Source organism: Oncorhynchus mykiss, chromosome 31, assembly GCF_013265735.2.
Source record: "Oncorhynchus mykiss isolate Arlee chromosome 31, USDA_OmykA_1.1, whole genome shotgun sequence".
NCBI classification, from domain to species: domain Eukaryota; kingdom Metazoa; phylum Chordata; class Actinopteri; order Salmoniformes; family Salmonidae; genus Oncorhynchus; species Oncorhynchus mykiss.
The window spans coordinates 25321133-25465311 of record NC_050571.1 but is presented as its reverse complement, the minus strand read 5'-3'; the positions used below and the strand labels follow the sequence as shown (position 1 = coordinate 25465311).

The window sequence follows — 144179 nt, the reverse complement described above, 5'->3', positions numbered from 1 at the left end:
ATGAAGAGGCAATGCTGAGTTGTCGTCAGAATAACATCACAATGTCATAGACCACATCTCACATCACGATTTCTGTGGTCTGATGTGATTAGTGCCTGGCAGAGAGTGATTATAGATAATAAACTGGAATGGAGAGAAAATGTAAGTACCTGCTATACTTATGCTTGGTAAATACCAATTTCTTTGTTCTATGTTTGTGCTTTTCTAGAACCCAATTTCTGTGTTCATGCAAGTGACTGATTGAATGAATCCTCACTTATCAGTATCTGCAATTTGGCAGTATGCCCAGATCTTGTTTTGAGAACGAAATATATCTCGGTTTCAAGGTCTCAGCTTAGAGAGATATAGCTGTATAACTATCCCAGCATAGCTCCTGACAGACATTCACTATGGTGCATTAAGTTTGTTGGAACCTCTCCAGCATGCTGACAATATTAGCTAGCTTTTGTGACACAGGGTCTATGGTGGTCTGATTGAATCATGATTTAAGATTGACTTTGAGTGCTCCTGCATAAGAATTTCCACGAGATAACCTTTTCAAGAAAGCACAAAGCCCTTTGCGCTTTCATTGTATTAATTAATTTACTTCTAATGCATATTTATATGATATTGGCTTTCAAAAATAAAATAAATAAATGAATTAGCAATGGCATTAATATATTTTCAAAGTATACAGAAACAAATAGCATTTGAATAATTTTTCTCGTGAAAAATATACAGCATGAACCTGTAACACTTTCTTAAAATGAATGTCTCCCTCACAAATAAAATCAAATTGTATTCGTCACATGCTTCGTAAACAACAGGTGTAGACTAACGGTGAAATGCTTACGGACCCTTCCCAACAATGCAGAGAGAAACAAAATATGTAAACAATAGAAAGTAAAGTAGCGAGTACCACTTCCTCCCAAATCGGCCCATACCTGGCGCGACCTCGGGACCTTTTCCTCACCAACACACTTGACTGTCCTCCCTCAAGCGTATTAGCCGATCGTGCCACCACAAAAGCTAGCTAATGAGCCTACGCAAGCAGGAAACTTAATGCTGAGGAGTATGTTCCACATATCCCCATGCGTTGCACTGGCACCACACTACCACATCTCTTACCTATAGGTGGTCTCATCGTTGTCGGTGATCAGGCCACCGTACCACAAACTTAATGATGGTGTTGGAGTTGTGGGCTCCCACGCACGGCCCTTGTGTTGAGGGTCAGCGTAGAGTATGTGTTGTTGCCTATCCTCACCACCTGGGAAGGCCCGTCAGGAAGTCCAGGATCCAGTTGCAGAGGGAGGTGTTCAGTGCATGGGTCCTTAGTTTAGTGATGAGCTTGGAGGGCACTATGGTGTTGAATGCTGAGCTGTAGTCAATGAGTAACATTCTCACGTAGGTGTTCCTTTTGTCCAAGTGGGAAAGGGCAGTGTGGAGTGCAATAGAGATTGTGTCATCTGTGGATCTGTTGTGGTGGTATGCGACTTGGAGTGCGTCCAGGGTGTCTGGGATAATGGTGTTGATGTGAACCATGACCAGTGCTACAGGGTGATAATCATTTAGACAGGTTACCTTAGCGTTCTTGGTTCACGGATTATGGTGGTCTGATTGATAGTTTTCTATGATAATCCTTTTTTAATAGAAATATGCTTGCAGTTCCTATGGCTTCCACTAGATGTAGAAATTGGTTGATGTTTTTCTTTTGAGTAATGAAGAAGTAGCTCTTTCCTTTCTGAGTGTCGAGCCAAGTGGACTGTAATGTTTGGTGCGCTATCCGCTATTGAACACAGTATGTTCCGTCTTAAATTTGATAGATTATTTACGTTTTAAAATACCTAAAGTTGGAATAGGAAAGTTGTTTGAAATGTTTGGACCAAGTTTACAGTGGCGGGAATGGGGGTGAAGGGATCCCTAAGAGGATAATTATCCTATTTCAAAGGTCTCACTCACATTGCTACGGAACAGCTGGTGCTCAGTGTTGCTTGCCTAAAAGCAGAGTATGTGAACGGAGTTGAGCAGTCGAAAATCTTGCTCATCGCTCTGCTAAAAACTGCTGCTCGCAAAAAAATTCAATAAATGCTGCTCCAAATTCTCTCCAATCATTGAACATTTATTCAACATCCAACTATTGTTGTGACTACCTGGACCTGCCATTTGGTTTTGAAGTATTGAAACCAAACCATATGCTTTGAAGAAAAAGTATTTTAATAAACAACATGAAAAGGTGCCTGTGAGAAGCACTCATCATTTCTAATAATCAACATGTCGTATTAACCTTTTCACGCTTGAATTCCAAATATCACTACTGAGCCGGACAGACTTCTCTTCGACGAGAGCCTAAGCACTTCCCCAGTGTTTCTCCAAATCAAGAATGCAGACAATGGTGCATCTCCAGTCAGAACAGAACTTCAGAACTTGCATGAACTTTTCCCCCCTTTGCACATTTTCTGTCTGGTGCCCACATTGCCTTCATTGTTTTTTCCTTACTAATACTACTTTTGGACATGTTTTTCGTTCCTATAGTTTCTGTACATCATGTTGTCGTTTCTACTGTAGCACATGAGATGTAGCTATGTATGGAGCTCTCTCTCTCTCTCTCCTCAGCCACAGATATGGTGACCACCTGTCATGCTACTCATAACTCATCCCAGTGTTCCGTGGTTCTGAATGGAACTCTGAATCTCCAGCTGATGACCAACGCAAGTGGATGTGAATTGTTGTTTAAAAAGAACCTCACCGATGGTACCGCACTGATATTCTCACTGAAAGGAAACAAGGTGACCTTTAGGGGAACGAGTGAAAAAAGATCAAAGTTCTTTATCAACAATGGGACCTTAAGGTTAACCAATGTGGAGAGGACTGATTCTGGGCAATACCTTGCGGAGATCTACGATTCCAATGGGTTACTTTTGGGAACCAGACGAGTACAACTGGACATTGAAGGCAAGTAACACATATAACACATTTTATCCTCCCCTATCTACTAAAATGACCAAATACAAAACAAATGAAATAAGGTGCAGCAGATCAAAGTAGCCATATTACTGCCAGATAAACCATCAACATTATGTAGAGATCATACGTACTACTTCCTTAGACCTAGTAACCATTTCCTTAAACGGCTGGAAATACTGTCGGATTGAAACAATTGGTGGAATATAGGTGAAAACAACATGTTGAGTCACAGCACATGTGGCAACACTGAAAAATACACGTTAATGTAGGTTACACCCCCTTGGATTTCTGCACATTTTATTACTTAGTGAGATTAAAATGGATTTGATTGAAATGTTTTGTCAACGATCTAAACAAAAAAAACGTAATGTCAAAGTGAAAGAATTAAAAACATTTCTTTAAAATAGGTGAATGCAATATGCTGAGAGACAGCACATGTGGCAACACTGAAAAATCCACATTCATGTTGGCTTACAAGTGCCTATAGAATGTCTAAACCCCCTTGGATTTCTGCACATTTTATTGTTTACAAAGTGGAATTAAAATGGATTGCATAGTATTTTTTTTTTACCAATGATCTAAACAAAATACTCTAATGTCAAAGTGGACAAAAAATTCAAACATTTTCTTTAATGAATCCACCCCCAGAAATAAAAAGCATGAAACTCCTGTCAATTTGGTGAAAGCCTCTGTTCTATCAGTGGGTAAAATAACAAATGTCCCCATGATTTAACTTCTAAGTGGTCCATCTGTGAAAGTCAGGAAATTGTGTAGCACGTCATAGCTACAGTTGAAGTCAGACGTTTACATAGACTTAGGTTGGAGTCATTAAAACTTGTTTTTCAACCACTCCACAAATTTCTTGTTAACAAACTATAGTTTTGGCAAGTCGGTTAGGACATCTACTTTGTGCATGACACAAGTAATCGATTATTTCACTTATAATTCACAGTATCACAATTCTAGTGGGTCAGAAGATTACATACAGTAAGTTGACTGTGCCTTTAAACAGCTTGGAAAATTCCAGAAAATTATGTCATGGCTTTAGAAGCTTCTGATAGACTAATTGACATAATTTGAGTCAATTGGAGGTGTACCTGTGGATGTATTTCAAGGCCTACCTTCAAACTCAGTGCCTCTTTGCTTGACATCATGGGAAAATCAAAATAAATCCGCCAAGACTGGTTCATCCTTGAGAGCAATTTCCAAATACCTGAAGGTACCACGTTCATCTGTACAAACAATAGTACGCAAGTATAAACCCCATGGGACCACACAGCCATCATACCACTCAGGAAGGAGACGGGTTCTGTCTCCTAGAGTGAGCTGGGTGCGCAATTATGCAGTTACTTTCCCGAAATGGATGACACAAACAACTGGATTCGTTATCCCTTTCATGCCCTTCCTCCAGTCCGCTTACCGATATCTGAACAAGAGAGCCTCATTGAAATTGCAAAAAGCAGTTATTTGAAAATGGAATTTAATCAGAAACCCCAGACTTCTGGATAGGGCTGCGATCAGAGTATTCTGCCTGTAACGGCTCTCGTTTCTAGAATGAAGAGTGGACCAAGGCACAGCGTGGTAGGCGTACATCGTAACTTTATTGATGACACCAAACAAAAATAACAAAGTAAAAAAAAAAAGTGCTCTAGAGGAGATCTGCATGGAGGAATGGGCCAAAATACCAACAACAGTGTGTGAAAACCTTGTGAAGACTTACAGAAAACGTTTGACTTCTGTCATGGCCAACAAAGGGTATATAACAAAGTATTGAGATAAACTTTTGTTATTGACCAAATACTTATTTTCCACCATAATTTACAAATAAATTCATTAAAAATCCTATAATGTGATTTTCTCTCATTTTGTCTATCATAGTTGAAGTGTACCTATGATGTAAATTACAGGCCTCTCTCATATTCTTAAGTGGGAGAACTTGTACAATTGGTGGCTGACTAAATACTTTTTTTGCCCCACTGTAGTGTTTGTGTGGCAGGCTTACAATGATGGCAAAAAATAACATTTAAGAGTACGCTGACCCTGGTGCTAGAGGGGGTACGCAGCTGGAGGTTGAATGTTTGAAGCGGTACAGGACTATAAAAAGTTTGGGAACCACTGTTATAAACAATAAATACCTGACCACACAGTTGTACAAAGTGCTGAACAAATGAGACAAGTCATGTGTTGGCTAGGTCATTCATTGTTATACAATATTCAGGACTCGCTAAAATATATACACCAACAAAAATAACAACATAAAGTTGTCATACACAGGAGACTGCAACCCATCCTTGAGAACAAGTGGACCTGTGTAGAGTATAAACACAGCTCTGTCGCTTTCCATCTTAACCTTGTCCACATACTGACAGATTCCATAGGGATGTACCTCCTTAAAACTACAAGCTTTTCTAAAATAGAGGAAGCTACATGAGAATGCTATTCATTGACTACAGCTCAGCATTCAACACAATAGTGCCCTCAAAGCTCATCACTAAGCTGAGGACCCTGGGACTGAACACCTCCCTCTGCAACTGGATCCTAGACTTCCTGAATGGCTGCCCCCAGGTGGAAAGGGTAGGTAACAACACATCTGCCATGCTGATCCTCAACACAGGGGCCCCTCAGGGGTGCGTTCTCAGTCCCCTCCTGTACTCCCTGTTCACCCATGACTGCCTTGCCAAGCACGACTACAACACCATCATTGTGTTTGCCGATGACACAACAGTGGTAGGCCTGATCAGTGACAACAATGAGACAGCCTTTAGGGAGGAGGTCAGAGACCTGACAGTGTGGTGCCAGGATTACAACCTCTCCAAGTCTAGGTCAAAAAGGCTTCTTAACAGCTTCCCCACCCCACATTTTTACACTGCTGCTACTCTCTGTTTATTATCCATGCACCGTCACTTTATCTCTACCTACATGTACATATTACCTCAATTACCTTGACTAACCGGTGCCCCCGCACATTGACTCTGTACCGGAACCCCCTGTATATAGCCTCGCACCTGTTATTTTATTGTTGCTACTTAATTATTTGTTATATTTCAACAACAAAAAATATTTCTTAAAACTGCATTGTTGGTTAAGGGCTTATAAGTAAACATTTCACTGTAAGGTCTACACTGGTTGTATTGGTGCATTTGACAAATAACCTGTGATTTGATTTAATTTGACAGGAAGAAATACGGACCACTACTGCCCATCCACAGATCCAACCGGCGTTTCTTGTCCCCAAAACAAACTAAATGCATTTAGTCATGAGGGAAGCATGTCACCACATCAATATTAGTATGCGAAAGAGGAGACTGGCCTAACATTAACCTCAGGAAATGTCACACGGTTGCCTTTGTAGACACCCCTTTGGTAGCACTTGTCACAGCCACTATATCCAGTGTGGGAATTCATACTTTTAAAAAATGCTCTAGCTAGGGCATCACATATTGCAGAAGTTACATTTAAGAAAAAATGTATTCCCATGAAAAGAAAACCCTCTACTTACGCTTTTTTATTCAGTGACCAGCTTGCTTTTAAGTACTCATTCAAAGAAGTTGGTTATAAGGACCCACAAAACAAAGCAATAATCACAGGCCTTTTGGCGTGTCCTTGGATAAGTCAGAGTTTTGGCCGAAACTGAATGGCAGATCTCTTAAAAAGAGAAAGGCCATCAAATTTATGCTGCAACTTAACAGCATATCTTTCCGGAACACAAGACCATAGTCTTTGCAATAGTTTGTTGAGCACATTGACTATTCCAAATTAGTGAAATGAGACACCATTTCTCAATTTTGTACAAAGTTTTTGTGCCCAGTAAAGATCGTCCATCTTTGGGAAGAAAACGGTGGTAAATTCGAAAAATGATCAACATGGCAGACAAAGCAATCAACTGGATCCTAAACTCTACAGCCCAATCTGCCAGGTGCCCATCAAGCCTTCACTCTCATCACCAGTAGAACTGTCTCCCTAACTTCTCTCAACGTCTGACAAATTGTCAACACCTGACCCTTCCCAATCCACCACAACTACATCAGACATGTCCATATACAGTGCCTTGCGAAAGTATTCGGCCCCCTTAAGTTAATACTTTGTAGCGCCACCTTTTGCTGCGATTACAGCTGTAAGTCGCTTGGGGTATGTCTCTATCAGTTTTGCACATCGAGAGACTGACATTTTTTCCCATTCCTCCTTGCAAAACAGCTCGAGCTCAGTGAGGTTGGATGGAGAGCATTTGTGAACAGCAGTTTTCAGTTCTTTCCACAGATTCTCGATTGGATTCAGGTCTGGAGCAGGCCCAAACCATGATGCTGCCACCACCATGTTTGACAGTGGGGATGGTGTGTTCAGCTGTGTTGCTTTTACGCCATAACGTTTTGCATTGTTGCCAAAAAGTTCAATTTTGGTTTCATCTGACCAGAGCACCTTCTTCCACATGTTTGGTGTGTCTCCCAGGTGGCTTGTGGCAAACTTTAAACAACACTTTTTATGGATATCTTTAAGAAATGGCTTTCTTCTTGCCACTCTTCCATAAAGGCCAGATTTGTGCAATATACGACTGATTGTTGTCCTATGGACAGAGTCTCCCACCTCAGCTGTAGATCTCTGCAGTTCATCCAGAGTGATCATGGGCCTCTTGGCTGCATCTCTGATCAGTCTTCTCCTTGTATGAGCTGAAAGTTTACAGGGACGGCCAGGTCTTGGTAGATTTGCAGTGGTCTGACACTCCTTCCATTTCAATATTATCGCTTGCACAGTACTCTTTGGGATGTTTAAAGCTTAGGAAATCTTTTTGTATCCAAATCCGGCTTTAAACTTCTTCACAACAGTATCTCGGACCTGCCTGGTGTGTTCCTTGTTCTTCATGATGCTCTCTGCGCTTTTAACGGACCGCTGAGACTATCACAGTGCAGGTGCATTTATACGGAGACTTGATTACACACAGGTGGATTGTATTTATCATCATTAGTCATTTAGGTCAACATTGGATCATTCAGAGATCCTCACTGAACTTCTGGAGAGAGTTTGCTGCACTGAAAGTAAAGGGGCTGAATAATTTTGCACGCCCAATTTTTCAGTTTTTGATTTGTTAAAAAAGTTTGAAATATCCAATAAATGTCGTTCCACTTCATGATTGTGTCCCACTTGTTGTTGATTCTTCACAAAAAAATACAGTTTTATATCTTTATGTTTGAAGCCTGAAATGTGGCAAAAGGTCGCGAAGTTCAAAGGGGCCGAGTACTTTCGCAAGGCACTGTATTCCACTCTAGGGTCTTGACCTGGGCCATCAACTTCTGGAACACCTTCCAGAACCTCTCTCTGAACTGACGGAATGAACGATTCACCCTCTTTGCTGCTTGTTTCCTCAAATTACTGCAGGCATTATAATCCAATTTACTCCCCTCCATCTTCTTTTTTCAAATGACCTTCAGTTTGCACTTCTACAAAATAAAAATATATATATGTTGAGAGCTTTGTTCAAATAGATACATGTCAAGGCCAGTCAGTGTAGCTTTGTTTGGCAAGTATTTCACCTATATTTAACCAGGGAGACTAGTTGAGAACAAGTTCTCATTTGCAACAACGACCCGGCCAAGATAAAGCAAAGCAGTGTGACACAGACAACACAGAGTTACACATGGAGTAAACAATAAACAAGCCAATAACACAATAAACAAGTCAATGACACAGTAGAAAAAATAAAGTCTATATATAGTGTGTGCAAAAGGCATGAGGAGGTAGCCAATAAATAGGCCATAGGAGCGAATGATTACAATTTAGCAGATTAACACTGGAGTGATAAATGATCAGATGAACATGTGCAGGTAGAGATACTGGTGTGCAAAAGAGCAGAAAAGTAAATCAAATAAAAACAGTATGGGTATGAGGTAGGTAGATTGGGTGGGCTATTTATAGATGGACTATGTACAGCTGCAGCGATCGGTTAGCTGCTCAGAGTTGATGTTTAAAGTTGGCAAGGGTAATAACAGTCTCCAACTTTAGCGATTTTTGCAATTCGTTCCAGTCACTGGCAGCAGAGAACTGGAAGGAAAGGCGGCCAAATGAGGTGTTGGCTTTGGGGATGATCAGTGAGATATACCTGCTGGAACGTGTTCTACGGGTGGGTGTTGTTATCGTGACCAGTGAATGAAGATAAGGCGGAGCTTTACCTAGCATAGACTTATAGATGACCTGCATATGTAGTGAGCGCCAGCCAACGAAAGCATACAGGTCACAGTGGTGGGTGGTATAAGGTAATTTGGAAACAAAACCGATGGCACTGTGAAAGACTCTATCCAGTTTGCTGAGTAGAGTATTGGAAGTTATTTTGTAGATGACATCGCCGAAGTCGAGGATCGGTAGGATAGTCAGTTTTACTAGGGCAAGTTTGGTGGCGTGAGTGAAGGAGGCTTTGTTGCGAAATAGAAAGCCAATTCTAGATTTGATTTTGGATTGGAGATGTCTAATATGAGTCTGGAAGGAGAGTTTATAGTCTAGCCAGACACCTAGGTATTTATAGTTGTCCACATATTCTAGGTCGGAACCCTCCAGGGTGGTAATTTCAGTCGGGCGGGCGGGTGCGGGCAACGGTTGAAAAGCATGCATTTGGTTTTACTAGTGTCTAAGAGCAGTTGGAAGCCACGGAAGGAGTGATGTATGTCTGCGTAGAGGTGGATCAGGGAATCACCCGCAGCAAGAGCGACATCATTGATATATACAGAGAAAAGAGTCGTCCTGAGAATTGAACCCTGTGGTACCCCCATAGAGACTGCCAGAGGTCCGGACAACATGCCAGAGGACCGGACAACATATCCTCCGATTTGACACACTGAACTCTGTCTGCAAAGTAGTTGGTGAACCAGGCGAGGCAGTCATTTGAGAAACCAAGGCTATTGAATCTGCCAATAAGAATACGGTGATTGACAGAGTCAAAAGCCTTGGCTGCACAGTACTGTCTTTTATCGATGGCGGTTATGATATCGTTTAGTACTACCTGACAACTTTACGGTTTTTACTTTTTAATAACCGTTTACATTTTTGTTTTTTCCCTCACTCAACATTTTTTCATTCAACTTTTTCACTCCGGACGCTTTATCTGGACATGGTTCGTCAGGACCTCCAACAGCCTAAGCTAAGTAGTAACATTTACATGATGCCTTCTAATTGCAGTCGCTGTACTCATAATATACAGGAGAACGATCGCCTTACGGCGAGGATAGCTGTGCTACAAGCCCAGCTTCAGACGCAATAGTTAGGCAAGGGTAATTTCAGTGTAGGAAAGGATGAAACAGCGTCTGTGCCACCAATAAGTACAGATAGTAACGTTAGTATAAATCCCCTCGCACGTGCCCCACAGCCGGACAACTTTCTCATGGTTTCTGGAGGGAAATGCTGTACTAATGCTCAACCGGTGTCGCTCATCCTGCCGACAGAAACTTTCAACCGGATTTCCCCATTAAGCAACGAGTCAGAGGCCGAGCCTTCTCTTGTCTCTACTCCTCCCGTTACGGGGTCTGAGACGCCGAAGCTTCCCACCATTAGCTCTGACAAATTGAAAACACTAGTCATTAGCGACTCCATTACCCACAGTATTAGACTTAAAACGAATCATCCAGCGATCATACACTATTTACCAGGGGGCAGGGCTACCGACGTTAAGGCTAATCTGAAGATGGTGCTGGCTAAAGCTAAAACTGGCGAGTGTAGAGAGTATAGAGATATTGTTATCCACGTCGGCACCAATGACGTTAGGATGAAACAGTCAGAGGTCACCAAGCGCAACATAGCTTCAGCGTGTAAATCAGCTAGAAAGATGTGTCAGTATCGAGTAATTGTCTCTGGCCCCCTCCCAGTTAGGGGGAGTGATGAGCTCTACAGCAGAGTCTCACAACTCAATCGCTGGTTGAAAACTGTTTTCTGCCCCTCCCAAAAGATAGAATTTGTTGAAAATTGGCCCTCTTTCTGGGACTCACCCACAAACAGGACCAAGCCTGACCTGCTGAGGGGTGACGGACTCCATCCTAGCTGGAGGGGTGCTCTCATCTTATCTACTAACATAGACAGGGCTCTAACACCTCTAGCTCCACAATGAAATAGGGTGCAGGGCAGGCAGCAGGCTTTTAGCCAGCCTGCCAGCTTGGTAGAGTCTGCCACTAGCACAGTCCGTGTAGTCAGCTCAGCTATCACCATTGAGACCGTGTCTGTGCCTCGACCTGGGTTGAGCAAAACTAAACATGGCAGTGTTTGCCTTAGCAATCTCACTAGGATAAAGACCTCCCCCATTCCTGTCATTATTGAAAGAGATCGTGATACCTCACATCTCAAAATAGGGCTACTTAATGTTAGATCCATCCACAGGGTAGCCTAGTGGTTAGAGCGTTGGACTAGTAACCGGAAGGTTGCGAGTTCAAACCCCCGAGCTGGCAAGGTACAAATCTGTCGTTCTGCCCCTGAACAGGCAGTTAACCCACTGTTCCCAGGCCGTCATTGAAAATAAGAATTTGTTCTTAACTGACTTGCCTGGCTAAATAAAGGTAAAATAAAAATAAATAAAAAAAACTTCAAAGGCAATTATAGTCAATTAACTAATCACTGATCACTGATCATCACTGAAACATGGCTTAAGCCTGATGAATTTACTGTGTTAAATGAGGCCTCACCTCCTGGTGACCGTGTATCCCGCAAAGGTGGAGGTGTTGCTAACATTTACGATAGCAAATTTCAATTTCCCCCCAAAAATGACGTTTTCGTCTTTTGAGCTTCTAGTCATGAAATCTATGCAGCCTACTCAATCACTTTTTATAGCTACTGTTTACAGGCCTCCTGGGCCATATACAGCGTTCCTCATTGAGTTCCCTGAATTCCTATCGGACCTTGTAGTCATAGCAGATAATATTCAAATGTTTGGTGACTTTAATATTCACATGGAAAAGTCCACAGACCCACTCCAAAGGGCTTTTGGAGCCATCATCGACTCAGTGGGTTTTGTTCAACATGTCTCTGGACCTACTCTCTGTCACAGTCATACTCTGGACCTAGTTTTATCCCATGGAATAAATGTTGTGGATCTTAATGTTTTTCCACATAATGCAGGACTAAAGGACCACCATTTTGTTACGTTTGCAATTACAACAAATAATCTGCTCAGACCCCAACCAAGGAACATCAAAAGTTGTGCTATAAATTCACAGACAACACAAAGATTCCTTGATGTCCTTCCAGACTCCTCAGTCAACCACCTAAAATCAGTCAACCACCTAACTGAGGAACTCAATTTAACCTTGCGCAATACCCTACATGCAGGTGCACCCCTAAAAACTAAAAACATTTGTCATAAGAAACTAGGTCTATACAGAAAATACCCGAGCTCTGAAGCAAGCTTCCAGAAAATTGGAACGGAAATGGCGCCACACCAAACTGGAAGTCTTCCGACTAGCTTGGAAAGACAGTACCGTGCAGTATCGAAGAGCCCTTACTACTGCTCGATCATCCTATTTTTCCAACTTAATTGAGGAAAATAAGAACAATCCGAAATTCCTTTTTGATACTGTCGCAAAGCTAACTAAAAAGCAGCATTCCCCAAGAGAGGTTGCCTTTCACTTCAGCAGTAATACATTCATGAACTTCTTTGAGGAAAAGATCATGATTATTAGAAAGCAAATTATGGACTCTAAATCTGCGTATTCCTTCAAAGCTCAGTTGTCCTGAGCCTGCACAACTCTGCCAGGACCTATGATCAAGAGAGACACTCAAGTGTTTTAGTACCATATCTCTTGACACAATGATGAAAGTAATCATGGCCTCTAAACCCTCAAGCTGCATACTGGACCCTATTCCAACTAAACTACTGAAAGAGCTGCTTCCTGTGCTTGGCCCTCCTATGTTGAACATAAAAAATGGCTCTCTATCCACCAGATGTGTACCAAACTCACTAAAAGTGGCAGTAATAAAGCCTCTCTTGAAAAAGCCAAACCTTGACCCAGATTTTTTTTTTTAACTATCGGCCTATATCGAATCTTCCATTCCTCTAAACATTTTTAGAAAAGGCTGTTGCGCAGCAACTCACTGCCTCCCTGAAGACAAACAATGTATACGAAATGCTTCCGTCTGGTTTTAGACTCTATCATAGCACTGAGACTGCACTTGTGAAGGTGGTAAATGACCGTTTAATAGCATCAGACCAAGGCTCTGCATCTGTCCTTGTGCTCCTAGACCTTAGTGCTGCTTTTGATACCATCAATCACCACATTATTTTGGAGAGATTGGAAACCCTCCGAGAAATCAACTGTACATTTCGGTGTTCCTCAAGGTTCCGTTTTAGGACTACTATAGTTTTCACTATATATTTTTACCTCTTGGGGATGTCATTTGAAAACATAATGTTAACTTTCACTGCTATGCGGATGATTCACTTCAGCAGTGATAAATTCATGAACTTCTTTATGAAAGATCATGATTAGAAAGCAAATTAAGGATTCCTCTTTAAATCTGCGTATTCCTCCAAAGCTCAGTTGTCCTGCATAATTCTGTCAGGACCTAGGATCAAGGGAGACACTCAAGTTTTTTAATAACTTCTTTCTTCTACTTGAGACGCAGATGTCTCAAGTAGACACCTGGAAATGCAAATGCACTACGCTAAATGCTAAATGTACTCGTTAAAACTCAAACGTGCATCAAAATTCACAAGCAGGGTATTGAATTAAAGCTACACTCGTTGTGAACCTAGCCAACAAGTCAGATTTTTAAAATGCTTTTCGGCGAAAGCATGAGAAGCTATTATCTGATAGCATGCAACACCCCAAAATGCCTGAATGCGATGTAAACAAAGATATAGCTTAGCCGGCGCTACACAAAACGCAGAAATAAAATATAAAACATTCATTACCTTTGACGAGCTTCTTTCTTGGCACTCCTATATGCCCCATAAACATCACTATTGGGTCTTTTTTTCGTTTAAATCGGTCCATATATACCCAAAATAGCTTTCTATGGAAGCTGTGTCATTCAGAAAAAAACATTGTTTTTAAACGCTGCGTCATTTTTTAAAATTAAAAAAGTCGACGATAAACTTTCACAAAACACTTCGAAATACTCTTGTAATCCAACTTTAGGTATTAGTAAACGTTTATAATCTATCAAAATGATTACAGGGCGATGTATATTCAATAGCTCCTCGTCTGCAAATCAATGGCTGCCAATGTGCACATTGAAAACATCCTGGTGGAGACCGGAAGAAACGGAATCCAGTAGGTTGGATTTTCCAACAAAAAACTCCATTGAAAATGACGACAATGGCGACATCGTGTGGAATCTGTATGAATTGCATGCAGGTCGATATTAAATTTTGTGCCCTTTTAACAACTCATGGAAGTGACTTATGGAAATGATTTTTAGCTTTCAGAGAGCAGTTTTTCTTGCGTTTTTCAATGAAACACACGATCTGTTATAGTCACAGCCGTGATTTAACCAGTTTTAGAAACTTCAGAGTGTTTTCTATCCACACATACTAATCATATGCATATACTATATTCCTGGCATGAGTAGCAGGACGCTGAAAAGTTGCGCGATTTTTAACAGAATGTTCGAAAAAGGAGGGGGTAGAAGTAAGAGGTTTTAATACTATATCTCTTGACACATTGATGAAAATAATCATGGCCTCTAAACCTTCAAGCTGCATACTGGCCCCAAAATTTACCTCCCTGGAAGCCTGTGTTTCAGACATAAGGAAGTGGATGGCGGCAAATGTTCTACTCTTAAACTCGGAGAAAACAGAGATGCTAGTTCTAGGTCCCAAGAAACAAAGAGATCTTCTGTTGAATCTGACAATTAATCTTGATGGTTGTACAGTCTCAAATAAAATTGTGAAGGACCTCGGCGTTACTCTGGACCCTGATCTCTCTTTTGATGAACATATCAAGACTATTTCAAGGACAGCTTTTTTTCCATCTACGTAACATTGCAAAAGTCAGAAACATTCTGTCCAAAAATGATGCAGAAAAATTAATCCATGCTTTTGTCACTTCTAGGTTAGACTACTGCAATGCTCTCCTTTCCGGCTACCCGGATAAAGCACTAAATAAACTTCATTTAGTGCTAAATATGGCTGCTAAAATCCTGACTAGAACCAATTTTTTTATCATATTACTCCAGTGCTAGCCTCCCTACACTGGCTTCCTGTCTAGGCAAGGGCTGATTTCAAGGTTTTACTGCTAACCTACAAAGCATTACATGGGCTTGCTCCTACCTATCTCTCTGATTTGGTCTTGCCGTACATACCTACACGTACGCTACGGTCACAAGACGCAGGCCTCCTAATTGTCCCTAGAATTTCTAAGCAAACAGCTGGAGGCAGGGCTTTCTCCTATAGAGCTCAATGTTTATGGAATGGTCTGCCTACCTATGTGAGAGACTCAAACCCGGTCTCAACCTTTAAGTCTTTACTGAAGATTCATCTCTTCAGTGGGTCATATGATTGAGTGTAGTCTGGCCCAGGAGTGTGAAGGTGAACGGAAAGGCTCTGGAGCAACAAACCGCCCTTGCTGTCTCTGCCTGTTCGGTTCCCCTCTTTCCACTGGGATTCTCTGCCTCTAACCCTATTACAGGAGTCACTGGCTTACTGGTGCTCTTTCATGCCGTCCCTAGGAGGGGTGTGTCACTTGAGTGGGTTGAGTCACTGATGTGATCTTCCTGTCTGGGTTGGCGCCCCCCCTTTGATTGTGCCGTGGCGGAGATCTTTGTGGGCTATACTCGGCCTTGTTTCAGGATGGTAAGTTGGTGGTTGAAGATATCCCTCTAGTGGTGTGGGGGCTGTGCTTTGGAAAAGTGGGTGGGGTTATATCCTTCCTGTTTGGCCCTGTCCGGGGGTATCATCGGATGGGGCCACAGTGTCTCCTGACCCCTCCTGTCTCAGCCTCCAGTATTTATGCTGCATTAGTTTATATGTCGGGGGCTAGGGTCAGTTTGTTATATCTGGAGTACTTCTCCTGTCTTATCCGGTGTCCTGTGTGAATTTAAGTATGCTCTCTAATTTTCTCTTTCTTTCTCTCTCTCTGAGGACCTGAGCCCTAGGACCATGCCTCAGGACTACCTGGCATGATTACTCCTTGCTGTCCCCAGTCCACCTGGCTGTGCTGCTGCTCCAGTTACAACTGTTCTGCCTGTGATTATTATTATTTGACCATGCTGGTCATTTATGAACATTTGAATATCTTGGTCATGTTCTGTTATAATCTCCACCCGGCACAGCCAGAAGAGGACTGGCCACCCCTCATAGCCTGGCTCCTTTCTAAGTTTCTTCCTAGGTTTTGGCCTATCTAGGGAGTTTTTCCTAGCCACCGTGCTTCTACACCTACATTGCTTGCTGTTTGGGGTTTTAGGCTGGGTTTCTATACAGCACTTTGAGATATCAGCTGATATAAATACATTTGATTTGACATTTGATTAGTACCTTGAGCGTGGCTGAGGTGCACCCGTGACCGGCTCGGATACCGGATTGCACAGCAGAGAAGGTTCGGTGGGATTTGAAATAGTCGGTGATCTGTTTATTAACTTGACTTTAGATAGGCAGGGCAGGATGGATATAGGTCTGTAACAGTTTGGGTCTAGGGTGTCACCCCCTTTGAAGAGGGGGATGGCCGCGGCAGCTTTCCAATCTTTAGGGATCTCGGACGATACGAAAGAGAGGTTGAACAGGCTGGTAATAGGGGTTGCAACAATGGCGGTGGATAGTTTTATAAAGAGAGGGTCCAGATTGTCTAGCCCAGCTGATTTGTACGGGTCCAGGTCTTGCAGCTCTTTCAGAACATCTGCTGTTTGGATTTGGGAGAAGGAGAAGCTGGGGAGGCTTGGGCGAGTATCTGCGGGAGGGGGGGGGGGGGGGGGGCTGTTGGCTGGGGTTGGAGTAACCAGGGGGAAGGCATGGCCAGCCGTTGGGAAATGCTTATTGAAATTTTCGATTATCATGGATTTATGGTGGTGACCGTGTTACCTAGCCTCAGTGCAGTGGGCAGCTGGGAGGAGGTGCTCTTGTTCTCCATGGACTTTACAGTGTCCCAAAACTTGGAGTTAGAGCTAAAGGATATGCATTTCTGCTTGAAAAAGCTAGCCTTTGCTTTCCTAACTGTGTATATTGATTCCTCATTTCCCTGAAAAGCTGCATATCACGGAGGCTGTTTGATGCTAATGCAATACGCCACAGGATGTTTTTGTGCTGGTAAAGGGCAGTCAGGTCTGGAGTGAACCAATGGCTATATCTGTTCCTAGTTCAAATTTTTTTGAATGGGGCATGCTCATTTAAGATGGTGAGGAAAGCACTTTTTAAGAACAACCAGGCATGACGGAATGAGGTCAATATCCTTCCAGGATACCCGGGCCAGGTCGATTAGAAAGGCCTGCTCGCTGAAGTGTTTTAGGGAGCGTTTGACAGTGATGAGGGGTGGTCGCTTGACCACAGACCCAGTACAGATGCAGGCAATGAGGCAGTGATCGCTGAGATCCTGGTTGAAGACAGCAGAGGTGTGTTTGGAGGGCAGGTTGGTTAGGATGATATCTATGAGGGTGCCTGTGTTTACGGATTTGTGGTTGTACCTGGTAGGTTCATTGATCATTTGTGTGAGATTGAGGGCATCTAGCTTAGATTGTAGGATGGCCGGGGTGATAAGCATGTCCCAGTTTAGGTCACCTAACAGTACAAGCTCTGACGATAGATGGGGGGCAATCAATTCAAATATGGTGTCCAGGGCACAACTGGGGGCAGAAGGTGGTCTATAGCAAGCGGCAATGGTGAGAGACTTGTTTCTGGATAGCCTGAAGAGTTCTGTCATACTATCTCTGCTCCGTCCCCTTTGGCAGTTCTATCTTGTCGGAAAATGTTATATGGATGGAAATGTAAGGGTTTTTGGTGGCCTCCTAAGCCAGAATTCAGACACGGCTAGGACATCTGGGTTGGCAGAGTGTGCTAAAACAGTGAATAAAACAAACTTAGGCTTCTAATGTTAACATGCATGAAACTAAGGCTTTTACTGTTACAGAAGTCAACAAATGTGAGCACCTGGGGAAGAACCGTCAGACCTAGAGTTCTGAAACTTTAGAAACCTGTTCTAGAGCTCAGGTTGGTAGTGTGTGGGGAGCTATGTGGCTCTAGAAGGTTCTCGGACCGAGAAACAGCCTCATACATTTGCAATGACTTCAATTCATTTTGACGATTCATTACGAAAATGACGATGTTTAGAAAAGTCCCAGAGTCGCAGGACTAGATGCATTGAAACCGGCTCGGCCCATAGAGACGGACCCCAACGTTGCTGTCCGATAGCTCATTCAAGGACTCCGTAGCAAGGCATGGAAAAAAGTGGATTTTCAGCACCAATTAAGGTCTTGCTCGGGCACCGAATGACCTATTGAGCCGAAACTTGGGATTCGGGGTCGCCTCAGCTAGGCCTACACATAATGTCAGAACTGGACCTGCAGCTAGAACGTAACTACGTATTTTACATTTTTTATTATGGTTTGAACAGAAGGCTCTGTGAATTTTGGGCCTGCTCTGAAATATGTGATAGTTGGCTTCTAAACGTGTTGGAAAAAGTGGGTGGGGTGTCAGTTTGTATCAGTTTGGTGTCAGAATGACATCTAATTGACTGATGGACGGTGACTTGCTGGCTGACTTTTGTCCATTTGCAATATGTTTAAACAGTGAGGTACCATCACCAAAATGACATTCTGAAATCAACACCAATGAGCGATGGAGAGGAACCAGAAACACTGCCTGGCCAGTAAATTTCGCATTCCTGCAGTATTTTTGAGCATGACAAATTCGTGATGGTAAATGCCCATTGAAACATATTGCAAATGCACAGCGCATTTGCAATATGATTCAACAGTGAAAAGCATCACCAAATGGACATGATGAAATCAACACAACGAGTGATGGAGAGGAACCACTATCACTGCCATCCCGAGTTCATCAGGCCAGTCAATTTAGCATTTCTGCAGTATTTTTGAGCATGTCAAATTCTTGATGGTACATGGCAAATGGACATAAATCCTGATTTGGCACTTTCAAATCTTTCATATTGTATTTGGTCATTTCTTATGGCATTTGGCCAAAAAAAGTGACTTTTGACTTCCTATGAAATCATATTGCAAATGGACAAAACATATGTATTATGCAGAGCTAAGAGTCTGAGTTCAGTCCAACTACACATACCTCACACAGCACCTGTGACAGTAGGTCTTGCTATATGCATTTTTCTGCTGATAAAATGAGGACTCAGTACCCTATAGACCTATGGATGATTTATGTAGGATAGTTGTTGATATATAAAGATAACCTATGAATTATGTCTGATATTGGATACTTTTCTTTTAGTGTTGGAGAATCTCTTGAGAATGACCAAATTAAATATGAATGAATGTGAAGAACATCACACGTCCACTGTTTTCCTCAAATGACCTTTCTGTGGTAGATCCAAGAGGTCAGACCAATGGGCCTTCATCTCATCATACTGAACTTTGTGGACCAGACACATCAATGTGATTACTGAGGGACATTGCCCTCAGTTAGGAGAAGTTAGGAGAAACTAAGTTTTTATGCCACCATAAAGTAACCTCTTCTCTCACTTCCCTTTCAAGTCATTCCAGTAGATCAACAGTGAAGCCACTCTAACCTATCAACAGCATGGTCTGTATGGTGATACAGAACATGTGTAAACTAGTAAAAAAGGCTTGGTTTTGCTTAGTAGCTAATCTTACCGGTCAGTTGGCCTACTTGAAATCAATGTTATTGTTGGCCACACAAACTCTCTGTGGTAAAAACATTTTCTCCTTCAGTCCGAGCTGTCAAAGAAATAAACATATCACATTTCTGAATGGTACACGTACATCCACTGTATATCAGCTGTGTAATCCACTTCATATCAACTGTATAATCCACTCTATATCAACTGTATAATCCACTCTATATCAACTGTATTATCCACTGTACATTTGTATATCACCTAATTGTATATCATGTATGCATAGCCGTGGGAAATACTTTGGGGGTGGGGGTGCAGCACCCTCAGCACCCTTACTTCCCTACGGATATGAATGTATGCACATTTTTTGTAAACTCCTCTGTCTGTATTGTGTCTCAAAATGGTTTCTATCACTAGCAGCACCATATCACCAAGTAAAACTCTCAGTATGGTGTCTATCACTAGCAGCACCATATCACCAAGTAAAACTCTCAGTATGGTGTCTATCACTAGCAGCACCATATCACCAAGTAAAACTCTCAGTATGGTGTCTCCTACTAGCAGCACTATAGCACCAAGTAAAACTCTCCCTATGCTGTCTCTCACTAGCAGCACCATATCACCAAATAAAACTCTCAGTATGGTGTCTATCACTAGCAGCACCATATCACCAATTAAAACTTTCAGTGTGTTGTCTCTCACTAGCAGCACCATATCACCAAGTACAACTCTCAGTATGGTGTCTATCACTAGCAGCACCATATCACCAAGTAAAACTCTCAGTATGGTGTCTCCTACTAGCAGCACTATAGCACCAAGTAAAACTCTCAGTATGTTGTCTCTCACTAGCAGCACCATATCACCAAGTACAACTCTCAGTATGGTGTCTCCTACTAGCAGCACTATAGCACCAAGTAAAACTCTCAGTATGTTGTCTCTCACTAGCAGCACCATATCACCAAGTAAAACTCTCAGTATGGTGTCTCCTACTAGCAGCACTATATCACCAAGTAAAACTCTCAGTATGTTGTCTCTCACTAGCAGCACCATATCACCAAGTACAACTCTCAGTATGTTGTCTATCACTAGCAGCACCATATCACCAAGTACAACTCTCAGTATGTTGTCTATCACTAGCAGCACCATATCACCAAGTAAAACTGAGTATGTTGTCTCTCACTTGCAGCACCATATCACCAAGTACAACTGAATACGTTGTCTATCACTAGCAGCACCATATCACCAAGTACAACTGATTACGTTGTCTATCACTAGCAGCACCATATCACCAAGTACAACTGATTATGTTGTCTATCACTAGCAACACCATATCACCAAGTAAAACTCTCAGAGTGGTGTCTATTACTAGGAGCACCATATCACCAAGTAAAACTCTCAGTATGTTGTCTATTACTAGCAGCACCTTATCACCAAGTAAAACTGGGTATGTTGTCTATCACTAGCAGCACCATATCACCAAGTAAAACTGATTATGTTGTCTATCGCTAGCAGCACCATATCACCAAGTAAAACGGATTATGTTGTCTATCGCTAGCAGCACCATATCACCAAGTAAAACTGATTATGTTGTCTATCGCTAGCAGCACCATATCACCAAGTACAATTGATTATGTTGTCTATCGCTAGCAGCACCATATCACCAAGTAAAACTGATTATGTTGTCTATCGCTAGCAGCACCATATCACCAAGTACAACTGATTACGTTGTCTATCACTAGCAGCACCATATCACTAAGTACAACTGATTATGTTGTCTATCACTAGCAGCACCATATCACCAAGTAAAACTCTCAGTGTGGTGTCTATTACCAGGAGCACCATATCACCAAGTAAAACTCTCAGTATGTTGTCTATTACTAGCAGCACCTTATCACCAAGTAAAACTGGGTATGTTGTCTATCACTAGCAGCACCATATCACCAAGTAAAACTGATTATGTTGTCTATCGCTAGCAGCACCATATCACCAAGTAAAACGGATTATGTTGTCTATCGCTAGCAGCACCATATCACCAAGTAAAACGGATTATGTTGTCTATCGCTAGCAGCACCATATCACCAAGTAAAACGGATTATGTTGTCTATCTCTAGCAGCACCATATCACCAAGTAAAACTGATTATGTTGTCTATCGCTAGCAGCACCATATCACCAAGTACAACTGATTATGTTGTCTATCGCTAGCAGCACCATATCACCAAGTACAACTCTGAGCATGTGTAAATATACTTGGTGAATGAAGGTGATTCTGATTCTGATAATAATGGTTTGTAACTGACACAGGCCACCTACAATGCTGAGCTCAAATAAACACAGCAAAATAAAGGACGCACAATAGTACTATAAAAACATATAACATCTGATCAAGTTGTTTCTATAGACTGAGTGCAAAAGATGTTTTCCCCTTTCAGTTGTGTAAGTGCCTCTATTTTTCAGAGCAGTATGACATTGCATGCCAATCAATCAATCACATTTATTTATAAAGCACTTTTTACAACAGCAGATGTCACAAAGTGCTATACAGAAACCCAGCCTAAAACCCCAAACAGCAAGCAATGCAGAGGCAGAAGCCAGACACCATGGGATGTAGAAGTGAGATGTGATCCGTGTTAAGAACCTCCCCTCCTGACAGAGGCAACACCATCACTTGGTTTCCTGAATCAACCACCTCACTACTTGTTTGACAACTAGGTTAATCAAAAGGCAATACATTTCTGGCTTTAAGGATCAGTTACTGTTACTATTTTATTTGTTTATATAACTGGACTTAGAAGGTTGTTGTGTGAAGAGACATGGAGGCTGTGTTTGGACTAGTGTTGGTGATGTTAACAGGAGTGTCTCATGGTAAGATGCTTCTCATCCTCTTATTCTGCATCAGCTACATGGTTTCTATTGTCTACATTGTTTTGTAAAGATGTGAATGGTTATTGAGTCAAATGCACATACAGCATCATGCATTAGATGAGTGCCACTATCACCACAAATTATTTACAGAGAGACGTCAATTTTTGGGGCATTATGTCTTTCATTGAGATCCCAATGACAAGATTGTGATTATCATTAGTTCTCTCTGTCTCTGTCTGTCTTTCTGTCTCTCTCTCTCTCTCTCCTCAGCCACAGACATGGTGACCACCTGTAATGCTACTCATAACTCATCCCGGTGTTCCGTGGTTCTGAATGGAACTCTGAATCTCCAGCTGATGACCAACGCGAGTGGATGTGAATTGTTGTTTAAAAAGAACCTCATCGATGGTCCCACACTGATATTCTCACTGAAAAGAAACCAGGTGACCTTTAGGGGAACGAGTGAAAAAAGATCAAAGTTCTTTATCAACAATGGGACCTTAAGGTTAACCAATGTGGAGAGGACTGATTCTGGGCAATACCTTGCGGAGATCTACGATTCCAATGGGTTACTTTTGGGAACCAGACGAGTACAACTGGACATTGAAGGCAAGTAACACATATAACACATTTTATCCTCCCCTATCTACTAAAATGACCAAATACAAAACAAATGAAATAAGGTGCAGCAGATCAAAGTAGCCATAATACTGCCAGATAAACCATCAACATTATGTAGAGATCATACGTACTACTTCCTTAGACCTAGTAACCATTTCCTTAAACGGCTGGAAATTGCAACAAATTGTGTAACATAGGTGAATACAACATGTTGAGAGACAGCACATGTGGCAACACTGAAAAAATCCACATTCACGTTGGATTACAAGTGCCTATAGAATGTCTAAACCCCCTTGGATTTCTGCACATTTTATTGTTTACAAAGTGGAATTAAAATGGATTGCATAGTATTTTTTTTTTACCAATGATCTAAACAAAATACTCTAATGTCAAAGTGGACAAAAAATTCAAACATTTTCTTTAATGAATCCACCTCCAGAAATAAAAAGCATGAAACTCCTGTCAATTTGGTGAAAGCCTCTGTTCTATCAGTGGGTAAAATAACAAATGTCCCCATGATTTAACTTCTAAGTGGTCCGTCTGTGAAAGTCAGGTAATTGTTTAGAAACACGTCATAGCTACATCATTCTCGTCACTGGAGATTGGGGATAACAAACTATCACATTTCGTAACGCTTTTAAAACAATTACCAGAAAACCAGTTCGCAAAGTCATGACAAAGTATATATTTTGTTTAGATGTGCCCAATCTAAACAGTGTCCCAAATGATTCAACTTGGTTTCTCCTTCAAGTATCATGTCGCAGTGCATCCTGTGTGTCTGGAAAACAAGAGATATTACAGAAAGGAGGTGATAGGAATCACATTGTGCAATGAATGGAGAAACGTCCCACTCAACTGTCAACCCATCGCATTCACGTTGTCAAGCTGCGTCATGCGGTTGCTAAACTAATCGCCACTCAATCCCTTCTCAAAGTTAGGGTATGAGTTGAGAAAACTGCCTATTTTCCTCGAAAGTATGTAATGTCCAAAACTATACGATATTACAGAGAACAAGTTAATTATCTCAAATGACTCCCATTCACTCCTTGAAGGAGAGCTCTCAGAATCACCCAGAATGCACAGCACGGTCCATACACAATGAGCGTTAATACGAGTCTAATGGAGTTTCCCATCTCCTCAAAAGTGTGACAGAAACATGCTCTGATCTCACTCTGGGATAAGAAGCAAGTTGAATTCAGTGAGATAGAGTCCTAAATTGATAGTGCAGTTTGTTTAGCCGATTTTACAGCTACAGTAGCTAGCTACTTCACATGCTGATATAGAGTAAGATGGTGCAGACAGACATGGCAGCTCTGCTTCTAAGCAACTTTGCAGTATTTCGTTTTTTTTGGTGTGTTATTTCTTTCACTATTTGCCCAGAATTAGTTTTTGTGTTATTACATACTACCGGAAATAACTTTTGGATATCAGAGCGGCGGTAACTCAACAGCATTACAACCAGGAATACGACTTTCCCGAATTGGATCCTTTGTTTGTTCTCCCCAGGGCAATTTAACTTATCCCCGAGGCTTCTCCAAGACGCCGCCGGTGGAGAAGAGGTATTCAGAGTGGACTTATAATCCGATTCAGGAGGCGTGCACACCATCCACCACTTCTGAGTATATCACTTGCTAATGTTCTGTCTCTGGACGAGCTCAGGGTGAGAATCTCTTTCCAGAGAGACATCAGGGACTGTAACATAATATATTTCACGGAATCATGGCTCTCTCGGGATATACTGTCCCCATCCATAGAGCCAGCTGGGTTCTCAGTTCATCACGCAGACAGGAATAAAGAACTCCCCATGCTAGAAGAAAGGCAGTGGTGTATGTTTCATGATTATCTACTTGTGGTGTGATTGCGATAACATACAGAAACTCAAGTTCTTTTGTTCACCCAACCTAGAATAGCTCACAATCAAATGCCGAACGTATTACCTCCCATGAGAATATTCTTCGGTTAAGGTCACAGCCATTTATACCCTCAAGCCGATACCACGATGGCCTAATTGACTATGGTGTCTCATTTTTTGTTGATTATAGTTTGTTCTGCTGCTGCTGCTGACATCTGCCTCATACAAACAAGCAGTCCAATGGCCACCTTCGCTGCCCCTAACAGAGAGAGATACACATTACCGGTCCAACTCAAACATAGCCTTCCAGTATGCACACTCTCTTCCCAGTGTCCGTAGTCAGAGTCCACTGCATGCAGAAGTCAGACAAGTGAAAAAGTGGGGCTGGAGTGTGGGTGAGGGGCTGAAGTGCAGGGGAGGGGACCTTTTCCAAGATTCAAGTTTATGAAATGAGCCAGTTTGATGTGCACTTTGTTACATTTAAAAGTAAAACATTTGAAAGAGACTGAAAGTATTTATTTCAATGACTATTACATTTGACAAAATGCCACTATGCTGCTAGGGCACTTTTTTTAATAAGAGGGCACAGCCCTATTTGTACACGTGCCTGGATATACATCTACACTGAGAGTACAAACACTAGGAACACCTATTTCCATGACAAAGACTGACCAGGTGAATCCAGGTGAAGCTATGGTCCCTTATTGATGTCACTTGTTAAATCACCTTCAATCAGTGTAGATGAAGGGGAGGAGACAGGTTAAAGAAGGATTGTCTTGAAACAATTGAGACATGGATTGTGTATGTGTGCCATTCAGAGGGTGAACGGACAAGACAAAACATGTCTTTGAACGGGGTATGGTATTAGGTGCCAGGCGCACCAATTTGTGTCAAGAACTGCAATCCTGCTAGGTTTTTCAGGCTCAACAGTTTAGTGTTTATCAAGAATGGTCCACCACTCAAAGGACATCCAGCCAACTTTTCACAACTGTGGGAAGCATTGGAGTCAACATGGGCCAGCATTCCTGTGGAACGCTTTCGACACCGTATAGAGTCCATGCCCCGACAAATTGAGGCTGTTCTGAGGGCAGAAGGGGGGTTGCAACATTCAATATTGGGAAGGTGTTCTTAATGTTTTGTACAGTCAGTGTATGTTGTGTTGTGTTTATTACTATTCATTAATATGCTCATCACTTCTCCACCATGTTAACGCTCCTCTATGTAGGACCAGGTTTACCCATGGTGCTCATCTTGGGGTCAGGTTCAGCTGTTGGTCTACTCCTAGCAGTGATGCTGGTAGCCTGCTGTATTCAGAGGAGAAGGAGAAGTCCAGCACCACAGGTTAGAACACAGCAAGCACCCCACCTATTATGTTACCATAGTTACTATCAATGAGGCCACAGTACAGCTGATTTACCTCATCTCACATTTCAGATGCAGAACTAAGGACCTCAGCCTTCAGAATGAGGAAAGCGGCGACCAAACCTGTGATACTTGCTAACAGAGGGGAGATAGAGGTTTAGGACTCATTAGTAGGCTTCCAGAGAGTAGTCATTGATAAGTAACTAGAATGGAGACAAAATACTTATTCCTTTTTCAAAACAGCCCAAACAATTTCCTTCATTTTTGATGTGTGTGCATTAATTAACTTCTAATAAATATTTTTATGGTAGTAGCTTATTTTTTATTCATCGTTTTTCTGTTTTGTTGGCAGCTGTGAATCAGCACTGGTATTAAATTACATTAATACTTTTTCTGAGGATATTGAAACAAGACTTTTTCTGATGACAGTTATTATAGCCTAAAAATCACTCTTGTTTTGCAGTTTTCTCTTTTCAGAGAAGCTAAATAATGTTAAATGTTAATTTTACTCAAATAGAACAACCTGTACTGGCACATGTGGACAGTCTTGATGCAAAATTCTGAACAGAAATTCAATGGTTCATTGGATCAGTCTAACATTTGCACATACACTGCTGCCATCTAGCGGCCAAAACCTAATTTGCGCCTGGGCTGGAATAATACATGATGGCCTTTCTCTTGCATTTCGAAGATGATGGTACAAAAAAATACAGATTTTACCAGATCTTTCACCAGATCTAATGTGTTATATTCTCCTACATTAATTTAACATTTCCACAAACTTCAAAATGTTTCCTTTCAAATGGTATCAATAATATGCATGTCCTTGCGCCAGGTTCTGAGCCACAAGCAGTTAGATTTGGGTATGTCATTTAGGTGACATTTTTAAATAAAGGGGCGGATCCTTAAAAATTCAATGTCCAGTTCTCATTTTTGCTTTATTTCTCTCTTCATACATTTAGAGGATTGTAATAGTTATAAATGTATGTTATTGTCATGTTCAAGCCTCAAAATCAGATAATTAGATTATAAACAATTGTACCATTGCATTGTTTAATACTCGTTTTTGATTGGCTTGAATTGCATTCTAGAGCGTGCATTATTTCCCTATATCGCACGATATAATTGCTTGGTGTAATTCAATGACTTTGAAGCTCATTCTTACATGTTATATTTGTTAGCTGCTTTTGAAAGCAAACATAACATTGAAAACATTTAATGGTATTGTTGAATTCGACTTTCATAATAGTAAGCAAGAGTGATGATTTGGTTAGCTGAGCTAGCAATTATTATTATTTTTTATTACCAAGACAACTACTGTACTGTAACTATTTAGCTAGCTATACTTGCTAGCTACTTCAGTGGCTGTTGGCACATTTCTATTGGCAAAGGAATACATTCTAGAGGCAAATATGTTAATTTATAGCCATGGTATGAAAGGAATAATCAATTCAGGGCTCTGTGCGTTCTCCGGAAAATAATGCAACTCCACGATGCATTAGCAGACCGTCCACATCGTGCACTCTATTCCAAAGAATGCAATTCAGGCATGTTAACCTCCTCCGGTGATGCTAGAGAGAGTGGATGTCAGTGTTATGGAGCTCTGGGAGGTACTGTCTATCTCCAGCTGACTGATACCAGGGGATATACATTCTTATTATAAAAAGACCCCGATGATAAAGCTACAGACATAGTCAACATTTTAAATAATTTAGTGAGAATGCATGACTCCATTAAAGCTAGATCAGAGTTCTTCATGAACAACAGGAGATTTAGGATGAATAACACAGAAAGGACGGATTCTGATGAATACCTCTTAGAAACATTTCATTCTAATGGAAGTTCATTGGCCAACAGAAGACTGCACCTGTTCATTGAAGGTAAAGGGCTATCTCAACAACAACAAAAAGACATATGACTATTAGCTTCCAAAGAAATATACAGTAATTTGATACATAATGTAGATATTTGTTTTGTCTGTTTGCTGAAGTTGCCTTATTCCCCACAGCTCCAGTGTTCTTCCCATGGAGAGATGAGTGTGTCCTGCTCCTCTGCGGGGGACGGTAGTGTAACAGTACAGCTGAACTCTGGATGGACAGATACTGAGAGACACTGAGACCTCTCCTGGTGAAGAGACAAACACCATCACTCTGAAGAAAGGCCTGTCAGGAGATCTCACCTGTACCGTCAGAAACTACATCAACAGGTGTCCAGGTAAGCTACTGTACGGTCAGATTTTCATTTTTCATTCTTATATCTGTGCCATTGTTTGTTTTGCTTTAGCAGACACATCATGCAAATTAATACATGATCATATTAATAATGATGATGATGACGATTGAGGGCATCATAATCATCATTGTCATCATGACCTCTAGGGTCATTCCACGAAATGAGTTCCTTTGCGTCCCTTTGATATTTTTTTTATATAGACAACATGGAGAACTAAATATATCCGATTTTTGACCAATTTGATTAATTAGCTGAGCACTTAATTTAAGTTTTATTCTGTCTCTCGTCTGTCCCCCATGACCAGGGTTCAGTGTGGTTGTTAATTTCCAACCTGCTGAAGGCTTCATTCTGCTGGCAGTCTGTCTGGGATCATACTGTTTCTACAGGAGAAAACCTGTCCTCAAGAACAATGTCAGTAACCATGCATTGTATCTTTAATTAAGAGAAGGAGTCCTCTAGAACCGGGTCAGTAATGCATCATTGTACATTTAATTAATAGAGAGATTCCTCTAGGACAGGGCCAATAATGCTTCATTGTACATTTAATTAAGATGAGGCTGTATATTTGTTTGAGGAAGCTTGTCATTTTATTATGTTTAACTATCCTCATTTCTCTCTATCTTTCTCTCATCCCTCTCTCTCTCTTATTCACTCTCTCTTCATCATTCTATCACTCCATATACAGTGTTCCTCATTGAGTTCCCTGAATTCTCTGGACCTAGTTTTGTCCCATGGAATAAATGTTGTGGATTAATGTTTTTCCTCATAATCCAGGACTATCGGACCACCATTTTATTACGTTTGCAATTGCAACAAATAATCTGTTCAGACCCCAACCAAGGAACATCAAAAGTCGTGCTATAAATTCACAGACAACACAAAGATTCCTTGATGTCCTTCCAGACTCCCTCTGTTCACCCAAGGATGTCAGAGAACAAAAATCAGTTAACCACCTAACTGAGGAACTCAATTTAACCTTGCGCAATACCCTAGGCAGTCTCTATGGGGGTGCCACAGGGTTCAATTCTTGGACCGACTCTCTTCTCTGTATACATCAATGAGGTCGCTCTTGCTGCTGGTGAGTCTCTGATCCACCTCTACGCAGACGACACCATTCTGTATACTTCCGGCCCTTCTTTGGACACTGTGTTAACAACCCTCCAGGCAAGCTTCAATGCCATACAACTCTCCTTCCGTGGCCTCCAACTGCTCTTAAATACAAGTAAAACTAAATGCATGCTCTTCAACCGATCACTACCTGCACCTACCCGCCTGTCCAACATCACTACTCTGGACGGCTCTGACTTAGAATACGTGGACAACTACAAATACTTAGGTGTCTGGTTAGACTGTAAACTCTCCTTCCAGACCCATATCAAACATCTCCAATCCAAAGTTAAATCTAGAATTGGCTTCCTATTTCGCAACAAAGCATCCTTCACTCATGCTGCCAAACATACCCTTGTAAAACTGACCATCCTACCAATCCTCGACTTTGGCGATGTAATTTACAAAATAGCCTCCAATACCCTACTCAACAAACTGGATGCAGTCTATCACAGTGCAATCCGTTTTGTCACCAAAGCCCCATACACTACCCACCATTGCGACCTGTACGCTCTCGTTGGCTGGCCCTCGCTTCATACTCGTCGCCAAACCCACTGGCTCCATGTCATCTACAAGACCCTGCTAGGTAAAGTCCCCCCTTATCTCAGCTCGCTGGTCACCATAGCATCTCCCACCTGTAGCACACGCTCCAGCAGGTATATCTCTCTAGTCACCCCCAAAACCAATTCTTTCTTTGGCCGCCTCTCTTTCCAGTTCTCTGCTGCCAATGACTGGAACGAACTACAAAAATCTCTGAAACTGGAAACACTTATCTCCCTCACTAGCTTTAAGCACCAACTGTCAGAGCAGCTCACAGATTACTGCACCTGTACATAGCCCACATATAATTTAGCCCTATCAACTACCTCTTTCCCAACTGTATTTAATTTATTTATTTATTTTGCTCCTTTGCACCCCATTATTTTTATTTCTACTTTGCACATTCTTCCATTGCAAAACTACCATTCCAGTGTTTTACTTGCTATATTGTATTTACCTTGCCACCAAGGCCTTTTTTTGCCTTTACCTCCCTTCTCACCTCATTTGCTCACATTGTATATAGACTTGTTTATACTTTATTATTGACTGTATGTTTGTTTTACTCCATGTGTAACTCTGTGTTGTTGTATCTGTCGAACTGCTTTGCTTTATCTTGGCCAGGTCGCAATTGTAAATGAGAACTTGTTCTCAACTTGCCTACCTGGTTAAATAAAGGTAAAATAAAAAAAAATAAAATAAAAAGATGCATTTGCACCCCTAAAAACTAAAAACATTTATCATAAGAAACTAGCTCCCTGGTATACAGAAAATACCCGAGCTCTGAAGCAATCTTCCAGAAAATTTGAAAGGAAATGGCGCCACACCAAACTGGAAGTCTTCCGACTTGCTTGGAAAGACAGTACCGTGCAGTATCGAAGAGCCCTTACTGCTGCTCGATCATCCTATTTTTCCAACTTAATTGAGGAAAATAAGAACAATCCGAAATTCCTTTTTGATACTGTCGCAAAGCTAACTAAAAAGCAGCATTCCCCAAGTGAGGATGGCTTTCACTTCAGCATTAATAAATTCATGAACTTCTTTGAGGAAAAGATCATGATTATTAGAAAGCAAATTACGGACTCCTCTTTAAATCTGCGTGTTCCTTCAAGGCTCAGTTGTCCTGAGTCTGCACAACTCTGCCAGGACCTAGGATCAAGAGAGACACTCAAGTGTTTTAGTACTATATCTCTTGACACAATTATGAAAATAATCATGGCCTCTAAACCTTCAAGCTGCATACTGGACCCTATTCCAACTAAACTATCTCTCTATCCACCGGATGTGTACCAAACTCACTAAAAGTGGCAGTAATAAAGCCTCTCTTGAAAAAGCCAAACCTTGACCCAGAAAATATAAAAAACTATCGGCCTATATCGAATCTTCCATTCCTCTCAACATTTTTAGAAAAGGCTGTTGCGCAGCAACTCACTGCCTCCCTGAAGACAAACAATGTATACGAAATGCTTCCGTCTGGTTTTAGACTCTATCATAGCACTGAGACTGCACTTGTGAAGGTGGTAAATTATCTTTTAACGGCATCAGACCGAGGCTCTGCATCTGTCCTTGTGCTCCTAGACCTTAGTGCTGCTTTTGATACCATCGATCACCACATTCTTTTGGAGAGGTTGGAAACCCAAATTGTTCTACACGGACAAGTTCTGGCCTGGTTTAGATCTTATCTGTCGGAAAGATATCAGTTTGTCTCTGTGAATGGTTTGTCCTCTGACAAATCAACTGTAAATTTCGATGTTCCTCAAGGTTCCGTTTTAGGACCACTATTGTTTTCACTATATATTTTACCTCTTGGGGATGTCATTCGAAAACATAATGTTAACTTTCACTGCTATGTGGATGACACACAGCTGTACATTTCAATGAAACACGGTGAAGCCCCAAAATTGCCCTCGCTAGAAGCCTGTGTTTCAGACATAAGGAAGTGGATGGCTGCAAACTTTCTACTTTTAAACTCAGACAAAACAGAGATGCTTGTTCTAGGTCCCAAGAAACAAAGAGATCTTCTGTTGAATCTGACAATTAATCTTAATGGTTGTACAATCGTCTCAAATAAAACTGAGAAGGACCTCGGCGTTACTCTGGACCCTGATCTCTCTTTTGACGAACATATCAAGACTGTTTCAAGGACAGCTTTTTTCTATTTACGTAACATAAAAAGAATCAGAAACTTTCTGTCCAAAAATGATGCAGAAAAAATAATCCATGTTTTTGTTACTTCTAGGTTAGACTACTGCAATGCTCTACTTTCCGGCTACCCGGATAAAGCACTAAATAAACTTCAGTTAGTGCTAAATATGGCTGCTTGAATCCTGACTAGAACCCCAAAATTTGATCATATTACTCGGGTGCTAGCCTCCCTATTCTGGCTTCCTGTCAAGGCAAGGGCTGATTTCAAGGTTTTACTGCTAACCTACAAAGCGTTACATGGGCTTGCTCCTACCTATCTCTCTGATTTGGTCCTGCCGTACATATCTACACGTCACAAGACGCAGGCCTCCTAATTGTCCCTAGAATTTCTAAGCAAACTGCTGGAGAAAGGGCTTTCTCCTATAGAGCTCCATTTTTATGGAATGGTCTGCCTACCCATGTGAGAGACGCAAACTCGGTCTCAACCTTTAAGTCTTTACTGAAGACTCATCTCTTCAGTGGGTCATATGATTGAGTGTAGTCTGGCCCAGGAGTGTGAAGGTGAACGGAAAAGCTCTGGAGCAACAAACCACCCTTGTTGTCTTTGCCTGGCCGGTTCCCCTCTTTCCACTGGGGTTCTCTGCCTCTAACCCCATTACAGGGGCTGAGTCACTGTCTTGCTGGTGCTCTTTCATGCCGTCCCTGGGAGGGGTGCATCACTTGAGTGGGTTGAGTCACTGATGTGATCTTCCTGTCTGGGTTGGCGCCCCCCTTGGGTTGTGCCGGGGCGGAGATCTTTGTGGGCTATACTCAGCCTTGTCTCAGGATGGTAAGTTGGTGGTTGAAGATATCCCTCTAGTGGTGTGGGGGCTGTGCTTTGGCAAAGTGGGTGGGGTTATATGCTTCCTGTTTGGCCCTGTCCAGGGGTATCATCAGATGGGGCCACAGTGTCTCCTGACCCCTCCTGTCTCCGCCTCCAGTATTTATGCTGCAGTAGTTTATGTGTCGAGGGGCTAGGGTCAGTTTGTTATATCTGGAGTACTTATCCTGTCCTATCTAGTGTCCTGTGTGAATTTTTTAATGTTTTTTTGTTGTTGAATTTTTACCCCGTTTTCTCCCCAATTTCGTGGTATCCAATTGTTTAGTAGCTTCTATCTTGTCTCATCGCTACAACTCCCGTACGGGCTCGGGAGAGACGAAGGTTGAAAGTCATGTGTCCTCCGATACACAACCCAACCAAGCCGCACTGCTTCTTAACACAGCACGCATCCAACCCGGAAGCCAGCCGCACCAATGTGTCGAAGGAAACACTGTGCACCTGGCAACCTTGGTTAGCGCACACTACGCCCGGCCCGCCACAGGAGTTGCTGGTGCGCGACGAGACAAGGATATCCCTACCGTCCAACCCCTGCTGATGTACAAAGGGCTATATAAATCAATTTGATTTGATATGACTCTACCACTCCTGTAACGGCTGTTGGTGGAAGAAGGTGAGGACCAAGGTGCAGCGTGGTACGTGTTCATCACGTGTTCACCCTCGCCGCCGACTCTGGACTGGGGACCCTCGCAGACAGCCCCGCACTGGAGGGCGCCTCTGGACTAAAGGGCGCCTCTGGACTGAAGGGCGCCTCTGGACTGAAGGGCTGCACTGCAAGCTCTGGACAGGAAGGAGACTCTGGCAACTCCGGGCTGGAGGGAGACTCTGTTAGCTCCGGGCTGGAGGGAGACTATGGAAGCTCCGGGCTGGAGGGAGACTCTAGCAGCCTCAGGCTGGAGGGAGACTCTGGCAGCTCCGGGCTGGAGGGAGACTCTGGCAGCTCCGGGCTGGAGGGAGGCACAGGACTCACCGGGCTGGGGAGACACACAGGAGACCTGGCTGTGGGAGCAGGCACAGGACTCACCAGGCTGGGGAGACATCCAGGAGGCCTCTTCCTTGGCCGAGGCACAGGATACACTGGGCCTTGGAGGCGCACTGGCGGTCTCGAGCGCCGAGCTGGCCCCACCCGTTCTAGCTGGATGCCAGCTTCCACCCGGCAAATGCTGGCACTGAGCACACCGGCCTGTGAATACTCGGCTGAGACACAGTGCGTATCACCTCAGGGCCTGACCAATCCCATGCTCGCCACGGAAAGCACGGGGAGTGGGCTCAGGTCTCCAACCTGACTCTGCCGCACACCCCTGTATGCCCCCCCCCCCCAAAAAAAGGATTTGGGGCTGCCGCTCGGGCTTCCTTGCCAGCCGTGTTGCCAGCCGTGTTCCCTCAAATGGGGCGGCAGGGTAGCCTAGTGGTTAGAGCGTTGGACTAGTAACCGGAAGGTTGCAAGTTCAAATCCCTGAGCTGACAAGGTACAAATCTGTCGTTCTGCCCCTGAACAGGCAGTTAACCCACTTTTCCTAGGCCGTCATTGAAAATAAGAATTTGTTGTTAACTGACTTGCCTAGTTAAATAAAGATAATAAAGGTAAAAATCGCTGCCTCCAGCTGTTCCCATGGGAGGTGATCCCTTCCAGCCATGATCCCTTGCCGTCCTCCCATGTCCATTCCTCTGTTTTACCACGCTGCTTGGTCCATTGGTGGTGGGTAGTTCTGTAACGGCTGTTGGTGGAAGAAGGTAAGGACCAAGGTGCTGCGTGGTACGTGTTCATCTTTTTATTTTGAACTGAACACTGAATAATAAAACAAAAAAAGAAAATGACCGAAACACAGACCTGGCCACATGTGGAAGTCCTGGGCTGGAGTGGTCTGATGGACGTACTGCAAAATTCTCTAAAACAACAGCTTTATGTCGAGAAGGCGTGACAAGAAGGACATTGTGGCTCTTGCCTGTAGCATGCCAAACTATATCAGCAATGTTACTCATCAAAATAAAAACAGCCTCTCACTGTCAACTGCGTTTATTTTCAGCAAACTTGACGTTTGACATGGACATGGAATAATGTTTCCTTGAAAGTAACAGTCAGTATCTGGTGTGGCCACCAGCTGCATTAAGTACTGCAGTGCCTCTCCTCCGAATGGACTGCAAGTTCCTGGACATTTCTGGGGCGAATGGCCCTAGCCATCACCCTCTGATCCAACAGGTCCCAGACGTGCTCAATGGGATTGAGATCCGGGCTCTTCGCTGGCCATGGCAGAACACTAACATTCCTGTCTTGCAGGGCAGTTGGCAGTTGTTGTTGCCATCCTGTACCTGTCCCGCAGGTTTGATGTTTGGATGTGCCGATCCTGTGCAGGTGTTGTTAAACATGGTCTGCCACTGCGAGGACGATCAGCTGTCCTTGTAGCACTGTCTTAGGCATCTCACAGTACGGACATAGCAATTTATTGCCCTGGCCACATCTGCAGTCCTCATGCCTCCTTGCAGCATGCCTAAGGCACATCCACGCAGATGAAAATGGGCATCTTTCTTTTGGTGTTTTTCAGAGTCAGTGGAAAGGCCTCTTTAGTGTCCTAAGTTTTCATTACTGTGAGCTGTTAGTGTCTTAACGACCGTTCCACAGGTGCATGTTCATTAATTGTTTATGGTTCATTGAACAAGCATGGGAAGCATGGGCAATGTGAGATATTTTGTTTATTTATAAAACAGATGAATGTGTTATCACTGTGCTTCATCAATACTGAACAAAAATATAAACCAACAATTTCTAAGATTTTACTGAGTTACAGTTCATATAAGGAAATAGTCAGTTTAAATAAATAAACTAGGCCCTAATCTATGGATTTTACATGACTGGGCAGGGGCGCAGCTATAAGTGGGCCTGGGAAGGTATAGGTCCACCCACTGGGGAGCCAGGTTAGATCCAAATGACCTGGATTGCAGTTGAGATTACATTAAAAGTATTCCACAACACGGATTTCCACGATTTAGCCTTTACGACTGGAACCCCATGTTTGTGTCTCGGATTCCTGTTAAGTAGCAGTTAGCTGCTAGTCGTCATGGAAACCCAGCAAGCAGTAGGCTGGAAACAACATTTTTAACAACGTTTTTTTTCTGATAAAAACAAGTCAATTGAATCCGACATGGAACCCGGTTTCATAACACAGATAGAACAATGAGACAGATATTTCACTGGATGTATAAATATGAAGCAAAGGCTTGGCAGCCCACTGGCAGTGGGAGAAGATGGAATGAGATGGATTTTGACCTACATTCTGCAACTGATCTCATCGATGAAACATTTGATCTCAATACAGTTTTTTGTTCCCAAAAGTAGAATCCGAGTGGACTAAGTTTTGTAGACAAGTTTTGTAGACAAAAAAAATGTAATCACGTTGTTTAGGAGGAGTGCAACGTCGAATTGACTTATTGCACACGCGCATTTCACAGAGTAGGCATTCCCTAATGGAAATATGCAAATGTATGCTAGAACGGGCCAATAGGACCTCACTAGCTCATGCTTGACTCTGTCCACCTCCTTGCTTGTTCTGCCTACCATGACTAATCTGTTCCCATTGGAAACGAAAACATATTTTCGGGAATTTTTCACCCTGCTAGCTCCTATTAGTTCTATTGACCACCGGGGCACCAACCCGCCTTCGGAACGTTCTATACACAGCCCATTGTTCTATGTCACAATCCCTGCTTTGCTATTGTTAGCAATGAGACCTGACGCATTAACCTTGACGGCATTACCTCACATAACTTTTTATTATTATTATTATTATTATTATTATTATTATTATTACATTTGCAGGTACTTGTTAAGCAGTCTCACTGTTCGCCTGGCTACTCGTTGTGGTGACCTATAGTGCTAGAGATGGCTGGCGCAAAGCCATCAAACGTTAAACATTTTCTGTTCATGGTTAACCATATTTTCTTCCTTCAGAAAAAGGTGTCCAGCCTAAAGGAAAAGCACTTCACTGTCTTCGTTTTCAAGATGTGGACGATTTAAACAGCCAGAAGGCATTTTTTAATTAAGAAATAACCATTTTCTTTGTACGATATGTTGATTCTAAATGGCTGCTGGGTAATTTTATATGCGTAGAAATCTGTTCTCAGTCATCGAATTGAGTGAATGTTGCAAATTGCAAGGCACACTTAACCTGCATGGCTGCCACAGCATTCTGCAGCGATACAACATCCCATCTGGTTTGCACAGGACAATGACCCAACACACCTCCAGGCTGTGTAATGGCTATTTGACCAAGAAGGAGAGTGACGGAGTGCTGCATCAGATGACCTGGCCTCCACAATCACCCTACCTCATTTCTGAGGTTGGTAACTCTAATGAACCTATTATTTGCAGCAGAGGTAACTATGGGTCTTCCTTTCCTGTGGCGGTCTTCATGAGAGTCAGTTTCATCATAGCGCTTAATGGTTTTTGCGACTGCACTTGAAGAAACGTTCAAAGTTCTTGAAATTTCCCAGATTGACTGACATTCATGTTTTTAAGTAATGATGGACTGTACTTTCTCTTTGCCTATTTTAGCTGTTCTTGCCATTATATGGACTTGGTCTTTTACCAAATAGGGTTATCTTCTGTATACCACCCCTACCTTTTCACAACACAACTGATTGGCTCAAACACGTTCAGAAGGAAAGAAATTCCACAAATGAACTTTTAACAAGGCACACCTGTTAATTGAAATGCATTCCATGTGACTACCTCATGAAGCTGGTTGAGAGAATGCCAAGAGTGTGCAAAGCTGTCATCAAGGAAAAGGGTGGCTACTTTGAAGAATTTCAAATGTACAATATTCACCTCCTCAACATGACCCTCTCTTGCACGAGAAGGCAGAGTGCTCGCTGCTGCTGCTTGTGGCGGGGCTTGTTGACTTGGCTACTTGTGCGAAAGAGCGCCACGATGCTGTTTGATGAATTTTACAATGAATGTCCAAGAAAAATAGTTTTTTCTCGACCAGAGGTTACTGAATTAATGTTTAGTATTATTGACAATGATTATTGAAATAGTAATCAAGTATAATTTTAATTATTGAGCATAAAAACAGGTACTAATAAAATAAACATGATTCATCATTATATTGATTCACCGTAATCTGTTAAAGGCTTTTTCAGTCCTTGACTGAAGCACTTGCATTAGCAGTGTGGAAAGAGACAGAAAAAAGTGCATGTGGGAGTTTTCCTGTGGTGAGGAGTTGTATCCAAGGAGAACTAATGTTCAGTAATTTTATTTGTGGTCTTATGCTGCCATCTATTGGAATTATTTAGCAACTGCAGTAGTACTGAAGTGTACTGTATATCCTTACAAAAGTAGTCATTACTCAGAATTGCAGCATTTTCTAGTTAATTTTATTACTTACAACCATAAACTATGAAAATAAAGTCACACTCCATGTATAAACTCCCAGCAATTGAATGGGTATTTATCAATGTTTCAGCATCACTCTGCCTTCCAGGGTGTTTATAGTTTATTCAACGTTAGTCAGCACCTACACACAAACAATTATTTCTGGAAGTGCGCCAGCTCATGTTTTTTTAAATTACTTGCAACCATAAAATAACAATTTATAGCATAACAATAAAACTGACAGAAACAAAAACACGATACATTTAGTTAATTCTTAAAAAATACAAATGTCTTTAGATGGGTGACATTATCTGCCAAAGTGACACCCCCTTAAAATTTAAACACAGACACTGGAAATGTCCTCTTTTAAATAAATCTGGTAGCTGTCAAAAGAGCCTTTGCTTTGCTGAGCAGTTTTCAGGAGTGGCCTGCCTGCCTTGCCTGCCTGCCTTGCCTTGCCTGCCTGCCTTGCCTGCCTGCCTTGCCTGCCTGCCTTGCCTTCCTGCCTTGCCTTCCTGCCTTGCCTGCCTTGCCTGCCATGTCACCAGAGCGCTGTGAATAGTGAAAAGTGAATAAGTTATTGCCAAATTTTCACATAGAGGCCAAGTTCAAACCACACAATTTTAAGTAGAGGCCCTGATTGGTTTCACCTGTCTGCAGTTTGGCTCTAATTACAACTGGAGACAGGTGTGGCTGTTCTGCTGCAGTCTAGAAGTTTCCCCTGAGCTGTCCATGGTCCTGCCTCTGGGGAAATACTTAACATTGCTGACCATGGTCCTGGCAGTCAAAAAACACAGAAACCTCACGGGCACATACCGTCCATCCACCATACAACCCCTAAAACAGCTACAATAGGAAAGACACCAAGAGGCAACAAAAATACTATTTACACACTATTCCTATATACATATTCTTATATACAGTTAAAGTATATCTTTAGAGAGAGGAGAGGTGCTGTGATACAATATGTTTTTATCTATTTTTTAAAACGACTTATTGCCTGAGTAATATCTGGTGGCAGAGCATTCCATGATGACATGGCTCTATACACAACTGAGCAATGCATTATATCTGTTATTTGTTTGGGTACGGTGAAGAAACCTAGTATTGTCTGGTTTGGTGTCAGTTTGAAGTGTATGGAAATAGATTATACAAGTGGTTAGGCAACACATAAATGTTTCTTAAAAATACTAGAAGAGAAGTAGTCAAGTTCTCCTCAACTCTCAACCATGAAAGACTATCATGCATGTTGTTGATGTTAGTTCTGTTTGTGCAGTTAAGGGCAAGGCGTGCTGCACTGTTTTGAGCCAGCTGCAGCTTTGATAGGTATTTATTTGTTGCACCTGACCATATTACCGGACAGTAATCAAGATTGGGCAAGACCAGAACCTGATCAACTAGTACAGATCTTTGTGTCAAAAACACAGAACATATTTTTTTTATAACAGACACATCTCTCCCTATATTCACAACAACTTTGTCAATATAACTTGGACGTGATAACTGACCAAAGTTACTCCTAGGAGTTCAGCTTCTTCAACTTGTTCAACGGTGTCGTGTCTTTGGAAACATTAAAGTGAAGACAGTTATTCTATCAAATCAATTCTCTGTAATTATTATTACGTGATCAAACTAATCATGTAAATGTAATTAACTAGGAAGTTGGGGCACCGAGGAAAATATTCAGATTACTGTCACGTAATATCAAGGTGGGTGGAATCAGGCGCAGAGAGCAGGTTACAGCGAGTCGATAGTTATATAATCTCCGAAGACCAAACACGGTCAACCCAAATATGCAGGGTGAAATAATCCAACACAGGATCAAAATATATTCGGAGAAAATAACACACACGTATTAACCCAAAATACATGAATCCACAACAATCCCGCACAAAACAAGGGCGGGACAACCTACTACATATAAGGACGTTAATTAAACTAAAATACACACAGGTGAAACTAATAAGACAAAACCAACAGACAAACGAAAAAGGGATCGGTGGTGGCTAGTAGGACGGTGACGACGACCGCCGAGCACCGCCCGAACAGGCAGGAGAGCCAACCTCGGTGGAAGTCGTGACAATTACAAAGTTATCATTTTCCGAATATAACTCTTCAGATAATTCAATATCTGATCAATTAGTCTTCTGATTAATGAATTATTCTTTACCTCACATTAGTCTCATTCCAAACGCCGTAAATTGTTGATTATCCGCACGAACCCAGCCTTTACTATGGATCATCCATACACCAATTGTCTTAATCATTTATTTAATAACTAACTAAATAATCACAGAAATGCATAAACAAACAAATGATAGGGGAGGTTCCCTAGTGGGCTAAGCCGACATGACGGCTTGGTGGACACAGGGAAGAGGGTGTGGACTGAAAAAGGCGGGAAAGACAAAAGGAGTCACTACACAGTTGAAAATTATATTAATTGAAATGCTAATTCTTTGCACATGAATGCTCACTCATTCGGGAATAATTGCAATCAATAAATATATTTATGCCCAGTGTGTCATCGTTATCTTCTAAATTGTAATTATTCACTCCTATGGCCTATTTATTGCCTACCTCCTCATGCCTTTTGCACACAATGTATATAGATTTTTTTTATTCTACTATGTTATTGACTTGTTTATTGTTTATTGTTTATTCCATGTGTAACTCTGTGTTGTTGTCTGTTCATACTGCTATGCTTTATCTTGGCCAGGTCGCAGTTGTAAATGAGAACTTGTTCTCAACTAGCCTACCTGGTTAAATAAAGGTGAAATAAAAATACATAAAAATAAAATCTCTGTTGGAATCGTCCGCCTGTCTCTTGGAGAGTTCATCCGAGCGTCTCTCTTTCTGCTTAGTACCATTCAGAAATGTTTTCATATATAGATGTTTCGGGCGTTTGTTGGTCTTCGCATCCCAGGTTGACATCATTTCTAGCTGCAGACTAGTAATTAGTATCTAAGATTTGCTCTTATTCTGTCGGGATCGATAGTCTCAGAGTTGAACCATTTTCAGCCGTGTACCCAATGCTCCACGTGGTATGGTTAGGAATTCAACAACCATTAAAACCTTAGCTCATACTGAGGTTTTTGTGGTCTGAAGAGGATATCCTCAGGATGGTTTTTTATTTGTAACAATAGGAAATGGTGTTCCATGATGCCAGATCATGTCTGTGCTCAAGGGGGCGGGCCAATGACTTAGTTAAACTTTAAAGGGAATACCATTCTCTTTCATTAAAGGTTTAACATCACCTTCCATCATTTCACAAATAGTTTCATCTTTACTCTTTTATTTTATAATAGAATTAGATCCAAACCCCATTATTGAGACATGTACATATTCAGAGATATAGTTATGTGGGTTTCCTGTCCTCTCTGAGGTCACCAAATGAACACACTCATCATACCCGTCCCTTAAGTGTCCACAGACCATTTCCACCTTCTCACAAGTGGACATTGTGTATCAAATTCCCATTTTGGGGATTTAGTAGTTTGTGAAATCCTTTGTTCTCCCTATGTGTCTCTCTTTCTGCATGACCAGGGGGAGACAGTCTCCTCCAGGATTTTACGACCTGACATAACAGAACCTGGGTGTAGGAGAGAGAGAGAGGGAGAGGGGGAAGCCATTAGCTATACCCAAAAAGGACCACGTCATGACAACAGTCAACCTTTATTCACAAGTCCAGTTGAGATTTAGGTCTAAGAGAATGCTTTGAACCAAATACAATACTTTTGGTTATAGATGTATTTAAGGCCAGTGTATTGTTAATTACCGTTCTGATTCTGACTATACAGTAGATTGCGAAAGTATTCACCCCCTTAGCATTTTTCCTATTTTGTTGCCTTACAACCTGGAATTAAAATGGATTTTTCTTTGTTTTTTATTTGGGGGGGGGGGGGGGGGGGTTGTATCATTTGATTTACACACATGGCTACCACTTTGAAGAAACAAGAAACAAGACCAAATTAACTGAAAACGTGCATAACTATTCACCCCCCCAAAGTCAATACTTTGTTGAGCCACTTCTTGCAGTAATTTCAGATGCAAGTATCTTGGGGTATGTCTCTTGTATCTTGGCACATCTAGCCACTGGGATTTTTGCCTATTCTTCAAGGCAAAACTCTTCCAGCTCCTTCAAGTTGGATGGGTTCTGCTGGTGTACAGCAATCTTTAAGTCATACCACAGATTCTCAATTGGAATGAGGTCTGGGCTTTGACCAGGCCATTCCAAGAAATGTAAATGTTTCCCATTAAACCACTTGAGTGTTGCTTTAGCAGTATGGTTAGGGTCATTGTCCTGCATGAAGGTGAACCTCTGTCCCAGTCTCAATTCTCTGGAAGACTGAAACAGGTTTCCCTCAAGAATGTCCCTGTATTTAGCGCCATCAATCATTCCTTCAATTCTGACCAGTTTCCCAGTCCCTGCCGATGAAAAACATCTCCACAACATGATGCTGCTACCACCATGCTTTACTGTGGGGATGGTGTTATTGGGGTTCTGAGCCCTAGGAGAGACCTGAAAATAGCTCTGCAGCGATGCTCCCCGTCCATCCTGACAGAGCTTGAGAGGATCTGCAGAGAAGAATGGGAGAAACTCCCCAAATACAGGTGTGCCAAGCGTGTAGCGTCCTGCTCAAGAAGACGAAGACTCGAGGCTGTAATCGCTGCCAAAGGTGCTTCCACAAAGTACTAAGTAAAGGGTCTGAATACTTACGTCAATGTAATATTTGTGTTTTTATTTTTTATATAATTTGCACAAAATTTAAAAAAAACTGTTTTTGCTTTGTCATGGGATATTGTGTGCAGATTGATGAGGGGGAAACAACGATTGAATCCATTTTAGAATAAGGCTGTAACGGAACAAAAGGTGTAAAAAGTGAAGGGGTCTGAATACTTTCCGAATGCAATGTGTTTCCATGAAATGTATATGAACAACTAAACTGTATACACTTGCCGTAGTGAGTCCTTCTGTTATTGATTGAACATGTTTTTTACTCTTTAATGTCTCAACATACAGCCATACTAACCATTTCCATCTGCAACATGGTATTGTGTCTAGCCAACAGCTGCAACCCAAAAGGAATCAGTTGTAGCCGGCCGAAGACACCAGAGGGTCACAAACCACTATTAGGGAGACATTGGACTTTGATTTGCTGATCCTTTCTGTTTCACTTCTTATTTCTCTCACCTCTCCTCCTCTCAAATACCTGTTTTTCTACCTCTCTCTCACTTGTTCATTTACTTTTTCTAATTATCACAACCTAAAATGGAGTGAAAGAGCCTACTTATTGTGAAGAAGAAAGTAGTGTCTTCATGTCAGTGTTGGACAGCAGGGTGTGAGAGCTGACCACTGCCCTGACACAACGGATGAGGTGTTATATTCTCAGGCTCCAACATCTCTTCTTCACACTCAAAAGTAGCCTCACTTATCACATCCTGTGTTTGACATCTTTACTAAATCCATCACACATGAGACATGAAGCCATCCTGGTGGTTTGTATAATGAATAAGTGAGACTTTGATGGGGCTCGTCCTCTTTCCTCTGAGTCAGAACCTATGAATAGGGTCAAAATGTAACTTCTTCTTTTGCTTGTCACAAACTTTTCTCATACTTTCCTTGCATTGGTTTGGTTTGTGCCGTAACACAAATTCAGCTCTGAATAGAAAATAGAGGACTTTGTTGAAGTACCGAAGTTAATTTGATAAACTGAGACCCTGCATTGTAAAGAGACATGGAGGCTGTTTTAGGACTGTTGGTGATCTCAGCAGGAGTGTCTCATGGTAAGAAACATCTTTATATGTGTTTCTTTCCCTCTTCTTTTATGCAGAATATAATATCAGTAGTCTTCTATACATGTAGCAGAAATGACGGATGGTGATAGACAATATTCAGAACACGGTAGAAGACAGTTGTCCCATGATAATGATCACTGACTTAATGATCCCTATCACGTTGATGCTGTTGGTTTGGTTGTACTGTTAGCCGCTTGTATCATCATCTGTAAAATTATACATGACTTGACATGAGTTAGAACAGTGATAGTCACTACAGTGTCTGTTTTTCTTCTTGATCTTCAGGCTTGGAAACTTCCTGTGATGCTAGAGAAGATGGATCTCAGTGTTATGGAGCTCTGGGAGGAACTGTCTATCTCCAGCTGACTAATATCACAGGATATAATGAACTCTCATTTTATAAAGGCCCAACCGGTGCTAGAACAGAGATACTGAAAATGAGGATGGACAAATGGTTAATAAAAGACACCACCATTGAAGACAGAGTACACTTCTTTATAAACAATGGGACATTTAGGTTAAATAACCCAAGAAGGAATGATTCTGGTGAATACCTGCTACAAGAATTTAATTCAGTAGGGAAATTATCAGGGATCAGAGGACTACAACTGTTCATCGAAGGTAAATAACTTACTTGCCAAATAATTTTTTACAAATGATAACTTTCACAAGCTCTACATATTGCTCTGGCTAAACTACACATATGTGACTGCTTAATAATCAAAATAATGAGAAATGCATTTTATGTGTAGTCATTCAACAGGAGTCATTTTTATTTTCATAGTCTACTGTAGTTGGTACATAGAGTCATAACCACATCCATCAATATTAAATAATCTGTTGGTTATTTGAAATACAGTCATTATGTGTCATGAATCTGCTGCTCCTGTTGACTACAGTAGTTTCTGTGGCTTTCAAGAAGAATGGCTGGTGTTGTGTTGTAATGTGTTTTTCCCTCTTACTACAGTTACATATCCTTCTTCCCCCACAGCTCCAGTGTCCAGTCCTCAGCTGTCCTCTGAGTGTCTGTCTCATGGAGAGATGAAGGTGTCCTGCTCCTCTGAGGGGGATGGTCCCCAGTACAGCTGGACTCTGGATGGACAGACGCTGAGAGACACTGAGACCTCTCCTGGTGAAGAGACAAACACCATCACTCTGAAGAAAGACCTGTCAGGAGATCTCACCTGTACTGTCAGAAACAACATCAATAGTGATACTGTCAGCAGGAGAATCGTACACTGTCCAGGTAATCTACTGTTTAATTTACTTTGTTAAAAAAACATTATGATCAACAATATCAATGATTAATTATATAATTATCATGATTATAATGATCAATGATCAATTCTTATCAATAAGAATTTACCTGTTTCGAAACAGCACTATCCATTTGCCAGTATTTACATGTAATTCAGATACGAATGTGATTACTGTTGTTTGGATTGCCTACAGGGCTGATATATGTTAACTGCACCTTATCCAACGGGACAAAGATATCAGAGTGGGTGAATGCCACTGGTAATACCCTATGTGTTGAGTCTACAACAGTGGTGACTGTGACTGAGGTCCCCACCAGTAAAACCTCCACTGGTAAGGGATAATGTTGATATTGATGATGATGATTATGATGATTATTATTATGATTGACATCATCTTAATCCTGACCTCTAGGGTAGTCCAACAGAATGAGTCCCTAATTGATATTTTCTTCAATCTAGACCACATGGAGAATTAAATATCTCAGATTTGTAATATAAGAGTTGCTAAAGTGCCAAAACGCAGCATTTTGACGTGTCCCTCTGTCACCCTCTGTGACCTCTAGGAACATTTTAACCCGCTTAATCCCAAAATGTCTCCAAGTGTTTACCATTATTGTAAAGCCTTATTTTGTTGCTTTGCCAAAGTAATTTCTTGTTGATTTGTCTTTATTTCAATTTTTTTTGAACCTTTATTTAATTAGGCAAGTCAGTTAAGAACAAATTCTTATTTACAATGACGGCCTACCAAAAGGCAAAAAGGCCTCCTGCGGGGACGGGGGCCTGGGGTTAAAATTAATACAAATATACAATATAAATAAAGGACAAAACACATCACAACAAGAGAGACAACACAACACTACATGAAGAGAGACCTAAGACAACAATATAGCAAGGCAGCAACACATTACAACACAGCATGGTAGCAACACAACATAACAACAACATGGTAGCAACACAACATGGTAGCAGCACAAAACATGGTACAAACATTATTGGCCACAGACAACAGCACAAAGGGCAAAAAGGTAGAGACAACAATACATCACACAAAGCCACAACGGTCAGTAAGAGTGTCCAAGATTAAGTCTTTGAATGAAGAGATTGAGATAAAACTGTCCAGTTTGAGTGTTTGTTGCAGCTCGTTCCAGTCACTAGCTGCAGTGAACTGAAAAGAGGAGCAACCCAGGGATGTGTGTGCTTTGAGGACTTTTTAAAGAATGTGACAGGCAGAACCGATATTGTATCTGGAGGATGTGGGCTGCAGTAGATATCTCAGATAAACAGGAGTGAGGCCTAAGAGGGTTTTATAAATAAGCATCAACCAGTGGGTCCTGAGAGATGACCAGTTTACAGAGGTGACCAGTTTACAGAGGAGTATAGAGTGCAGTGATGTGTCCTATAAGGAACATTGGTGGCAAATCTGATGGCCAAATGGTAAAGAACATCTAGCCACTCGAGAGATTAGTGATTAATTTTCAGGTTACACTACCCAAAAGGGACTAATTTCACAGAACGACCCTCTTGAAGTAGCAGCATCATAGCATCATCTCAGATATGTGATTCCTTTAAATGTTTTATTGCCACCAGGGTTTATATACTGTATGTTAACTGTATTAATTGTTATTTATTAGGGATCCCCATTAGCTGTTGCCAGGACAGCAGCTAGTTTTCTTGGAGTCCAAACACATTAAGGAACAAAAGATAAACAGCAAGTCTAATAACATTACTACACCACAACATATCTGCAATACAAAATGTAGAATAAGACCATACAACAATATTACAATGTACGTGTGTGTAGAGTGCATGTGCTAGCATTTGTGTGTGTATGTGTTTGTTTGTACCCGTGTCTCTTACAGTAGCCACAGTTCCATAAGGTGTATTTTTTCTTTATCTGATTCAACTGCTTGCTTCAGTTACCTGATGATGTGGAATAGAGTTCCATGTAGTCATGGCTCTACGTAGTACTGTGCGCCTAACATAGTCTGTTCTGGACTTGGGAAGAGACCTCTGGAGGCATGTCTTGTGGGGTATGCATGGGTGTCCGAGCTGTGTGCTATTAGTTTAATAACCTGTCTTGGACTGAACCTCGTTCCGCTAGCGGAACCCCCCCCCCCCACAACAGCCAGGGAAAGTGCAGGGCACCAAATTCATAATTAAAATTCCTCAAGCATACAAGTATTTTACACCATTTTAAAGATACAATTCTTGTTAATCCAGCCACAGTGTCTGATTTCAAAAAGGATTTACAGCGAAAGCACCACAAACGTTTATATTAGGTCACCACCAAGTCACAGAAAAACACAGCCATTTTTCCAACCAAAGAGAGGACTCACAAAAAGCAGAAATAGAGATAAAATTAATCACTTACCTTTGATGATCTTCATCAGATGACACTCATAGGACTTCATGTTACACAATACATGTATGTGTTGTTTGATAAAGTTCATTTTTATATAAAAAAATCTGAGTTTACATTGACGCATTACGTTCAGTAGTTCTAAAACATGCGGTGATTGTGCAGAGACCCACATATATTTACAGAAATACTCATTATAAACATTGATAAAGATACAACTATTATACATGGAACTTTAGATAAACCTCTCCTTAATGCAACCGCTGTGTCAGATTTCAAAATAACTTTATGGAGAAAGCAAACCATGCAATAATCTGAGTACAGCCTTTAGACAACAAAGCAGCCAAAAACGTCACACCGAACGTCGGACGAAAAGTTGAAAAAGTTCCATTACAGCCCGTAGAAACATGCCAAACCAAGTATGGAATCAATCTTTAGGATGTTTTTAACCTGTCTACGATATTGGTTCCCAATTGGGAATCAACCCTCCCACGTTCAGCTGAAACGGCGGCGCATGGAACGCAAAAATATTCTTAAAAATATTTAACCTCCACACATTAACAAGTCCAATAGCTCAAATGAAAGATAAACACCTTGTTCATCTAGCCAGCAAGTCAGATTTCTAAAATGTTTTACGGCGAAAACATAGCGCATATATATGTAAAACCACCACCAGACACAGCTCATTTGAATAGCCAAAACATGCAATCAACAAACGCAGGATTAAAAAATAAATCGCTCACTAACCTTTTGAAAATCTTCATCAGATGACAGTAATATGACATGTTACACAGTACATTTTTTTTTTCAATAATATGCCATTTATATCCATAAATGTCCATTTACAGTGAGTTCACGTTCAGAAATTACTCAAAAAAATGCCCGCAGGAAATCTAGGTAGCGCGGCAAGATAACGTAAATAGACATCATAAACTTTGACTAAATATACATGTTCTACATATAGTTAGAAAGATACACTGCTTCTTTATGCAACCGCTTTGTTAGATTTATTTTTAGCGTTACAGAAATCGCACACTATTCAATATGCTGAGACGGCGCTCAGTTCCAAGCTACATTTCTACGTAATGTTGGAGTCAACAGAAACACAGATTTAAGCATAAATATTCCCTTACCTTCGATGGTCTTCGTTCAGAATGTTCTGGAAGGCTTCATACTTACCCAATACATCGTTTGGTTTCAAGTCTTGCGTCTTTGTATTAGCTACTGCTAATAACATCAGCTGAAATGCACCCAAAACGTCCTCTGGTCCGGAAAAGTTGCGCATCAAAACTTCAAAATTACATATTACATGTCGACTAAACAGGTCAAACTAAGTGCAGAAGCAAGCTTTATGATGTTTTAGACACGCAAAACAAACTTCAATTCAATCGGCCATCGTCTGCCCTTCTCTTGAGTGCTGGAACAAAGGAATGGCTGGGACCAATTCGCGCCCCTACGCACAGCCTATTTTCTCGTGGCACGCACTAATTTCACTCCCATAGGGTCAATTCTCGCGGGATTTGAACGATTCAAAGCTCTACTGAAAGAGGACATCTAGCGGAAGAGATAGAAAGTCTCCCCAGAATCATAACTGGTTGGGAAGGGTGGGGGCCATGACGTCAAAGTTGCTCCAACTTTCATGGCCACAAAAACTAGTTTGGAAGAATGCCTGCCCTGTGAGTTCTGCTATACTTACAGACATAATTCCAATGGTTTTAGAATCTTTAGAGTGTTTTCTATCCAATAATAATTTTTATTTGCATATATTAGCAATTTTTGACAGATTTTTTTTTCAGTTTACTAGGGGTACCCAATCTCTCCAAAGGGGGCATATGTCTGCCATATCCTTATTAACATAAAACTTAATTAATTTTCCAACCGGACAATTCCTTTGTCTGTACAAATGAAGTGGAACGTAGCTACCTTTCACGTGAACACGCCAGACCGAGGCTGTGGCACTCTGCCAGACCACTACCCCAAAGAGCTCTTATGAGACCCTCCTTTAGAGTATAATCCTCAAAACAGGTTCTAAATACTGTTGACATCTAGTGGAAGCCTTGGGAAGTGAAACATAACTAATATCACACGGTATCTTCAATAGGGGCTGAGGTGATAAACTACAAACCTCAGATTTCCCACTTCCTGCTTGGATTTTTTTCTCAGGTTTTTGCCTGTCGTATGAGTTCTGTTATGCTCACAGACATCATTCAAACAGTTTTAGAAACTTCAGAGTGTTTTCTATCCAGATTTTCTAATGATATGCATATTCTAGCTTTTATGGCTGAGTAGCAGGCAGCTTAATTTGGGCACGTTTTTCATCCAAGCTACCCAATACTGCCCCCTACCCCAAAGAAGTTAAACAGCTTGTCAACACTTCTTACAAAAACAGGTAGTGATGAAGTAAATCTCTCCTCCACTTTGAGCCATGAGAGATTGAGAGATTGACATGCATATTATTAATGTTAGTTTTACATTTACATTTAAGGGCCAGACAATCCAGTGTTACTTCAAGCAGTTTAGTCGCCTCAATTTACTCAATTTGCACACTATTCATTACAAGATTTAGTTGAGGTTTAGTGAACGATTTGTCCCAAATACAATGCTTTTAGTTTTTGAAATATTTAGGACAAACTTATTCCTTGCCACCCATTTTGAAACTAACTGCAGCTTTTTGTTAAGTGTTGCAGTCATTTCAATCGATGTAGTAGCTGACGTGGAGAGTGTTGAGTCATCCGCATACATAGGCTACATTGGCTATTTGAGCAAGTAAAGGTTTTTTTTACTGGCTCAAATGTATTTATTTATTTTTACTATGGGTAGCGGAATAACTTTTGCTTCTCTCCAGGCCTGAGGGCACACACTTTCTAGTAGGCTTAGATTAACAATATGTCACATAGGAGAGGCATTATTGTTCGCTATTATCCTCAGTCATTTTCCATCCAAGTTGTCAGACCCCGGGGTCTTGTCATTGTTGATAGACAACAATCATTTTTTCACCTTTTCCACACTCACTTTACGGAATTCAAAATTACAATGCTTGTCTTTCATAATTTGTTCAGTTATGCTTGGATGTGTAGTGTTGGCATTTGTTGCTGGCATGTCATGCATAAGTTTTCTAATCTTGCCAATTAAGAAATCATTAAAGTAGTTGGCAATATAAGTGGGTTTTGTGATGAATGAGCCATCTGATTCAATGAATGTTGGAGCTGAGTTCGCCTTTTTTTCCCAACATTTCATTTAAGGTGTTCCAAAGGTTATTACTATCCATGTTTATGTCATATATCTTTGTTTCATGGTATAGATTCTTCATATTTTTATTCAGTTTAGTCACATGATTTCTCAATTTGCAGTACGTTTGCCAACCGGTTGTGCTGCCAGACTTATTTGCCATTCCTTTTGCAACATCCGTCTCAGTTATACCATTTTTCAATTTCTCGCCAATCCAAGGAGATTTAACATTTCTTCAGTCATTTTCTTAATGGGTGCATGCTTATTCGTAACTGGAGTAAGCAATTTCATAAACGTGTCAAGTGCAGCATCTGGTTGCTCCTCATTGCACCACAGACCAGCAAATATTTTTTACATCATCAACATAAGAATCACTACAATACTTATCGTATGACCTCTTATACCCTATATTAGGCCCACCATTTGGAACTTTGGTTTTCCGATATGTGGCTACTATATTGTGATCACTACATCCAATGGATTTGGAAACTGCTTTAAAATGAATTTCTGCTAATTTAGTAAAGATGTGATACATGATGATGATTTAATTCCTGTGCTGTTTATAGATATACCTTAATGCAACCGCTGTGTCTGATTTCGAAAAAACTTTACGGAATAAGCAAACCATGCAATAATCTGAGACGGCGCTCAGAAAAATAGTCAAAATAGCCGCCATGTTGGTGTCAACATAAACAAGAATTTACATGATAAATATTCCCTTACCTTTGATGATCTTCAAAGCCTCCCAGGAATCCCAGGTCCACAATAAATGTTTGTTTTGTTCGAGAATGTCCGTTACTGATGTCCAAATACCTCCTTTTTTTAGCGTGTTTGGTATACATATCCAAACGCTCATTCTGGTCAGCATTACGTCGGACAAAAACTTCAAAAAGTTATATTACAGGTCGAAGAAATATTTCAAACTAAGTACAGAATCAATCATTAGGATGTTTTTAACATATAGCTTCAATAAAGTTCCAACCGGAGTATTCCTTTGTGTCTTAATGAGCAATGGAACGCAAGTGGATACCATGAGGAATGCGCATGATCAGAAAATGGCTGACTGCCAGTCACCTGATACATTCTGCTCTCATTCAGTCCCACAACACAGTAGAAGTCTCATTCAAATTTCTATAGACGGTTGACGTCTAGTGGAAGCTCTCGGAAGTGCAACATCATTAATATCTCAAGGGGATTTCAATGGGAACTGTGGTGAATTCATACCAAGCTCAGATTTCTCACTTCCTGTTTTGATTTCTCCTCAGGATTTTGCCTGCAATTTGAGTTCTGTTATACTCACAGACATCATTCAAACAGTTTTAGAAACTTTACAGTGATTTCTATCCAATAATAATAACAATGCTATGCATATATTTGCAACTGAGACTGAGCAGCAGGCCGTTTACTTTGGGCACCTTATTCATCCAAGCAACTCAATACTGCCCCCCAGCCATAAGAAGTTAACTACCCTTGTAACATGAACCAGGTTGCAGGCGCTAGTTACAGTTTGAAGATTTTGTGGGGAACTTGTTGAAAGCCAGCCAATATTGAAATCACACAGAAAATATACCTCTCTGTTGATATCACATACATTATCAAGCCAGATTGCAAGATGGCGCCGACAGACATGTCAGCTCTGCTTCTAGCTCCTAAGCAACTCTGCAGTATTTTTTTTTTTTTGTGTGCTATTTCTCATTTTATTAGCCTAGAACTTTTTTTGTGTCATTTCATACAGCCGGAAAAAACTTTTGCATATCAGAGAGGCAGTAAATCACCAGCATTACGATCAGGATTTTCCCAAATTGGATCCTTTATTTGTAACCCAGGGTAATTGAACCTATCCCAGAGGCTGCAACAAGAAGATGTCGAGGGTGAAGAGGTATTCGGAGTGGACTTCTAGTTCGACTCAGGAGGCTTGCAAACAATTCCCTGCTTCCGAGTATTTTACCTGCTAATGTTCAGTCTCTGAACAATAAAGTAGACGAGCTCAGGGCGAGGATCTCCTTTCAGAGAGACATCAGGGTCCATAACATACTCTGTTTCACAGAATCATTGCTCTCTCTGGATATACTGTCCCCGTCCATACAGCCAGCTGGGTTCTCAGTACATTGCGCATACAGGGTAAAAGAACTCTCCGGGAAGAAGAAATGCAGTGGTGTATGTTTCATGATTTACTACTCATGGTGTGATTCTGATAATGTAGAAAAAGTAATTTTGTTCACCCGACCTAGTATACCTCACAATAAAATGCAGACCGTATTACCTCCCAAGATAATTATCTTCGGTTATAGTCACAGCCGTGAATATTCCCATTCAAGCCGATACCATGACGGCCCTAAAGGAACTACACAATACTTTTTGCAAACTGGAAACCACATGTCCTGAGGCCGCATTTATTGTAGCTGGGGATTTTACGAATGCAAATTTGAGGAAAACGCAACCAAAGTTCTTTCAACACACTGACTGTAGTACTTTCGCTGCTAAAACGCTCAACCACTGTTATTCTCCCTTATGGGATGCCTACAAGGCCCTCCCCCACCCTCCCTTAACAAACTATAGTTTTGGCAAGTCGGTTAGGACATCTACTTTGTGCATGACAAGTCATTTTTCCAACAATAGTTTACATACAGATTATTTCACTCTTTTACAATTCCAATGGGTCAGAAGTTTACATACACTAAGTTGACTGTGCCTTTAAACAGCTTGGAAAATTCCAATGTCATGGCTTTAGAAGCTCCTGATAGGCTAACTGACATCACTTGAGTCAATTGGAGGTGTACCTGTATTTCAAGGCCTACCTTCAAACTCAGTGCTTCTTTGCTTCATGAGAAAATCAAAATAAATCAGCCAAGACCTCAGAAAAAGTTTTAGACCTCCACAAGTGGTTCATTTTTGGGAGCAATTTCCAAATGCCTGAAGGTACCACGTTGATCTGGTCAGGATGTGACAACCGCTCAGGAAGGAGACGCATTCTGTCTTCTAGAGATGAACATACTTTGGTGCGAAAAGTGCAAATCAATCCCAGAACAACAGCAAGGGACCTTGTGAAGATGCTGGAGGAAACTGGTACAAAAGTATCTATATCCAGAGTAAAACGAGTCCTATATCAACATAACATGAAAGGCCGCTCAGCAAGGAAGAAGCCACTGCTCCAAAACCGCCATAAAAAAGCCGGACTACGGTTTGCAACTGCACATGGGGACAAAGATCATACTTTTTGTTGAAATGCCTTCTGGTCTGAGGAAACAAAAATAGAACTGTTTGGCCATAATGACCATCTTTATGTTTGGAGGCTTGCAAGCTGAAGAACACCATCCCAACCGTGCAGCACGGGGGTGGCAGCATCATGTTGTGGGAGTGCTTTGCTGCAGGAGTGACTGGTGCACTTCACAAAATAGATGGCATCATGAGGAAAGGAAAATTATGTGGCTATATTGAAGCAACATCTCAAGACATCACTCGGGAATTTAAAGCTTGGTTGCAAATGGGTCTTCCAAATGCACAATAGCCCCAAGCATACTTCCAAAGTTGTGGAGAAATGGCTTAAGAACAACAAAGTCAAGGTATTGGAGTGGCCATCACAAAGCCCTGACCTCAATCCTATAGAACATTTGTGGGCAGAACTGAAAAAGCGAGCATGGAGGCTGACAAAACCTGACTCAGTTACACCAGCTCTGTCAGGAGGAATGGGCCAAAATTCACCCAACAGTTTGTGGGAATCTTGTGGAAGGCTCCCCGAAAGGTTTGACCCAAGAAAAACTATTTAAAAGCAATGCTACCAAATACCAATTGAGTGTATGTCAACTTCTGACCCCCTGGGAATGTGATGAAAGAAAGAAATGCTGAAATAAATAATTATCTCGACTATTATTCTGACATTTCACATTCTTAAAATAAAGTGGTGATCCTAACTGACCTAAAACAGGCAATTTTTACTGGGATTAAATGTTGGGAATTGTGAAAACCCGAGTTTAATGTATTTGGCGAAGGTGTATGTAAACTTCCGAATTCAACTGTAGACGCGGACACGGTGACTGACCTGATCAAGAAGTGTATAGGTGATTTTGTTCGAACTGTGACTATTAAAACCTACCCAAACCAGAAACCTTGGATAGATGGCAGCATCCATTCAAAACTGAAAGCGCGAACCACTGCATTTAACCATTTCAAGGTGACTGGGAATATGGTTGAATACCAGCAGTGTAGTTCTTCCCTCTGTAAAGCAATCAAATTGGCAAAACGTCAGTACAGTGGATGCCGGCCCAGACGGCATCCCTAGCAGGTTCCTCAGAGCATGCGCAGACCAGCTGGCTTGAGTATTTACAGACATATTCAATCTCTCCCTATCCCAGTCTGCTGTCCCCACTTGCGTCAAGATGTCCACCATTGCTCCTGTACACAAGAAAGTAAAGGTAACAGAACTAAATGACTACCACCCCTTAGCACTCACTTCTGTCATCATGAAGTGCTTGGAGAGGCTTGTCATGTTGTGTCTTGTCTCTGTCCTTTCCCTTCACCCTGTCTCCCTCTGCTGGTCGTTGTTAGGTTACCTTTTCTCCCCCGCTTTCTCCCAGCTGTTCCTTGTCTCCTCTAACTACCCATTCACCCCGTTTCCCACCTGTTCCCTTTTTTCCCTCTGATTAGGTCCCTATATCTCTCTCTGTTTCTGTTCCTGTCCTTGTCGGATTCTTGTTTGTGTTTCATGCCTGAGCCAGACTATCGTCATGTTTGCTGTACCTTGTCCTGTCCTGTCGGAATCTGCCGGTCTATCTGAGCCTACCTATGTTTGGTTATTAAAGAAGCTCTGTTTAAGTTAGTTCGCTTTTGGGTCCTCATTCACTCACCATAACAGAAGAATCCGACCAAGAATGGACCCAGCGACTTCGGACCCTCTCCACTCAGCCGTCGGGATCCAGGGAGCGATGCTAGGCAGACACGAGCAGGAAGTGTCTGCTGCTCGACATGCCGTTGAGACCCTGGCCACCCAAGTCTCCAACCTCACAGAACAGGTTCACCATCTCCGCCTCGATCCACCGGCCACTTCCAGGGCTTTCGAATCTCCGGAGCCCAGAATCAATAACCCGCCGTGTTACTCTGGGGAGCCCACTGAATGCCGCTCGTTCCTCACCCAGTGTGATATTGTGTTTTCTCTCCAGCCCAACACTTACTCCAGGAGCACTGCTCGTGTCGCCTACGTCATATCTCTCCTTATTGGACGGGCTCGTGAGTGGGGCACGGCAATCTGGGAGGCAAGGGCTGAGTGTACTAACCAGTATCAGGACTTTAAGGAGGAGATGATACGGGTTTTTGATCGATCTGTTTTTGGGGAGGAGGCTTCCAGGGCCCTGTCTTCCCTATGTCAAGGCAATCGATCCATAACCGACTACTCTATTGAGTTTCGCACTCTTGCTGTCTCCAGTGGCTGGAACGAGCCGGCCTTGCTCGCTCGTCTTCTGGAGGGTCTCCGCGCAGAGGTAAAGGATGAGATTCTCTCCCGGGAGGTTCCTTCCAGCGTGGATTCCTTGATTGAACTCGCTATTCGCATTGAGCGACGGGTTGATCTTCGTCACCGAGCTCGTGGAAAGGAGCTCGCGCTCTCCGTCGCCCCCCTCTCCGCATCACTACCATCTTCCTCTGCCGGCTCGGGTGCTGAGCCCATGCAGCTGGGAGGTATCCGCATCTCGACTAAGGAGAGGGAACGGAGAATCACCAACCGCCTCTGTCTCTATTGCGGTTCCGCTGGTCATTTTGTCACTTCATGTCCAGTAGAAGGCCAGAGCTCGTCAGTAAGCGGAGGGCTACTGGTGAGCGCTACTACTCCTGTCTCTCCTTCAAGATCCTGCACTACCTTGTCGGTCCATCTACGCTGGACCGGTTCGTCAGCTTCCTGCAGTGCCTTAATAGACTCTGGGGCGGAGGGCTGTTTTATGGACGAGACCTGGGCTCGGGAACATGACATTCCTCTCAGACAGTTAAAGGAGCCCACGGCCTTGTTCGCCCTGGATGGTAGTCCTCTCCCCAGGATTCAGCGTGAGACGCTACCTTTAACCCTCACTGTTTCTGGTAATCATAGTGAAACCATTTCTTTTTTAATTTTTCGTTCACCTTTTACACCTGTTGTTTTGGGCCATCCCTGGCTAGTTTGTCATAATCCTTCCATTAATTGGTCTAGTAATTCTATCCTCTCCTGGAACGTCTCTTGTCATGTGAAATGTTTAATGTCTGCTATCCCTCCTGTTTCCTCTGTCTCTTCTTCACAGGAGGAGCCTGGTGATTTGACAGGGGTGCCGGAGGAATATCACGATCTGCGCACGGTGTTCAGTCGGTCCAGGGCCACCTCTCTTCCTCCACACCGGTCGTATGATTGTAGTATTGATCTCCTTCCGGGAACCACCCCCCCCCGGGGTAGACTATACTCTCTGTCGGCTCCCGAACGTAAGGCTCTCGAAGATTATTTGTCTGTAGCTCTTGACGCCGGTACCATAGTCCCCTCCTCCTCTCCCGCCGGAGCGGGGTTTTTTTTTGTCAAGAAGAAGGACGGGTCTCTGCGCCCCTGCATAGATTATCGAGGGCTGAATGACATAACAGTGAAGAATCGTTATCCGCTTCCTCTTATGTCTTCAGCCTTCGAGATCCTGCAGGGAGCCAGGTTTTTCACTAAGTTGGACCTTCGTAACGCTTACCATCTCGTGCGCATCAGGGAGGGGGACGAGTGGAAGACGGCGTTTAACACTCCGTTAGGGCACTTTGAATACCGGGTTCTTCCTTTCGGCCTCGCTAACGCTCCAGCTGTCTTTCAGGCATTAGTCAATGATGTCCTGAGAGACATGCTGAACATCTTTGTTTTCGTTTACCTTGACGATATCCTGATTTTTTCACCGTCACTCCAGATTCATGTTCAGCACGTTCGACGTGTCCTCCAGCGCCTTTTAGAGAATTGTCTTTTTGTGAAGGCTGAGAAGTGCACTTTTCATGCCTCCTCTGTCACATTTCTCGGTTCTGTTATTTCCGCTGAAGGCATTAAGATGGATCCCGCTAAGGTCCAAGCTGTCATTGATTGGCCCGTCCCTAAGTCACGCGTCGAGCTGCAGCGCTTTCTCGGCTTCGCGAACTTCTATCGTCGTTTCATCCGTAATTTCGGTCAGGTGGCAGCTCCTCTCACAGCCCTTACTTCTGTCAAGACGTGCTTTAAGTGGTCCGTTTCCGCCCAGGGAGCTTTTGATCTCCTCAAGAATCGTTTTACATCCGCTCCTATCCTTGTTACACCTGACGTCTCTAGACAGTTCGTTGTCGAGGTTGACGCGTCAGAGGTGGGCGTGGGAGCCATTCTTTCTCAGCGCTCCCTCTCTGACGACAAGGTCCACCCATGCGCGTATTTTTCTCATCGCCTGTCGCCGTCGGAACGTAACTATGATGTGGGTAACCGCGAACTGCTCGCCATCCGGTTAGCCCTAGGCGAATGGCGACAGTGGTTGGAGGGGGCGACCGTTCCTTTTGTCGTTTGGACTGACCATAGGAACCTTGAGTACATCCGTTCTGCCAAACGACTTAATGCGCGTCAGGCGCGTTGGGCGCTGTTTTTCGCTCGTTTCGAGTTCGTGATTTCTTATCGTCCGGGCTCTAAGAACACCAAGCCTGATGCTTTGTCTCGTCTCTTCAGTTCTTCAGTAGCCTCCACTGACCCCGAGGGGATTCTCCCTGAGGGGCGTGTTGTCGGGTTGACTGTCTGGGGAATTGAGAGGCAGGTAAAACAAGCGCTCACTCACACTCCGTCGCCGCGCGCTTGTCCTAGGAACCTTCTTTTCGTTCCCGTTCCTACTCGTCTGGCCGTTCTTCAGTGGGCTCACTCTGCCAAGTTAGCCGGCCACCCTGGCGTTCGGGGTACGCTTGCTTCCATTCGCCAGCGTTTTTGGTGGCCCACCCGGGAGCATGACACGCGTCGTTTCGTGGCTGCTTGTTCGGTCTGCGCGCAGACTAAGTCCGGTAACTCTCCTCCTGCCGGCCGTCTCAGGCCGCTTCCTATTCCCTCTCGACCGTGGTCTCACATCGCCTTAGATTTTGTCACCGGACTGCCTTCGTCAGCGGGGAAGACTGTTATTCTTACGGTTGTCGATAGGTTCTCTAAGGCGGCTCATTTCATTCCCCTTGCTAAGCTTCCTTCTGCTAAAGAGACGGCACAAATCATCATCGAGAATGTTTTCAGAATTCATGGCCTTCCGTCAGACGTCGTTTCGGACAGAGGTCCGCAATTCACGTCTCAATTTTGGAGGGAGTTTTGCCGTTTGATTGGGGCTTCCGTCAGTCTCTCTTCCGGCTTTCACCCCCAGTCTAACGGTCAAGCAGAACGGGCCAATCAGACTATTGGTCGCATCTTACGCAGTCTTTCTTTTCGCAACCCTGCGTCTTGGTCAGAACAGCTCCCCTGGGCAGAATACGCCCACAACTCGCTTCCTTCGTCTGCGACCGGGCTATCTCCTTTTCAGAGTAGCCTCGGGTACCAGCCTCCGCTGTTCTCATCTCAGTTCGCCGAGTCCAGCGTCCCCTCCGCTCAGGCTTTTGTCCAACGTTGCGAGCGCACCTGGAAGAGGGTCAGGTCTGCACTTTGCCGTTATAGGGCGCAGACTGTGAGGGCTGCTAATAAGCGTAGAACTAAGAGTCCTAGATATTGTCGCGGTCAGAGAGTTTGGCTCTCCACTCAGAACCTTCCCCTTAAGACGGCTTCTCGCAAGTTGACCCCGCGGTTCATTGGTCCGTTCCGTATTTCTCGGGTCATTAATCCTGTCGCAGTTCGACTTCTTCTTCCGCGATACCTTCGTCGCGTCCACCCGGTCTTCCATGTCTCCTGTATTAAGCCCGTTCTTCGCGCCCCCGCTCGTCTTCCCCCCCCCCCCCCCCATCCTTGTCGAGGGCGCACCCATCTACAGGGTCCGCAGGATTTTGGACATGCGTCCTCGGGGCCGTGGTCACCAGTACCTTGTCGATTGGGAGGGGTACGGTCCTGAGGAGAGGAGTTGGGTTCCCTCTCGGGACGTGCTGGACCGTGCGCTGATCGAGGATTTCCTCCGTTGCCGCCAGGTTTCCTCCTCGAGTGCGCCAGGAGGCGCTCGGTGAGTGGGGGGGTACTGTCATGTTGTGTCTTGTCTCTGTCCTTTCCCTTCACCCTGTCTCCCTCTGCTGGTCGTTGTTAGGTTACCTTTTCTCCCCCGCTTTCTCCCAGCTGTTCCTTGTCTCCTCTAACTACCCATTCACCCCGTTTCCCACCTGTTCCCTTTTTTCCCTCTGATTAGGTCCCTATATCTCTCTCTGTTTCTGTTCCTGTCCTTGTCGGATTCTTGTTTGTGTTTCATGCCTGAGCCAGACTATCGTCATGTTTGCTGTACCTTGTCCTGTCCTGTCGGAATCTGCCGGTCTATCTGAGCCTACCTATGTTTGGTTATTAAAGAAGCTCTGTTTAAGTTAGTTCGCTTTTGGGTCCTCATTCACTCACCATAACAAGGCTAGTTAAGGATCAAATGATCTCTACCTTACACCCTAGACCCACTTCAATTTGCATAGATCAACAGACGATGCAATTGCCATCGCACTGCACACTGCCCTATCCCGTGGACTTCAGGAAACAGCAGTGGGTTGCATGCATTTCTTATTTCCATTATTTTACATTTAGATATGTGTGTATTGTTAGATACTACTGCACTGTTGGCACTAGGAACACAAGCATTTCACTAAACCCGCAATAACATCTGCTAAATATGTGTATGTGACTAATAAAATTTGATTTGATTTCACACATATTATCTAGATAGTGACTGTTAGGACTTGGTGGTCAGTAGCAGCTTCCCACAAGAATGGAATTTAGGTAAGGCAGATTAACTTGTAGCCATATTATTTCCACAGTATTTAATATGAGATTTTTTACAAGCTTTAAAGGTATGTGGTTCTGAATATAGACTGCAACACCACCCCATTGATATTTCTGTCCATTCTGTAGATGTTATAACCATGTATTGCTTCCACTGTATTATCAAAAAATTGTCTAAGTGAGTTTCAGAATATGTATGTCATCTGTTACTAGCAAGTTTTTGATTTCTCATCAATCTACACACAGTACCCCATAATGACAAAGCAACAACAGGTATTTATTATATTTACATTCAGACCCTTTACTCAGAACTTTGTTGAAGCACCTTTGGCAGCGATTACAGCCTCAAGTATTCTTGGGTATGACGCTACAAGCTTGGCACACCTGTATTTGGGGAGTTCCTCCCATTCAACTCTGCAGATCCTCTCAAGCTCTGTCAGGTTGTATGGGGAGCATCGCTGCAGAGCTATTTTGAGGTCTCTCCAGAGACATTTGATCGGGTTCAAGTCCGGGCTCTGCCTGAGCCACTCAAAGATTTTTGGAGACTGTCCTGAAGCCACTCCTGCGTTGTCTTGGCTGTGTGCTTAGGGTTGTTGTCCTGTTAGAAGGTGAACCTTCGCCCGGGTCTGAGGACCTGAGCGCTCTGGAGCAGGTTTTCACCAAGGATCGCTCTGTTCTTTGTGTATTCTAGACATGATGCTTGGCATTCAGGCCAAAGAGTAGAATCTTTGTTTCATCAGACCAGAAAATCTTGTTTCTCATGGTCTGAAAGTCTTTAGGTGCCTTTTGGCAAACTCCAAGCAGGCTGTCATGTGCCTTTTACTGAGAGTGGCTGTCATGTGCCTTTTACTGAGGATTGGCTTCCGTCTGGCCACTCTACCATAAAGGCCTTATTGGTGGAGTGGTGCAGAGATGGTTGTCCTTCTGGAAAGTTCTTCCATCTCCACAGAGGAACTTTGGAGCTCTTTCAGTGACTCAGTGACAGTTTGATTTTTGGTCACCTCCCTGACCAAGGCTCTACTGCCCCCGATTGATCTGTTTGGCCATGTTGCCAGCTCTAGGAAGACCTTAAATGCTGCAGAAATGTTTTAGTACCCTTCCCCAGATCTGTGCTTCAACACAATCCTGTCTCAGAGCTCTACAGACAATTCCTTCGACCTCATGGTTTGGTTTTTGCTCTGACATTCACTGTCAACTGTGGGACCTTAAATAGAATGGAATGTGCATTTCCAAATCATGCCCAATCAATGTAATTGACCATAGATGGACTCTAATCAAGTTGTGGAAACATCTCAAGGACGATCAATGAAACAGGATACACACGTCTCATAGGGATCTGAATACTTATGTATTTTTGGTCTGCAGTCCTCTGCATGCAAACAGTTGCTACATTGAAAGTCTGGGCAGTCAACATTGTCTCAGAATAAAGCTAAATAAACACAGCTCCTGCACCATTGAAAATGTTCAATAATGACCTCCATCTGAGAAATACGGCCAGCTAGGCTTCTGTGTCTCTCTCCTTGCATGATGAACAAATGAACAAAAAGAGTTCACAATAATGGCAAAATCCAAAAAGCAGAAATATGTTTCCTCCTTTAAATCCACACGAAAGCAGTGTCTTTGCACATACTGTTGGTCACAGCATCAGTTAATGTTGGTAGCCATACAATGCAGTTCCAGCCAGGTCATGTTGCAGGGAAAAGGCAACAGGCAGCAGGGAATCCAAACACAATTATTGTGGGAAACCTCTGAGGTCCCAGGCACAAGGGTTGGGAAACCTTGCTAGCTTGATACTGATAGCTACCAGCTAGGCTAGTAGCTAAGCTACGGTAAACAACTTCAGGCTTTTTGGTCTGGCAGGATCCCGGGACAGGTTGTAGCTGTCCCAGCAGCTGAGGCTAACCGCGATGCAGGATCCAAAGTAAAAAAGTATGTAAATAAAACTTTGCAAGGAGACACTGTCGCAACTTTCAAAAACAATAAAGTGAGGAGACAAAGATTTCAGGGTGGGTTATTGAGGGTAATAATACCCTACAACAGTGGCCTCCACAACTGTGATAGAGGCAACCTCTGGTAAGAGGCATGAAACCTTAGTAACACGTCCCAGCCACAGAAAATGATTTACTGCAGTCTCCCTTTATCAGAACATTCAGTGGAAATCTCCTCATGGGCTAGTAGGTTTTATGTTGATAGCAGATCTTACTGCAGTTCATTTTTATGGATTTGATTAATTAGCTGATTAGTTAATTTAGGTGTTATACCTTCTCCCTTCTGTCCCCCAGGACCAGTGTTCAATGTGTTTGTTTATTTCCAACTTGCTGAAGTCTTCATTCTGCTGACAATCTGTCTGGGATCATACTGTTTCTACAAGAAGAAAACTTGTCCTCAAGAACAAGGTCAGTAACGCATCATTGCACCTTTGTTTTAATGTATTTTGATTTTGATAAGTAAAATGTTATTATTATTCTTAATTCTCTCTCTCTCTCTCTAGCTCACTCTCTCTCGCTCACTCTCTTTTTCTCTCTCTCCAGATGATGGTGAGTAAGCAGTGTTTGAAGTCTCTCAGGTGGATCACGGTGGGACTCTAAGAGGGGTGTTGTTGTCATGAAAGTTGCCATGGGGACCATGACTGATGACTAATGATGATGTTATACTGCTTACTGCTGTTTTAATTTTAATCAAGCTCAAACTCAAAGCACAGTAATGTATTAAGATCTTTTTACATATTTTCATAGTTTCATAATGTTCCTTCAGAACTGCCCTTAAAAGTTATTTAGAAAGTTCCTTAGAAGTTCTTCAAAGGTAAATTATTTATTTGAATGCTTTTCTTGTTTTTGTGAAAATGTTGCCTTCTGAATGCTAGGCTTAATGCTATGCTAGCTATCAATACTCTTACACAAATGCTTGTGTAGCTATGGTTGAAAAGCATTTTTTGAAAATCTGAGATGACAGTGTTGCTAACAAAAGGCTAGGCTTGTGAGCCAATATATTTATTTAATTTCATTTGCGATTTTCATGAATAGTTAACGTTGCGTTATGGTAATGAGCTTGAGGCTATAATTACGCTCCCGGATACGGGATTGCTCGTCGCAACAGGTTAATGCAGGGAAACTCAAATTCGTGTCACCTCATTTCTACCAGTATGTTAAATGTGCAACCAGAGGAAAAAAAAAACTCTAGACCACCTTTACTCCACACACAGAGACGCGTACATAGCTCTCCCTCACCCTCCATTTGGCAAATCTAATCTTAACTCTATCCTCCTAATTCCTGCTTACAAGCAAAAACTAAAGTAGGAAGCATCAGTGACTCGGTCAATAAAAAAGTGGTCAGATGAAGCAGATTCTAAGGTACAGGACTGTACCGGAATTCTTCCGATGGCATTGTGTAGTACATCACATCAGTCACTGGCTTCATCAATAAGTGCATCGATTACCTTGTCCCACAGTGACCGTACGCACATACCCCAACCAAAGGCCATGGATTACAGGCAACATCCGCACTGATCTAAAGGGTAGAGGTGCCACTTTCAAGGAGCGGGACTCCAACCCGGAAGGTTATAAAAAATCCCGCTATGCCCTCCGACGAACCATCAAACAGTGTGTCAATACAGGACTAAGATTGGATCGTACTGCACTGGCTCTGATGCTCTCCGGATGTGGCAGGGCTTGCAAACTAATACAGACTACAAAAGGAAGCACAGCGGTGAGCTGCCTATTGACACGAGCCTACCAGACTAGCTAAAATACTTATATGCTTGCTTCGAGGAAAGTAACATTGAAGAATGCATAAGAGTATCAGCTGTTCCGGACGACTGGCTCAAACACATTAAGAAATAAATATATATATAGAGAGAGTGTTTCTCTGACACCAACTCAGTCAGTTCTCAAGTACTAGTTTAACTTAATGCACTTCTCAAAGGAGGAACAACCATCCCTGGTGCAAGAAAGGTTGAGAAACACTGTTACACAACACAGGTCATGTGTTCACTCCGGGGTGGTAGCAAATTGTCACACTTGAGTAAATGTAAAATACCTTAATAGAGCATGATTCAAATAAAAGTGAATGTCACCCATTAAAATACTACTCGAGTAAAAGTGAAATGATTTGGCTTTAAATGTAGTTACGTGTCGAAGTAAATGTGATTGCTAAAATATACTGAAATATCAAAAGTATACATCATTTCCAAGTCCTTATATTAAGCAAACCAGGCAGCACCATTTTTTAAAGATAGCCAGGTGCACACTCCAACACTCAGATATCATTTCCAAATGAAGCATGTGTGTTTAGTGAGTCTGCCAGATCAGAGGCAGTAGGGATGACCAGGGATGTTATCTTGATAAATGTGTGAATTGGACAATTTTTCTGTCCAGTTAAGCATGGAGTAAGAAGTATATTATTTTCTTGTTGTCAAAAATATAAGTAATAATGTTACGGGCATTAAAAGAAGAGGGAGTGGACTAAAGCGCAGCGTGGTAAGTGTTCATGATTTACTTTCAAAAAAACACTTGAACAAAATAACAAAGAGCAAAACGACAATGAACAGTTCTGTCAGGTGTAGAAAAACAAAACAGAAAATAACTACCCACAAACCCAGGTGGGGAAAAGGCTACCTAAGTATGATTCTCAATCAGAGACAACGATAGACAGCTGCCTCTGATTGAGAACCACACCCGACCAAACACAAAGAAATAGAAAACATAGACATAATGAAACTAGAATGCCCTAGTCACACCCTGGCCTAACCAAAATAGAGAATAAAATAACCTCTATGGCCAGGGCGTGACAAATAAAGTACTGTCGTGATGTTTTATTAGTTAATGCGATGACTGTTGCTCATCGAATTATTAACTGAATCAAGCAATTATTAACTCATTAACCTGGGGCACCATGGGAAAACTAGTTTTTATTGAGTTTCTATTTCCCAAATTAACTCAAAGAATATCAGAATATCCATTTTACAACAGCCGCTAATTAACCAGTTACCTCTACAATCTCGTTCCGAACGTCGTATAGTCTGTGAATCTGCACGGACCCGGGTCTCACCAATGAGTTCATACCACACAAATCTTAGTTGAATATTTATTTACGAGAAAGCTAAAATGATGATAAAAGATACACGTAGATAAAACACATTATAGGCTATTGATTAGAACTTAGTATAACGGGCCAACACACTATGGCGCGTGTTACCCAGAATGGGGATATCAAAGAGAGAGAGGAAAAAGAAAGTACACGAGAGAAATATACATTTGGGTGAATTTGTCAGCTGTGCTTATTCTAACCCTAGCCTTGCCCCAAACTGCCGCTCTTATGGGTCAGAATATAATTATCTAATTACGTGAGGAAGATCTCAGAGGATTCTCTGTGCAGACCATTCAGGCTGTTTGATGACGCACTACTCCAGCGCACCTCTCTGATCGTCCTCCCGATGTCAGTGTCCCTTTGGCTTAGGAGTCTGTTCCCTCACCCTTGCTCTGTAAGGGGTCTTCTGAGGACAGACAACTCTGTAGCTCAGAGCTCACAGCGTTGGAATGAAACAGTGTAGATGCCACGATTCGATGGGAGATGGAGGCTAGGTGGTTCGACTTGAATTCACCCGCTTAGACACAGCTACTCATCCATAGCTTGGGTAGAAAAATATTTATTTGTCTTCAAACTTGCGTTGCGTTTTGGGTTCATTGACTTTTTCGACCTTGGCTGTAGCTTGGGTCACATAGTCTTCCTGTAAATTCTTTACTCACAGGTTTTATACCCTTGGGTCAGAAGTGGGCGTAACCGCCTTTAGGGCAATTCTCTGGGCGTATCAAATTATGAGGCAAGGTCTAGATTTTACTCAAATCCAATTTTAGACAACCAACTTTTCATCGTTACCAAAACATTCCCTTTGATTTGGACATTTTCCACACAACGTACAATGTATAAACATCACACATATACTAGGAAAACGCTTCACGTTACAATGTTTTCGTAATAACGTCATCTATTAACCTTTAATAACAAAACAAAAATGACTTACATTTTCATATTCCATCTATCGTCATGACCACCATTGTGGCTGACGGAAACCATTGTTCCAAGTCCCCTTATTTCATGTTTAATGTTCTGAGGCTGGTTCTCCATAGTAACAGGACAAAGGAATGTATCTGTGGCCTGAAATTTACCAGGGGCGTGAGGGGTCATAAAACCCCCACATCTTTAGACCCCTAGATCTCTCCTCCTCTGTTGGGGTTGAGAGATAATCTGTAGGGTTGTGGTCTCCTGTAACCTGACCTGATCAGAACAGTCATGACAGTACAGATACCCCAAAACATTACACCACTGTGTTGACTGTGAGCATTCTAATTTTATATAACTAGGCAAGTCAGTTAAGAACAAATTCCTATTTACAATGACCTAGGAACAGTGGGTTAACTGCCTTGTTCAGGGGCAGAATGATTTGGGGAATCAATCTAGCAACCTTTCGGTTACTGACCCAATGCTCTAACCACCAGTAGCCATCTGCAGCCCTGATGTGGAAATACATTTATTCCATAAAAAATCAAGTTGTGTTTTAATAGACCTTTAGTTTGTGAACTGAATTAACGTTGAGGACCACAGAAAATGTTACGGCAGGTCAGATATGTTCCCCTGGATGCTATTGTTAATGAAGGGATGATGCCTCTATATGTTTGTCTGGTTCCATTCTTTATATGCCATGTGGCCACCTCTTCTGTCATTGTACTGCTATCATTGTGGGGCCAGCGACCTGTTGTGACAGATTAATCAACATGCATGCTGTGTATGGACCTCTAATGATGGTAGTGGGACTGTCTTGTTGTAAGCAAAATCATTCATACAGTATCTTACAGATATTAAAATTGTATCTCCATTTTATGACTAAAATCAGTGATAAACAATCATTCATTCCAAAATAAGTTTGTTAATGATTTTACTTGTAAAATGATCATATTGGTCACAAGGTCCATAAGTGAAATTATGAAAAAGGTTCAGTTGAGAACGATATAATTTTCACTCTATCCTCAATGGCAGAATGGTTCAAACTGTTTTCTAAAGCACATCTTTTTCTGCATCCAATAAGAAACCCAATTCAACAAGGTTTGAGCCCCCACAAAGTGCTATATCCATTATAGTATATAACATATATCCAGTCCATTATAAAGTCATGTTATTGTGTCTAGCCAACAGCTGTAACCCAAAAGGAATCAGTTGCAGCCTGTCAAAAACACTAGTCACTAACCACGTTTAGGGAAACACTGCTGGTCCTCTCTTTTTCACTTCTTATTTCTCTCACATCTCCTCCTCTCAAATTCCTGTCTTTCTATCTCTCTCTCTTACTTGTTCGTTACTTTTTCAAACGATAACAATCTAAAATGAAATGAAAGAGCCTACTAATTGTGTAGAAGAAGGTAGTGTCTTCATGTCAGTGTTGGACAGCAGTGTGTGAGAGCTGACCACTGCCCTGACACAACAAATTAGATGTTATATTCTCAGGTGCCAACATATCTTCATCACACTTAAAAGTAGCCTCACTTAACACGTTTTGCTTCTTCACTGATATAATCACACAAAAGACATGTATCCAGCCTGGCTGTTTGAATTAAGAAGTGAAACTCTGATGAGGCTCTTCCTCTTTCCTCTGAGTCATAACCTATGAATAGGTTTATGACAAAATTACACTCGTAGAAATGGAGGACTGATAAAAAAATGTAAGATTTTGTATAAGTACAGTAGGTTCCTTTGCTAAGTTGCTGCTTTGTGAAGAGACATGAGGCTGTGTTTTGACTTTTTGTGATGTTAGCTGGAGTCTCATGGTCATTCTATTGTTTATTTGGGTTCCTATGTAGTTGTCCTTTTACTGCATTGAAAAGGCTAAGTCAATGTTTAATGTTTTGTGTCCCCCAATCATAGCAGATATATTATTGGTGTATGGAAGACATATTTATGTCAAAAGCCTTTCATACTAATACCATACCAGAGAAGATCATGTTAATGTCCATTTCTTGTTTCTACTTTATTTCTCTCTTTATACATTTAGAGCATTGTAATGTTATACTTTTATATTATTAGCAAGTTCACTCATTATTAGCCACAGAATGCGATAATTAGATTATAAAGAATTATACGAGTTGTGTCAGAATTGTGATAACATTGTCACTCTATCCTCAGGCATGGAGACCCTGTGATCTTGGTAGAGAGTATGGATCTCAGTGTTATGAAGCTCTTGGAAGGAACTGTCTCTCTCCAGATGATGACTGATGCCATGGGATCTGAACTCATATTAAGAAAAAAAAACACTGGTGTAACACATACTCTGTTTTATATTGCTAAAATATTAAGATTTCCGAAAGGGAAACACTTTAACTAATTGTAATTTTATATAGTCTTTATTCATAAAATATTTGTTTTTATAACCAGAATAGGCTACTTTATTGAAAATAGGTTGAAAACAAACAAGTAATTCCGATTTAATTGGTTTTTACAATAATAACTGTTTTTTCACCTAAATTAATACATGTTCAGAACACAAATGCAGCTGACAGTACTATCCTGTTTCTGGTGGTATACATTCTCTACATATGACACAGTATTTATGATAGTCATTATGGTATTGCCCTGTAGTGGCATAAAGATGGTCCAGTCTGTTTGTGGTGTGTAGTCAACTCCTCTCTGTGTTTCTCCTTTGCCATTCCAAATATCTCATTTAGAGTTAAAGTTAGTTAGAAACAGTTATTAAATTGTCACTCCACAGTGAACCAATCAAAAACAAAAATCCTAGTCAAACACATTTTCTATTGTAGTCATCTATAATTCTTGACATCTATACATTATTGGAATCAGTTATTATGCATTACATCATATGTTGCATAAACAAAAAAACAACAAAGTAGCCTTCTCTGACACCAGGTAGCCTTGAGGTCAGAGCGTTGGCCCAGTAACTGAAAGGTCGCTGGCCCCACAATGATAGCAGTACAATGACAGAAGAGGTGGCTACAGAGCATATAAAGAATGGAACCAGACAAACATATAGAGGCATCAACCCATTTCTTCGACAAAAGCATTTACGGGAACATATCTGACCTGTCCACAACATTTTCTGTGGAACTCAGAGTTAATTCAGTTCACAAACTAAAGGTCTATAAAAACACACTCTCACCTTGATTTTCTATGTTTAAAATGTTTCCCCACACAAGGCCACCATTAGGAGGTTCACATTGAACACATGACCTGTGTGGTGTAACATTGTTTCTCAACCTTTCTTGCGACAGTTAAACTAGCACTTGAGACTAGCAACAGACACAGCTGTATAAAGGGCATAGTATTTACTAAATAACGTACAGTATAGAGTTCACATGGACCTACCACAAGGCTCGGTCTATGGTACAGAAATACAAAGTCCTCAAAGACTGTGTGACAATTTCTTCTGTATCACATTTCCTCTTTTAGCCCTCATGCAAATCTAGTCTCAAGATCTCTTGTTCACTTGTGTGTGTGGTGTATCTTACTTCTTGTTGTATCTTATGCCTTATTGTTAACAACATTTGCATGCATTTGTCTGTGAAATAAAGAAGTGAGATCAAGACTGTGTTCAAACACTTCCTTTTTCATCCCTGAAGTGACACAATCTATCGTGTGTTTTGCTCAAACATCCCAGTCACTTGATGTATCAGGTTGATTGAGTTTGGCATCTGAGTTTGGGATTTGTGTCGTGAATCTATAGTTGCCAACATATATAACACATATCAGTGGTTGGCCATTGTGAAGACAACATGCTTGTGGTGTTTGGGCTCCTGGTGATGTTAACTGGACTCTCTAATGGTAAGAGGCTACAGTTGTTTGTCTATGGAGGTCATGTATGTTCTAATAATAAGGCAGTGTTAAAAAGGGTAACTGAATAATTACAGCAGAGTACAATACCACGTTATAATGAGGAGAAAAGAAACAGACATAAATCAGTGTAATAGGCCTATCACAGTGCACATCATGTTTGATGGCTTTAATACCTCGCAAGCAAGCTGAAATTATTTACTTGTCAAATTAGATATTTTTTTTACCCCTTATTTTACCAGGTAAGTTGACTGAGAACACATTCTTATTTACAGCAGCAACCTGGGGAATAGTTACAGGGTAGAGCAGGAGGGATGAATGAGCCAATTGGAAGCTGGGGATGATTAGGTGGCCATGATGGTAAGGGCCAGATTGGGAATTTAGTCAGGACACTGAGATTAGCACTGCTACTCTTACGATAAGTGCCATGGGATCTTTAGTGACCACAAAAAGTCAGGACACTTGTTTCGTGTCCCATCTGAAAGACAGCTTCCTACACAGGGCAATGTCCCCAATCACTGCCCTGGTGCACTGGGATATGTATATAAAAAATAGACTAGAGGACAAGGTGCATCCTACTGGCCCTCTAACACCATTTCCAGCAGCATCTGGTCTCCCATCCAGGCACCAACTGTAATGTGGTCTGTGTGTAGCTTGTGTAGAGGAGTCAGGCGCAGGACAGCAGATAAACGTAATTTACTCAAAATAGACAAATATAATACAAAAAAGTGAGCCCACATAACGGACCGTCTTACATACAAACAATTACTCACAAACAAACATTGGGGAACGGAGGGTTAAATAATGAACAAGTAATTGGGGGATTGAAACCAGGTGTGTAAGACAAAGACAAAACAAATGGAAAATGAAAAGTGGATCGGCGATGGCTAGAAGGCCGGTGACGTCGACCACCAAATGCCGCCCAAACAAGGAGAGGGACCGACTTTGGCGAAAGTCGTGACACCACCCTGCTTAGCTTTCTAGGCAAGCCAGCAGTGAGATGCTGGCAATTCATGTCACAAAATAACATTTTATTAGAGTTTCAGATGAAGAATAACAGTAATCATTATCAACAAAAGTGTCCTTTTCCCCTTCTTTCCTCAGGCACGGAGGAGAAATCCTGTGATGCTAGACAGAACATGTCATGTCACGGAGCTCTTGGAGAAACTGTCTATCTTCAGCTGATGAATAATGCCACAGGGTCTGAACTAATATTCAAAAAAGACCCCACTGGTGCAAGTATACAGATATTCATAATGAAAAACAACACAGTGAGAATCCATGACTCCATTAAAGCTAGATCAGAGTTCTTTATCAACATCGGAACATTTAGGATATCTAACACAGTAAAGAGTGATTCTGGTGAATATGTCTTAGAAATCTATGGTTCAAATGGAACACATTTGAGCACCGGAGGAGTACAACTGATCATTGGAGGTGAGGAGCTAAAAAGCTCATGTCTCTTAGCCAAATAAAATCTTCCAAAGAAGCTAAAGGCTTCTTGAATGTTGACATGCATTTGTGAGGGTCTGTGTCAAACATGGACTAATGATAAATATATGAACAAATGTTTTTTGGGGTGTAAAATGCTCCTTTGACAGCTTACATACATTAACCCTCATGCTTCTCCCCCATTTCTCTCCACCTTATCATGCAGGAGAATCTTATGGGACTGTCATAGGCTCACTAGTAGCTGTGGTCCTGGTCCTAACCGTGGTGGTAGGACCATACTGTATTCACAAGAGGAGGACACCTTCACAGACGCCAGGTCAGTAGTGTGACAGATCTAACAAACAAAGAGTACTATGTACAGTACACCGATTGATAGCACATTCAGTCAGCTCATGTGACTGTTGTTTCAGTGTTATTGCTCACTTTAGAACTTTTTATGTGGGCTTTTCTACTTCACGCAGTGTCGGCCTAGATACGTTTCAATAGGGCTATTTCCAGATCTACAGATAGGCCAAGTGCACTTGTTATATTCACCAGCTGTTGTACAATATGATATAAAACACAGCAAAAACATGATTTGGACTGCACTGGGCCATTAAGTAGGCTTTTGACCCTCAAAGTGTAATTGTCTACAAATGATCTGTGCAGTAGTCAACCCCCCCTCCAAACACTCATGTCACATCTCCCCAGTCCCCACAGATGCTGATGAGAGTCCAGAGCTGGAATATGCTGACATCAATATTCTAAAGAAGATGGAGAAACACAGGGAGGTTCCAGAGGATGTGGGGTATGGACAGGTTGTAGTATTGAAGGGTTCCAGACCAACCACAGAGAGAGACAGACCTGAGGGGCGGGAGGAGACTGTGTATGCTGGAATACAGCTTGACCAATGAGAGAGATTCTTGTGAAGGGTTGATATTTAGACATAGTATTAAAGCTCTGTTGCTTCTTTTGTTACTGTAACTATTAGTATCTAACGTTCCCATATTTCTGTACATATTTACATGAAATATAAATGAACAACTAAACTGTATACACTGGCCGTAGTGTGTCCTTCTGTTATTGATTGAACATGTTTTTACCCTTTAAAGTCTCAACATACAGCCATACTAACCATTTCCATCTACAACATGCTATTACACAGTAGTAACAACAGTAACAGTGGTACAAGTAGTAAGAGTAGTAACAGTAGTATCAGTGGTAGCAGTAGTAGCAGTAGTATCAGTGGTAACAGTGGTAACAGTAGTAACAGTAGTATCAGTAGTAATAGTGGTAACAGTAGTAACAGTAGTAACAGTAGTAACAGTGGTAACAGTAGTAATAGTGGTAACAGTAGTAACAGTGGTAACAGTAGTAACAGTAGTAACAGTAGTAACAGTGGTAACAGTAGTAACAGTAGTAACAGTAGTAACAGTGGTAACAGTAGTAACAGTAGTAACAGTAGTAACAGTGGTAACAGTAGTAGCAGTGGTAACAGTGGTAACAGTGGTAACAGTGGTAACAGTATTAGCAGTAGTATCAGTAGTAACAGTGGTAACAGTAGCAACAGTAGTAACAGTAGTAGCAGTGGTAACAGTGGTAACAGTGGTAACAGTTTTAACAGTAGTAAGAGTAGTAACAGTAGTATAAGTGGTAACAGTAGTATCAGTGGTAACAGTAGTATCAGTGGTAACAGTAGTATCAGTGCTAACAGTGGTAACAGTGGTAACAGTGGGAACAGTGGTAACAGTGGTAACAGTTGTAACAGTGGTAACGGTAGTAAAAGTGGTAACAGTGGTAACAATGGAAACAGTGGTAATGGTAGTAACAGTAGTATCAGTGGTAACAGTGGTAACAGTGGTAACAGTTGTTACAGTGGTAACGGTAGTAAAAGTGTTAACAGTGTTAACAATGGAAACAGTAGTAACAGTAGAAACAGTAGTATCAGTGGTAACAGTGGTATCAGTAGTAACAGTAGTATCAGTGGTAACAGTAGTATCAGTGGTAACAGTAGTATCAGTGCTAACAGTGGTAACAGTGGTAACAGTGGGAACAGTGGTAACAGTGGTAACAGTTGTAACAGTGGTAACGGTAGTAAAAGTGGTAACAGTGGTAACAATTTAAACAGTGGTAATGGTAGTAACAGTAGTATCAGTGGTAACAGTGGTAACAGTGGTAACAGTTGTAACAGTGGTAACGGTAGTAAAAGTGGTAACAGTGTTAACAATGGAAACAGTGGTAACGGTAGTAAAAGTGGTAACAGTGGTAACAATGGAAACAGTAGTAACAGTGTTATTGGTGGTCACAGTGGTAACAGTGGTAACAGTAGTAACAGTTGTCAACTAAACTGTATACACTTGCCGTAGTGTGTCCTTCTGTTATTGATTGAACATGTTTTTACCCTTTAAAGTCTCAACATACACCCATACTAACCATTTCCATCTACAACATGCTATTACACAGTAGTAACAACAGTAACAGTGGTACAAGTAGTAAGAGTAGTAACAGTAGTATCAGTGGTAGCAGTAGTAGCAGTAGTATCAGTGGTAACAGTGGTAACAGTAGTAACAGTAGTATCAGTAGTAATAGTGGTAACAGTAGTAACAGTAGTAACAGTAGTAACAGTGGTAACAGTAGTAATAGTGGTAACAGTAGTAACAGTAGTAACAGTAGTAACAGTGGTAACAGTAGTAACAGTAGTAACAGTAGTAACAGTGGTAACAGTAGTAACAGTAGTAACAGTAGTAACAGTGGTAACAGTAGTAACAGTAGTAACAGTAGTAACAGTGGTAACAGTAGTAGCAGTGGTAACAGTGGTAACAGTGGTAACAGTGGTAACAGTATTAGCAGTAGTATCAGTAGTAACAGTGGTAACAGTAGCAACAGTAGTAACAGTAGTAGCAGTGGTAACAGTGGTAACAGTGGTAACAGTTTTAACAGTAGTAAGAGTAGTAACAGTAGTATAAGTGGTAACAGTAGTATCAGTGGTAACAGTAGTATCAGTGGTAACAGTAGTATCAGTGCTAACAGTGGTAACAGTGGTAACAGTGGGAACAGTGGTAACAGTGGTAACAGTTGTAACAGTGGTAACGGTAGTAAAAGTGGTAACAGTGGTAACAATGGAAACAGTGGTAATGGTAGTAACAGTAGTATCAGTGGTAACAGTGGTAACAGTGGTAACAGTTGTTACAGTGGTAACGGTAGTAAAAGTGTTAACAGTGTTAACAATGGAAACAGTAGTAACAGTAGAAACAGTAGTATCAGTGGTAACAGTGGTATCAGTAGTAACAGTAGTATCAGTGGTAACAGTAGTATCAGTGGTAACAGTAGTATCAGTGCTAACAGTGGTAACAGTGGTAACAGTGGGAACAGTGGTAACAGTGGTAACAGTTGTAACAGTGGTAACGGTAGTAAAAGTGGTAACAGTGGTAACAATTTAAACAGTGGTAATGGTAGTAACAGTAGTATCAGTGGTAACAGTGGTAACAGTGGTAACAGTTGTAACAGTGGTAACGGTAGTAAAAGTGGTAACAGTGTTAACAATGGAAACAGTGGTAACGGTAGTAAAAGTGGTAACAGTGGTAACAATGGAAACAGTAGTAACAGTGTTATTGGTGGTCACAGTGGTAACAGTGGTAACAGTAGTAACAGTTGTCATTTACTGCAGAAGTTTGTGACGGAGACAAATGTAAATGACATCATAATTTCTCAATGTTTTTCCCGACAGATGTAGCCTATTGAATATCATTATAGAATACACATAACTTGCATCCTCCAATTGAAATTTCTGCCAATGCCCACACATATTGTAAACATTTTTTTTATATATAAATATATATTTATATATAAAAACATTTTTTTCAATGTGTGGGCATTGGCATGGTGTTTGAGGGTATAATATATATGTATATATTTATATATATATATACATATATATATATATATATATATATATATATATATATATATATATATTATACCCTCAAACACCAAGTTAGGCATACGTAATTTTAAAATAGACCATGTCATCATCGTATATGACAATTATTTGTTTTACCAGCGGAATGTCCAAACTACGTCTGCATGCCAGTCATTTGATACCAGTCAGTTTCATGGGAATACTGTTTGGGGGAGCTAATTAGAGCAATATATGTTAACAAACTATAGAAACTATACTGAACACTGGGGAGCCAGGCCCAGCCAATCAGAATGGCTTCTACCCACAAAATGGCTTTATTACAGACAGAAATACTCCTCAGTTTCATCAGATGTCTGGGTGGCTGGTCTCAAATGGTCCCGGCAGGTGTAGAAGCTGTATGTGGAGGTCCTGGGCTGGAATGGTTACACGTGGTCTGCGGTTGTGAGGCCAGTTGGACGTATTGCCAAATCCTCTAAAACGATGTTGAAGGCAGCTAATGTTAGAGAAAACAACTTTCAGTTCTCTGGCAACAGTTCTGGTGGACATTCCTGTTGTCAACATGCCAATTGCACACTCCCTCAAAACTTAAGACATCTGTGGCATTGTTGTATGACAAAGCTGCACATTTTGGAGTGTCCTTTTATGGTCCCCAGCACAAGGTGCACCTGTGTAATGATCATGCCATTTAATCAGCTTATTTATATGCCACACCTGTTATGTGGATTGATTATCTTGACAAAGGAGAAATGCTCACTAAGAGGGATGAATACACAGTTATGCACAACATTTGAGAGAAAATAAGCTATTTGTGCATATGGAACATTTCTGGGATATTTTATTTCAGCTCTTGAAACATGTGACCAACACTTTACATGTTACGTTGATAGTTTTGTTCAGTGTATGTAGCCTTCCTGTATTTCTTTCAATCAAATCACATTGCCTAGTGACACACGCTGTTGAGTTCTGGCCACATGAGGGGACACATCGCTAAGGGACGTATCTCTAAGGGACGTATCGCTAAGGGACGTATCGCTAAGGGTCAGATTGCAATGTACTGCGGTGGAGGGGTGATCCAATATAGGGGAAGGTTGTCACTTGTCAAACCTTTTTTTGGGGGGTTGGGGCTTCGAGGAGGGTTGTGTGTTTTTATTGGGCACAGGGGAGGGTTGTGTGTTTTAATTGGGCACAGGGGAGGGTTGTGTGTTTTTATTGGGCACAGGGGAGGGTTGTGTGTTTTTATTGGGCACATTCACTATTTTTCAGGTTTTACTATTTAATTTCCTCCATCCTAGCCACATTTCTTCATCTACTTGCATGAGCCTCTCCAAATCAAGGTGTTTTCGTACTTCCCTGCACTATTGCTATAACACAGGTCAGGATAGTCTACCAGTCTAATGGTCTATCTTGCCCTCCATACACCATTCATAGTGACAATAGTGGTAAGTGGATCGTTCGTCCAGATCTCCAATAGGCTAACTAACAATCATAACACACATAAAAACATTCACAGCTGCATTAAGCTTCAATATGAATCCACAACAAATATAAATAGCTGATAGGAAGTGGACAGCCCAGGTGCATCATTGGCATGAAAGAACAGTGAAGACATGAAACTCACAGCTCAGGGTCAAAAGCCTAATTAAAGGCTCAGTGCAGTCAAAATATGCTTTTCCTTGTTTAGGGACAAGGCAATTATCCTACATAGACTATAGAAGCCTACAACACCACGATGCAATGAATAATAGTGTGACTACAACAGTATACTCCAGGCTACAGTGAATGTGTCATTAGAACAACTGCGCAAAAGCCCTGTGATTTGAATGTTTCATTTGGATCAGTTGTGGGTCTACTCTCAACAGTTCATAAGGTCAAGAAAGGCACAGTAGCAGCCCAGTCTGGCTGTAATCCTATTTCTAATTCTGAACATACTGTCTGTTGCGGATCATCATTCTCCCAAGTCTTCCTATAATAATGTGGCCTGTCAGGCCCAGTTATTCATGGAAGTTTAACAAGTGCGCTGCCTCTCCAATCCAAGCGGCTATTCCTTACGCACCAAGAACCTAACGCTTCAACATAGCCTAATTATGTGTCATTTACCTTTTAAAATGTATTACCTTTTATATGTGGCATAAGCACAACCAGTCACAATGTTTTTTCATCTGATTAGGCTACTTCAAAATTCTCCTGTAGGATTGCGCACATTCATCCAAAACATAATTCCAGTATCCTAAAAATGGTTTGACATTAACCAGGTTTCCATCCTTTTTATGCAGTAAAGTAGCCTACATGTCTGGTAAAAAAAAATGTCATGACATCATGGGAAAGCATGCAGTTTATTAAACTAGAGATGAAATAAATGATGATGAACTTCACAGGGTGATGAAAGTGCACAGTGATGAGGTTGGTGTGCCTTTCAATAAATATGGAAGGTCTTATTCTTGTTACATGATGATCGATGCTTGGCTGCCATTTGACAAATAAAAATAATCTGTCATTTTTGTCCATAATAACCTCATCATGCAGCTATACCTGCACTGTATCTGCAAGCTGATGACTAGAGCGCATGTGCCATAACCAACTTTTTAAAAAATGATTTGATACATGGAAATGTTACCTCAAAAGTTATTTTTATTTTCACTGTGGATTTACCCACATACTTTCATCTGCAACAAGTCAATTTGATGGCAACTACTCTGATGTGAAATGCGACAGTGTTTCTTTTAGCCTGTAATTGCAGTTTTTGAAAAGCCAATATATAAAATTGTAGTGGGACAAATTGTCCTGGAGAGCCTGTCTATCATAGCCTAGTCCCCAAAATTTGGCTTCAGCACCATTCTCTCACACCTTGCGCGCATGTGAGCTGAGGAGAGAGGACCTTAGAGAGGAGCCTTGGTCTAAGCTACTGAGCTAAAAGGAAAAAGAGCATGCCTATAGTGAAAAGCCTACAAGGAGAACTTAATTTAAGTTTTAATATTGTATTGGACTAAGACGAGAAAAAAGTAGGCACGACCAAATGCAGGCTACCGTGTAACTCCCTAATCAGGTAGGATGCAGATCTTACAGATCTTTATAATAATTTGTTTTATCATTATTAATGTATAATATTGTTATTAGTGTAAGCCTATTTATTATACAAAAACATTTTTTTTATACAAAACCTGTTTTGTTTAATTCAGTTGAGACATTTTTATTTTCTAAATTAAAATTTGTGTCATGTTCGTGTGTAGAGACGGACCAAGGCGCAGCGTGATATAAGTGAAACTATCAAACAAAAACAAGAAACAAACAACGATCCGTGACTACAGAGGTGCTACATGTACTAAATCAAAATACAATATCCCACAAAACACAGGTGGAAAAAAAGGCTACCTAAATATGATCCCCAATTAGAGACAACGATTACCAGCTGCCTCTAATTGGGAATCATAGTAATATCATAGTAACCCCACATAGTAATAATAAACTAGACTACCCCCAGTCACGCCCTTACCTACTACACCATAGAGAAACAATGGCTCTCTATGGTCAGGGCGTGACAGTACCCCCACCCCCCAAAGGTGCGGACTCCGTCGCAAAAACCTGAAAAAAATGGGGAGGGTAGGGTAGGTGATTAGTGTCGGTGGCGGCTCCAGGTGCGGGGCGAAGTACCCACTCAGCTCGCAGATCGCCAGCACCGGTGGCGGCTCTGGTGTGGGCCGAAGAACCCGCTCATTCCAGCCATGGACCCGGGCTGAACACTGTGCCTGGACTGGACACCGGCGCAGAGGAAGGCTCCTGCCATGGAACGGAACTGTACGACGTGTCTAGAAGCTCCGAACCATCACTGGAGGTTCCGGGTCGTGACCGTCGCTGGAGGTTCCGGAATGCAAACCGTCGCTGGAGGTTCCGGACTGCAAACCGTCGCTGGAGGTTCCGGAATGAAGACCGTCTCTGGAAGCTCTGGACTGAAGACCGTAGCTGGAGGCTCTGGACTGGGAACCGTTGCTGGAGGTTCCGGGCTGCAGACCGTCGCTGAAGGCTCTGGACTGTGAACCCTCGCTGGAGGCTCTGGACTGTGAACCCTCGCTGGAGGCTCTGGACTGTGAACCCTCGCTGGAGGCTCTGGACTGGGAACCCTCGCTGGAGGCTCTGGACTGGGAACCATCGCTGGAGGCTCTGGACTGTGGACCGTCGCAGGAGGTTCCGGACTGTGAATACGCACTGGAGGCCTTGTGCGTGGAGCCGGTACAGGTGGTACCGGATTGGTGACACGCACTTCAGGGTGAGTGCGTGGAGCTAGCACAGGACGTACCGGACAGGTGAGGCGCACTGGAGGCCTGATGCGTGGGGCCGGTACAGGTGGCACCAGACTGGTGACACACACCTCAGGGCGGGTGCGAGGAGCTGGCACAGGACGTACCTGACTGGGAAGGCGCACTGGAGGCCTAGTGCATGAAGCTAGCACAGGGTGTACTGGGCTGTGGAGGCATACTGGAGACCTGGTGCGTATAGCCGGCATCAATTGTACTGGTTCGATGACCCACTTCGCACGGCAAGTACGAGGAGCTGGCACAGGACGTACAGGGCACAAATGGTACCGGACAAATGAAACGCTCAAGGTGAGTTTGGAGAGCTGGCACAGGACGTACAGGGCTGGGAAGGCGTACTGGAGACCTGATGTGTGGAGCCGGCACAGATTTTACCAGACTGATAGCACGCTCCTCAGGACGAGTACGGAGAGCTGACTCAGGTGGCATTAAAACACGCTCCTTAGGGCAAACCCCGGCGTCATCGCTGTCCTCCCTTCTCTCCTCACATCTGCCACCACGGAAGGCGATCCTGTCCTGCCAGGATTTCCTCCCAAGTCCAGGATCCCTTCCCATCCAATATCTCCTCCCAAGTCCAGGATACACTCTCTTCCTGGGCACGCTACTTGGTCCTTTGTTGGTGGGATATTCTATCACGTTCGTGTGTAGAGACGGACCAAGGCCCAGCGTGATTAAAGTTCCACATAATTTAATCAAGTGAAACTATCATACAAAAACAAGAAACAAACCACGAACCGTGACTACAGAGGTGCTACATGCACTAACTCAAAATACAATATCCCACAAAACACAGGTGGAAAAAATATCTACTTAAATATGATCCCCAATTAGAGACAACGAATACCAGCTGCATCTAATTGGGAATCAAACAAAACATCAACATAGAAAACATAAAACTAGTTCCCCACATAGAAATAATAAACTAGACTACCCCCCCAGTCACGCCCTGACCTACTACACCATAGAGAAACAATGGCTCTCTATGGTCAGGGCGTGACAATTTGATCTGACCTTTTAACTGTGTGCTCCATATTTATATTAAGATAGGTGAAAAGTAGGTCTGTTGTCAACAAATAATATTAGCCTATTTCTGTTATTTGTTGGGTATGGTAAGAACTTGCCTTTGTTGGTAATTGCTGCAAAAAAAGCCTGTTCAAAACTTTTTTTAAGGTTTAAACTATATTTCATTCAGTTGAGCCACTTTCTTTGGCCAAATTAAGTTCCAACTGTAATCCTGTGTTGGCTGCAATATAAAGGCCTGCTCATATATTCCCTATAAACAATGGCTTGACTTACTTTGATATTGCCATAATAAAGTTTAGAAACTTTTGTGAAGGTTTGTGTGGTATGGTTATTATTAAGCTTTAGCTACTGCAAGCCTCTGATAGGAAGGCAGTGTACATCGGTGCTGCAACTGACTCCAACAGTTGAACTTGAGGTGCGGAAGAATGTTTCAGGCCTACCAGAGTTACTCGTATAACCTAACAAAGTAATCCTTACCTTTATACAAAATATTCCAGAATGCTGCCGGCATATCTCTATCCCTCTGGGGTTAGGCCTAAGCATCTCTTCCTTTATATATGCTATGTAATTTTAAAATATTAGTATCATATAGTGGACACCGAAGCCTAAAGGTCTCTGCATGCAATGCCCTGATACATTTTGTGGTCAAATCTCCAACAGTGGAAATTTGAAGTGGATAACTATTGTTTTAGGAAAGTAGCCAAAAAATAGAAACAAAAATAGGCTATAAAGTTTTGCATATGCTACACATTGAAACACAAAGAATAGTGTTTTTGCAATTTGGTATGTGCTGTTTTTAAGGACATGTGGCTCATTTGGCCAGTAACCCTTGTTAATTGATGGCTAAATTTTCCTAAAGGAAACCCTGAAATGCTCATACTGTTTGTATTTAAATCTTTGCCTGAAAATCTGTCGGATGGATGGAAAAATAGTTCTAGACACCTTAAAGAATGTGGCAAGTGCGCAAGTCCAGTGTCACTTTGATTATGCCAGCGCGGAGAAAGGCTCACTAACAGGGATGTAACAAATTTGTGCTAAAACATTTTTTTGCATATTGAACACTTCTGGGATATTTTATTTCAGTTCACACTTTACATGTTGCATTTACATTTTTGTTCAATTTCTTCTCTATCACATTTTGTCTTCCAGCTCTCATGCAAATCTATTCTCAAGATCTCTTGTTCACTTGTGTGTGTGGTGTATCTTACTTCTTTGTTATATCTTATTTAATGCCTTATTGTATATAATATATTCATGCAGAAGTGTGATCAAGAGTGTGTTCAAACTCTTCCTTTCCCCTCCCAAATCGAATAAAATGTGTCACGTGCCAAATACAACAGGTATTTCACCTTACTGTGAAATTCTTACTTACAAACCCTTATTAACCAACAATGCAGTTCAAGATAGAGTTAATATAACATTATATATTTGCCTTTTTTGCCCGCAGTGCTGCGTTGTGCCCGTCTCCCTGAGTGTGCTGCCAATTTGAAGCGTCTCTCACTCACATGGCTCTACGTCACATGATCACGTCTTTCTCACAGGCGACAGTCGTGGCCAAACGTTTTGAGAATGACACAAACATTAATTTCCACAAAGTTTGCTAATTCAGTGTCTTTAGATATTATTATCAGATGTTACTATGGAATACTGAAGTATAATTACAAGCATTTCATAAGTGTCAAAGGCTTTTATTGATAATTACATGAAGTTGATGCAAAGAGTCAATATTTGCAGTGTTGACCCTTCTTTTTCAAGACCTCTGCAATCCGCCCTGGAATGCTGTCAATTAACTTATGGGCCACATCCTGAGTGATGGCAGCCCATTCTTGCATAATCAATGCTTGGAGTTTGTCAGAATTTGTGGGTTTTTGTTTGTCCACCCACCTCTTGAGGATTGACCACAAATTCTCAATGGGATTAAGGTCTGTGGACTTTCCTGGCCATGGACCCAAAATATTGATGTTTTGTTCCTCGAGCCACTTAGTTATCACTTTTGCCTTATGGCAAGGTGCTCCATCATGCTGGAAAAGGCATTTTTCGTCACCAAACTGTTCCTGGATGGTTGGGAGAAGTTGCTCTCGGAGGATGTGTTGGTACCATTCTTTATTCATGGCTGTGATCTTAGACAAAATTGTGAGTGAGCCCACTCCCTTGACTGAGAAGCAACCCCACACATGAATGGTCTCAGGATGCTTTACTGTTGGCATGACACAGGACTGATGGTAGGGCTCACCTTGTCTTCTCCGGACAAGCTTTTTATCCAGATGCCCCAAACTATCGGAAAGGGGATTCATCAGAGAAAATGACTTTACCCCAGTCCTCACCAGTCCAATCCCTGTACCTTTTGCAGAATATCAGTCTGTCCCTGATGTTTTTCCTGGAGAGAAGTGGCTTCTTTGCTGCCCTTCTTGACACCAGGCCATCCTCCAAAAGTATTCTCCTCACTGTGTGTGCAGATGCACTCACACCTGCCTGCTGACATTCCTGAGCAAGCTCTGTACTGGTGGTGCCCCGATCCCGCAGCTGAATCAACTTTAGGAGACTGTCCTGGCGCTTGCTGGACTTTCTTGGGTGCCCTGAAGCCTTCTTCACAAATATTGTACCGCTCTCCTTGAAGTTCTTGATGATGCGATAAATGGTTGAATTAAGTGTAATCTTACTGACAGCAATATCCTTGCCTGTGAAGCCCTTTTTGTGCAAAGCAATGATGACGGCACGTGTTTCCTTGCAGGTAACCATGTTTGACAGAGGAAGAACAATGATTCCAAGCACCACCCTCCTTTTGAAGCTTCCAGTCTGTTATTCGATCTCAATCAGCATGACAGAGTGATCTGCAGCCTTGTCCTCGTCAACACTCACACCTGTGTTAACGAGAGAATCACTGACATGATGCCAGCTGGTCCTTTTGTGGCAGGGCTGAAATGCAGTGGAAATGTTTTTGGGGATTCAGTTCATTTGCATGGCAAAGAGGGACTTTGCAATTAATTTAAATTCATCTGATCACTCTTCATAACATTCTGGAGTATATGCAAATTGTCATCATACAAACTGAGGCAGCAGACTTTGTGAAAATAAAATTTGTGTCATTCTCAAAACTTTTGGACAAGATTGTACAAGGGAAGACAGACACCAACTGCATGCGTCCTAATCCAATTCTGAGGTGCATATTGAGGATATTGGAAGAACTGTCCAAAATAACCTTTTTTCAGCCAGCAAGATGAGTAGGCCTAATGAAAAGCAAAACCACTAGCCTATATCAGTCTACTATCCCCCACAGTACAAAAGTCGACCTATTCTAATCTGTGCGAGAAATAAATATCCCAAACATAGTCTGGTACAGTTGTGGGATACTATCAATCTCAAATTAATACAACCGCTCGCATAAAAATAAAGATTTTATGTAATGTGGCTGCCGCAACAGATCAGAACGTTTATCTTAAAATGTTGATTAGTATTAGGCTATTTCTTCACATTATAAGCGCAGCAATGGTACTAGGCTATAAGCACAAATGTTCCATTAGCAGAAAACACCATGATCAAAAGTGACCGCAATTGTAATTATGCATGTAACGCTTTTATTGTAAAGGTGCATTTTTATGGTGAAAATGATCTTCCCCAAACTTGAAAATCACACATGCATATATAAAATCACACATGCATATATATACCAGTTAGGCTCAACACCCCTTGTAAAGTGGATTAATGCACTTTATTTCAAGATGTTATTTGGCAACTTTAGATGTGATAAAAAATCCTATTTAAGCATTTAGTCCTATGGGCTAGGCTACATGAGGTGTGCGACTATGTTTTGAAAACGTTGCAAAAAAAATCAATTGTTTCTCTGTCACTACTCCTACCGAAGGGAGCTCCCCTTCCTGTTCGGGTGGTGCTCGGCGGTCGTCGTCACTGGCCTACTAGCTGCCACTGATCCCTTTCCCCCCTTTCTGTTTATTGGTTTCACCTGTGTTCATTTTAGGCTGATTGGTTGGGCTTTATTATCCAGCAGGCCCACCTACTGGTTGTGCGGGATTGTTTGGTGTACGTGTGTACACGTCTGTGTGTCACGGTTTTCCCATTTTCTTGGGTTTTGCTGGACTGTTTAAGTCCCCTGTGTTTGGGGCATTTGTTTGGGTGTGCGCCCTGTGTTCCGTGGGGTTGGTGTTTGTTCACCGGTTTTGTGCATTAAAAGTATAGCACTACCCTGAACTCTCTGACTTCTCACCCACTACAACCCGGTCGTTACATTCTCATAATGGGCATCATTCACAAGTGAAAATATTTAATTCACAAGTGACAGGCTAATATTGTCAACCATCAAACTTTACTTAATTTATTTATATATATAATTTTTTTCACATTTCATTTTTTTCATTATTATATAATTATTTTAGGGGGTGGATCAGCTTTTCTTTATTTAATATTGTCTTTTCATATACTAAATAATATATGTGTGACATTTGTTTTGATTTAGACCATTATTATGCACCTGTATTGAAACAGTGGCAGCGGGAGAAATGCATGTCATCTCTGCACTTACATAGGGAATGGAGGACACTTATCCCCGTGGTTTATTTTCATGCCAGCCAGGTAGGCGATACCCCTGTTGTAAAAATAGGGAATGTGATTAATATTAGGAAAGTTAAGAAATAAACATAGGAGGCCTATAAAAAGCTGATGGGATCCTCATCTTTTTATTAACGGCCATCACTCTGTTTTCACCCGCAATTGCATAGCCTATAAAAATGCTGCGGAACATGAGCTCATGGGCTCTCATGAAGTGTTTGATTACATTTTTGAATTAGTTAGCAAGTTTGGTTGGCTACTAATGACCAGCAGCAGCATCAGAGATTGGAGAAGCCTAATTACCGTGACTAAACAGGTCATGTGGAATTTGACTGCCTTCATTACTCATGACCGCCAGTGTGGTGGTAATACAGTCACCGCAACAGCCCTAGGAGAGACCTGAAAATAGCTCTGCAGCGATGCTCCCCGTCCATCCTGACAGAGCTTAAGAGGATCTGCAGAGAAGAATGGGAGAAACTCCCCAAATACAGGTGTGCCAAGCGTGTAGCGTCCTGCTCAAGAAGACGAAGACTCGAGGCTGTAATCGCTGCCAAAGGTGCTTCCACAAAGTACTAAGTAAAGGGTCTGAATACTTACGTCAATGTAATATTTGTGTTTTTATTTTTTATATAATTTGCACAAAATTAAAAAAAACTGTTTTTGCTTTGTCATGGGATATTGTGTGCAGATTGACGAGGGGGGAAAACGATTGAATCAATTTTAGAATAAGGCTGTAAGGCTGTAACGGAACAAAATGTGTAAAAAGTGAAGGGGTCTGAATACTTTCCGAATGCAATGTATTTTCATGAAATGTATATGAACAACTAAACTGTATACACTGGCCGTAGTGAGTCCTTCTGTTATTGATTGAACATGTTTTTTACTCTTTAATGTCTCAACATACAGCCATACTAACCATTTCCATCTGCAACATGGTATTGTGTCTAGCCAACAGCTGCAACCCAAAAGGAATCAGTTGTAGCCGGCCGAAGACACCAGAGAGTCACAAACCACTATTAGGGAAACATTGGACTTTGATTTGCTAAACCTCTCTGTTTCACTTCTTATTTCTCTCACCTCTCCTCCTCTCAAATACAGTGCCTTGCGAAAGTATTCGGCCCCCTTGAACTTTGCGACCTTTTGCCACATTTCAAGCTTCAAACATAAAGATATAAAACTGTATTTTTTTGTGAAGAATCAACAACAAGTGGGACACAATCATGAAGTGGAACGACATTTATTGGATATTTGAAACTTTTTTAACAAATCAAAAACTGAAAAATTGGGCTTGCAAAATTATTCAGCCCCTTTACTTTCAGTGCAGCAAACTCTCTCCAGAAGTTCAGTGAGGATCTCTGAATGATCCAATGTTGACCTAAATGACTAATGATGATAGGGTTACACCTGTGTGTAATCAAGTCTCCGTATAAATGCACCTGCACTGTGATAGACTCAGAGGTCCGTTAAAAGCGCAGAGAGCATCATGAAGAACAAGGAACACACCAGGCAGGTCCGAGATACTGTTGTGAAGAAGTTTAAAGCCGGATTTGGATACAAAAAGATTTCCCAACCTTTAAACATCCCAAGGAGCACTGTGCAAGCGATAATATTGAAATGGAAGGAGTATCAGACCACTGCAAATCTACCAAGACCTGGCCGTCCCTCTAAACTTTCAGCTCATACAAGGAGAAGACTGATCAGAGATGCAGCCATGAGGCCCATGATCACTCTGGATGAACTGCAGAGATCTACAGCTGAGGTGGGAGACTCTGTCCATAGGACAACAATCAGTCGTATATTGCACAAATCTGGCCTTTATGGAAGAGTGGCAAGAAGAAAGACATTTCTTAAAGATATCCATAAAAAGTGTTGTTTAAAGTTTGCCACAAGCCACCTGGGAGACACACCAAACATGTGGAAGAAGGTGCTCTGGTCAGATGAAACCAAAATTGAACTTTTTGGCAACAATGCAAAACGTTATGTTTGGCGTAAAAGCAACACAGCTGAACACACCATCCCCACTGTCAAACATGGTGGTGGCAGCATCATGGTTTGGACCTGCTTTTCTTCAGCAGGGACAGGGAAGATGGTTAAAATTGATGGGAAGATGGATGGAGCCAAATACAGGACCATTCTGGAAGAAAACCTGATGGAGTCTGCAAAAGACCTGAGACTGGGACGGAGATTTGTCTTCCAACAAGACAATGATCCAAAACATAAAGCAAACTCTACAATGGAATGGTTCAAAAATAAACATATCCAGGTGTTAGAATGGCCAAGTCATAGTCCAGACCTGAATCCAATCGAGAATCTGTGGAAAGAACTGAAAACTGCTGTTCACAAATGCTCTCCATCCAACCTCACTGAGCTCAAGCTGTTTTGCAAGGAGGAATGGGAAAAAATGTCAGTCTCTCGATGTGCAAAACTGATAGAGACATACCCCAAGCGACTTAAATCAAATCAAATCAAATCAAATTTTATTTGTCACATACACATGGTTAGCAGATGTTAATGCGAGTGTAGCGAAATGCTTGTGCTTCTAGTTCCGACAATGCAGTAATAACAAGTAATCTAACTAACAATTCCAAAACTACTGTCTTGTACACAGTGTAAGGGGATAAAGAATATGTACATAAGGATATATGAATGAGTGATGGTACAGAGCAGCATAGGCAAGATACAGTAGATGGTATTGAGTACAGTATGTACAAATGAGATGAGTATGTAAACAAAGTGGCATAGTTTAAAGTGGCTAGTGATACATGTATTACATAAGGATACAGTCGATGATATAGAGTACAGTATATACGTATGCATATGAGATGAATAATGTAGGGTAAGTAACATTATATAAGGTAGCATTGTTTAAAGTGGCTAGTGATATATTTACATCATTTCCCATCAATTCCCATTATTAAAGTGGCTGGAGTTGAGTCAGTGTCAGTGTGTTGGCAGCAGCCACTCAGTGTTAGTGGTGGCTGTTTAACAGTCTGATGGCCTTGAGATAGAAGCTGTTTTTCAGTCTCTCGGTCCCAGCTTTGATGCACCTGTACTGACCTCGCCTTCTGGATGATAGCGGGGTGAACAGGCAGTGGCTCGGGTGGTTGATGTCCTTGACGATCTTTATGGCCTTCCTGTGACATCGGGTGGTGTAGGTGTCCTGGAGGGCAGGTAGTTTGCCCCCGGTGATGCGTTGTGCAAACCTCACTACCCTCTGGAGAGCCTTACGGTTGAGGGCGGTGCAGTTGCCATACCAGGCGGTGATACAGCCCGCCAGGATGCTCTCGATTGTGCATCTGTAGAAGTTTGTGAGTGCTTTTGGTGACAAGCCGAATTTCTTCAGCCTCCTGAGGTTGAAGAGGCGCTGCTGCGCCTTCTTCACGATGCTGTCTGTGTGAGTGGACCAATTCAGTTTGTCTGTGATGTGTATGCCGAGGAACTTAAAACTTGCTACCCTCTCCACTACTGTTCCATCGATGTGGATAGGGGGGTGTTCCCTCTGCTGTTTCCTGAAGTCCACAATCATCTCCTTAGTTTTGTTGACGTTGAGTGTGAGGTTATTTTCCTGACACCACACTCCGAGGGCCCTCACCTCCTCCCTGTAGGCCGTCTCGTCGTTGTTGGTAATCAAGCCTACCACTGTTGTGTCGTCCGCAAACTTGATGATTGAGTTGGAGGCGTGCGTGGCCACGCAGTCGTGGGTGAACAGGGAGTTACTTACAGCTGTAATCGCAGCAAAAGGTGGCGTTACAAAGTATTAACTTAAGGGGGCTGAATAATTTTGCACGCCCAATTTTTCAGTTTTTGATTGGTTAAAAAAGTTTGAAATATCCAATAAATGTCGTTCCACTTCATGATTGTGTCCCACTTGTTGTTGATTATTCACAAAAAAATACAGTTTTATATCTTTATGTTTGAAGCCTGAAATGTGGCAAAAGGTCGCAAAGTTCAAGGGGGCCGAATACTTTCGCAAGGCACTGTACCTGTTTTTCTACCTCTCTGTCACTTGTTCATTTACTTTGTCTAATTATCACAACCTAAAATGAAATGAAAGAGCCTACTTATTGTGAAGAAGAAAGTAGTGTCTTCATGTCAGTGTTGGACAGCAGGGTGTGAGAGCTGACCACTGCCCTGACACAACAGATGAGGTGTTATATTCTCAGGCACAAACATCTCTTCTTCACACTCAAAAGTAGCCTCACATACTGTGTTTGACATCTTTACTAAATCCATCACACATGACACATGAAGCCATCCTGGTGGTTTGTATAATGAATAAGTGAGACTTCGATGGGGCTCGTCCTCTTTCCTCTGAGTCAGAACCTTTGAATACGGTCAAAGTTTCACTTCTTCTTTTGCTTGTCACAAACTGGTTGAGGTCTTCTGAGTGGCAGGAACAGATCTCTCATACTTTCCTTGCATTGGTTTTGTTTGTGCCGTAACACAAATTCAGCTCTGAATAGAAAATAGAGGACTTTGTTGAAGTACCGAAGTTAATTTGATAAACTGAGACCCTGCATTGTAAAGAGACATGGAGGCTGTTTTAGGACTGTTGGTGATCTCAGCAGGAGTGTCTCATGGTAAGAAACATCTTTATATGTGTTGGTTTCCCTCTTCTTTTATGCAGAATATAATATCAGTAGTCTTCTATACATGTAGCAGAAATGACGGATGGTGATAGACAATATTCAGAACACGGTAGAAGACAGTTGTCCCATGATAATAATCACTGACTTAATGATCCCTATCACGTTGATGCTGTTGGTTTGGTTGTACTGTTAGCCGCTTGTATCATCATCTGTAAAATTATACATGACTTGACATGGGTTAGAACAGTGATAGTCACTACAGTGTCTGTTTTTCTTCTTGATCTTCAGGCTTGGAAACTTCCTGTGATGCTAGAGAAGATGGATCTCAGTGTTATGGAGCTTTGGGAGGAGCTGTCTATCTCCAGCTGGTGACTGATGCCACGAGATATGATGAACTCTCATTTTGGAAAGGCTCAACTGGTGCTAAAACAGAGATAATGAAAACGAAGAATGACAAATGGGTAATAAAATACACCCCCATTGAAGACAGAGTACACTTCTTTATAAACAATGGGACATTTAGGTTAAATAACACAAGAAGGAATGATTCTGGTGAATACCTGCTACAAGAATTTAATTCAGCAGGGGTAGCACAAGGGAGCAGAGGACTACAACTGTTCATCGAAGGTAAATAACTTACTTGCCATTTTTTTTTATTTTTACAAATGATAACTTTCACGAGCTCTACATATTGCTCTGGCTAAACTACACATTGGTGACTGCTTAATAATCAAAATAATGAGAAATGCATTTTATGTGTAGTCATTCAACAGGAGTCATTTTTAATTTCATAGTCTACTGTAGTTGGTACATAGAGTCATAACCACATCCATCAACATTAAATCATCTGTTGGTTATTTGAAATACAGTCATTATGTGTCATGAATCTGCTGCTCCTGTCGACTACAGTAGTTTCTGTGGCTTTAAAGAAGAATGGCTGGTGTTGTGTTGTAATGTGTTTTTCCCTCTTACTACAGTTACATATCCTTCTTCCCCCACAGCTCCAGTGTCCAGTCCTCAGCTGTCCTCTGTGTGTCTGTCTCATGGAGAGATGAGGGTGTCCTGCTCCTCTGAGGGGGATGGTCCCCAGTACAGCTGGACTCTGAATGGACAGACGCTGAACGACACTGATGCCCCTCCTTATAATATGACAAACACCATCACTCTGAAGAAAGACCTGTCAGGAGATCTCACCTGTATCGTCAGAAACAACATCAACCGTAATACTGTCAGCAGGAGAATCTCACACTGTCCAGGTAATCTACTGTTTAATTTACTTTGTTAAAAAAACATATTGATCAACAATATCAATGATTAATGATTATAATAATGATGATTATAATGATCAATGATCAATTCTTATCAATAAGAATTGACCTGTTTCAAAACAACACTATCCATTTGCCAGTATTTACATGTAATTCAGATACGAATGTGATTACTGTTGTTTGGATTGCATACAGGGCTGATATATGTTAACTGCACCTTATCCAACGGGACAAAGATATCAGAGTGGGTGAATACCCTATGTGTTGAGTCTACAACAGTGGCGACTGTGACTGAGGCCCCCACCAGTAAAACCTCCACTGGTAAGGGATAATGTTGATATTGATGATGATGATGATGATGATTATTATTACGATGGTCATCTTAATCATGACCTCTAGGGTCGTTCCACAAAATGAGTCCCTAATTGATATTTTCTTCAATCTAGACCACATGGAGAATAAAATATCTCAGATTTTTTTATATTTTTAAAGAGTTGCTAAAGTGCCAAAATGCAGCATTTTGACGTGTCCCTCTGTCACCCTCTGTGACCTCTAGGAACATTTTAACCCACTTAATCCCAAAATGTCTCCAAGTGTTCACCATTATTGTAAAGCCTTATTTTGTTGCTTTGCCAAAGTCATTTCTGGTGATTTGTCTTTATTTCATGTGATTCTTAGAACATTTTTTTTTGTACCTTTATTTAATTAGGCAAGTCAGTTAAGAACAAATTCTTATTTACAATGACGGCCTACCAAAAGGCAAAAAGGCCTCCTGTGGGGACGGGGGCCTGGGGTTAAAATGAATACAAATATACAATATAAATAAAGGACAAAACACATCACAACAAGAGAGACAACACAACACTACATGAAGAGAGACCAACAATATAGCAAGTGTTGTGTCTTTGGTTATGCCGGATTAATTGCTATGACATGCTATTCTATAAAATAATTTCTCCGTAATTAATTCCACCTGATTGAGCCAATCATGTAAATGTAATTAACTAGAGAGTTGGGCACAACGAAATAATGTTTCTAGAGCTGTTATCTTCCGAATAAACTCTTAAAGATTTAGTAATATTTTACATCAATAGCAGTCAACATTAATCGTCATCTTACTTCAGTCTCATAATCTGTAAATTATTGATTCATCTTCAAGAACCCTGGCTAACAAATTGAATCAGCAATACAAAATTGGGTTTAATTATTTATTTACTAAATACCTAACTAATCACACAGAATTCACATACACAAAGAATGAATTATACCTGGATAACTCTTTACGTCATAGAAAAACATCCTTAGCGGGCGGAACAGATATGACAGCTTGTTACACCAAAGAAAATGGGCTGGGTTGAGTGAAAGAGCGGGTTGAGTGAAAGAGCGGGAGACTGGAACAAAGGCGAAGCTGTGCTATCGTAAATACAGTATCTGTCATGTACTGTCATGTTGTCTTGTCTCTGTCCTTTCCCTTCACCCTGTCTCCCTCTGCTGGTCGTGTTAGGTTACCTTTTTTCCCCCAGCTGTCCCTTGTCTCCTCTAACTACCCATTCACCCCGTTCCCCACCTGTTCCCTTTTTCCCTCTGATTAGGTCCCTATATCTCTCTCTGTTTCTGCTCCTGTCCTTGTCGGATTCTTGTTTGTTTGTGTCATTCATGCCTGAACCAGACTGTCGTCATGTTTGCTGTAACCTTGTCCTGTCCTGTCGGAATCTGCCGGTCCATCTGAGCCTACCTATGTTTGGTAATTAAAGAAGCTCTGTTTAAGTTGATTCGCTTTTGGGTCCTCATTCACGCACCGTAACAGAAGAATCCGACCAAGAATGGACCCAGCGACTTCGGATCCTCTCCACTCAGCCGTCGAGATCCAGGGAGCGATGCTAGGCAGACACAAGCAGGAATTGTCTGCTGCTCGACATGCCGTTGAGACCCTGGCCACCCAAGTCTCCAACCTCACAGAACAGGTTCACCATCTCCGCCTCGATCCACCGGCCACTTCCAGGGCTTTCGAATCTCCGGAGCCCAGAATCAATAACCCGCCGTGTTACTCTGGGGAGCCCACTGAATGCCGCTCGTTCCTCACCCAGTGTGATATTGTGTTTTCTCTCCAGCCCAACACTTACTCCAGGAGCACTGCTCGTGTCGCCTACGTCATATCTCTCCTTATTGGACGGGCTCGTGAGTGGGGCACGGCAATCTGGGAGGCAAGGGCTGAGTGTACTAACCAGTATCAAGACTTTAAGGAGGAGATGATACGGGTTTTTGATCGATCTGTTTTTGGGGAGGAGGCTTCCAGGGCCCTGTCTTCCCTATGTCAAGGCAATCGATCCATAACAGACTACTCTATTGAGTTTCGCACTCTTGCTGTCTCCAGTGGCTGGAACGAGCCGGCCTTGCTCGCTCGTCTTCTGGAGGGTTTCCGCGCAGAGGTAAAGGATGAGATTCTCTCCCGGGAGGTTCCTTCCAGCGTGGATTCCTTGATTGAACTCGCTATTCGCATTGAGCGACGGGTTGATCTTCGTCACCGAGCTCGTGGAAAGGAGCTCGCGCTCTCCGTCGCCTCCCTCTCCGCATCACTACCATCTTCCTCTGCCGGCTCGGGTGCTGAGTCCATGCAGCTGGGAGGTATCCGCATCTCGACTGAGGAGAGGGAACGGAGAATCACCAACCGCCTCTGTCTCTATTGCGGTTCCGCTGGTCATTTTGTCACTTCATGTCCAGTAAAAGGCCAGAGCTCATCAGTAAGCGGAGGGCTACTGGTGAGCGCTACTACTCCTGTCTCTCCTTCAAGATCCTGCACTACCTTGTCGGTCCATCTACGCTGGACCGGTTCGTCAGCTTCCTGCAGTGCCTTAATAGACTCTGGGGCGGAGGGCTGTTTTATGGACGAGACCTGGGCTCGGGAACATGACATTCCTCTCAGACAGTTAAAGGAGCCCACGGCCTTGTTCGCCCTGGATGGTAGTCCTCTCCCCAGGATTCAGCGTGAGACGCTACCTTTAACCCTCACTGTTTCTGGTAATCATAGTGAAACCATTTCTTTTTTAATTTTTCGTTCACCTTTTACACCTGTTGTTTTGGGCCATCCCTGGCTAGTTTGTCATAATCCTTCCATTAATTGGTCTAGTAATTCTATCCTCTCCTGGAACGTCTCTTGTCATGTGAAATGTTTAATGTCTGCTATCCCTCCTGTTTCCTCTGTCTCTTCTTCACAGGAGGAGCCTGGTGATTTGACAGGGGTGCCGGAGGAATATCACGATCTGCGCACGGTGTTCAGTCGGTCCAGGGCCACCTCTCTTCCTCCACACCGGTCGTATGATTGTAGTATTGATCTCCTTCCGGGAACCACCCCCCCCCGGGGTAGACTATACTCTCTGTCGGCTCCCGAACGTAAGGCTCTCGAAGATTATTTGTCTGTAGCTCTTGACGCCGGTACCATAGTCCCCTCCTCCTCTCCCGCCGGAGCGGGGTTTTTTTTTGTCAAGAAGAAGGACGGGTCTCTGCGCCCCTGCATAGATTATCGAGGGCTGAATGACATAACAGTGAAGAATCGTTATCCGCTTCCTCTTATGTCTTCAGCCTTCGAGATCCTGCAGGGAGCCAGGTTTTTCACTAAGTTGGACCTTCGTAACGCTTACCATCTCGTGCGCATCAGGGAGGGGGACGAGTGGAAGACGGCGTTTAACACTCCGTTAGGGCACTTTGAATACCGGGTTCTTCCTTTCGGCCTCGCTAACGCTCCAGCTGTCTTTCAGGCATTAGTCAATGATGTCCTGAGAGACATGCTGAACATCTTTGTTTTCGTTTACCTTGACGATATCCTGATTTTTTCACCGTCACTCCAGATTCATGTTCAGCACGTTCGACGTGTCCTCCAGCGCCTTTTAGAGAATTGTCTTTTTGTGAAGGCTGAGAAGTGCACTTTTCATGCCTCCTCCGTCACATTTCTCGGTTCTGTTATTTCCGCTGAAGGCATTAAGATGGATCCCGCTAAGGTCCAAGCTGTCATTGATTGGCCCGTCCCTAAGTCACGCGTCGAGCTGCAGCGCTTTCTCGGCTTCGCGAACTTCTATCGTCGTTTCATCCGTAATTTCGGTCAGGTGGCAGCTCCTCTCACAGCCCTTACTTCTGTCAAGACGTGCTTTAAGTGGTCCGTTTCCGCCCAGGGAGCTTTTGATCTCCTCAAGAATCGTTTTACATCCGCTCCTATCCTTGTTACACCTGACGTCTCTAGACAGTTCGTTGTCGAGGTTGACGCGTCAGAGGTGGGAGTGGGAGCCATCCTTTCTCAGCGCTCCCTCTCTGACGACAAGGTCCACCCATGCGCGTATTTTTTCTCATCGCCTGTCGCCGTCGGAACGTAACTATGATGTGGGTAACCGCGAACTGCTCGCCATCCGGTTAGCCCTAGGCGAATGGCGACAGTGGTTGGAGGGGGCGACCGTTCCTTTTGTCGTTTGGACTGACCATAGGAACCTTGAGTACATCCGTTCTGCCAAACGACTTAATGCGCGTCAGGCGCGTTGGGCGCTGTTTTTCGCTCGTTTCGAGTTCGTGATTTCTTATCGTCCGGGCTCTAAGAACACCAAGCCTGATGCTTTGTCTCGTCTCTTCAGTTCTTCAGTAGCCTCCACTGACCCCGAGGGGATTCTCCCTGAGGGGCGTGTTGTCGGGTTGACTGTCTGGGGAATTGAGAGGCAGGTAAAGCAAGCACTCACTCAAACTCCGTCGCCGCGCGCTTGTCCTAGGAACCTTCTTTTCGTTCCCGTTCCTACTCGTCTGGCCGTTCTTCAGTGGGCTCACTCTGCCAAGTTAGCCGGCCACCCTGGCGTTCGGGGTACGCTTGCTTCCATTCGCCAGCGTTTCTGGTGGCCCACCCGGGAGCATGACACGCGTCGTTTCGTGGCTGCTTGTTCGGTCTGCGCGCAGACTAAGTCCGGTAACTCTCCTCCTGCCGGCCGTCTCAGGCCGCTTCCTATTCCCTCTCGACCGTGGTCTCACATCGCCTTAGATTTTGTCACCGGACTGCCTTCGTCAGCGGGGAAGACTGTTATTCTTACGGTTGTCGATAGGTTCTCTAAGGCGGCTCATTTCATTCCCCTTGCTAAGCTTCCTTCTGCTAAAGAGACGGCACAAATCATCATCGAGAATGTTTTCAGAATTCATGGCCTTCCGTCAGACGTCGTTTCGGACAGAGGTCCGCAATTCACGTCTCAATTTTGGAGGGAGTTTTGCCGTTTGATTGGGGCTTCCGTCAGTCTCTCTTCCGGCTTTCACCCCCAGTCTAACGGTCAAGCAGAACGCGCCAATCAGACTATTGGTCGCATCTTACGCAGTCTTTCTTTTCGCAACCCTGCGTCTTGGTCAGAACAGCTCCCCTGGGCAGAATACGCCCACAACTCGCTTCCTTCGTCTGCGACCGGGCTATCTCCTTTTCAGAGTAGCCTCGGGTACCAGCCTCCGTTGTTCTCATCTCAGTTCGCCGAGTCCAGCGTCCCCTCCGCTCAGGCTTTTGTCCAACGTTGCGAGCGCACCTGGAAGAGGGTCAGGTCTGCACTTTGCCGTTATAGGGCGCAGACTGTGAGAGCTGCTAATAAGCGTAGAACTAAGAGCCCTAGATATTGTCGCGGTCAGAGAGTTTGGCTCTCCACTCAGAACCTTCCCCTTAAGACGGCTTCTCGCAAGTTGACCCCGCGGTTCATTGGTCCATTCCGTATCTCTCAGGTCATTAATCCTGTCGCAGTGCGACTTCTTCTTCCGCGATATCTTCGTCGCGTCCACCCGGTCTTCCATGTCTCCTGTGTTAAGCCCGTTCTTCGCGCCCCCGCTCGTCTTCCCCCCCCCCCCCCCCATCCTTGTCGAGGGCGCACCTATCTACAGGGTCCGTAAGATCTTGGACATGCGTCCTCGGGGCCGTGGTCATCAGTACCTAGTTGACTGGGAGGGGTACGGTCCTGAGGAGAGGAGTTGGGTTCCCTCTCGGGACGTGCTGGACCGTGCGCTGATTGATGATTTCCTCCGTTGCCGCCAGGTTTCCTCCTCGAGTGCGCCAGGAGGCGCTCGGTGAGTGGGGGGGTACTGTCATGTACTGTCATGTTGTCTTGTCTCTGTCCTTTCCCTTCACCCTGTCTCCCTCTGCTGGTCGTGTTAGGTTACCTTTTTTCCCCCAGCTGTCCCTTGTCTCCTCTAACTACCCATTCACCCCGTTCCCCACCTGTTCCCTTTTTCCCTCTGATTAGGTCCCTATATCTCTCTCTGTTTCTGCTCCTGTCCTTGTCGGATTCTTGTTTGTTTGTGTCATTCATGCCTGAACCAGACTGTCGTCATGTTTGCTGTAACCTTGTCCTGTCCTGTCGGAATCTGCCGGTCCATCTGAGCCTACCTATGTTTGGTAATTAAAGAAGCTCTGTTTAAGTTGATTCGCTTTTGGGTCCTCATTCACGCACCGTAACAGTATCTTATGCATTCTAAATTACCGCCCATTTGGAAAAGGAAAATGCAATAAATATTTACTCAGAGCTGCACTTCAGTAGGTTGGTGGTAGATGGAAGACTGTGTTGCCAAACCGAGTCCTCTGTCCTTTGAAGAATGTCTCTGGTGGTCACTTGGATAAGTTGTAGCAACGTCGTTGTGTGGTAGATGGGATACTCTGTCTGTTCCTTCCTAACCTGCGTTTGCAGCTGCGGTCGCTAACTCAACGGCTAGGAGGTATCACTTCTGTCCTGAATAAGAGTTCAAAGTTCATACCATTCGCAACCAAAGCTCATGCTGATGTTGGCTTAGTTCTGTAGTTTTATCTGAACCATTCTGACATAGGATCGTCATCCTACCTCATCGGAACTGTCATGTATTGTCATGTTGTGTCCTGTTCCTGTTCTTTCTCTTCACCCTGTCTCCCTCTGCTGGTCGTATTAGGTTACCTTTTCTTCCCCTCTTTCCCCCAGCTGTTCCTTGTCTTCTCTAACTACCTCGTTCACCCCTTTTCCCACCTTTTCCCTTTTTCCCTCTGATTAGGTCCCTATATCTCTCTCTGTTTCTGCTTCTGTCTTTGTCGGATTCTCGTTTGTGTTACTCATGCCTGAACCAGACTATCGTCGTGTTTGCTGCAACCTTGTCCTGTCCTGTCGGAATCTGCCTGTTCAGCTAACCTTGTCCTGTCCTGTCGGAATCTGCCTGTCCATCTGAGCCTACGTGTGTTTCGTCATTAAAGAAACTCTGTTTTGTTAATTCGCTTTTGGGTCCTCATTCACGCACCTGACAGAAGAATCCGACCAAGAATGGACCCAGCGACTTCGGATCCTCTCCACTCAGCCGTCGAGATCCAGGGAGCGATGCTAGGCAGACACGAGCAGGAATTGTCTGCTGCTCGACATGCCGTTGAGACCCTGGCCACCCAAGTCTCCAACCTCACAGAACAGGTTCACCATCTCCGCCTCGATCCACCGGCCACTTCCAGGGCTTTCGAATCTCCGGAGCCCAGAATCAATAACCCGCCGTGTTACTCTGGGGAGCCCACTGAATGCCGCTCGTTCCTCACCCAGTGTGATATTGTGTTTTCTCTCCAGCCCAACACTTACTCCAGGAGCACTGCTCGTATCGCCTAAGTCATATCTCTCCTTACTGGACGGGCTCGTGAGTGGGGCACGGCAATCTGGGAGGCAAGGGCTGAGTGTACTAACCAGTATCAGGACTTTAAGGAGGAGATGATACGGGTTTTTGATCGATCTGTTTTTGGGGAGGAGGCTTCCAGGGTCCTGTCTTCCCTATGTCAAGGTAATCGATCCATAACAGACTACTCTATTGAGTTTCGCACTCTTGCTGCCTCCAGTGGCTGGAACGAGCCGGCTTTGCTCGCTCGTTTTCTGGAGGGTCTCCGCGCAGAGGTAAAGGATGAGATTCTCTCCCGGGAGGTTCCTTCCAGCGTGGATTCCTTGATTGAACTCGCTATTCGCATTGAGCGACGGGTTGATCTTCGTCACCGAGCTCGTGGAAAGGAGCTTGCGTTCTCCGTTGCCCCCCTCTCCGCATCACTACCATCTTCCTCTGCCGGCTCGGGTGCTGAGCCTATGCAGCTGGGAGGTATCCGCATCTCGACTAAAGAGAGGGAACGGAGAATCACCAACCGCCTCTGTCTCTATTGCGGTTCCGCTGGTCATTTTGCCACTTCATGTCCAGTAAAAGCCAGAGCTCATCAGTAAGCGGAGGGCTACTGGTGAGCGCTACTACTCCTGTCTCTCCTTCAAGATCCTGCACTACCTTGTCGGTCCATCTACGCTGGACCGGTTCGTCAGCTTCCTGCAGTGCCTTGATAGACTCTGGGGCGGAGGGCTGTTTTATGGACGAGACCTGGGCTCGGGAACATGACATTCCTCTCAGACAGTTAAGGGAGCCCACGGCCTTGTTCGCCTTGGATGGTAGTCCTCTCCCCAGGATTCAGCGTGAGACGCTACCTTTAACCCTCACTGTCTCTGGTAATCATAGCGAAACCATTTCTTTTTTAATTTTTCGTTCACCTTTTACACCTGTTGTTTTGGGCCATCCCTGGCTAGTTTGTCATAATCCTTCTATTAATTGGTCTAGTAATTCTATCCTCTCCTGGAACGTCTCTTGTCATGTGAAATGTTTAATGTCGGCTGTCCCTCCTGTTTCCTCTGTCTCTTCTTCACAGGAGGAGCCTGGTGATTTGACAGGGGTGCCGGAGGAATATCACGATCTGCGCACGGTGTTCAGTCGGTCCAGGGCCACCTCTCTTCCTCCACACCGGTCGTATGATTGTAGTATTGATCTCCTTCCGGGAACCACTCCCCCCCGGGGTAGACTATACTCTCTGTCGGCTCCCGAACGTAAGGCTCTCGAAGATTATTTGTCTGTAGCTCTTGCCGCCGGTACCATAGTCCCCTCCTCCTCTCCCGCCGGAGCGGGGTTTTTTTTTGTTAAGAAGAAGGACGGGTCCCTGCGCCCCTGCATAGATTATCGAGGGCTGAATGACATAACAGTGAAGAATCGTTATCCGCTTCCTCTTATGTCTTCAGCCTTCGAGATCCTGCAGGGAGCCAGGTTTTTCACTAAGTTGGACCTTCGTAACGCTTACCATCTCGTGCGCATCAGGGAGGGGAACGAGTGGAAGACGGCGTTTAACACTCCGTTAGGGCACTTTGAATACCGGGTTCTTCCTTTCGGCCTCGCTAACGCTCCAGCTGTCTTTCAGGCATTAGTCAATGATGTCCTGAGAGACATGCTGAACATCTTTGTTTTCGTTTACCTTGACGATATCCTGATTTTTTCACCGTCACTCCAGATTCATGTTCAGCACGTTCGACGTGTCCTCCAGCGCCTTTTAGAGAATTGTCTTTTTGTGAAGGCTGAGAAGTGCACTTTTCATGCCTCCTCCGTCACATTTCTCGGTTCTGTTATTTCCGCTGAAGGCATTAAGATGGATCCCGCTAAGGTCCAAGCTGTCATTGATTGGCCCGTCCCTAAGTCACGCGTCGAGCTGCAGCGCTTTCTCGGCTTCGCGAACTTCTATCGTCGTTTCATCCGTAATTTCGGTCAGGTGGCAGCTCCTCTCACAGCCCTTACTTCTGTCAAGACGTGCTTTAAGTGGTCCGTTTCCGCCCAGGGAGCTTTTGATCTCCTCAAGAATCGTTTTACATCCGCACCTATCCTTGTTACACCTGACGTCTCTAGACAGTTCGTTGTCGAGGTTGACGCGTCAGAGGTGGGCGTGGGAGCCATTCTTTCTCAGCGCTCCCTCTCTGACGACAAGGTCCATCCTTGCGCGTATTTTTCTCATCGCCTGTCGCCGTCGGAACGTAACTATGATGTGGGAAACCGCGAACTGCTCGCCATCCGCTTAGCCCTAGGCGAATGGCGACAGTGGTTGGAGGGGGCGACCGTTCCTTTTGTCGTTTGGACTGACCATAGGAACCTTGAGTACATCCGTTCTGCCAAACGACTTAATGCGCGTCAGGCACGCTGGGCGCTGTTTTTCGCTCGTTTCGAGTTCGTGATTTCTTATCGTCCGGGCTCTAAGAACACCAAGCCTGATGCTTTATCTCGTCTCTTCAGTTCTTCAGTAGCCTCCACTGACCCTGAGGGGATTCTCCCTGAGGGGCGTGTTGTCGGGTTGACTGTCTGGGGAATTGAGAGGCAGGTAAAGCAAGCACTCACTCACACTCCGTCGCCGCGCGCTTGTCCCAGGAACCTTCTTTTCGTTCCCGTTCCTACTCGTCTGGCCGTTCTTCAGTGGGCTCACTCTGCCAAGTTAGCCGGCCACCCTGGCGTTCGGGGTACGCTTGCTTCCATTCGCCAGCGTTTTTGGTGGCCCACCCGGGAGCATGACACGCGTCGTTTCGTGGCTGCTTGTTCGGTCTGCGCGCAGACTAAGTCCGGTAACTCCCCTCCTGCCGGCCGTCTCAGGCCGCTTCCCATTCCCTCTCGACCGTGGTCTCACATCGCCTTAGATTTTGTCACCGGACTGCCTTCGTCAGCGGGGAAGACTGTTATTCTTACGGTTGTCGATAGGTTCTCTAAGGCGGCTCATTTTATTCCCCTTGCTAAGCTTCCTTCTGCTAAAGAGACGGCATAAATCATCATCGAGAATGTTTTCAGAATTCATGGCCTTCCGTCAGACGTCGTTTCGGACAGAGGTCCGCAATTCACGTCTCAATTTTGGAGGGAGTTTTGCCGTTTGATTGGGGCTTCCGTCAGTCTCTCTTCCGGCTTTCACCCCCAGTCTAACGGTCAAGCAGAACGGGCCAATCAGACTATTGGTCGCATCTTACGCAGTCTTTCTTTTCGCAACCCTGCGTCTTGGTCAGAACAACTCCCCTGGGCAGAAAACCCCCACAACTCGCTTCCTTCGTCTGCGACCGGGCTATCTCCTTTTCAGAGTAGCCTCGGGTACCAGCCTCCGCAGTTCTCATCTCAGTTCGCCGAGTCCAGCGTCCCCTCCGCTCAGGCTTTTGTCCAACGTTGCGAGCGCACCTGGAAGAGGGTCAGGTCTGCACTTTGCCGTTATAGGGCGCAGACTGTGAGAGCTGCTAATAAGCGTAGAACTAAGAGTCCTAGATATTGTCGCGGTCAGAGAGTTTGGCTCTCCACTCAGAGCCTTCCCCTTAAGACAGCTTCTCGCAAGTTGATCCCGCGGTTCATTGGTCCGTTCCGTATTTCTCAGATCATGAATCCTGTCGCAGTGCGACTTCTTCTTCCGCGATATCTTCGTCGCTTCCACCCGGTCTTCCATGTCTCCTGTGTTAAGCCCGTTCTTCGCGCCCCCGCTCGTCTTCCCCCCCCCCCCCCCCATCCTTGTCGAGGGCGCACCTATCTACAGGGTCCGTAAGATTTTGGACATGCGTCCTCTGGGCCGTGGTCACCAGTACCTAGTGGATTGGGAGGGGTACGGTCCTGAGGAGAGGAGTTGGGTTCCCTCTCGGGACGTGCTGGACCGTTCGCTGATCGATGATTTCCTCCGTTGCCGCCAGGTTTCCTCCTCGAGTGCGCCAGGAGGCGCTCGGTGAGTGGGGGGGTACTGTCATGTATTGTCATGTTGTGTCCTGTTCCTGTTCTTTCTCTTCACCCTGTCTCCCTCTGCTTGTCGTATTAGGTTACCTTTTCTTCCCCTCTTTCCCCCAGCTGTTCCTTGTCTTCTCTAACTACCTTGTTCACCCCTTTTCCCACCTGTTCCCTTTTTCCCTCTGATTAGGTCCCTATATCTCTCTCTGTTTCTGCTTCTGTCTTTGTCGGATTCTCGTTTGTGTTACTCATGCCTGAACCAGACTATCGTCGTGTTTGCTGCAACCTTGTCCTGTCCTGTCGGAATCTGCCTGTTCAGCTAACCTTGTCCTGTCCTGTCGGAATCTGCCTGTCCATCTGAGCCTACGTGTGTTTCGTCATTAAAGAAACTCTGTTTTGTTAATTCGCTTTTGGGTCCTCATTCACGCACCTGACAGGAACAGATAGTTATGTTGTAGTCAAGAGCTTATATAGGACGGAAGAGGGGTGTGTGTGAAAAGTTTACAACCTCTGTCTCTTCACGTGGGCGGGCCACTGAGTGAGCAGCCCTAACTTATGAAAACCCACATTACATTTTAGAAGCTAAAATCACATTTCATCCCATCACAAAAAAATTCATATTCAAATATTAAAATTGAACAACAATTCCATGTGAATCTGATAACTATGATGTAAAGACTTTCCACTGTGGAGTTTGTCATCTTATCATTGATGAGAATGTCTCAGATGACAACCGAGCTGACATCATATTCATTAAGTACCACTGCATATGTTCAATTGGTCGTTTTACCAGATTATAGTTCCTTTCCCCCCACATACTGATGTTCCCAGAATCTCTATGTTAACCAAGGGGTTTTTAAATGTAACCTCAGTATGTTTGAGAAGGGAAAAGGGGGAAGAAGTATTTATGACGGTCATGAACCTATCCCCCAGGCCAACTTCATGACACATTACAACACAGCATGGTAGCAACACAACATAACAACAACATGGTAGCAACACAAGATGGTAGCAGCACAAAACATGGTACAAACATTGGGCACAGACAACAGCACAAGGGCAAAAAGGTAGAGACAACAATACATCACACAAAGCAGCCACAACTGTCAGTAAGAGTGTCCAAGATGAAGTCTTTGAATGAAGAGATTGAGATAAAACTGTCCAGTTTGAGTGTTTGTTGCAGCTCGTTCCAGTCGCTAGCTGCAGTGAACTGAAAAGAGGAGCAACCCAGAGATGTGTGTGCTTTGAGGACTTTTTAAAGAATGTGACAGGCAGAACCGATGTTGTATCTGGAGGATGTGGGCTGCTGTAGATATCTCAGATAAACAGGAGTGAGGCCTAAGAGGGTTTTAAAAATAAGCATCAACCAGTGGGTCTTGAGAGATGACCAGTTTACAGAGGTGACCAGTTTACAGAGGAGTATAGAGTGCAGTGATGTGTCCTATAAGGAGCATTGGTGGCAAATCTGATGGCCAAATGGTAAAGAACATCTAGCCACTCGAGAGATTAGTGATTAATTTTCAGGTTACACTACCCAAAAGGGACTAATTTCACAGAACGACCCTCTTGAAGTAGCAGCATCATAGCATTTGGCACATCTCAACTCAGATATGTGATTCCTTTAAATGTTTTATTGCCACCAGGGTTTATATATTGTATGTTAACTGTATTAATTGTTATTTATTAGGGATCCCCATTAGCTGTTGCCAGGATAGCAGCTAGTTTTCTTGGAGTCCAAACACATTAAGGAACAAAAGATAAACAGCAAGTCATATAACATTATTACACCACTACATATCTGCAATACAAAATGTAGAATAAGACCATACAACAATATTACAATGTACGTGTTGGAAGAGTGCATGTGCTAGCGTTTGTGTGCGTATGTGTTTGTCTGTACCTGTGTCTCTTACAGTAGCCACAGTTCCATAAGGTGTATTTTTTCTTTATCTGATTCAACTGCTTGCTTCAGTTACCTGATGATGTGGAATAGAGTTCCATGTAGTCATGGCTCTACGTAGTACTGTGCACCTAACATAGTCTGTTCTGGACTTGGGAAGAGACCTCTGGAGGCATGTCTTGTGGGGTATGCATGGGTGTCCGAGCTGTGTGCTATTAGTTTAATAACCTGTCTAGGACTGAACCCCGTTCAGCTAGCGGAACCCCCCCGCAACAGCCAGGGAAAGTGCAGGGCGCCAAATTCAAATCAACAAAAATCTCATAATTAAAATTCCTCAAGCATACAAGTATTTTACACCATTTTAAATATACAATTCTCGTTAATCTAGCCACAGTGTCTGATTTCAAAAAGGATTTACAGCGAAAGCACTACAAACGATTATATTAGGTCACCACCAAGTCACAGAAAAACACAGCATTTTTCCAACCAAAGAGAGGAGTCACAAAAAGCAGAAATAGAGATAAAATGAATCACTTACCTTTGATGATCTTCGTCAGATGACACTCATAGGACTTCATGTTGCACAATACATGTATGTGTTGTTTGACAAAGTTCATTTTATATAAAAAAATCTGAGTTTACATTGGCTCGTTACGTTCAGTAGTTCTAAAACATGCGGTGATTGTGCAGAGACCCACATATATTTACAGAAATACTCATAATAAACATTGATAAAGATACAACTATTATACATGGAACTTTAGATAAACTTCACCTTAATGCAACCGCTGTGTCAGATTTCAAAAAACCTTTACGGAGAAAGCAAACCATGCAATAATCTGAGTACAGCCTTTAGACAACAAAGCAGCCAAAAAGATACCCGACATATTGGGTAGTCAATACTTCTCAGAAATAGCATTTTAAATATTCACTTACCTTTGATTATCTTCATCAGAATGCACTCCCAGGAATCCCAGTTCCACCATAAATGCTTGATTTGTTTGATAATGTCCATCAGTTAGGTGCAAATATTTTCTTTTGTTAGGGCGTTTGATAAACAAATCCAAAAGCGCGTTCAGGTCGCGCCGAACGTCGGACGAAAAGTTAAAAAAGTTCAGTTACAGCCCATAGAAACATGCCAAACCAAGTATGGAATCAATCTTTAGGATGTTTTTAACATAAAACTTAATTAATTTTCCAACCGGACAATTCCTTTGTCTGTACAAATGAAGTGGAACGTAGCTACCTTTCACGTGAGCATGCCAGACCGAGGCTGTGGCACTCTGCCAGACCACTACCTCAAAGAGCCTTATGAGCCCCTCCTTTAGAGTATAATCCTCAAAACAGGTTCTAAATACTGTTGACATCTAGTGGAAGCCTTGGGAAGTGAAACATAACTAATATCACACGGTATCTTCAATAGGGGCTGAGGTGATACATTTTTTTCTCAGGTTTTTGCCTGCCGTATGAGTTCTGTTATACTGACAGAGTATATCAAGATTTTCTAATTATATGCATATTCTAGCTTTTACGGCTGAGTAGCAGGCAGCTTAATTTGGGCACGTTTTTCATCCAAGCTACACAATACTGCCCCCTACCCCAAAGAAATTAAACAGCTTGTCAACACTTCTTACAAAAACCGGTAGTGATGAAGTAAATCTCTCCTCCACTTTGAGCCATGAGAGATTGACATGCATATTATCAATGTTAGTTTTACATTTACATTTAAGGGCCAGGCAATCCAGTGTTACTTCAAGCAGTTTAGTCGCCTCAATTTACTCAATTTGCACACTATTCATTACAATATTTAGTTGGTTTAGTGAATTATTTGTCCCAAATACAATGCTTTTAGCTTTTGAAATATTTAGGACAAACTTATTCCTTGCCACCCATTCTGAAACTAACTGCAGCTTTTTGTTAAGTGTTGCAGTCATTTCAATCGATGTAGTAGCTGACGTGGATAGTGTTGAGTCATCCGCATACATAGGCACATTGGCTATTTGAGCAAGTAAAGTTTTTTTTTTACTGGTTCAAATGTATTTATTTATTTTTACTATGGGTAGCGGAATAAATTTTGCTTCTCTCCAGGCCTGAGGGCACACACTTTCTAGTAGGCTTAGATTAACAATATGTCAAATAGGAGAGGCAATATTGTTCGCTATTATCCTCAGTCATTTTCCATCCAAGTTGTCAGACCCCGGGGTCTTGTCATTGTTGATAGACAACAATCATTTTTTCACCTCTTCCACACTCACTTTACGGAATTCAAAATTACAATGCTTGTCTTTCATAATTTGTTCAGTTATGCTTGGATGTGTAGTGTTGGCATTTGTTGCTGGCATGTCATGCATAAGTTTTCTAATCTTGCCAATTAAGAAATCATTAAAGTAGTTGGCAATATAAGTGGGTTTTGTGATGAATGAGCCATCTGATTCAATGAATGTTGGAGCTGAGTTCGTCTTTTTTGCCCAACATTTCATTTAAGGTGTTCCAAAGGTTATTACTATCCATGTTTATGTCATATATATTTGTTTCATGGTATAGATTCTTCATATTTTTATTCAGTTTAGTCACATGATTTCTCAATTTGCAGTACGTTTGCCAACCGGTTGTGCTGCCAGACTTATTTGCCATTCCTTTTGCCGTCTCAGCCATACCATTTTTCAATTTCTCGCCAATCCAAGGGGATTTAACATTTCTTCAGTCATTTTCTTAATGGGTGCATGCTTATTCGTAACTGGAATAAGCAATTTCATAAATGTGTCAAGCGCAGAGTCTGGTTGCTCCTCATTGCAACACAGACCAGGAAATCGTTTTTACATCATCAACATAAGAATCACTACAATACTTATCGTATGACCTCTTATACCCTATATTAGGCCCACCATTTGGAACTTTGGTTTTCCGATATGTGGCTACTATATTGTGATCACTACATCCAATGGATTTGGAAACTGCTTTAAAGCAAATTTATGCTAAATTAATAAAGATGTGATACATGATGATGATTTAATTCCTGTGCTGTTTATAGATATTCCTTATGTCTGATTTCTGATTCTGTGTCTGATTTCAAAAACGCTTTACGAAATAAGCAAACCATTTATTTTTTTATTTTTATTTTACCTTTATTTAACCAGGCAAGTCAGTTAAGAACAAATTCTTATTTTTAATCAACTTCAGCGTCATACCGTCATACCGATGATTTTCTTCATCTGATGAGGAAAGATCGGACCAAAACGCAGCGTAGTAAGTGTCCATTTTAATGAAAGATAATTGAATACTGAATACAAAATAACCAAAGTGAAACAATGAAAATCGAAACAGTCCTATCAGGTGACAAATCACAAAACAGGAAACAACTACTCACAGATACCAGGTGGGAACAGGTTACCTAAGTATGGTTCTCAATCAGAGACAACGAATGACAGCTGCCTCTGATTGGGAACCATACCAGGCTAAACACAGAAATACAAAACATAGAACAAAACATAGAATGCCCACCCCAACTCACGCCCTGACCAAACCAACATAGAGACATAAAAAAGGAACTAAAGTCAGTACGTGACAGTACCCCCCCCCCCCCCCCCCCCCCCCCAAAGGTGCGGCCTACGGACGCAAAACCTGAACCTATAGGGGAGGGTCTGGTTGGGCATTTCACTGCGGTTGCGGCTCTGGTGCGGGAAGTAGACCCCACTCCACCTTAGTCTTGGCCCACTTATGTGGCACCTCTGGAACGACGACCCTCCCCGGACTGGGGACCCTTACAGCAGGCGCCGGACAGGCGGGAGACTCTGGTTGCTCCGGACTGACGGGCGGCTCCGGCGGCTCCGGACAGGAGGGAGACTCTGGCGACACTGGACAGGCGGGAGACTCTGGCGACGCTGGACAGGCGGGAGACTCTGGCGGTGCCGGTCAGGCGGGCTAGTAGCTAAGCTACGGTAAACAACTTCAGGCTTTTTGGTCTGGCAGGATCCCAGGACAGATTGTAGCTGTCACAGCAGCTGAGGCTAACCGCAATGCAGGATCCAAAGTAAAAAAGTATGTAAATAAAACTTTGCAAGGAAAAACTGTCGCAACTTTCAAAAACAATAAACTGAGGAGACAAAGTTTAGGGATTGAGGCTAATAATACCCTACAACAGTTGCCCCTACAACTGTGATAGAGGCAACCACTGGTAAGAGGCATGAAACCTTAGTAATTGCTCAACACAATAAATTATTTTACTGCAGTCTCCCTTCATCAGAACATTCAGCAGAAATCTCCTCATGGGCTAGTAGGTTTTATGTTGATAGCAGATCTTACTGCAGTTCATTTTTATGGATTTGATTAATTAGCTGATTAGTTAATTTAGGTCTTATATCGTCTCCCTTCTGTCCCCCAGGATCAGGGTTCAATGTGTTTGTTTATTTCCAACTTGCTGAAGTCTTCATTCTGCTGACAATCTGTCTGGGATCATACTTGTTTTACAAGAAGAAAACTTGTCCTCAAGAACAAGGTCAGTAATGCATCACTGTACCTTTGTTTAACGTATTTTGTCTGATAAGTAACATTGTATTATTATTCTTAATTCGCTCTCTCCCCCCTCTCTCTCTCTCACTCTCTCTCTCTCTCGCTCACTCTCTTTTTCTCTCTCTTCTGATGATGGTGAGTTAGCAGTGTTTGCAGTCTCTCAGGTTGATCACGGTGGGACTCTAAGAGGGGTGTTGATGTAGTGAAAGTTGCCATGGAGACCACGACTAATGATGATGTTATACTGCTTATTGCTGTTTTACTCTTAATCAAGCTCAAACTCAAAGCACAGTCACGTAATTAGTTCTTTTGACATATGTCTTCATAGTTTCATAATGTTCCTTCAGACCTGCCCTTAACAAAGTTATAATGAATGATCTATGCGATGGTATTTATTTAATTTTAACTGTAGTGTTTTAGGGGTTTTTCATTTGTACATACAGTTTTTTATAAACTAATGAAAATGCTATTGTGTTTTTGAAAATACATTCTCTTTCGTATTCGAATGTGACCTAAGGCCTTCACAAACAGATTTTTATTTTGCGATAGCAAATATGTAGTGTTCAAAAGGTACCTGCACTCAAAACTATGAAAAGGAATGCAAAAATAATGCACTTAATGTAATCAATGCTCAAAAGAATACAAAAAGGTTCTAGGAAACAAAAACAGAGTATGCATTTTGACCACATGTTTTTATTAGTGCTGTGGAACTGTAACAGACACTTCTATTCTTACTGTAACTTCATCATGTTTTGATTTGATGTGGTATTTGTGCGATTTTGAATGCATTGAAATAAAACCAAGCTACTTTTGAAACATTCTGGACCTTCAGAATGGCACCAAAGGAGATGACTGTCGTTTTACGATCCCATAACCAATTGTGCTACTATGTATGTTTTTTCGCGTTATTTTGAACCTAATGTTTCTACCATTGTGTCTTATGACCGAAAAAAGCTTCTAGATGTCAGAACAGCGATTTCTCACCCCATCCTGAAAGAATACTTTTTCTTCAAAGAGAAGGACGGGGAGGATTTATTTCAGACGCCTGACAAGACCCTCATCCCCGTCATTCACAGGAGAAAGAGACAGGGGTATTGGGGACGAAGGTCTGGGTGCCTTGTAAGGAGGGTAGGCTACCTTTACCATCGGTCCTATTAGCCAACGTACAATCAATCCATAATAAAATAGACAAACTACGATCATGTATATCCACCAACCGGACTGTCATGATGTATAATGATAGGAGACAGGCGCAGGAATACGAAATAGGGTTTTTCTATTTCTCCAGACAAAATAGCGTACGTCATGAACATAAAGCCCAAAACAAACAAGTACATATATAACACAGGGCTGTAACCCAAACAAAGAGTGAGGTGTAACCCTCTAATAAATACACTGGATGAGACCCGTAATAACAATACACTGGAAGAGACCTGTAATAACAATACACTGGACGAGACCTGTAATAACAATACACTGGACGAGACCTGTAATAACAATACACAGGAAGAGACCTGTAATAACAATACACGGGAAGATGCCTGTAATAACAATACAGGGGAAGAGACCTGTAATAACAATACACGGGAAGAGACCTGTAATAACAATACACGGGAAGAGACCTGTAATAACAATACACGGGAAGAGACATGTAATAACAATACACAGGAAGAGACCTGTAATAACAATACACGGGAAGAGACCTGTAATAACAATACAGGGGAAGAGACCTGTAATAACAATACACTGGAAGAGCACCTGTAATAACAATACACGGGAAGAGACCTGTAATAACAATACATGGGAAGAGACCCGTAATAACAATACACAGGAAGAGACCTGTAATAACAATACACGGGAAGAGACCTGTAATAACAATACATGGGAAGAGACCCGTAATAACAATACACAGGAAGAGACCTGTAATGACAATACACGGGAAGAGACCTGTAATAACAATACACAGGAAGAGACCTGTAATAACAATACACAGGAAGAGACCTGTAATAACAATACACGGGAAGAGACCTGTAATAACAATACACGGGAAGAGACCTGTGATAACAATACATGGGAAGAGACCCGTAATAACAATACACAGGAAGAGACCTGTAATAACAATACACGGGAAGAGACCTGTAATAACAATACACGGGAAGAGACCTGTAATAACAATACACAGGAAGAGACCTGTAATAACAATACACGGGAAGAGACCTGTAATAACAATACACGGGAAGAGACCTGTGATAACAATACACGGGAAGAGACCTGTAATAACAATACACAGGAAGAGACCTGTAATAACAATACACGGGAAGAGACCCGTAATAACAATACACGGGAAGAGACCTGTAATAACAAGTGCACACTAACACGGTAACACGCAAGCCGATACAAGAGAGCACAGGTACTCACAAGACCAACGGACATGGAACAATAATCAGCAAGGACAATGGGGAACAGAGGGCACATATATACACATACTAATCAGGGAGAATGTGCGTAATGAGACAAGACAGTCCGGGGTTTCGGGTAATCATCCAGTTCAGTGATGCCTAGAAGGCGGGTGACGTAGACCTCCGGAGCTGGTAAACGGAATGAGCAGCAGTACCGGGGGAATCCGTGACAGGGACATGTAATATCTTATGTTTCATCCGAGTCGTGGGTGAACGACGACATGAATAACACACAGCTTTCAAGCTTTTTCGATTGGATAGAACAGCGACCTCTGGTAAGACAAGGGGTGGCGGTCTATGCATATTTGTAAACAACAGCTGGTGCACGAAATCTAAGGACATCTGGAGGTCTTGCTCTCCTGAGGTAGAGTATCTCATCATAAGCTGTAGACCACACTATTTACCAAGAGAGTTTTCATCTGTATATTTCGTAGCTGTCTTTATACCACCACAAACCGAAGCTGGCACTAAAACCGCACTCAATGAGCTGTATACGGCCATAAGCAAACAGGAAAATGCTCATCCAGAGGCGGTGCTCCTAGTGGCCGGGGACATTAATGCAGCGAAACTCAAATCCGTTTGGTCTCATTTCTACAAGTATGTTAAATGTGCAACCAGATGGAAAAAAAACTCTACAACACATTTACTCCAAACACAGGGACACATACAAAGCTCTCCCTCGCCCTCCATTTGGCAAATCTGACCTTAATTATATCCTCCTGATTCCTGCTTACAAGCAAAAACAAAAGCAGGAAGCATCAGTGACTCGGTCAATTAGAAAGTGTTCAGATGACGCAGATTCTAAGCTACAGGACTGTTTTGCTAGCACAGACTGGAATATGTTCCGGGATTCTTCCGATGACATTGAGGAGTACACCACATCAGTCACTGGCTTCATCAATAAGTGCATCGATGACGTCATCCCCACAGTGACTGTACGTACATACCCCAACCAGAAGCCATGGATTACAGGCAACATCCACACTGAGCTAAAGGGTAGAACTGGCGCTTTCAAGGAGCGAGACTCTAACCCGGAAGCTTTTAAAAAATCTTGCTATGCCCTCTGACAAACCATCAAAATGGCAAAGCATCAATACAGGACTAAGATTGGATTGTTCTGCACTGGCTCTGATGCTCGCAGGATGTGGCAGGGCTTGCAAACTAATACAGACTACAAAGGGAAGCACAGCCGTGAGCTGCCCAGTGACACGAGCCTACCAGACGATCTATAATATTTATATGCTTGCTTCGAGGAAAGTAACATTGAAGAATGCATGAGAGCATCAGCTGTTCCGTAGGACTGGCTCAAACGCATTAAGAAAGAAAGAAACTCCACAAATGAACTTTTAACAAGGCACATTTGTTAATTGGGAAAGGGGTACCGCTAGTGCCCGGCCTCGACAACATCCGGTAAAATTGCAGAGCGCGAAAGTCAAAATACAAAAGTAGTAATATTAAAAATGAATGAAAACACTGGAGTTTTAAACACCATTCTTTAGCTTCGAATCTCGGTAATCGAACCACTTTGTCCGATTTACAAAAGGCTTTACGGCAAAAGCATAGCATTTGATCGTCTGAGGACAGCGCCTCATTCAGTTCCTGCATTAACATAAATTCATAACCTGCACAGGTGTCACAAAACTCAAAAACAGCGATAAAATAAATCACTTACCTTTGAAGATTTTCATATTTTTGCAATCCAAAGGGTCCCAGTTACACAATAATGGTCTCTTTGTTCAATAAAGTCCTTCTTTATTTCCATTTATTTGGCGCGTTTGATTCAGAAATACACCTGTTCCAACTCGCCCAACATGCCTACAAAGGAATCTAAAAAGTTACCGGTAAACTTTGTCCAAACAATTCAAACAATGTTTCTAATCCAACTTCAGGTACCCTAATATGTAAATAATCAATCGAAATTCACCCAATTTATTGTGGGAAGCTTCTGGGTGGTAAACTTCTGACCCACTGAGAATGTGATGAAAGAAATAAAAGCTGAAATAAATCATTCTCTCTACTATTATTCTGACATTTCACATTCTTAAAATGAAGTGGTGATCCTAACTGACCTAAAACAGGGATTTTTTACTAGGATTAAATGTCAAGAATTGTGAAAAACTGAGTTTAAATGTATTTGGCTAAGGTGTATGTAAACTGGGTATCTACAAGGCCATGAATAGGCAGCGCTGTAGATTGGCATTTCCCTGATAACTGTATTGAAGACACATTTTAAATGAAGAAGTTAGACATAACATTTGTGTCATTGCTAATTATTTTCTCACAGGGAGTAGTTATTTTAGATTAGCTGAATGTTTACTGAGGTTTGTACTTAAATAGGACAACCCATATGTATGAGAGCTGTTTTGGTATCTTCCCTGTATAAAGACTGGCTCAACTCTTAGTTTCGCATGCATTGCTGGATCAATAGGTAAGAACAGTCTTCATCTGTATCAGGGTTCATTTGATACTGTCACACCCTGACCATAGAGAGCCCTCGGGGTTCTCCATAGTGTTTTAGGTCAGGTCGTGACTAGGGGGTTTCTAGGCATTATACTTCTATGTTGGTGTACGTGTATGGTTCCCAATTGGAGGCAGCTGATAATCGTTACCTCTAATTGGGGATCATACTTAGTGTGTCCTTTTTCCCACCTGCTATGTGGGATATTGTTTTGTGTGAGTGCCTATGTGCGCTACGTGTTTCACGATCATGCTATCTTTGTTGTTTTTTTTAAGTTTCACTATCATTAAAATGTGGAACTCTACTCACACTGTGCCTTCGTCCAATTATTTATACGACGGTCATGACAGAATATCCCACCACTACAGGACCAAGCAACGTGCCCTGGAGGTGAAGGAGAGTTGGACATGGGAAGAGTTACTCGTTGGATGCGAGACGCTTCCTTGGCGGGAGTCGCCGAGGAGTAAAGGAGGACAGCGACGACGCTGGGGTCCGCAGCCACAAACAGCCCAAGGGCAACCCCAAGATTATTTTTGGGGGTGGGCACAAGGGGCGGGCGGCCGAGGAGAGAGCCAGAGACCGTCTGGGAGTCGATGGAGCAGTTTGAGGAGGGATATCGGAGGGAGATGTTGGTTAGGCGTATTCTGCAGTGCAGGCGTCCTGAAGAGCGTGTCATCAGTCCGGTGAAACCTGTGCCGGCTCCACGCACCAGGCCTCCAGTGCACGTTCCCTCCAGTGCACGTTCCCAGCTTGGTACATCCTGTGTCAGCTCCCTGCACTCGCCCTGAGAAATGTGTCATCAGTCCGGTGAAACCTGTGCCGGCACCACACGCCAGGCCTCCAGTTCGCCTTCCCAGCCCGGTACGTCCTGTGCCGGCTCCCCGCACTCGCCCCGAAGAGCGTGTCACCACTCCATTGCAACCTGTACCGGCTCCACGCACCAGGCCTACAGTGCGCCTTCCCAGCCTGGTACGTCCTGTGCCATCTCCCCGCACCAGGCTTCCAGTGCGCTTCCCCAGCCCGGTATGTCTGGTGCCGGCTCCCCACACCAGGCCTCCAGTGCGCCTCCACAGCCCGGTACGTCCAGTGCCGGCTCCCCGCACTCGTCCACCAGTGCGTGTGTACAGTCCGGAGTCTCCAGCGACGGTCTACGGTCCGGAGCCTCCAGAGACGGTCCACGGTCCGGAGACTCCAGTGACGGTCTACAGCCCGGAACCTCCAGCAACGGTTCACAGTCCAGAGATTCCAGCGACGGTTCACAGTCCAGAGCTTCCAGCGACGGTACACAGTCTAGAGCTACCAGCGACTGTTCACAGTCCAGAGCTTCCAGCGACGGTTCACAGTCCAGAGCATCCAGCGACGGTTCACAGTCCAGAGCTTCCAGCGACTGTTCACAGTCCAGAGCTTCCAGCGACGGTTCACAGTCCAGAGCATCCAGCGACGGTTCACGGTCCACAGCTTCCAGTGACGGTCCACGGTCCACTGCTTCCAGTTCCGCTCCATGGCCAGAGCCTTCCTCTGCACCGTTGTCCAGTCCGGGCACGGCGTCCAGTCCCGCTCCATGGCCGGAGCATTCCTCTGCGCCAGTGCTCAGTTCGGGCACGGCGTCCAGTCCCGCTCCATGGCCGGAGCATTCCTCTGCGCCGGTGCTCAGTTCGGGCACGGCGTCCAGTCCCGCTCCATGGCCGGAGCATTCCTCTGCGCCGGTGCTCAGTTCGGGCACGGCATCCAGTCCCGCTCCATGGCCGGAGCATTCCTCTGCGCCGGTGCTCAGTTCGGGTACGGCGTCCAGTCCCGCTCCATGGCCGGAGCCTTCCACTGCACCGTTGTCCAGTCCGGGCACGGCGTCCAGTCCCGCTCCATGGCCGGAGCATTCCTCTGCGCCGGTGCTCAGTTCGGGCACGGCGTCCAGTCCCGCTCCATGGCCGGAGCATTCCTCTGCGCCGGTGCTCAGTTCGGGCACGGCGTCCAGTCCCGCTCCATGGCCGGAGCATTCCTCTGCGCCTGTGCTCAGTTCGGGCACGGCGTCCAGTCCCGCTCCATGGCCGGAGCATTCCTCTGCGCCGGTGCTCAGTTCGGGCACGGCGTCCAGTCCCACTCCATGGCCGGAGCATTCCTCTGCGCCGGTGCTCAGTTCGGGCACGGCGTCCAGTCCCGCTCCATGGCCAGAGCCTTCCTCTGCGCCGGTGCGCAGTGTTTCCCTGACACCAACTCAGTCAGTGCTCAAGTGCTAGATGAACTTAATGCACTCCTCCAAGGAGGAACAACCATCCCTGGTGCAAGAAAGGTTGAGAAACACTGTTACACCACACAGGTCATGTGATCACTCCGTGGTGGAAAAAGTACCAAATTGTCACACTTGAGTAAATGTAAAATACCTTCATAGAAAATGACTCAATAAAAGTGAAAGTCACCCAGCAAAATACTACTTGAGTAAAAGTCTAAGTATTAGGCTTTAAATATCCTGTAAATGTAATTGCAAAAATATACTGAAGTATCAAAAGTATGAATAATTTCCTATTCCTTATATTAAGCAAACCAGACAGCACCATTTTCTTTTCTTTCATTTTTAAAAGATTGTGTCCAACAATCAGACATAATTTCCAAATTAAGCATTTGTGTTTAGTGAGTCTGCCAGATCAGAGGCAGTAGGGATGACTAGGGATGTTATCTTGTTAAGTGTGTGAATTGGACCATTTTCCTGTCCAGCTAAGCATTCAAAATTTACATTTGGGGAAATGTATGGAGTAAAAAGTATTTTCTTGTTGTCAAAAATATAAATAGTAAAGTACAGATACCCCAAAACATTACACCACTGTGTTGACTCTGAGCATTCTAATTTTATATAACTAGGCAAGTCAGTTAAGAACAAATTCCTATTTACAATGACGTAGGAACAGTGGGTTAACTGCCTCGTTCAGGGGCAGAATGATTCGAGGAATCAATCTAGCAACCTTTCGGTTACTGACCCAATGCTCTAACCACCAGTAGCCATCTGCAGCCCTGATGTGGAAATACATTTATTCCATAAAAAATCAAGTTGTGTTTTAATAGACCTTTAGTTTGTGAACTGAATTAACGTTGAGGGCCACAGAAAATGTTACGGCAGGTCAGATATGTTCCCCTGGATGCTATTGTTAATGAAGGGATGATGCCTCTATATGCTAGCCTGGTTCCATTCTTTATATGCTCTGTAGCCACCTCTTCTGTCATTGTACTGCTATCATTGTGGGGCCACCGACCTTTCAGTTACCGGGCCAACGCTCTGACCTCAAGGCTACCTGGTGTCAGAGAAGGCTACTTTGTTGTTTTTTTGTTTATGCAACATATGATGTAATGCATAATAACTGATTCCAATAATGTATAGATGTCATGAATTATAGATGACTCCAATAGCAAATGTGTTTGACTAGGATTGTTTTTTGTTTGTTGATTGGTTCACTGTGGAGTGACAATTTAATAACTGTTTCTAACTAACTTTAACTCTAAATTAGATATTTGGAATAGCAAAGGACAAACACAGAGAGGAGTTGACTACACACCACAAACAGACTGGACCATCTGTATGCCACTACAGGGCAATACCATAATGACTATCATAAATACTGTGTCATATGTAGAGAATGTATACCCCCAGAAACAAGATAGTACTGTCAGCTGCATTTGTGTTCTGAACATGTATTATTTTAGGTGAAAAAGCAATTATTTTTTATAAAAAAGCAATTAAAAGGAATTGCTTGTTTGTTTTCAACCTATTTTCAATAAAGTAACATATTCTATATAGAAAGAATTCACATAGAGATAATACTTTTTTTTAAATCCAATGAAAACAAACATTTTAGAGAGAGAGAGAGAGAGAGAGATAAAGAGAGGTGTACATGACCTCATTCTGGACCTCCTTTCTCATGATCTAATACTTTTTAAACATTCTGGACCTAATTTCATATTATCTACCTCTTTTTGTTTAAAGCACAACAAACTAAGTTTAATATGTGCAGCGGCCCACTGAAAGACATGTTATAACACTGTATATTGGGAAGGCTTTGAAAATGGGGAACTGTGGCACATTGTTTCTTTCTGTAGCTTCGTGTTTTAATTAGATGTATTTGTGTGATTTTGAATGCATAGAAATAAAAGCAAGCTGCTTTTAGAAAACATGTTGAACCTCATTATCTACTACTTTTGAAACATTTTGGACATCCTTCCTCATTAACTTCTGTATACTTCTGGCCCTTCCTTGGACACTGTGCTATCTAACCTCCAAACGAGCTTCAATGCCATACAACACTCCTTCCGTGGCCTCCAACTGCTCTTAAACGCTAGTAAAACCAAATGCATGCTTTTCAACGGTTCGCTGCCTGCACCCGCACGCCCGACTAGCATCACCACCCTTGATGTTTCTAACCTAGAATATGTGGACATCCATAAGTACCTAGGTGTCTGGCTAGACTGTTAACTCTCCTTCCAGACTCATATCAAACATCTCCAATCTAAAATCAAATCTAGAGTTGGCTTTCTATTCCGCAACAAAGCCTCCTTCACTCACGCTGCCAAACTTACCTGAGTAAAACTGACTATCCTACCGATCCTCGACTTGGGCGATGTCATCTACAAAATATCTTCCAATACTCTACTCAGCAAATTGGATGCAGTTTATCACAGTGCCATCCGTTTTGTTACTAAAGCACTTTATACCACCCACCACTGCGACCTGTATGCTCTAGTCGGCTGGTCCTCGCTACATATTTGCCGCCAGACCCACTGGCTCCAGGTCATCTACAAGTCCATGCTAGGTAAAGCTCCGCCTTATCTCAGTTCACTGGTCACGATGGCAACACCCACCCGTAGCACGCGCTCCAGCAGGTGTATCTCACTGATCATCCCTAAAGCCAACACCTCATTTGGCCGCCTTTCCTTCCAGTTCTCTGCTGCTTGTGACTGGAACGAATTGCAAAAATCGCGGAAGTTGGAGACTTTTATCTCCCTCACTAACTTTAAACATCTGCTATCTGAGCAGCTAAACGATCGCTGCAGCTGTACTTTGTCTATCGGTAAATAGCCCACCCAATTTACCTACCTCGCCCCCATACTGTTTTTATTTATTTACTTTTCTGCTCTTTTGCACACATGTATATCTTCCTGCACATGACCATCTGATCATTTATCACTCCTGTGTTAATCTGCTAAATTGTAATTATTCGCATACCTCCTCATGCCTTTTGCACACAATGTATATAGACTCTTTATTTCTTCTTTTTTTCTACTGTGTTATTGACTTGTTTATTGTTTACTTCATGTGTAACTCTGTGTTGTCTGTTCACACTGCTATGCTTTATCTTGGCCAGGTCACAGTTGTAAATGAGAACTTGTTCTCAACTAGCCTACCTGGTTAAATAAAGGTGAAATAAAAATAAAACATTTAAAAAAAATAACTACTACTATTGAAACATTTCTCATTAACTACTACTTTTATGAAACATTCTGGACCTAATTTCTCGTGATCTACCACTGTTTGTTTAAAGCACAATAAACTAAGGGAATAGGTGCAGGGATTCTGACTTTTCTATGGGTCCACTGAAAGAAATGTTATCACACAGACTGTAGCACTTCCCTTCATGAAGAGCAAATGCTGAGGTGTCGTCAGTCAAACATCACAATGTCATAGACCACATCTCAAGTCATCAGTTCTGAGGTCTCCTACTTCCTACAATGATGGGCTAAAGTGATCTTGAGACGTGTAGACAACCCGGGTTTAATATGTTATATATAATATCTTTCAGTACACCCTGTCTCTATTGTATCTTTCTGAATGTTCTATAGGGACACGTTACAGACGCTCAATGAAAAGAAAGCAGAACACAGCTAAACAATACAAAGCAGCTTTAGTGACAGTTTGACTAATATTCAGAGTCCATTTTTTTTGTCATTCAAAGTGAGGACCCCCATTGTGAGTCAATGGATGCAGGAAATACTAAGACGTAGGCCTTTGTTGTGACAGATTAATCAACATGCATGCTGTGTACGGGCTTCTAATGATGGTAGTGGGATTGTCTTGTTGTAAGCAAAATCATTTATACAGTATCTTACAGATATTAGAATTGTATCTCCATTTTATGACTAAAATCAGTGATAAACAATCATTCATTCCTAAACATGTTTGTTAATGATTTTACTTGTAAAATGATCATATTGGTCACAAGGTCCATAAGTGAAATTATGAAAAAGGTTCAGTTGAGAACGTTATAATTTTCACTCTATCCTCAATGGCAGAATGGTTCAAAATGTTTTTTAAAGCACATATTTTTTGCATCCAATAACAAATGCAATTCATCAAGGTTTGAGCCCCCACAAAGTGATATATGAACCCAGTCCATTATAAAGTCATGTTATTACCCAAAAGGAATCAGTTGCAGCCTGTCAAAAACACCAGTCACTAACCACGTTTAGGGAAACACTGCTGGTCCTCTCTTTTTCACTTCTTATTTCTCTCACATCTCCTCCTCTCAAATTCCTGTCTTTCTATCTCTCTCTCTTACTTGTTAATTTCTTTTTCAAATGATCACATTCTAAAATGGAGTGAAAGAGCCCACTAACTGCGTAGAAGGTAGTGTCTTCATGTCAGTGTTGGACAGCAGTGTGTGAGAGCTGACCACTGCCCTGACACAACAAATGAGGTGTTATATTCTCAGGTGCCAACATATCTTCTTCACACTTAAAAGTAGCCTCACTTAACACGTTTTGCTTCTTCACTGATATAATCACACAAAAGACATGTAGCCAGCCTGGCTGTTTAAAATACGAGGTGAAACTCTGAGGCTCTTCCTCTTTCCTCTGAGTCATAACCTATGAATAGGTTTATGTCAAAATTACACTCGTAGAAAATAGAGGAAAATGTAGGATTCTGTATAAGTACAGTAGGTTCATTTTCTAAGTTGCGCGCTGCGTTGTGAAGATATGTGAGGCTCAATTGGTCAATTTTTGTGACTTTAGCAGAAGTGTCTCATGGTCATTTTTTTCTTTGTTTTGGGTTCCTATGTAGTTGTCCTTTTACTGCATTGAAAAGGCTAAGTCAATGTTTAATGTTTTGTGTCCCCCAATCATGGCAGATATATTATTGCTGTACGGAAGACAAATTTATGACAAAAGAGATTCATACTAATGCCATACCAGAGAAGATCATGTTAATGTTCATTTCTCGTTTCTACTTTATTTCTCTCTTTATACATTTAGAGCATTATAATGTTTTACTTTTATATTATTAGCATGTTCACTCATTATTAGCCACAGAATCAGATAATTAGATCATAAAGAATTATACCAGTTGTGTCAGAATTGTGTCACTCTATCCTCAGGTATGGAGACCCACTGTGATCTTGGTAGAGAGTATGGATCTCAGTGTTATGAAGCTCTGGGAGGAATTGTCTCTCTCCAGATGATGACTGATGCCATGGGATCTGAACTCATATTTAGAAAGACCCCACTGGCATATCTACAGAGATACTCAAATTGAAAAACCCTGTAGTGATAATCTATGATTCCATTAAAGCCAGAGCATCCTTCCTAATCAACTATGGGAATCTTATGATTACTAACACACCAATGAATGATTCTCCTGAATACCTTTTAGAAATATTTGTTTAATTGGATATGGGAGCCAAAACAGTACAACTGTTTATTAAGTGTGACTGTTCATTCATAATGTGTTTATTATCAAACATATTTCCATTTCATCTAAAGTCATTATTTACCTAATCAATTACATTTACAACAATTTAAGTACTTAATTTTGTACTGTAACTACTCTCATTCCTCCACAGCGCCAGTCCTGTCCTCAGCTGTCCTCTGAGTGTCTGTCCCACGTAGAGATGAGGGTGTCCTGCTCCTCTGAGGGTGACAGTCCCCAGTACAGCTGGACTCTGGACAGACAGACACTGAATGGAACGATGGCTTTTCTCAGGGAGAAGACAGACACCGTCATACTGAAGTAGGAAATCATGGGGACTCTCGACTGTAGCATGCCAAACCATATCAGCAATGTTACCAACACTTAAGAGATCTCTGCATGTAGTATGTCTATTGGTAAGTAGCTGTTAAATAAAATGTTCACTACCCGCTGGGCAAACCACATCATTTTAACGTGGATAATTGGGTAATATTTGGTAGAGACGTTGATCAATAAGATTACAACCTATAAACCGGAGAGCAACATCTGTCCGGTGGAGACCACAAAGCATGTAACAAACAGTTACATGACATACAGGATGGTCAAGCAAGTTAACGTTTCCGACTATTGATTTAGAACCTTGGACAGTTACCGCATGTCGAAAAGAAAACATTAGCAGCCTCCACTGTTGCAGTACCATTTCATCATCATCAACATTTCAACATCATCAAATCACCTATGCTTAGTTAGACAACCAAAATATACAAAAACAATTTAGTCCAATCAATGTAAGCTAAATATGATGTGGCTATCCATGGTGATTGTTGTGCGTGTGTGAATGAAAGTAGAAAAACCAGGTTGGCTCACCCTACTTGTAGCGAAACTTCAACTATGTTTTTAGTTTTTGTTGTCCTAGGCTACATGGATAAAATGCTTGCTCACTAGCCTAACTTTCTTTCATGAGCAATAATGTGCCAGGCCATTAGCCTTCTACATCTAGCTACATATTGAACTTCCATCCACTCAGGCCATAGGCAAAATGCATGAATTAATGGTTGGATCAGAATTACATTTATAATCAATGGCCAGAGCAGAGAATTAAGTCAAATGTCAAGTCTAAATCCCTATCTCCATCCATGGCTAATTTATGAATGGGATGACTTTAGCTAGCTAGCCAGCCAACGGAGGACAACGCAAAACGAGATGCAACATTTCAAATATCTTCAGTAAATTATGTTCTGCTTTTAATGCGATGGTATTGTGTGAAGCCAATTTTTTTTTTTTTGTGGGCCAGGTTTCACGACTTCCGCCGAAGTTGGTGCCTCTCCTTGTTTGGGCTACGTTCGGCGGCCGACGTCAACGGCTTTCTAGCCTCCACCGAACTACATTTCTTTTTCCATTTGTTTTGTCTTGATTGTACACACCTGGTTCCCATTACGTTTGAATTATTTCCCTATTTAACCTTCTGGAGCTATCAAGGTTTTGTGCGTGATTGTTGTTGTCAGTTGTCTTGTTTATGTGATTCTGGATTTTCGTTCTCCTTGTTGGAAGATTATTTTTGAGTAAAGTTACTATTATTACTCATCTCTGTGTCCTACGCCTGACTCCGCCTTACCCACATCACCTAGACTCTGACACCAGGACCATTCAGAGTTGAGCTCAGTTAGTTTAGCTCAACGCTGATTGGCTATTATTTCATAATTTGTTTTATCAAGGGAGGCCAGACGCTTGCTGGCTTCTCTTGTATTCAATGCTACGATGTCATACAAAAACAATTCTGCCAGCATCAGATAGATGGGCTACACATACTGAGAAAGAGGGCCGCTGTTTCAGTGGGCCAGATGCTTTCTCCGAAGAGATACATTCAGCCTCTTGTGAATTGAAGGAAAATTATGAAACATAGAGAGACGAAAGATACATAATATTATATGTTGTCTTTTTTTTCTTGGTCAATTTTTGGAGAAGCCTGGCTTCCCTTGGCATCCATGAATAAACACCACTGGACGTGAATCCAGCATATCAATTCTTAATTTGTCGACAAATGATTGTTAAATTAAAAGCCAGACTAAGTCAGTAGCACAGATGGAACTTTCCAAGCAGAGGATACATATCCTTCAAAAGTTGATATTTGCTTGCGTTGAAAACCAAACACAATTATCCTCTACGGAATCGGTGTCCCCGCCGTGGGACGGTTGAGCTAACGTAGGCTAATGTGATTAGCATGAGGTTGTAAGTAACAAGAACATTTCCCAGGACATAGACTTATCTGATATGGGCAGAAAGTTAAATTTGTGTTATTCTAACTGCACTTTCCAATTTACAGTAACTATAACAGTGAAATAATGCCATGCCATTGTTTGAGGAGAGTGCATAGATTTGAACTTGAAAATGTATTAAATATCACTAAATATATTTACATTTGAAATCATCCAGAGCTATTGTATTGTCTATTTTTTTGTTGAATTCTGTGTTGAATTGAAATGATAGCTGTTGGTGATTTGTAAATGTTACATAGACATAAATAGCCTCGTTGATGATATATGATTGATAAAGTATGGTGACATTTCATTTGCTCTGTTGAACCTACCCTTTGGAATGACTTCACCAGTTAATATATTTCATTTTTAAGTGTAGATTGCTCAACAATAATTCTGACGATAGCACATTGGTGATTGTCAGTGACAAATACCATAGCCAAGCAGGGCTAGGCTTGGATAAAACCCTGGATCGGAGACCAAAGAATAGCTGTAGATAGATCAATTATTTTCTGATAGTGGATATAACATAAAAAACCTGCCGTTATTTGTCCTCTAGAACAGTGGTTCCCAAACTTTTTATAGTCCCATTCCCCTTCAAACATGCAAAACTCCAGCTGCATGCCCCCTCTAGCACCAGGGTCAGCACACTCTCAAATGTTGTTTTTTTGCCATCATTGTAAGCCTGCCACACTAACACTATATGATACATTTAATAAACATAAGAATGAGTGGGAGTTTTTGTCACATCCCGGCTTGTGGGAAGTGACAAAGAGCTCTTATAGGTACCAGGGCACAAATAATAATAATCAATAATTTTGCTCTTCATTTCACTACCTCGCATATAAAACCTTATTTGTTCATCAACAATTGCGAATAACTCACCACAGGTTAATGAGAATGGTGTGCTTGAAAGGATGCACATAACTCTGCAATGTTGGGTTGTATTGGAGAGAGTCTCAGTCTTAAATAATTTTACACACACAGACTGCTTAGTGAGGGCCTAGAATCCACTCTCAAATAGGTACGTGATTGGAAAGGGCTCTGAGCGCAGCCCATCCAGAAATCTGGCAGTGGCTTCTGATTAATTTCAATTTTCACAGAACCGCTTGTTCCAATTTCTATGAGGCTCTCTTGTTCTGATATTGGTAAGTGGACTGGAGGCAGGGCATGAAAGGGATAGCGAATCCAATTGTTTGTGTCATCCATTTCGAGAAACTACCTGCGTAATTGCGCACCCAACTCACTCAGGTGCTTCAATATATCACATTTGACATTGTCCGTAATCTTGTGTTCATTTGCACACAAAAAAATCATGCAATGATGGAAAGACCTGTGTGTTGTCCCTGTTAATGCCGACAGAGAAGTGCAACTTCTTAATCATAGCCTCGATTTTGTCCCGCACATTGAATATAGTTGCGGAGAGTCCCTGCAATCCTAGATTCAGATCATTCAGGTGAGAAAAAACATCACCCAGATGGGTCAGATGTGTGAGAAACTCACATCATGCAAGCGGTCAGACAAGTGAAAAGTATGGTGAGTAAAGAAAACTTTAAGAAAGTCTCTCAATTAAAGAAAAACGTGTCAACACTTTGCCCCTTGATAACCAGCGCACTTCTGTATGTTGTGAAAGCGTTACCCATATCATTGCATAGTGCAGAAAATTCAAGAATTCAGGGGCCTTGCTTTAACTAAGTTAACCATTTTCATTGTAGTGTCCAAAACGTCTTTCAAGGTGTCAGGCATTCCCTTGGCAGCAAGAGCCTCTCGGTGGATGTTGCAGTGTACCCAAGTGGTGTTGGGAGCAACTGCTTGCATGTGCATTACCACTACACTATGTCTCCCTGTCATGGCTTTTGTGCCATCAGTACAGATACCAACACATCTTGACCACCAAAGTCCATTTGATGTCACAACGCTGTCCAGTACTTTAAAAATATCCTTTCCTGTTGACCTGGTTTCCCATGGTTTGCAGAAGAGGATGTCTTCCTTAATTGAACCCCCATAAACGTAGCGGACATATACTCATCCAGCTGTAACACATATAATTCACTGGCTTGTATGCGAATCAGTAATTGTTTCAAAACATCTCCTGTCATGTCACTGATGCGTCGTGAAACAGTGTTGCTTGAAGAAGGCATTATCTGTATAGTTTTTTTGGCCTTTTCCCCCAGCGTTGTCCCAGCCATATCCGCGGCAGCAGGAAGAATTAAGTCCTCCACAATAGTATGGGGCTTGCCTGTCCTAGCCACTCGGTAGCTCACCATATAAGACGCTTCTAGACCCTTCTTATTAATGGTATCTGTTGCTTTTAAACATGTCTTACTTCTCGAAAGTCATCTTAATTCTCGCTCAATAAACTCCTGTGGCTTATTTTCCAAATTGGCATATTTTGTTTCTAAATGTCTGCACAAGAGTGAAGGTTTCATTGTGAGGTAGTACTTTTGCATATATAACATGCAACTGTGGCTGAGAAAAGGCACTACTCCTAATATAAGGGAACCCCAAGTTCTCCTCATATTTGCGCCTCTTCAATGGTCCAACGTCCCTGTCTGTTGTTCGGTGCCCTCCCGGGTAAGGGGGCAGTATCTCGTCGGCTGCATCAGATTCACAACTGTCAGTGGCCATGCTAGCTGGGCTAACAACAAATGTAGAATTACTAATGCTAGCATTGTATTTGTATTAATTAAGGATCCCCATCAGCTGCTGCCTCTTCCTGGGGTCCAGCAAAATTAAGGCAGTTTATACAATTTTAAAATCATTACAATACATTCACAGACTGTGTGCCCTCAGGCCCCATGTATCCATTGGATGTGCTCGTGTGTGTCGTCTTGTGTCGTCGACAGGTGCAGGTGTAGTACTGCTGGTAGTAGCAGAACTACCAGTAGAGCTGGTATGTGTCTCTATGGACGCGGGCCTTACTTTCTTAACCATTTATCCATTTTCGAGCAAACGGAATGAGCAGCATATTTCGCTGAACACTAAATGGTTTAATTACATTTTTTTGCAGTGAAACGAGGCTACTCAGGCGAGAGAAAAACCTCACCCAAAGGTTGGAAAATAGAAATGGACTGTTTGAAAATGTAAAACAAAAACATTATATGTTATATTTAAATGTAAATCACGTTTTTATTTGGCCCACCCCCGACGGCATTACCCCAGTTTGGGAATACCTGCTCTAAAACAAGGTCAGTAATGCACCATTGTTCCAATATAGTCTCTCTCTCTCTCTCGCTCTAGCTTTTGAGATGCTTGGCTCCCCAGGTCCAGTGGACTCAGAGGAGGCCAAGCTGTGAAATAATACAGATAGCTTAATGTTTGTAATTCTTACTAAATACCACTTATCTTTATAGTTGTTAAAGTGTGTACTACAGAAGGCATATTCTGTTTTTTAATGCTAAAATACAAAGATTTCTGATGGGAATCCACTTTAACTAATTGTAATAAAATTTAATAAATCTTTGTGTGAATTCTTTCAATCCAGAACAGTTTGAAAACAAACAAGCAATTCCTTTTTAATTGCTTTTTATAATAATAATTGCTTTATCACCGAAATAAATACATTTTCAGATCACAAATGCAACTGACTGTATTATCTTGTTTCTGGTGGTATACATACTCTTTATGACAGTATTTATGATAGTCATTATGGTATTGCTCTGAAGTGGCAAACAGATGGTCCAGTCTGTTTGTGGTGTGTTGTCAACACCTCTCTGTGTTTGTCCATGGCCATGCCACATTAATGTAAAGTAAGAGTTAGACAAATGTATTAAAGTGTCACTCCACAATGATACAATAATTTGCAATACAAAAAAAATAACACATTGTGGACCAAATATAGTTTTTAGATACTGCAAAACAATCCTAATCAAACATGGTACAATATTTTCATTGGCGTCATCTATGATTCATGACATCATCGATGCATGATTGGAATCAGTTATAAAACATTACATCATATGTATGCATTAAAACAAAGTAGCCTTCTCTGACACCAGGTAGCCTTGAGGTCAGAGCATTGGCCCAGTAACTGAAAGGTCGCTGGCCCCACAATGATAGCAGTGCAATGACAGAAGAGGTGTCTACATGGCATATAAAGAATGGAACAAGACAAACATATAGAGGCATCATCCCTTCATTAACAATAGCATCCAGGGGAACATATCTGACCTGCCGTAACATTTTCTGTGGCCCTCAATGTTAATTCACTTCACAAACAAAAGGTCTATTAATACACACTCTCACCTTGATTTTCTATGGTAAAACATTTTCCCACCCAAGGCCACCATTAGGAGGTTCACATTGAACACATGACCTGTGTGGTGTAACATTGTTTCTCAACCTTTCTTGCAACAGTTAAACTAGCACTTGAGATCGAGTTAGTGTCAGAGAAACACTAACAGACACAGCTGTATAAAGGGCATAGTGTTTAAATAAATAACTTACAGTATAGAGTTCACATGGACCTACCACAAGGCTCGGTCTATGGTACAGAAATACAAAGTTCTCACAGACTAAATTTAGTGTGGAAATGTCTTCTGTATCACATTTCCTCTTTTAGCCCTCATGGAAATCTAGTCTCAAGATCTCTTGTTCACTTGTGTGTGTGGTGTATCTTACTTCTTGTTGTATCTTATTTAATGCCTTATTGTATATAACATTTTCATGCATTTGTCTGTGAAATAAAGAAGTGAGATCAAGACTGTGTTCAAACACTTCCTTTTTCATCCCTGAAATACACAATCAATCTATAGCGCGTTTTTCTTAAACATCCGAGTCACACGATGTGGCAGGTCGATTTAGTTTGGAATCTGAGTTTTGGAATTGTACTGTATAGTGAATCTACAGTTGCCAACACATATCAGTGGTTGGCCATTTTGAAGACAACATGCTTGAAGTGTTTGGGCTCCTGGTGATGTTAACTGGACTCTCTAATGGTAAGAGGCTACAGTTGTTTGTCTATGGAGGTCATGCATGTTCTAATAATAAGGCAGTGTTAAAAAGGGTAAGTGAATAATTACAGCAGAGTACAATACCACGTTATAATGAGGAGAAAAGAAACAGACACAAAGCAAGGTTAAATTATTTACTTGCCAAATTATATATTTTTTTACCCCTTATTTTACCAGGTAAGTTGACTGAGAACACATGCTCATTTACAGCAATAGCCTGGGGAATAGTTACAGGGAAGAGGAGGGGGGATAAATTGGCCAATTGGAAGCTGTGGATGATTAGGTGGCCATGATGGTATAAGGGCCAGATTGGGAATTTACTCAGGATACCGGGGTTAACACCCCTACTCTTACAATAAGTGCCATGGGATCTTCAGTGATCACAAAGAGTCAGGACACTCGTTTAATGCCCCATCCGAAAGACAGCACCCTACACAGGGCAATGTCCCCAATCACTGCCCTGGTGCACATAAAGAATTAGACCAGAGGAAAAGATGCCTCCTACTCGCCCTCCAACACCATTTCCAGCAGCATCTGGTCTCCCATCCAGGACTAACCCTGCTTAGCTTCAGAGACAAGCCAGCAGTGGGTTGCAGGGTGATATGCTGCTGGGACATTCATAATGTCACAAAATGAAAATATATTAGAGTTTCAGATGAAGAATAACAGTAATCACTATCAACAAAAGTGTGATGCTAGACAGAACATAGCATGTCCCGGAGCTCTGGGAGAAACTGTCTATTTTCAGCTGATGAATAATGCCACAGCGTCTGAACTCAAATTCAAAAAAGATCCCACTGGTGCAAGTTAGGACATATTAAAAATGAAAAACAACACAGTGAGATTCCATGACTCAATTAAAGCTAGATCAGTGTTCTTTATCAACAACGGGACATTTAGGACAGCTAACACAGAAAAGATTGATTCTGGTGAATATCTCTTAGAAATCTATGACTCAGACAGAACACTTTTGAGCACCGGAGGAGTACAACTGATAATTGGAGCTGAAGAGCTAAAAAGTTAATATCTCTTCGCCAAGTAAGAATCTTCCAAAGAAGCTAAAGGCATCTTGAATGTTGACATGCACTTGTGATCAAATGTTTTTTAGGGTGCAAAATTCTCCTTTGACTGCTTACATACATTAAACTTAGGTATAGGCATCCCACTGGCGGGACATATTCCGGTGAAACTGGAGGGCACGCAATTAAAATAAATAATCATTAATATTATGGATATTAAACATGTAGGTACATATAAGTGTCTTAAATGGGCTGAATGCTTAAATTCTTGTTCATCTAACCGCACTGTCCGATTTACAGTAGCTATTACAGCGAAAACTTTCCATGCAATTGTTTGAGGACAGCGCCCCACATCAAAATATTTTTCCACCGGCACAGGTTTCATACTTTCACAAATAAAGATTTGTGTTCACTTACTTTTTGAAAATCTTCCTCTGTTTTGTCATCCAAAGGGTCCCAGCTATAACATGTAGTGTTGTTTTTGTTAGATAAAATCCTTCTTTATATCCCAAAAAGTCAGAGCCCTCTGAGCCCTCGATTTGAGTAATCCACTCGTTCAACATGCTGAGAAAGAATCTGAAAATCTACCCCTAAGCTTTGTTTCAACAAGTCAAAATAAGTTTCTATATACTCCTCAGATACCCTAAAATGTAATCAAACTATAACATTTCTTACGGAAAGAAGTATGTTCAATAGGAATCCGATTTTAGCAGGTGCGTCCTGTCTTCATGGCGCGCGCAAACATGAATTTTCAAGACTGTGTCCCTGTACTAAAACTGAAATTTCTTATTTGTTTTTGACGTTACAAGCTTGAAACCTTGTACATAGACTGCTGCCACCGTGTGGAAGCCATGGGAATTGCATCCAGGGAGCTAATTTTCAATATGACCTTACTATTGCATTTCTAAGAGGATGGTCTCTCTCAAAAAAATAAAGTTCTGGTTGTTTTTTCTTTGGATTTTCTCCTACTATATTTATTGTGTTATTCTCCTACATTATTTTAACATTTCAACAAACATCAAAGTAGTAACAGTTGTCATTCACTGCAGAAGTCTGTGATGGAGAAGATGTCCCTGTGGTGTACAATTCTGTGAAACACAATCCTTACTGTAATAGTCAATGGCAGAATGGGTCAAACAGTTTTATAAAGCAAATCTTTTTTTGCATCCAATAACAAACCCAATTCAGCAAGGTTTGAGCCCACAGAAAGTGGTATATTAACCCAGTCCATTATGAAGTCATGTTATTGTGTCGAGCCAACAGCTTCAACCCAAAGGAATCAGTTGCAGCCGGTTGAAGACACCAGAGAGTCACAAACCACTATTAGGGAAACATTGGACTTTGATCTGCTGGTATTCTCTGTTTCACTTCTTATTTCTCTCACCTCTGTCTATGCCCACACATTTTGTAAAAAAAGTAAAATAAACAGCAGAAAGAGGGGATTGAGCCTCTGCAGCCTCTACAAGAAACGGTAAGTCTCTAGCACAAACATGGGGTCTATTCAAGATTCAAAATGGCACATTTGACTCTGTACAGTAGTGTCAATAAACTTTAGTTTCGGGTCATTTGGACCCCACACAAAAATATATACTTCTACCTACAGTAATTTGATAAATAGGTCCTTTATTTTTTATTATGTCTCCAGAGAAACCTACATACAAGTTATCCATACCACCAGAGGGTGGAGGGGGACCTGCATCAGTTATCTTGACCAGATAGAGAGATCACCTGCAGAGAACAGTCCCGTAAGCTCCCCATGTACTCTCCTATGATTGTAGTTTTCTGTACCACATATCGTATAACTGTACAATACCAAAACTGCCACCGCCATTCTTCATTTTAGGGATGGTGTCATGTGTCCTCCAGATGTGACGCCTGGCCTTCTGGCCAAATTGTTAATTCCTGGTTTCATCAGACCAGAGAAATGTCTGAGAGTCTTTAGATGGCTTTTGGCAAACTCCAAGCGGGCTGTCATGTGCCTTTTACTGAAGAGTGGCTTCCGTCTGGACACTCTATCATAAAGGTCTCCACAGAGGAACTCTAGAGCTGTCACAGTGACCATCGAGTTTCTTGGTCACCTCTCTGACCAAGGCCCTTCTCCCCCGATTGCTCAGTTTGGCCGGGTGGCCAGCTCTAGGAAGAGTCTTGGTTCCAAGCTTCTTCCATTTAAGAATGATGGAGGCCACTGTGTTCTTGGGGACCTTAAATGCTGAATTATTTTTCTGGTACCCTTCCCCAGATCTGTGCCTCGACATAATCCTTTCTCGGAGTTCTATGGACAGTTCCTTCAACCTCATGGCTTGGTTTTTTCTCTGACATGCACTGTCAACTGTGGGACCTTATATAGAGAGGTGTGTGCCTTTCCAAATCATGTCCAATCAATTGAATTTAACACAGGAAGACTCCAATCAGGTATACAAACATCTCAAGGATGATATATGGAAACAGGATGCACCTGAGCTCAATTTGGAGTCTCATAGCAAAGGGTCTGAATACTTATGTAAATAAGGTGTTTCAGTTTTTCATGTTTAATAAATCTTTAAACAATTCTAACAATCTGTTTTCGCTTTCTCATTATGGGAGTTGTTTGTAGATTAGTGAGGTGTTTTTGTTATTTAATCCATTTTAGAATAAGGCTGCAACAAAATGTGGAAGAAGTAAAGTGTTCTGAATACTTTCCGAAGGCACTGTATATGTTAGTTGCAGTCAAAACAGCTCATAAAAGTCTGTCAATTTTTTTGAAGACCTTGTAGATCTGTAGTCCAGAAACCAGCTACCCTCTGATTGTACAGATTGCTGTGTTGGTATATTTTCTGATTCTTTGAAATTATACCATGGGAAGTGTTCTATGAGTGAAACTTTTAAGGTATTTGGGTTGCTATAACATTGGTTTGAAGTGCCTTTGAGGGTTTGTTCATGCTTTATGAAGGGTTGCGCTTCTCAGGCTCTGCAAACTACTGGATTGCATCCTACCTGGCAGGTTGCTCCTACCAGGTGATGTGGAGAGGATCTGTGTCTGCACCACATGCTCTCACTGCTGGTGTCCCCCAGGGCTCGGTTCTAGGCCCACTCCTCTTTTCTATATACACCAAGTCACTCAGATCTGTCATCACTGCTATGCGGATAACCCTCAACTACTCTTCTCCACCTCCCCTTCTGACACCGAGGTGGCGACACTTATCTCTGCGTGCCTGGAAGACATCTCAGCTTGTATGTCGGCCCACCATCTTAAGCTCAACCTCGTCAAAACAGAGCTGCTCTTCCCACTCCAAGACCTCTCCATCACGGTTTACAACTCCACGGTGTCCCCCTCCCAGAGTGCAATGAACCTTTTAGGATCAATGGATGAAGTCAAGGGGTGTGAATACTTTCTGAATGCACTGTATGTTAACTGCACCTTATCCAACAGGACATAGATATCAGAGTGGGTGAATGAGGCTATTCACACCCTGTGTGTTCAGTAGCGGTGCATGGGTAAAATCAATGAGGAAGCCAAGCCAGTAAAACAGCCATATTACAACCTACAGTATGTTGTGATAATTGCGTTGTTTGCTCTATAACCCATTCGCACATACTCCACTGTCATACATAAAAAGGCTGTGACTGTCACGTTCTGACCTTAGTTCCTTTGTTATGTCTTTGTTTTAGTTTGGTCAGGGCGTGAGTTGTCTATGTTCCTTTTTCTATGTTGTGTTTGGCCTGGTATGGTTCTCAATCAGAGGCAGGTGTCGTTCGTTGTCTCTGATTGAGAATCATACTTAGGTAGCCTTCTCCCACCTGTGTTTCATGGGTGATTATTTCCTGTTTAGTGTTTTTTCATTTCACCTTACGGGACTGTTCGTTTGTCGTTTGTTGTTTTGTTCAGTGTTCAGTTATTTTATAAAAAATATGAACACTTACCACGCTGCGCTTTGGTCCTCACCTTATTCCACCACAGACGATCGTTACGGTGACAACAAAAAGACAACAGCCACAGAAATTCAACTACACATACATTTGCTTCATCACAAAACCGGAGAGCAACATCTGTCCACAAAGCAAATATTGCATTTCCCAAACAGTTATATGACCTGCAACATGGTCTAGCAAGGACATTTTTTTAACAGTTTACTAAACAACCACAGATTTGGAACCACAGAGTTACCGCAAATCAGCACAAAGATAACAGGAGCACTGCGTCCGCTATTCTAGCACCATTTCAATTTAAACATTTAAACATTGTCACTATGTGCCGTTTTAGGGTGAGGATCATAGCCCCCTCTCTCTCTCTCTCTCTCTCTCTCTCTCTCTCTCTCTCTCTCTATCCCACCACAGGTTTGTGACGGTCATAAATACCTAAAACTCTTTACCCCACTCTGAGAAAATGAAGGTTAAGAATCCCTTTATAACGTCAAAAGGTTGAATAATGTAGCAATATTTCTCTATTCCAACCAGTTGGAGTGGTCCATGGACACTTAAGGAACAGTCATATCGAGATTGCTTCATTTGGTCATCTCATGAAGGACAGGAAACACACATTACTGTGTCTTTGGTTGCATAACTTCTCAATTATGGGGTTTGCATCTGAATGTTGTATAAAATATATGGCTAAATAGGAAACTATTTGTGTGAAGATGTAATGTAATGTTAGCCTTCTAAACGAGATAATTGTTTTCATCTGAAGTCTGAACCAAGTCAGTGGCTATTCCCCCGTGAGCACAGAAATTACACAGCGTCATGGAACGCCCCCTTTTCTACTTCAGTATAAAACCCACTTCCGACAAAATGTACATTAGACCAAAACGTGCCGGGTGATGTTGGTGTGTGAAGTTGTTCAAACTACAACTCTACCAAAGGACAAAACCAGGAAACGTAGAAGCTGTCGCTACATGTTGAAATGGTTGGCAACTCTACCAAAGGACAAGCCCAGAGAATGTGGAGATCATTCCCATGTTGAAATGGCTAAGAAATCTACAAACTAAAGAACAATTATTCAGGCTGCAGCTGTTTAAGTACTTTGTCTAGTAAACGCATCTCATCTAAGAACATTTCCGAATGGTACTCTGAGGTATCCATTATAACAACCTGATCTCTGGTGGATGCAACCTGAGACTTTCTGTCGACAATCTATCCAACAGATTGAACGGTGGTCTCAGACAGGGACAACAAAGGCATACACTCGTAAATGTGTAAATTGCAATTTTTTTTCGAATAAGGGGTTGTTCATTTTCAAAGTATAAGCATTTCCATGAGTGTAGTGTATGTACCGGCGATTCACTCTGAGATTCCCGCTCTTGAGCTGGCCCCACCCTATTCCTTTGTCGTCATATTGGCTTAGCCCACTAGAGACTTTTCAGTGTATCCTGTTGGTAACCAATGTGAAACTATTGTGTGTTTGTTTATGGAATTCTGTAATTGATTAGTTAGTTAATAAATAAATAATTAAGACAATTTGTATATGACTGATTCATGATTTATGATGCTAGGGTTCGTGCAGATATTCAAGGGTTTCCGACATTCAGGACTGAGATTGATGAGTTAATAATACATTAATAGAAGACTGTAATCGATAGATTATGAAAATATCTGAAAAGTTAATTTGGGAAATAGAGACTCTATAAACATTTTCCCGTGGTGCCCCGACTTCCTGGTTATTTAAAGTTACATGATTAGTTGAATCAACTAAGGAATAATTACGAATAGAGAATTGATTTGATAATATAACAGTCTTCACATTTAATGATAGTCAATGCTACATCAAATCAACAACGCTATATATGCTTAGTGTAATACACTGTAAACAAACTTGAAGCTACCAAAAACCATTTAGCCAAATCAATGTTGCAAAATATCAAATCAAATTGTATTTGTCACATGCGCCAAATACAGCAGGTGTAGACCTTACAGTGAAATGCTTACTTACAAGTCCTTAACCAACAATACTTTAAGAAGTTAAGAAAAAAAATTAAGTGTGAAGTAAAAAATAAATAAGTAAAAAATAGAAAATAGAAAATAAAAGTACCAAATAATTAAACAGCAACAGTAAAATAATATACAGGCGGTAGCAGGACAGAGTCAATGTGCGGGGACACCGGTTTGTTGAGGTAATTAAGGTAATATGTACAAGTAGGTTGACGCTACCCATCCCGGTAGCGGGATAATTGTCATCAGCAACCGCTGAATAGCATAGAACCACAGTCAAATAATATTACAAAAAAATATTCATATTCATGAAATCAAGTGCAGTATTGCAAAACACAGCTTAGCCTTTTGTTAATCCACCTGTCGTCTCAGATTTTGAAATTATGCTTTACAGCAAAAGCAATCCAAGCGTTTGTGTAAGTTTATCGATAGCATAACATAACATTATGTACACTAAGCATTAAGTAGCTAGGTCAGGAAAATCAGCAAAGCAATTAAAAAAATAGTTTACCTTTGATGATCTTCGGATGTTTTTACTCACGAGACTCCCAGTTACACAACAAATGTTCCTTTTTTTCCCATAAAGATTATTTTTATATCCAAAATACCTCAGTTTGTTTGTCGCATTATGTTCAGAAGTCCACAGGAAAGAGCGGTCATGACAACGCAGACGTATATTCCAAATAATATCCATAATGTCCACAGAAACATGTCAAACGTTTTTTATAATCAGTCCTCAGGTTGTTTTTAAAATATATATTCGATAATATATCAACCGGGTCAGTAGCTTTTTCAATTGGACCGGGAGGAACAATGGCCGCTTTACTTTGTAATGTAAAACTCACTCTGAGAGCCCCCACCTATCCACTTACGCAATGTGATCTTTCACGCTCATTTTTCAAAATAAAAGCCTGAAAATATGTCTAAATACTGTTGACACCTTAGGGAAGCCATAGAAAAAGGAATCTGGTTGATATCCCTTTAAATGGAGGAAAGGCATGCATAGGAACAGAGAGGTTTCAAAGTAAGCACTTCCTGATTGGATTTTCCTCAGGCTTTCGCCTGCAATATCAGTTCTGTTATACTCACAGACAATATTTTTACAGTTTTGGAAACTTTAGAGTGTTTTCTATCCCAATCTAATTATATGCATATTCTAGTTTCTGGGGCTGAGAAATAGGTAGTTTCAAATGGGTACGTTTTTTTGCCAAAACAAAAATACTGCCCCCTAGACGCAAAAGTTTAAAGTGACAATGCATAGATAATTAACCTGTTAAGCCTACCCCCTCCTTTTTCGAACATTGGTGGTGAAGAAGACGCAACAGAAATTTGGCTTGTCACCAAAAACACTTTTACAGATGCACAATCGAGTGGTATGCCTGGTATGGCAACTGCTACACCCACAACCGTAAGGCTCTCCAGAGGGTAGTGAGTTCTGCACAACACATCCCCGGTGGCAAACTACCTGCCCTCCAGGATACCTACACCACCCGATGTCACAGGAAGGCCAAAAATATCATCAAGGACAACAACCACCAAAACCACTGCCTGTTCACCCCGCTATCATCCAGAAAGCGAGGTCAGTACAGGTGCATCAAAGCTGGGACCGAGAGACTGAAAAGCAGTTTCTATCTCAAGGCAATCAGACTGCCACTATACTGACTCAAATCTCTAGCCACTTTAATAATAAAAAAATGGATGTAATAAATGTATCACTAGTCACTTTAAACAATGCCACTTTATATAATGTTTACATACCCTACATTACTCATCTCATATGTCCAGTATATACTGTACTCTATACCATCTACTGCATCTTGACTATGCCGTTCGGCAATCGATCATCCATCCATCCATCGATCATCGATCGTACATATTCTTGTTCATTCCTTTACACTTGTGTGTATGAGGTAGTTGTTTTGAAATTGTTCGATTACATGTTAGATATTACTGCACGGTTGGAACTAGAAGCTCAAGCATTTCGTTACACTTGCAGTAACGTCTGCTAACCAAGTGCATGTGACCAATAAGATATGATTTTATTTGATCTAGGCTACATATTAAACTTCAATCATCTCAGGCCAGTGGCATAACATATTAATTCATGGTTAGATCAGAACCGCTGTCAAAATCATTGGTCTGTACAGAGAATTAAGTCCAAATCCCCCTCTCCGTCCAAGTCTTAGGAAAGGGCTGAAACAGACACATTTTTATGAAAATGATGTTTTGTATAGAAAGATATTTGATTGGTCTGAAGCCAAATCCAAACTGGCCTCCCTTGGGGGACGTTTTGCTGCACTTGGACCACAGCTCAGCTCAGCTCAGCTCAACGCTGATTGGCTAATTATTTTATAATTGTTTTTATCAAGGGAGGCCAAATGCTTGCTGGCATCAATCTATCAAATGCTACGTCGGCAAAATGTCATAATATTTTGTTCCAGACAGCATCAGGTACATGGACTAGAAATACAGAGACAGAGGGGTGCTATTTCCCTCGCTCGCACTGTGTATGTTGCGTCTACTACAGTCATGGCCAAAAGTTTTGAGAATGACACAAATATTAGTTTTCACAAAGTCTGCTGTCTCAGTTTGTATGATGGCAATTTGCATATACTCCAGAATGTTATGAAGAGTTATCAGATGAATTGCAATGAATTCCAAAGTTCCTCTTTGCCATGCAAATGAACTGAATCCCCCCAAAACATTTCCACTGCATTTAATCCCTGCCACAAAAGGACCAGCTGACATCATGTCAGTGATTCTCTCATTAACACAGGTGTGAGTGTTGACGAGGACAAGGCTGGAGATCACTCTGTCATGCTGATTGAGTTTGAATAACAGACTGGAAGCTTCAAAAAGAGGACTCTCCCCAGACCTTAATCCCATTGAGAACTTGTGGTCAATCCTCAAGAAGCGGGTGGACAAACAAAACCCCACAAATTCTGAAAAACTCCAAGCATTGATTATGCAAGAATAGGCTGCCATCAGTCAGGATGTGGCCCAGACGTTAATTGACAGCATTCCAGGGCGGATTGCAGAGGTCTTGAAAAAGAAGGGTCAACACTGCAAATATTGACTCTTTGCATCAACTTCATGTAATTGTCAATAAAAGCCTTTGACACTTAAGAAATGCTTGTAATTATACTTCAGTATTCCATGGTAACCTCTGACAAAAATATCTAAAGACACTGAAGCAGCAAACTTTGTGGAAATTAATATTTGTGTAATATTTGTGTCATTCTTTTGGCCACGACTGTACAGTGGTCCCCACGACTTTGACAGAGGCCCCAATCAGTAAGAACTTGACTGGCCTGCACGGAGCCCTGACATTAACTCCATCGAACACCTTTGGAATGAATTGGAACGCTGACTGCGAGTCAGGTCTAATCGCTGAACACCAGTGCCCAACCTCACTAATGGTCTTGTGGCTGAAGAGAAGCAAGTCCCTGCAGCAATGTTCCAACATCTAGTGGAAAGCCTTCCTAGAAGAGTGGAGGCTGTTATAGCACCAAAGGGGGGAACAACTCCATTATAATGCCCATGATTTTTGAATGAGATGTTGGACGTGCAGGTGTCCACATACTTTTAATCATGTAGTGTAGATGGAATATTTTTAATGGGGGTGATTTGGAACTTCCTGCTCTTACTAAGCAGAATTTTTTTTCAAACAATGTAATGAGAACATTGCAGTAGCTTTTGGGGAACTTAGCATCTCTCTCTCTCTCTCTTTCGGTCTCTCTCATTTTTAGGCATCAAGTTCTCACAGACTAAATTTAGTGTGACTTTCTTCTGTATCACATTTGATCTTACAGTCCTCATGCAAATCTATTCTCCAGATCTCTTGTTCACTTGTGTGTGTGGTGTATCTTACTCCTGTGTTGTATCTTATTTAATGCTTTATCGTATACATTACAACATTTTCATGTATTGGTCTGTGAAATGAAGAAGTGAGATCAAGAGTGTATTCAAACACTTCCTTTCCCCTCCCTGTAATGACACAATCTATTGTGTGTTTTGGTCAAACATTCTAGTCACACGATGTGGCAGGTTGACTTAGTTTGTAACCCGAGTTTGGAACTTCAATAATGAATTCACTGATTGTGGTGTTTGGACTTTTGATGTCAGAAGAAATGTCTAATGGTAATATCCAATGTGTGCACTTGTTTGCACAATTTTTTTTAAGTACTAGAACCGCTGGGCCTCGGTGATCTCCTTCAAGCTAATGGACAATCACTTTGACTGCAACGGTCTCAGTGTAATTAATACTTTTAATATACAGTTCATTCGGAAGTATTCAGAACCCTTTATATTCTCGACATTGTGTTGTGTTACAGCCTTATTCTGAAATGGATTAAATCAGTTTAATCCTCATCAATCTACACACAATACCCCATAATGACAAAGTGAAAACAACAGGTTTTTAGAAATGTTAAGACATTTTATAAAAGAAAGAAATACCTTATTTACAAATGAGACTCGAAATTGAGCTCAGGTGCATCCTGTTTCCATTGATCATCCTTGAGATGTTTCTACAACTCTATTGTAGTCCACCTGTGGTAAATTCATTTGATTGGACATGATTTGGAAAGGCACACAACTGTCTATATAAGGTCCCACAGTTGACAGTGCATGTCAGAGAAAGAAACAAAGCCATGAGGTCAAAATAATTGTCTGTAGAGCTCTTACAAAGGATTGTGTCAAGGCACAGATCTGGGAAGGGTACTAAAAAATATCTGCAGCATTGAAGGTCCCCAAGAACACAGTGTCCTCCATCATTCTTAAATAGAAGAATTTTGGAAACACCAAGACTCTTCCTAGAGCTGGCCGCCCGGCCAAACTAAGCAATTGGGGGAGAAGGGCCTTGGTCAAGGAGGTGACCAAGAACCCGATGATCACTCTGACAGAGCTCCAGAGTTCCTCTGCGGAGATGGTAGAACCTTCCAGAAGGACAAACAGAAGCACTCCACCAATCGGGCCTTTATGGTAGAGTGGCCAGAAGGAAGTCACTCCTCAGAAAAAGGCACATGATAGACAGCTTGGAGTTGCCAAAAGGCACCTAAAGGACTCTCACCTAAAGGACTCCTAAAGGACTCTCGGGCCATGAGAAACAAGATTGAACTCTTCGACAAGTCTGGAGGAAACCTGGCACCATCCTTACGGTGAAGCATGGTGGTGGCAGCATCACGCTGTGGGGATGTTTTTCAGCAACATGGACTGGGAGACTAGTCAGGATCGAGGGAAAGATGAATGGAGCAAAGTCTCAGAATGTCTTTGAGTGGCCCAGCCAGAGCCCGGACTTCAACCCTATCGAACAACGCTGGAGAGACCTGAAAATAGCTGTGCAGCAACGCTCCACATCCAACCTGACAGAGCTTGAGAGGATCTGCAGAGAAGAATGGGAGAAACTACCCAAATACAGGTGTGCAAAGCTTGTAGCATCATACCCAAGAAGACTCGAGGCTATAATCACTGCCAAAGGTGCTTCAACAAAATACTAGGGGCCTGAATAGTACCTATGTAAATGTGATATTTCAGTTTCTTATTTTAAATACATTTGCTAAAATTAAAAAACTGTTTTTTCTTTGTCATTATGGAATATTGTGTGTATATAGTTTTTAGATTAAGGCTGTAACATAACAAAATGTGGAAAAAGTCAAGGGATCTGAATACTGTAAAAATGTATTTCCTTTTGATGTGGCATGAACACAACCAGTCTTGATGTATTCATCTGATTGCCAAATAAATCACTTCAAAAGTAGGTTATCGTTGCATGTTCATCCAAAATATTTCCAGCATCTGAACAGTGTCAGCAAGTGGCTGAAACTACTATCGCCCCTGAGATTGATCTGAGATTGATGTGTCTTTCTGTCGGCGGCCGTCTCAGTCAAATAAATATAAAAAATAATTTATTTGGACAGGCAAGGAGATACCGTAGTCAGGGCAAAAAAAAATAAAATAAAAAAATAAAATAAAAATATATGTTTGTCTGTGTCACACCTTGATCTGTTTCACTTGTCTTTGTGTTTGTCTCCACCACCTCCAGGAGTAGCCCATCTTCACCATTATCCCCAGTGCATTTATACCTGTGTTCTCTGTTTATCTTTTGCCCTCCGTCTTGTCTTGTCAAGCCTACCAGCGTGTTTTTCATGCTACTGTTTTTCCTAGTCTCTGTTTTCTAACATTCCCGGTTCCGACATTTTCTGCCTGCCATGACACTGAGCCCGTCTGCCTGACCATTCAGTCAGCCCTGACCTCGAGCCTGCCTGCCGCTGAATGCCAAGCGTCACGTCTGGAGGAAACCAGGCACCGCTCATCACCTGGCCAATACCATCCCTACGGTGAAGTATATGAACAACGCAACATCTAAATTCTATACACTTGCCGTAGTGAGTCCTTCATTTAAAGATTTAACATGTTTTTTACCATTTACAGTCTCAATATTCAGCCATACTAACCCTTTCCATCTACAACATGTTATTGTGTCGAGCCAACAGCTGCAACCCAAAAGGAATCAGTTGTAGCCGGTCGAAGACACCAGAGGGTCACAAACCACTATTAGGGAGACATTGGACTTTGATCTGCTGGTCCTCTCTGTTTCACTTCTTATTTCTCTCACCTCTCCTCCTCTCAAATTCCTGTCTTTATCTCTCTCTCTCACTTCTTTATTTGTTTTTGTTAATTATCACAACCTAAAATGGAGTGAAAGAGCCTACTAATTGTGAAGAAGAAGGTAGTGTCTTCATGTCAGTGTTGGACAGCAGTGTGTGAGAGCTGACCACTGCCCTGACACAACGGATGAGGTGTTATATTCTCAGGCTCCAACATCTCTTCTTCACACTCAAAAGTAGCCTCACTTATCACATACCATATTTGACATCCTGTCTAAATCCATCACACAGGAGACATGTAGCCAGCCTGGCTATTTAAATAATGAAGAAGTGAGACTTTGATGACGTGGTCCTTCCTCTTTCCTCTGAGTCAGAACCTATGATTAGGGTGAAAATTATACTTATTCTGTTACTCTTCACAAACTGGGTGAATTCTTCTGAGCGGCAGGAACAGCTATCTCTCATACTTTCCTTGCATTTGTTATGTTTGTGCCGTAAAACATTGCCAGATTATGGAAATTCAGCTCTGAATAGAAGATAGAGGACTTTGTTGAAGTACCAAAGTTAATTTGATAAACTGAGACCCTGCGTTGTAAAGAGACATGGAGGCTGTTTTAGGACTGTTGGTGATCTCAGCAGGAGTGTCTCATGGTAAGAAACATCTTTATATGTGTTGGTTTCCCTCTTCTTTTATGCAGAATATAATATCAGTAGTCTTCTATACATGTAGCAGAAATGACCGATGGTGATAGACAATATTCAGAACACGGTAGAAGACAGTTGTCCCATGATAATGATCACTGACTTAATGATCCCTATCACGTTGATGCTGTTGGTTTGGTTGTACTGTTAGTCGCTTGTATCCTCATCTGTAAAATTATACA

At 42.3% G+C, this 144179-nt stretch overlaps 2 protein-coding genes across 8 annotated transcripts in view; both read left to right on the top strand.

Moving 5' to 3' along the window:
* The first annotated feature begins 44127 nt into the window (after positions 1 to 44127).
* Positions 44128 to 110824, top strand: LOC110504834 (titin). Of its 6 annotated transcripts, XM_036970121.1 has the most exons (15): positions 44128 to 44412; positions 44710 to 45045; positions 45416 to 45670; positions 45877 to 46014; positions 63412 to 63525; positions 63661 to 63666; positions 69299 to 70948; positions 72062 to 72394; positions 72615 to 72725; positions 73100 to 73196; positions 91078 to 91416; positions 91791 to 92045; positions 92253 to 92378; positions 109853 to 109966; positions 110125 to 110824. In XM_036970121.1, exons 1-7 carry the CDS (start codon positions 44364 to 44366, stop codon positions 69313 to 69315), a joined length of 915 nt encoding a protein of 304 aa, XP_036826016.1. In that variant the 5' UTR covers positions 44128 to 44363; the 3' UTR covers positions 69316 to 70948; positions 72062 to 72394; positions 72615 to 72725; positions 73100 to 73196; positions 91078 to 91416; positions 91791 to 92045; positions 92253 to 92378; positions 109853 to 109966; positions 110125 to 110824. The 6 variants fall into 6 exon arrangements, with proteins under 6 accessions (XP_036826016.1, XP_021439349.2, XP_021439353.2 ...); XM_021583677.2 differs by lacking the exons at positions 44128 to 44412; positions 44710 to 45045; positions 45416 to 45670; ... (5 more) ...; positions 72615 to 72725; positions 73100 to 73196 and adding an exon at positions 90517 to 90780 and having other exon boundaries at positions 110128 to 110824; XM_021583675.2 differs by lacking the exons at positions 44128 to 44412; positions 44710 to 45045; positions 45416 to 45670; ... (5 more) ...; positions 72615 to 72725; positions 73100 to 73196 and adding an exon at positions 90519 to 90780 and having other exon boundaries at positions 110110 to 110824.
* Positions 110825 to 143664: 32840 nt separating this feature from the next.
* Positions 143665 to 144179, top strand: part of LOC110504833 — an 8367-nt gene continuing 7852 nt past the window's right edge. The window contains exon 1 of one of the 2 annotated variants that reach the window (XM_021583669.2): positions 143665 to 143946. In XM_021583669.2, the coding sequence (XP_021439344.2) occupies positions 143898 to 143946 (49 nt within the window). In that variant the 5' untranslated portion in view covers positions 143665 to 143897. The remainder of the gene's footprint in view (positions 143947 to 144179) is intronic. The other variant, XM_021583672.2, reaches the window with a different exon arrangement.

What these genes read in the sequence shown, in the direction of transcription:
- LOC110504834 (XM_021583675.2), top strand. Translation starts at nt 90,732, where the DNA reads ATGGAGGCTGTTTTAGGACTGTTGGTGATCTCAGCAGGAGTGTCTCAT. An exon ending in GAGAATCTCACACTGTCCAG is followed by an intron (nt 92,046 to 92,252) that starts GTAATCTACTGT and finishes GATTGCATACAG; the next exon opens with GGCTGATATATGTTAACTGC. An exon ending in AACTTGTCCTCAAGAACAAG is followed by an intron (nt 109,967 to 110,109) that starts GTCAGTAATGCA and finishes CTCTCTCTTCTG; the next exon opens with ATGATGGTGAGTTAGCAGTG.